Genomic DNA, 141,544 nt, shown 5'->3' with positions numbered 1-141,544 from the left:
TAATAATCATAATAATATAATAACCAAAGACAATGTATATAATAATAGTGTTTAATTTCGTGGTAATTGTATATTATAATATTATCGAATATGTTAATGTTTAATTGTTATGTAATGTAATTGTTTTATTGAATAATGTAAAAGATTTCTTGTATTTTTTAATCATTATTGTTTCTTAATTCAAATTTTGTATTCTTAATTTATTTGTAATAATGTAAAAGATTTCTTGTGTTTTTTAATCATTATTGTTTCTTAATTTAAATTTTGATACACTACAATATATATATATATATATTTGCATGATGTGATAACCTATAATTAAAAGAACATTTAAGTCATTGTCATTAGCTCTATAATATAATGCATGTAATAATGTTACTTTTGTTGGTTATCCAAATAAATGAATAAATAAATAAATAAATGCGTAATATCCGAAATTTGTTCGTCTATAACATTGCTCAGTTACTAAAAAAAACACATCATCATGACATTTTATCAAATATCCCAAACAATTCCATTTAAGTGCCATTGATTTGCTGATGTCTTTGATTTCCTATTCTAATCCCTGTGCATGAAGATCTATGAAGGACCATTCCATTTGATTTTATTTAGAAAATAGCACGCCCTTTATGTATTATATATAAGGCATTATTAGATGTAGACATATATAACGTCTTATATAAAAGAAAAACTATTTAAACCTGTTTTTATAACCGTCCAAGCATCTGCTAAATCAGACGTACTTGTATTTATGTTATACTCGTTTCCTCATCCCGTTTTTTTAATAAATTTTATACAACGTAAAGTAAATAAAGGCTAAATGTTTTAACACTAAGTAATTAATGGTAAAGTCTAGAATTTGGGTCTGTATATAAATCGACTCGTACATAATTCTTTCATTTTCAATTTTGTAAAAAAAGTCTAAGACATAGTTTTTGTGCTTGGAACGATGATATAAGCAGCCTCTATTACAAATTGGGTCTCTAAAGATGGTCGAAAACATCGAGGTCAGTCAGAAGTAGTGGTCCGATGCCATTAACTAAAATTGGATGCAGGAACCGAAATAGAAAGGAGATGAAAAGAACTTTGCCCAGTGGTGGGAAGATTAATAAAAAATAAACCTTTGGAAAATCACCATGAATCATCAAATAATTCATAAAAATTCTTATCAAGCTACTCGATTTATATAAAATCATTACATAGTCTATAAACAAAGTCGCTTACCGTCCTTATGTATGCTTAGATCTTTAAAATTACGCGACGGATTTTGATGTGGTTTATATTAATAGAGAGAATAATTCGAGGGGGATGGTTTTTGTATATAATACATAGACAACACAGTGCACCCGGGCGAATCCGGGGCGTGTCGCGAGTTTTAAATAAAGTAAATGAAGCTAACCTCTTATTTTATAACCTTAAATTACTATTAAAAAAAATCCTATTGAATTATTGAAAAAATTATTTTTACAATGAAAAATCTTAAAAATTATGTGATCCTTTTCTTTTAATAAGGTTTATTTCCTATGACGACCTCCGTGGTCGAGTGGTGTGTACACCGGTTTTCATGGGTACGCCACTCCGAGGTTCCGGGTTCGATTTCCGGCCGAGTCAATGTAGATTATCATTAGTTACTGTTTTAATAGTGTGATACATTAGAAGCCTTAGAGACATAACCTTTTTTCCATTGGGTTAGACGCGAATGGACGACTTTCCGTGGTCGAGTAGTGTGTACACCGGTTTTCATGGGTATTCCACTCCGAGGTCCCAGGTCGATTCCCGGCCGAGTCGATGTACAAAAAGTTCATTAATATTCTATGTTGTCTTGGGTCTGGGTGTTTGTGGTACCGTCGTTACTTCTAATTTTCCAATACACAAGTGCTTTAGCTACTTACATTGGGATCAGAGTTATGTATGTGATGTCGTCTCCTATTTGGCGCTATTATTCTAAATAGGTTCCGCATAGACTAGGTTTATTAAACGGTCTTGCGGAATACTGTTCCATTGTGCTTTGTGTGTGTGTGTGCACAGAATATACTATACGGGAGATTTATCTGTTTGGTCAGTGGTTTTATGTTCTTTATAAATAATAAACGTCATTAATTACAAAACTTTTAAAACCAATAATTCAACTAATTTAAAAATATTTTACAGTAGAACTACAGGCACAATAAACATGACATCTAAATTCCCAAGTTTGGTGGGGCATTGGTAAATGTCACATGGAACAGTTTACAGGTTACAGTGTCAATATAATTGGATGATAGTGACCACTAACCACCAGGTGGACCATTCGTCAATCCATCTAGAATTTTATATTTAAAAAATGTAGATATTTCATCTGACACGTTCACGATGTTTTCCTTCTCACACACTAGAGGCATCTTTAACATAAGAAAACTGAATTCCGCTCGCCAGGATTAGAACCTAAAAATAATGTCATAAAGGTTTTAAATAAGAACGTTTTTGTTTTGTGTAGGTCCTTTTTCCTTTATTTTTTTTAACATACCATAAGGATTATGTACATGAAAGCGTTAGTTATATAGAATAAAAATTAAATACTAAAAAAAAATTTGCAATTATAAATAACTTGTTTATGAATATACTCTTTAGTATATTATTAGTATTATAAGAATCACACATATGTGTCTAATGTTTTAGTAGACTCAATATTATAAACAAAATACTAAAAGTAACGAAGATAAGTACAGGCAAGTGAACAAAGGTGTCGCCAATGTCTAAAAGGATCTCTTTTGAGACATTAACAAGGTTTCACTGCGTAGCGGAGCGTAGAACTGTAAAATGATCTGAAGCCGTAGCAAATATTTACCTCCCTAGCAATAAACCTTTGATAATCTATAAAATATAATAATTTAAAAAAAATAGTCGATTCAAATTAGAAACCTTTTTTTAAAAATCGAATCGGATCGAATATAAAAACTTTTTGAAATAGCGAATCTATCGTGATTTTTTTTCTTTTTTAGAAATAAACGACGATTCGATGATTGTACAATAATTTTCAAAAAAAATGACTTCTTGAATAAGGTAGCATAGATAAGGAAATACATAATATATCAAAAGAAATAGTAAATTAAAATAAATACACAATTTAAAAAATATATATATAATTAATTGTTTGTTCAAATGTACTATTTTTGTACGACATACTTACTAATAAAAGTTTACTTAAAATGAAGTTACTTTTATATAAATGTTACGCCCGCGCAGTTTCCATCAAAATTAGATATAACAATGGAGTTGCTCGCTAAAACGCCTATTAATTGACAATTCGCTCGACGTAAATAACTTCACACCTTTGAAAATGTTTCTTTATTACAAATGTAAATTGCCAATGTTTGAATTTGTAAGTTTTATATACGAACTCCTTTTTACTTTTTATTAAGGTAAACGTTAACATTATCAGGAAATCAATCCAATTAGTAGTTGCGTGTATCCGTAAAACAAGCAAACATTAATTTTCGCTGTTTATAATTATAATATTGTTACAGTAATACTTAATTCGACAATGCAACACTTCGCTACTGTTTCTAGTGGTTTGGACTTAGATCGTCTATTTTATCGACTTAAAACCATAGACATATGTATACACATACTGGTAAAGTTAACACTAAAAATTTGCTGCAGCGATAAATCTTGATTATCTCATCAATTAAACTACTAAATCATACAGCGCTAAATCGCTTATAGAGAATAGTTTTCTCGCGACCAAAACGTCTTAAGCGCCTCAAATTCCACGGCGCTTTTCGTTAAACATAGGGCAACTATACTGTTTCTCTTTAGATTAGGCAGATACTAGCACCACACAGAATGAATGGAAAAATTACACTAATGAACGATGAATAAGCCTGCGGTTTATTTCAGACAAACTGAGTGAGTGTTCAAAGCACCAAATCTTGTGTGTAGTACATATAAGTATACACTAGCAACTTCACCCGACTCCGCACGGGTACAATGCTGATACTAAATATACTACAGATAGTTTCTTGTTTCTGTACTTTAGTGTCCTTGTTATTATTTACAAAAACCTACCTCTCGAATAACTCTATGTATTAAAAAACCCGCATCAAAATGCTATGCGTAATTTGAAAGTTCTCAGCATACATAGGGACAAACAGCGGTGAGCGACTTTGTTTTGACTATGTAATGATATATAATATGCATGATACATCTATTGGCCACCCTCAGAGGTAAGATTGACTCCTATACTGTCACGGCTACCATCTATGACAATCTCTTGTTTCTTGATGCATAATCTTGCATTTAGTAAAATTTTAATAAAACAAATTAAGAAATTACTCTAGAAGGAAAAGAAGGAACGATGTATTAACGTTGCGAAGTCAGAAACTAGGTGTAGTTTGGGAGTAATTTATCTTTTCCAGTTTCTTTCCAAAAGGTCTATATTATTTTGATTTATCTAAAGGTCTATATTATATTGAATTACATTGTTGTTAAAATACTGTGAAGCAAATATAACTGTGTTAAAGCATACCAAAGGGAGTCTTGAGCTCCAATATTGTAAATGGACCGAACAGCTCTATTTTTTTTAATAATCATGAGTTGAGCTCTCATGACATGTTTGACAACTGCCGTGTGTACTATGATGGGCTTTTTTTATTGATATCTTGTTAAATAAAGTACCAAACATTTGAAAATAAATAAATTATTTTGTTTTTTTAATTCACTTATTTATGAAATCAATAGAGTAAAGTAGATGTCACTGCATGAAAAATTAATCAATGCATATATCGTAAATGTGCCCTCAACCCCTCCCCATGGATCTATCTAATCCCTTGTGTCATAATACCAACAATGCTAGTATTATGACGCTGATCGCTCAACTTTCACACCGGAACAAAGAAATGTAAGTAATTCGCATTTGGTGGAAGATTACATATTCAATACAACTCAAACATTATTTAAAAAAAATGCAAGAATCTATTTAAAAAATCACTTTTAAACTACATTAATATTATAAATGTAAAAGTAACTCTGTCTATATGTCTGTCTGTAGCTCTTTCATGATCTCTCCTCTTGGTGAGAAACTTTGAACCCAATTCCTCTACGGCTCTCTTAATGTTGATTAATGGATACACATGTAGCAAAATCAACCGACATACTACTAAGCCCGAGATGAATTATAAACACTAAAATGAATTATTAGCATATGAAAACTCACTGGTGCTTGCATACATACTTCCTTTTTTAGTCTTATTCTAATATTTGGTTATGATTCAAATGTTTCAGCCACAGGGCACTCTAAGCTCATTTTAAAGAAGGTTTTATTATTTTGCATAATATATAAAATGATATTGTACTACAGTGAAGAAAAAATTAATTTTTTTTTTTGATATAAAATATATATCAATCAACCACACATTCGTATTTGTGTAACTACATTTACAAATGAAATTAAATTAATTAATGAAGTTTATACCACTAAAAGTTAATGTCACGACGTTACTAAAAATTTTATGTAATTTAATACAAACGTATAATTATAACATTGACCGAAAAATTATCAAATAAATTAAGTATGATACATTAAATAGAACTACTTTAAAACATGCCCCGATAAAACTATCAGCCGACTCGAACACGGTTGAACAACATTTGAAGGTCTTCCGCGAATTTCACGAAATACACGCAGATTATTTATACTGGCAACATCGCGACGTCGAAAAACGTCACTGAAGCAAGTTCATTGCCCGAATTCTCTATATTTAATCTTGTAGCGTCACTTGAAGTATTAGAACCCGTTGCCCGCAGACAAAAAACAAATTAATCGTCAATACTTGATACATTCTAAATTGAAAAGTGTTGTTAGCTAACAAAAACTATCTTTTGTGACCAATTTAGCTTACGTTTGCTTCGACATCAGGAAACCTTTGTATAAGTTCACCTATTTAGAGTTATACCTTGGCACCTGATGTTTATAGATTAATTTTTTTCTAAAATTTAACAGTTATATTAGCATAATTAATTAAGACATCCTAAATACATAATTAAATAGTAGTCGTTGTTTGTTAATATAATATTATATTATAGAACAATATTTACATTAAAAGTTTGTGAGAATTGTTTGTGAGGTCAATAGCATGATTAAAACTGTTCGAACAGATGATAAAAGGTACATAGTCAATAGCGCAATGGTTAAAGGGTTGTCTATTGATATAGAAAATCATCATCCGTTGGGCTATGGTCGTCCCCCTTCCTAACACAATATTAAAGCTGAAATGAGGGCTAAATTAGTAACTCCTTAATTACATTGGGGCATTGCAAGAAGATTGATGTTTATGTCAAAAATAAAACAAAATTCTTGGTCCAAGTTTGGGCTGAGTTGACCAACAGACCAAATATTCAATAAACACCAATAGTATTGTTGTATTCCAACTTGAAGGGTCAGGGAGCCAGCATAACTGGCAGAAATATACAACAACCTAACTCCGAAAGTGGGGCATTGGCTATATAAGAAATGGTTCATATTTCTTACTGCCATTTATAAGAAGACAGTTGTATATGCCATTGTTATAAAACCTCTTTCGTTAACATTCATTCCAATTTTGTAAATTATCTATACAAACTTGATGTATAAAAAAGAAAATTAGTTGTATTGTATATTGCAGAGAGCATTATCGCTATTGATTATAAGAAATATCTTAATTTTGTATATAAGGACTTTAGACGTTTATTTAATATTGGTTAATATTTTTACATGATACTAAAATATTTGTATATAGATTGAATATTTATATATAGCACAATTTTTGGTGTCACAGAGAACATTTTCACACTGTGGTGTACAATAAAGATAATTTGTATATGACACATAAATTCTATTTAAACTGCATTTGCAAACACTTGAAACCTATAAACGGTTATTCAAAGCCGAGAGCTATCTATTTAGTTTGAGTTGTCTCCACTTGCTCTCAAATATAATCTCTTACTTTTACGAAACAAATCGAGTCAAAATTTCCCATGAAAATTAGCAACATCGCCGGAAGAAAGAAAAGGAATTCGTACCAGGATGTCCATTGAAAATATGCGGAGAAAACCCTTCCGACATTAATTATTTTTGTGATATTAATATAATATATTACTAAGCACTGTATGAAGACATTGAAAATTGGGTGTAAATAAAAGTCATTTGTATAATGCAATCAATACATGCAATAAGTAGGAGTTTATTTGGACCCGAATTAATGTTAAGAAATGTAATAGTTTTTAAATACATCAAAAACATCTATCGACAAAACACAATAATATATGAAAACATCCCTATTCGGACATTTTTTCAAAGTTGAAATTGTTTTTTTTTTTCAATTGTGACCAAATATAAGTGCACTGTCATGATTTGATCAGACGGTAACCTGACGCGACCAGAAAGAGACCAGGAGACTTTATTTTCGATTTTACTGCTCTTGCCTGACCAACCTAACTTCCTAACATGAAAATCTAAACTTGACATTAGAGATTTAACCGACGACCTTGGGATTTGCTGCCTTATGATTTACCCACTAGTCCAGCGAGATAATTATTAGATATATTTATACAATATGCATGTTCTGATATCGTTATATATGTGCGCAAATATTCGAATGGTCTACACAATGTCTATTGTGTATGAAATTGGCGCGATCGAGCCAACTATAACATCATGTCGCCATATTTATATGCAAAATTTCGGGATATATGAAAATTTATTTTATTGTATACTAGAAATTCATCATGATCATCACTCAGTGATTTGGCGTACAATGCTGTACACGAGACATTACCGGATATGCCATAGTTCCAGTACCCGCCTGATTCAGATCATTAGTCTACTTGGCTGGAACATACTCTGTGTTTGCTGATCCATGACCTCCAATCTAGAACTCATCTCCACTAAACCATGCCACCTAATCCTACTAATTTAGCAGACTATGACAAATTCCCGAAGGAATTATTCAATTGGTTTATTTATCAAACTTTCCATCCGGATGAATGACCCTTCTCACGTACTTTCATTAACAACTTCGAAAAGTTTTGCTACTTGATAGCAACCTCATAGATCATCACTTCAATTTCACAAGTTATTTTTTATTAAAATTATAGTAATTATTGTGGATGGACACCATATTGGTTGTAGTACTAGTCAAAGAAAAAACGCTAAAAACTCATAATAACCTTATAGAAATAGATACTTATTGTTCAATTTTTTAAATTTCGAACGTACTTATTTTTCTTTGGTTTTAGTCACTAACGTCAGTCCTGTATTACTTAGAACTCGTGGTAACCGTCCACACGTAAAACGCTGTCACTTTGTGACGTCACGGCGGCGCGTGTAACCTAGTTAGACTCATCCTAGGCTGATAACCTGGAACGCCTAAAATAACACTAAACTCATCACGTCCGATTCAAGACATATTTTGATTTTATCCCTGTTATTTAACCACATAATAAAAATATAAACACAAAATATACAAACCATACATTATTATTATTTTCAAGCTACTAATTCTTCTATTAACAAATCATATATACGGTGAGCTGGTAACGATGGAGTTTCTGTTGGTGCGCTTTAGACTTACTGTTTTATACTAAGGGAATATTACATAAATAAAATCTATTCCAAACTGTACTTAAGTAAATCGATACGATTGGTTATGTACATCATACGTAGGTAGGTAGGTACATGTACTTAAACAAATATAACGCCGATGAATCAGCGACGCACAGCTAGGACCGGATTTCACAGTGTAGCAACGAACTAGGGTCCCGCACAGGGACTCCTGGAGAGATCAAGAATTGGGAAGTGAATGCTAATGAAATATTTGAAGCTAAATATTGGGAAAATATTAAAAAATATCATAATTATGGACAAAAATGCGTTGTGGTAAAAAAAATATAATTAAGAAAGAAAAGGGTAAAGGGAATCGAAAAGGACATTGCCTAAGGCCACCGACTTGGGTAATCTGGCCCTGGGCTTATCTAGTTTTTAAATAAATTACGAGGTCTATGTTCTGACGTCATCTATATAATTCCGGTTATATCTGGTTTATTAAGACATTAGATGGTTCGTGGAGAACACATAACTTACAACCGATTATTGCGGGTTCGACACTGGCAAGCAACACTTTATTTTTATGTGCCATTAATATGTCAATTAATTTATAATTCGTTTCGTGCTCAGCGGTGAAGACAAAAATCGTTAGGATACATGTACGTGTCGGATAAAATTAGCATCCTTGTGACTCAAGGACATATATACAATCCACTCTACATTGAAAAGCGTGATTAGCTTCAAATCTTCTCAGCTAAATAAGAGAATATTTCTCCAACTCTGGCAAAAGCAAATAAGAATACGAGGATATAGCTAAAAACCACATAATTAAACTCCACTAAATCGATTCATAGATAAATTTGGATGAATTTAATGGTCTTAAACCTAATGACTGTCCAACAAATGCAGTTTTGGACCAAATCGCTGCTCATTATGATATAATTGCTATTTATTTTTTGTATTTATACTAGCTAGTTAGAGTTTGATTCGAAGTAAAACTTTGGCTCTGGTTGCGACTACCTTCAGCCATAAAACCACTCTCGGCCAAATCTGGGGCTTCGGCCAAATTTGGCGAAGTTTCGGCCTAAGCTGAATGTTTCTAGTTAACGCCAAATTTGAACAAACTCTTATGAATGTACGAGAAAGCAATTAATGAGACAAAATACGTCCACTACGGCTTTGAACGGACGCATCGCTGATTCTGAGATCATGGTAAAATCGGAATTGCTCAATAATTTTAATATGACTGATTTTAGCGGCGTTTACATTTGATAATAATAAAAGCTAAAAATAAAATGTCATAAAAGATAAAAAAAGTTTTAGTCATCACATTATCATAGTTTTTATTATACTAACAAGAGATAGTAAAGATAAAGTGGTAACGGGAACAAATGTAGCATCTCGGTGGTGAACCGATTTAATAGACAACGTGACCGGACGACCATCCGGTTCGATCCTGATTAGGAAATAGTGAATCAATTAACTTAACGCCAGCCTTTCTAATTATCATTGTTTATATGATATTTGCTATTCTAAATTTAGATACTTATACTTGAATGTGTTGTAAGTGAATGTTGGGGTCAACTTAAACAGGCCACAACGCTTTTGCGTAAGAAGTCTGACATAATCTCTTAGATTAAGACAATTATGTTACTTACAATCAATTTTTGCTTATTTGAATAAAATTGGAAGTTGCTGAAAAAGTGCCACTACTTTCATTGTTGAAATTTTGTATTATTATCGTTGAGGTATGTATGATGTGATTTTCTTTCCAATATTAGTTCCAGAAGTAAGAATCCCTCAACAGTATGGACAGCATCGTCAGCATTTTTTTAAACTAAAGATTAATTAATTTTCAAAATTAAAAACTTCATCAAAGATTTAATTCCGAACGTCACTTTTATTAAAGAACCAAACAAAAGTTGTCCTATATTTTTAAATTGGAAATATTTAACAAACAAATTTGTACTTCTCAGGAAACAATATCTCTTATATAATCTATATCTTTATTTGTCCTGAATGAGACGCTTAATGGAACCCATTAATATCAATCTTATCTTAGTGTTCGTCTACAATAGTTCAAGTTTTAAATATTTATATTTTGTGGTGTAAGCTATGCTACAGTCTGTGAAAGTTGAAAGGCGACATTATTTTTATATAATTACCAGCTTATTCTTGCATTGTAACGCCTCATTAAATTTGTTTTTGTAAGCAATTATACGGCACGACTACTCGCGCCACCTTTTTTACGTCGATAGTCCTATGGCAGCGATGAATATTGCTTTATATTTTGACATTATAAATTATTTTTCGTTTATACACAATTATGTTCTAATATATAATAAATGTAATGAATTAAAAGCGCAATAATGGTTTTTCAACCAGTTCAATACATTTATCAAGCAAATGTGGCGTATCCAGGATTTTTTTTTCTAAGTTCAGTTTAATCTTATCTTAACGGCAATTGCTTACTTATAACAGTTACTATACGACTCCGATTATATTCCGATCCAACTTAGACAGGATCGCAATTGCATCGTTATGGAAATAGACTAAGAAAACGGCAGAACGGCAAGAAATATGTTTTTTTTTTGCAATTGTGATGAAGTGAAAATTTGTTAGAAGAACTGATGAAGAATTCTGAAGAACTTCTTGGCAAAGAAAATATTTTTGATTCAGATAGTGTCATAGATTGAGTGAGATGTGTTTTTTTATTTATATGTAACTAGCGACCAAGCTTCGCACGGGTTCAATGCTGATTTTAAAAATGTCTTTATTGTCGACATTACTTAAAAACCTCTAAAATTATCAGTGTTTCTCTACACTGATAATCTGGTAATTAAAAAAAACCGCATCAAAATCGGTTACTTATGTAATTTTAAAGATCTAGGCATACAGAAGGCAGTAAGCGACTTTGTTTTATATTTCTTTTAAAAAGGCAGTCGACTCAAAACTTCGACCACTATAACTAAGACGTATTCGTACGTGCCTGTGCCTGTAATTACACTGGCCCACTCACACTACAAACCGTATCAAATCAATACGACCTATTGACGTCTGACAAAACAGTAAGTGGGTGGTACCCACATAGAAGTCTTACCGCCAGTGACGGTATTATTTACATCAAGAGTGTTATTTTGACGTTTATTCTTGTAACTATTAAAATAACATTTTAATCGTTGTCTCTTGAAACTAAATAAAACATAAAGTATGAAGCATAAAGTTGTATTAAACACATTCCTTGAGAATGTGACTCGCATTGACTCAGTCGTGAGTCATTTCCGATGCGGATTTTTGTGACGTCACGGGGTGTGCGCCTGCGCACTATTTTGGACTGAATGCGCACTTAGCCTGTTTATAAAGTGAGAAAGAATGTAAGTTAACAATTTATTGGATGCAGATTTAAGTAATAATAAAAAACGTAGATAAAAATCTTTATGCGTGTTTTATTTCTACTAATACATAAAAGTAGATCTCAATTTGTTAATGGGAATTTCTAGGAATAAAAAAGTGCGTTTTAATTCAATTTATGATCAAGGAAACGCATTAAATGAAATTTTGCCACATGTCCACCGATGCTGATTAGAGTAAAATCCGAGCCTCCTCAAGAAGAGTAGCGACCAGCAGTGGAACTTTTTCTAACATTTACTTTTACTTTGAATATTATGGATATTACTTTATACCATTCTGGTATTATTAAGTATTGGCTCTGCAATGCAAATAACTTTGACACTTCATCGTTGCTAGTTCCAAAAAAACATAACGCACTCCTGGAATGGCTCCCGAGTCGTTATATATCAAAGAGTTGCTCTCTACTTTGATAATTATATAAAATAAAAGAAAGTATAGTCTACAATGTCTAAAATATATGTTTGATGTACGTTTATTAGTAGTAGACGTCATTGTTAAGTTAAAAAAAAAAAAAACAAAGTCCGCAGAGTACATAGGTCTTTATGGTAGCCGTTCCTATAAATATTTCATTGTAATTGGCAACGAGATCGGTGGACGTAGAAAATGTATAGAAAAAAATATAATAAAAAAGTATAATTTTCATTCTGCACTTTCATAAACATCGAGGCTTATTAACCCGATCAGTGAAGTGAGAACTTTTTTCCTATTATTTATAGAAGCAAATGAAATGGATGCTCTTAACTTGTTTTCTGGAGACTAAATGGATTGACTAACGATTTCTCTTAAATGTTAAACACATTTTTGTAATAATATTGAGATGTTTACATGTTAAAATTTTCTTACTCCTCATTACTTACACTTTTAAACTTAAATAAAGTAGAAACGAGACTGTTTGCCGATTACATATATTGACGTTAAACTCTATCTGATGCGTGGATAAAACTACGACTAACTATGAAGCAGAGTTGCCAGCATTCAAATTAAATTGAACTTACTAAGTGGCAAGACTATGTGCAAGTCCGTTTAAGTGGGTTCATCAATGCTTAGTATTATGTTTTTTTTTTTGGGTGGAGGGGTAAGCCAGGCACAAGGAATATAACATCTTTGCTCCCAAGGTTGGTAGCGCATTGTTCTGATGTTAAAAAAGATTAATATTTCTTATGATTATGGTCGATGGTGACAACTTTACCATCAGGTGTATCCGTCTGCCGGCCTGTTATACATCATACTAATTGCAAAAACTCAACTAGACGGCAAAAAAAAGAGACTGCACAATAAACAATGTAATGTTCAATTTATGTCAACTAATAGTGTACAGTATATTTATATAAAATAATTATATGTTGTCAGTTATACATTGATACATATAATGTAATACATTTACTATACCATATTCATAGTTACTTACGGTAGTTAATTGTTACTGCATGGGGTAACACTGGCCCATAAAATACTTTAATAATTTAGAATGGTAAGTCTTTGAATATATGAAAAAGAACGATTTAATCATTTATTTTAACTTTATTATCGTAACTGCAACTCTGAAAAAAAGCCATGCGCCCCAAATAAACGAAGTTACACAAAAACAAACACAGTAACTATATTTATACAGCGTATATTACTGTAATAATTTAAGATATAATATATCATGCGATTTTTATGTTTAAAATCCAAAGCCATCTGCGCATAACAAAATACATATAGTACGACACAACTTAGATGTAGCATCGGCAAATCCAATGAGAAAGCAAGTGCATGTAAATCGACGTGTTAATTTGACGAATATATTAGATCATATGATATTACAAGTTATTACGTTTATATAAAGATCATATTCACATAAGAAATAAATATTGATAATTTGGGATGCCAATGCTACCTCTAAGCTGTGTCGTACTACACTTGACAAGAAATTAATTAAAATCAATGCTTTATCAAATGTCATTTGTTACGTCATGTTAATTAATGCTAATCCACTCCATGACTTCTGTTACATACTATCATGTAGCTAAAAATATCACTGTCATTTTTTTTAAACCAGTTGACGCTCGATCTCTTAGGCCATTAAAACTTCCAATAAATCAACAAAGTAAAACAATTAGAGTAAAATATCTTACTAATAATTGAGTTCTATATTGGACTGTGGGAAATTTTGATATATAGGACTTCTTCCAATTTGTAAGAAGCAAATAAATAATTATAAAGTCAACATACTTATATACCGTGCAAATGTCTAATTCTAAATTGTTTGTATCTATTTAAATAAGATGACAGGCAATTAATTACATAATTGTAAACATCGATCATCGATAATAAATAATAATCGTTATAATCGGCTTAACAATCGTTGTAATATGCGGTTGATTTCTAATACTCATAAAAAAATGACCTTTTAAACGCATATTAATATTGTACAATAAATAAAAATATATTAATCAAGAACTGCAAGTAGTGCACAGTAAAGCAAATTATATCAGCAAGTTACATGAGACACGTATATCTAAGTTTTGTTTATCATTTTTCCTACTTCCATTAGAATAGACTATAAGTAGTTCGTTAGTTCACCTAAAATTAGACTACTGACCAATGTGAACTGTTGTTTGAAATTAATAGACTACGATACGGTCTGATCGATCACCACAAATGTTTGCACAAATTTGTATATTTTCATGAATAATCACGGAGAATATATAAAAGCTTGATAAATATGCTCTGAACCATCTCATCTCATCAGGCGTCTCAGACCAGCATTACGATTTATCAACTACTATATTACTTCACTTTTATTTAAATATTTTCTTTCAATCTTTATACGATATTTTGAACAAGGCAGTTGTTTTGGAGGGAAGTTCTTTTACGCGGATAACAGTGTAGTCAACAACTCGAATTCCAACAATCTAGTAAGCAACCGTCTATTTAAGTAATCAACAACCTATTCGCCTTCTATTGCCAACTGATGTGTTAATAAATTTTGATATTATAACATCACACGAATTTGCAGTAGTTGTTGTTTTTTTTTCTTTGGGAATCCTCCGTCATCTAAAGTTTTTTTTAACAGTTTGATAACAAAGATACTATAATTAAAACATTGTGAGAAAATGTGCATGTGTCAAATGTCATAGAAATTTTGCCACATGTGTATTCTACCAACCCGTATTGGAACAGCGTAATGGATATGTTATATGTTCCAAACCTTCTCCCAAAGGGTGAGTACACCTTAGCTCAGCAGTGGGAAATTTACAGGCTGTTGTTGGTAATATACATGTTGGTAAATAACAAATTAAAATTTTCATAAGAACTATGGATTTGATATAATGTTAGAACTTTTAAATTATACCTAGAAATGTATGAAAGCCATTGGAATTCCCGATCTTTCTTCATAGTCAATGTTGAGTCACTAATTACATGTTTTAAGAACGTATGAAAACCGCAATGTGTCATTCTTGCACTTTCACTTTTAAACTACCATTTACGCATTGCATTTTAATAAATGGCAAACTTGTTTATTCTTTAATTGTCCACTAAAAACTCCTTTGTCAAAATTGATTAAAAAAAAGAAATGATTTTTGTTAATATTTTTATCGACAGAAATATAGCATAGCATAGACCATATACGAGTAATAATTAATTGAGTACTTTACTTTAATATCGTGCTTATTTTAATGTTTGCAAGAAATTAACAACAACAACATTTTTCTTTTTTTTTTATTTCTAGAATAAAACCAAGTGACAAAGACAAAGACGCCTAAGAGTTACATAAATCAAGTTTGTTTGTAACTCTTTAACCCAAATTATTCAGATCTAAATAATTCCTTTAAAGCAATAAACGACTATAATGTAACATATAATAACACACGACGCGTTCCTTATTCAATATCTATAAAAAATCTGAACGAGTTTGGAAGCGCTTAGCTTAGCGCTTCTTATATAATATAAAACAAACATATATAATATTATCTATCTCATTTTAATTGATACTAGAGTTATTTTAAGCATATTCTGCCGTTTACTTAAGTATTTTTATTAATATTTAAGAAGTGTCTTACATTTAGGTCTTCGCTTATAATATTAGTTAAAAGATACACTACTGCAGGTTCGTAATGTATATTGCATTTAGTAAGCCTCGAAAACCTATACTACCACTTTTTTTTTAAATTTATATTTGGGAAACATACAGTGTGTTATTACATAGAATTAAGGAATTATTACTAAATCATAAACCAATAAAGTTTCCACTTAAAAATAGTATGTATGTATATATGTTAGCGTATGCGTGTAAAAAAGACAACAGAAAGAGACAAAAATACAATCTACAAGTACAATCAAATCGACTAGTTACAAAGTTAAAAAGAAATCACGAAGTTAAGTTACAATAATATTAATGAACATAAATATAAACAATATCATTAAAAATATTTAAATTTGATTACAACAATTAAAGTAACATCATAAATCATCAATTTATGGCAAGTAATTGATTCAATATACATATACAATTTATTGATAACTTACAATTAAACGTATAAAACCTTCGTGAAATCAACGAGTATTCTCTCCTCGCTTTTTGTCGTATATATGTATGTTTGTCTACTGTTGTAAATAACTACCTATGTGGAATTCAGTTTTAACTATAAGAGACTACATACATACCGATTTTTTATACTAAAACGAAATATAGCCCATGTTGATTCTGCCTTTGGCAGGTGATGGAGAGCAACAGAGATTTAAAGAAAAACGAGAATATCAAATTAATACTTGTCACATAAATTATATAATGTATTCAAAACTGGTGAAACTGCCAAGCTGCTACTACTAATATAATAATATTATATATAAAAAACTTCTCCGAAATTCTCATATAAGTTTTATAGATATTGGCTTAGTAAGTTTTTTTCAGTTAAGAATCACAAAAAGACGTTTCTAATTTATTTTTTTATAATGTTCCATATGTTGGTTTCCATATTATGCTATATATAATAACCACAGATAAAAAAATCGTAATACAGTTGAAACTTTATAAAAAACGAATTCGATTTAATTGTTTTTAAAATTAAAAATGTTATCGCTTTCAATATATATTTCAAAATATTGTTTGGAAGCCAATAAATTAAAAATAAAATATTTATACGGAGCATTTATTCAACGGTTATAAAGACGATACCGCGTAATTCAATAACATTCAACCGACAAGTTTCTTGTAGATGAAAGGCCTTAGTCCAACAATAAAATGCCCCGTGCCGGAAGATCACACACCACGCACCGTAACGATCCAATAAATCCTTTTCACGTATCGCATGTTCGCACAGCGGCCGTTCGTCTAATTAACTGAAAAAACGCGTCACGGCTGCGAGCCGCGCGTTTTTTGCCCGCGCGCCCGTCCGGAAACGCACGCGCGAGCACTACTTTTTTTTTAAAGCAATGCATTAATTTTTAATGCAATTGAGATCAACGCCCCGTGCTTATAATCTGTGAACAATGTGAGTTTTCTATTTAATTTCATTTAATGGGGTAAAAATATAAATGATAATGAAGCTATTCCTAACAAATGTTTTTTTTTAATTTTTTTTTTTAACTAGACAAATGGGACAAACGAAAATAAATTGGTGAACATAAAAACGAGAAAGTACAATTTTAGTGGATTTCTTTGAAATTGAACAAAACATAAAAAAGATGAGACCTTACCCTAGGTCGTGTCCCTGCGCCAACGAACTAAGCAGGCTAAGGACCTTTAACTGAAGGTCAGGCAGCCGTTGGCATAATTCACTTATCTCGGGTCACCCACAAGGAGAGTCGACGGCCCCAATCTGCCAAGGTGTCCCGCCCTATATTGTAATTAAATCTAGCTACTCCTACTAGACATAACGACAAATATTATCTTTGTATACGTTTTATTGTTAGTAAATATGTTATAAAATATTTTTCTAGACTCAGTATATAAGGAAAAACTTTTTATATCTTACATGTGACTTTTTTAAACTGATGTAGCTGTAATGTAATTATACCAAACTGTTAATAAGTGTTATTATTTAATATATGAAATAATTTATTTTTGGTGTGTCAGTCGTAATGACGTAATAATTTGATGCTATTTATATAAATAGCATCAAATTATTATGTGGTTATATAACCACATCAAACTACTCTAAATTCGAGTAAAATTTGATTCTTCTTCTTAGTATGTAATATGGATAAAATTAAAAATTTAAAATTGACTTTAATTAATTATTTTAATTTTGTTACAACTTTATTTTTAATCTTACGTACCACCATTTTTTTAAATATAAAAAATAATGATACCAAGTTTAAATACACAGATTAAATAATATTAATATTATTTGAAAACAAAATGGCTGAATCGAGACTACGGCTGGTTTTCTTTATCTGTAACATAACCTAAAAATAATTAATCAATCCAGACTAGAACGGCTGCGAGCTACTAGTATAACTAGTAGGTATCCATTAAAGTAACGGAATTGTTCAACGCAGTTCATAAAGCAATTTTAATTAAAAATAAACTAACAAAGCGAAATGACTTTTCATTAGAACAATATCTTTCTTTACGAGAGGTAATGAGTACGAGCTACAATTTCTAGACATGACTTCGAAACGATTGTATTCATTTTGACATTTATGTTTCAGCTTGTTTAAATTTTATTACTTTATGTCAGCGTCTTACAACTTTTTTTATGGTATTTAACTTTGCCAATTGGACCGTTTCCTTTGCCAATATCACGTAGAATGAAGAAAATAAAAATTAACATAATCTAAAAGAATTTTCAGATTATTCGGATTTATTAACGGAACATTATTTTGGGTGGGTATCACCTGCTTGTTAGTAAAGTTATAGCCCGTAAATTTCCCACTGCTAGGCTAAGGCCTCCTCTCCTAACAAGGAAAGGGTTTGGAACATATTTCACCACGCTGTTCCAATGCGGGTTGTTGGAATGCACATGTGGCAGAATTTTTATGAAATTAGACACATGCAGGTTTCCTCACGATGTTTTCCTTCACATATATACAATGGTGCTTGCTTGGGTTTGAACCCGAAATCATCGGTTAAGATGCACGCGTTCTAACCACTGGGCCATCTCAGCTCTTTCTTGCAGCACCTACTTGTTATTTAGTAGGCTAGTTAACCTACGAATAAGTGCACTCTCACTAGCGGGATAAGATCATGAATTTTTATTAAAAACCCGACATTAGAGGCGTTTTTTATCAGTTTATTTAATTAGTTGCCAAGTTTATAAATAAATTGCTCTATAATTTACACAGAAACGAATTATTTGTGTTTATTGTCGGCAAACGCAATGACAATATAAATCTACGATAAATATTTTTAGGAATTAATTAATGCTAATTTAAAAAATAGAGTCGTTAGTCAAAATAAAGTAAGCAGGCCATCCGGAATTCGAAATGAATTCGAAATTAGGTGTAGAAATAATTTCATAATATCTTTTGAAAGGGCCTTTTAGAATCGCTAAGTAGTTATTGATTGATTATGGAAAACCCGTAATATATTAACATAATTGTATGCTAGTGATCAAAAAGTATAAATGAGGATTGAGTACTAGGTGCTAATTTAATATGTAGTAGTATTCTTCTAGTTCTATATACACAACTTTCAATCTAACTAAAAAAAAAACGCAAAATCAAAATCACTTCGCAGTTTTAAAGATGTAAGCATGCACAGGGACAGAGGCAGCGAGAAGCGACATTATATATATTATACCTAATAGATAATGTGGTAAATTGGCGATTTCGTACAACGGTTTTTCATCGTATTCTTCTCTCTCTCTCTAGCATCTTCCTTTTTATTTGTAAATTAACCCCACGTAACTAACACAAGGGACATAGCATATTAATTACCAAAGTTAGTAGCGATTTAACGACATAAGGAAAAACATAGATGTTTCTTACAGCGCCAGGATATACGAGGGCAGTGTTCAAATATCCAATAAGCCACATCATATGCTTTATAAATGTAAAAAATATTGCAACCTTACGGATTAGATAAAGACATTTCACCAGATAATGTTACATACACACTATTCTTTATTGTTATATATCCCAGTTACATTATAAGCACTTAGGACTATAACTCATCTAATATAAAGCGATACTTGACCAGTCTATCGCGACACACGCGATGGTTTTTCATTAGCTAATCGAAGCGAGTGACTGCTGAAGGAAAAACTAGAAATGAGGGTATGAATGTAACGGTAAACAGCAAAAAGTCGGAGTTACTTGTGTAGGGGTTGCTTTACATTTTAATAACATATGCATTAATTACATGTTACGGTGAATATGGTGTTAAATAGAAGCATTATTAATTCTTATAATTAACCAATAGGTTTTAATTTCGCCTCCATTTCCTTTTATATAACCTCATCAAAATTTTTGTTGTGTACAATATTTCAAATAAAAAATTTATTGAAAATAAAATTATGTATATATTAACTGTAAATTTAAATATTGTAAATAACATAAATCTTTTGAACAAGATATTCGTAGATAATGTTGAAATATGGAGCTCCAACGGATAAAAATATAAATAAAAATTTTAACAAAAAGAAAAACCGACTTCAAACAAAACACTATTTTAAAACAAATGAATATGCACGAAAAAGTAATAAAAATAATTGCGTATTCAACATATTTTTTAGAGTCTTCCTAAGTTAAATGAAATGAAAAATATTAGACTACTTAAAATTCGATTTACGATTATATAATGTAGTTATAGGTATTGGTATATTTGGAGCCGGTGTCAGCCACGGTGCCCTTGCCCCAACAATCAAAAGAAAGAAGCGATACGAGCCCCTTGATTGATCCAGTATATTATTGTGTAAAAGGTAATTTGTAAAAAACATATTTGTTAAAGTACTCTCGTATTGTTTTTTGATAGATATTCGTAGGGTTATGTAGGGTTTTATTGGCTGACACCGACTCCAAATATAACAATAACTATAACTACATTATATAATCGTAAATCGACTTTTAAGTAGTCTAATATTTTTCATTTCATTTAACTTAGGAAGACTCTAAAAAATATGTTGAATACGCAATTATTTTTATTACTTTTTCGTGCATATTCATTTGTTTTAAAATAGTGTTTTGTTTGAAGTCGGTTTTTCTTTTTGTTAAAATTTTTATTTATTTTTTGATTTTAAGTGAAGCTGATGTTGACTAACTAATTTTTTTTAATATGGATAGATTAAGCGTTCCGTTTATATGAGTCAGAAACTACTTCGAGGACAATTTCAAAGGAAACTTGCGAATAAAGCAAAAATAGACTTTCGAAAATGCGGATTTAATACGTCAAGCGGCGTAAACTACAAGGATCCCTCGAAAGAGCTGTAATCGAACTCAGCAAAAAAACTTTAAAAAAGAGCTGATATATGTCGTACATCATATGACATCACATCACATACACAAAATTTGATTAAAGATAGTAAGAAATTCTGCCCCATATCGCACCCAACTGCGAGCCGTATAGGAGTTCCATCACTACATAGTATAAAACAAAGTCGCTTTCTCTGTCCCTATATCTTTAAATCTACGCAACGGATTTTGATACGGTTTTTTTTAAAAGATAGTGTGATTTAAGGGGGAAGGTTTGTGTATATAATACATGAACAATATAGTAAAGAAACACTGATAATTTTAGAAGTTTGCGATGTGATGTCGTATATAAACAAATTCTGTAGTATATTTAGTATCAGTATTGCACCCGTGCGAAGCCGGGGTGGGTAGCTAGTTGATTATAATATTCGACTATGATAATTACATAAACATAACCACATTACGGAAGGTGACTCAAATATCCAAATAACCTATAAATAAAAGATTCGACCGAGTATCGCTAACGTGCTCCTCAGAATTGTTCCGTTCCCTTCCGTTCCGTTACTTTGTCATGGATCCTGTGCTCAGAACCTTACCAAACTTTCACCAAATTACCCTTGAAGTATATATTTTATAATAAAAAAAGAATTATCAAAATTGGTTAACGTGATTTTCAGTTATTCACCTATTTGTCGCGCATATACATAATGCAAATTTAAGACTTATGTCGTTTTCACATGGATACCATCATCGGAAAAAAAAATAAAAAAAATGGGACCCCACGGGAAGCACTACCTTTCAAACAAAAAAAAAATTATCAAAATCGGTCCACCCAGTGAAAAGTTATGAGGTAACAAACATAAAAAAAAAAAAAAAAAAAAAAAAAAAAAAAATACAGACGAATTGATAACCTCCTCCTTTTGGAAGTCGGTTGAAAAAGCATGGTAAATATCCCGTAAATAATAACAGTAACAATAACATAAATTAGTTGTTTTCTAGTACTGAACCATTTTTTTATATACAATAAAAAAAATGGTTGGCAGACGAGCATATGAGCCAACTGATGGTAAGTGGTCACCATTACCCATAGACAATGACGCTGTAAGAAATATTAACTATAATAACTTAAATCGTCAATGCGCCACTAACCTTGGGAACTAAGGTATTATGTCCCTTGTGCCTGTAGTTACACTGGCTCACTCATCCTTCAAACCAGAACACAACAATACTGAGTACTGTACGGTAGAATAACTGATGAGTGGATGGTACATACCCATACGGGCTTGCACAAAGCCTTACTACCACCACGAAGAAGACATGGACTCGTCAATAGGCTTTTTTTCCAATTTTTGTTATACATGTTGCAAAATTTCATCAGCACACCTGAAAGTATAATGACCAGTGTTGCAGATGTCCATGGGCGGGGTAGTCACTTTCCATAAAGCAAGCTTCGTGCCCGATTGCCACCTATACCATTATATATAAATATATATACATTTTACTTTATTATACATTACTGTATAATATTTTTAAAACATCTGACTGTCCCGATTGCTGAGCGACGACTTTATTATATTCACGATTTATTATAAATGCGGAAGTAACCATATCTGTCTGTTCGTGGTGATGGGTGGAAAAGTAGTGTAAGTAAGTCATCAAAGCCCCAAGTACAATGATAATGGTCATAGAAAAGTCGAATTTACTTATAATTTTATTGAATACGAGCAAGAATATAGATAATACTATTAAATTAAAAAGGAAATCCTTTACAAGAAAACAGATAAAATCTTACTTAAAGTAATTGCTCAAAAAATGTCATCGTTTACATATTTCACACCTGACCTATTCTAAGAAATTTTCGGCGTAGTTTCATTGCGCTGCAATGATATTGACGACATCCAAGCCCTCAATGCGCAGGTACAGAGTGATTCGTGACCTATTACAAGAAAATAGCGCATCTCTCTATTCTAGAATATACGTCGAGGTGAGATATTGAAGTATTTTCTAGAATTCAGCTAGTAAGACATTTTTGTATGATAAATATGTATATCCAGTTATTACGTTCGGTCATCATGAAAAACTTTTTACAAACGTTTTGCATAGTCGTATAATAATAAAGTAATTCGTTTATATAATAACGACGAGTAAAATAAAAAAAATAGATAATATGTCAAAATATATAAATTAAATTATGTTGAGCTATTTCTATTCATATTCAATATGTATTTAATTAATTTGACAAAAATCAACCGCTGAGTTTCTTTCGCTTCTTTTCAGGTCAGAGTGTTCCTTTCTCCGAACCGGTGGTAGTGTTTAATTTGACCATCGACAAGTATGTGTAATACTTCTAAATTAAATAAAAGAATTTCAGTTTGAGTTGTATCAAAGATTCAGATAAATTAACTCACTTAAACTAGAATTCATAAATGTAACATAATATTATAAATAGGTAATAATTATTCTGCATGTATACGTTGATATTATGTATTAAATCTTTAAATAATATTTAATTATTAACATATAAAGCTCCATATAAAATTACCAAAGTTTTTTGTTGGCTGTATGATATTGTGCAATATAATTTAACTTCCAGTTTCCTAGTTGGTCTAGAGGGTAAGGCCGTTGGTCCTGTCTGAATTCGCTTCGGTCGAACCAATCTATTGACGACATGTAACTATTAGGATATCACAAGTAGATAGATAATATTTACGCACACAGTTAAGCAAAATTATACAGGTCACAATTTTTTATCACCAGTTGCTTTGTATGTTACAAAGCAGATTTTTTTTATTTTAACATGCTTTAAAAAAGGGTTCAAATCGTTGTGCTCGACAAATTGAATTATATTTTTTTTTCGATAAACTTAGCAGTTCGTTTACTATGTTTTACTTTCACGTTCATTATCTCAAGAACGAATAACTTTAGGTAAAAATAAAAAATTACCTAAATTATAGAACCTATAAAAAATAGCCTATAATATTTATGAAAATGTTGGCAGGGTTTATATTTTAACCACTTTTATCTCAGTTTTTTGTCAGAAGGTTCAGTAGATGAACACATTGGCGCAAAACATACGTCAATTCGATAGTCCGTTTTAAATTTTTCCAAAAAAGTATCTTAAAGTTCGAGATAATAAATGCATAGCAAGTATGAAAGCAAGTATGATCAATGGGCCAGTGACAGACAGAAGTGACGTGATACGAAATATAGATCCGTTTTCGCGCGAAAATTTAAATTGACATTATGCCGCATTTTTTGCTGTAAATTACAATGTTTTAGATTTTTAATATACTTGTGGTCAATTCTATATGGAATAATTTAAATAAAAACAAAAATTAAGATATTGCATCTTCCCTATTTATTGAGCACGCAATTTTTGTTTTTATTATCACTGTGGGGGCGGAGTGCTAAAACTGATAAATCAACACAGAAGTTAATACATACATACATACAACAACAACAACAACGACAGCCTGTAAATTCCCACTGCTGGGCTGAAGGCCTCCTCTCCCTTTGAGGAGAAGGTTTGGAACATATTCCACCACGCTGCTCCAATGCGGGTTGGTGGAATACATATATGGCAGAATTTCTATGAAATTTGTCACATGCAGGTTTCACGAAAATGGAAGCACGAGATGAATTATAAAGACAAATTAAGCACATGAATCAGCGGTGCTTGCCTGGGTTTGAACTTGCAATCATCGGTTAAGATGCACTCGTTCTAACCACTGGGCAATCTCGTCATACATACATACATTGATATACATATTAATAAAAAGGTAGCAATTTCATTCTGAAAAATCTTACGAAAATAATATAAGATTCAAAGAGAATCAATCGTGATGTGGCTGTATGATGCAGTGTCTGTGCCTATTTTAAAAAGGAAAACAAAAAATTAAATGTCAAATGTCAATGTTAAATTAATGTTTTGCCCAGTGCCCAGTGTTCAATTAAGTACAGTTATATTTGTTACGTATTTTAAATTTAATGTTACTGATGAGTTTTTCATAAGATAAATATACAAAGATGGAGAAGATGAAATTTATTTACATCTTTTTCAGCTTATCATGGTAAGTCATATTTTTGTTCCGTTTACGTTTTTAAGCAAAACAGCTTCGTAACATTATTTATCCTCATTCCAGCTTACGTTATGCGAGCATGACGTACATACAAGCGGAACCTGAATTTGATTTGTTAATATTTACCCAACAATGGCCAGCTACTGCTTGTAAAGATTGGAAAAAACATGATTCTTCTCACACATGTGTCATGCCAACTAATGTGGATACTTGGACGATTCATGGTATATGGCCTACTAAGTTCGGCACTATAGGACCAGCATTTTGCAACAGAACTTGGTTATTTGATCCTGAAAAGATAAGGCCTATTGAGGACCAACTAGAACAGGTCTGGGTCAATATTTTTGGAGGTAAGGTTGTTGGTCTACTTAATGGAAATATGTAAAATCAATATTCTATATAATACTAATGTGACTCACTATGTGAATGTATTGTTTTTAATTCTAAAACACCTATCAAATTATTTATTACTGGCCTATAAAAACATGATAGAACAGTTGTACAAAAACATCTCAATATTCCTTCATACTTGTTCAATATGTTGCTGTCAATCTTCAAGTAAGCCTGTTTATGAATATTGTGTATACGAAAAAAAAAAAAATATATTAACTTAAATAGCGAATTATTAAAATGATGCCAATTATAATCCATTGAATTTTACAGGAACTTCACTCTATTCCCTATGGGCTCATGAATGGAGTAAACATGGAACTTGTGCTGCCGTTCTAGAACCACTAAATTCTGAATTGAAATACTTCTCTACTGGTATTAATTGGTTGCAAAAGTATTCTATGTCCAATATACTAAAAGAAGAAAATATTGTTCCTTCAAATACAAAGCAATATTCTATCGTAGACATAAATAAAGCTATCAAAGATAAAATCAATGTAGACCCTGTCATTGAATGTAAAAAAGAAGATGGTGAGAGCTACATATCCGACATACGTATTTGTTTCACAAAAGACTTTAAAATTACCAACTGTGACGGAGTTGTGTCTCGCAAAATGATTGGTGATCAGTCTATTTTAACAAATTGTAAAACATCTAAGAATATTGTGTATCCTCATTATAATAAAAAGAGCTTTTATGTCCAAGTGTACAAATTAGTTTCATGGTTGCAATGGTTTACTTTATAATCCATTAATTATTTAAATGATTCTAAACACTGGTGACCATTAATTTTCTGATTTTTATAGTTTTATACAAAAACTTGAAAGAGTACAATCTTTATATATTTGAATAAAAAAATAATGAGATTTTGTAATATATACTTTTTGAAAATTGTACTTACAATTTTTTATTATATTTTACTGTAACAGGGTAAAACTAGATAATATGTATAAATAAAATAAATCAAATATTAAATAATAGCAATTTATTTGAGTATTTTTAAAATTTAACAGAATTAGAAATGCATTACATAAATTATATATTTCTAAAATTTTACTTGTATGAAATTTATCCAGTTTCCAAGTAATGAGCAGCAATGTTAACACATTGATACTAGTGACTGTACAAACTAATATTTTAATTCATTTAGTTTTAATACAAAGATTAAATAAAAATGAACATTACATTAGCAACAGTATTACAGTTATATGAACCAAAATAATTCTTTATTTTTCTTGGAGGCTATTCTTCTATTGAATATGTTTATTTGTAAATATTGTAACTGCCAATATACCAAATTTAATATTACATAATAAATATCATACTATTAATTATTATGTTGTGTTTTAAACAAATTAAATAACCATACTTCCGATATATAATCAAGATTTTGGTAATTATGAAGTCTAATATGTCAGTAAATTTTTGATCATTGCAGTCAGAGGCTCAGGGAATAACAGATACAAAATTATCTAAGTATATTTCATTGTCAACCCTTGACCTGAGTATATAAAACATTAGATTAGATTTTGTTATAAGCAGTAGCTGAATTAATTTAATATGAATAGTGTTTTCTAACACATTTTTCTATTAACTTAATTGTACTTCAATTTATTGTTACAGTCAGTAAGAATGACATGTATTTTTCAAAATAAAACATTTGATATTTGAGAGGTGTGTTGTATATGTTCATCAACAGTTTTGTTATCATATCTATAAATGAATATCACTTATTTTTTTTATATCTTACGTGATTTACATTGGTTATTATTGTACTTGAATACCTCAAAACTATAAGTTTAAAAAAAGAAACACTTTGATGGCATACTTTAATGTATAACGTTTTACAATAATGAAGTATATTAAACTATAGATGAATTTAAAATACCAGGGTAAAGTAAATAATTGAAAGGTAATAAAGGTACAAATAACAAATATATATTTAATATCAGGAAATTCATAATCAATACCATGTATAGCAGTCAAGGCCAAAGTTAAAATTCTGTTTTTTAAATACTTTAATCAATTTGAATGAAGACACTTTGCCATTGTTCCTAGGGTCTCCCACTCTCTAAATAAAACAAATAAAAAATATGATTACTCATTTCAAAACTTTATTATATTTGTGACCACAACTTTAGCACAGCATAAGTTAGCATAAATCATAAATATTTCGTTTATTTAATCTGTATTTATTTTACAAATGTCACATCTTCCACATTACACAAAACTACCATAGCCCGAATAAAGAAAAAACATGTTACTGACCACCCCTCGAAACGATAATAACCGCTGATGGCACCAGACCTAGAAATATTAAAAAATTATAATCTCATCAATAAAACAATATATAGACTAGCATTATATGTTTATGTTGCACAACACTAGATACGAGTAACAAAACCACTTTCCCACATGTTATAACATAATAATATCAACCAGACAAGCATTTAAATTAATATTTTATTGAACTGAAAAAAAAAACAAATTTTTTTGATTAAATTTAATGATTTGATTCTCAAAAAAATAAACATAATGATATGTTTTTCTATAAGGGATGGAGCCAAATCTGAAAATAAGAAATGTAAACTGTACTATTACTATATAAGTTTTGCATACCCTTAAAACTTAAATGAAGGTAAATGTGAGTTAAGGGTAATCAATTTTAATGGTTGTTTGACTAAACTTATTAGTATGTAATGAGATGCTATTCATGGGATTTCAGGTGATATGTACTTTATGCAATACAAGTTGAGATGGCCCAGTGGTTAGAACATGTGCATCTTAACCGATGATTGCGGGTTCAAACCCAGGCAAGCATTGCATTGGAATTTGTTCCATAAATTAATCTAGCTTATGTATAATTTAAGCATCTATGTTGGATGTTAGTAAATAAGAATATTAGTAACTTCTTTATTCATTTGCAGCATTGATATAATATTAATGGCCCAATTATTCTCTTTATTATAATAAATTTGGTTATACCAATATTATAAATGCAAAAGTAACACTGTTACCTCTTCAAGATTCAACCACTAAAACAATTTAAATAAAATTTGGTATAGAGATAGTTTGATTCCCTTGAAGGACATAGGCTTTCTTTAACTCAAGGGGGTGAATTGAGGTGACAGTTTGTGTGCTATAGGTTAAGTTTATAAATTTCTCATAAATATGGCTACAGGTTAAGCTAGTGTTTTTATAAATCAATGCAATACAATACCTAGCAACTCTAATGGTGTCTCATAGTCTTCTGTAGTGAATATCTTTTTTGGGAATGTTGTCATCAATTTGTAGTTAGTGTTTTCGGCATATTCAGGTTTGTTGACTTGAAGGTATAACCTATAAAAGAAAACAAAATTATGTCATGCATGACTAATTTGGTTCATTTATTTAAAACAAATGAGGAAGAAACTCATTTCAAAACTAAACTAAAATGTATTATCCATTAATTCCACTGTGTTTATAATTGGATTCCCATAGTTATGAAGTTTTGTAGGATGACCAGTATTTAAATGCTTCAGAAGGAAATTTTATAAAAAATTAAACATTTATTTATTTCTAAATAACCTAACAAACAAAACTTCACATAAAACACACTACTATGTATAGCATAATTAAAAGATTAAAATTAATTTATCAATATTACCTAACAGCTGCCAGCTGTTCTTTAGCAGAGAATGTATGCGAAAGAGATTGACCATCAGGAAACCTCAATTGAATACGAGCTTGATCATATGCAACTTTCGGTGCTGGTGTGGGGTTTGTAATTGGGGCCGGGGCTGGTGCTGGCTCAGGAGCAGGCTGCCCTGATGCTGCAAGCCTGCAAATATTAATAATTAATTTTTAGTGTTTTACACTTACAGATTTTTATTATAATTCTTGCATAATAATGCCTATTCTGTTTAATATTGATAGCATTACTTTTTAATTTAATAGTCTAATTAAATGTGATGTGATTGAATTGCATTCAAGTTTATTATTTTATATCTTAGAATTATTTTTGTTAAACCAATTTTATAAGTTTTTAATGTTTAAACGTTAATTGTATAAAATCTATAATTATAAAATATTAGGAACTTATTATTTCATTCATGGATTTAAGTTTTTTATAAAAGGATATCTCACTTTCTAGCCTGTTTGTCAGCCTCTATTTGTGCTCGTACCCGTTCCCTCGCTCTTTGATCTTCCAGCTTTTCCTTGCGTCTTTGTTCCACCAATTTTTGCATCTCCTGCTCTTGGAGCCTCTGTCGAGCTTCCTGGAGATCCTTACCGGATTTAATTCGCAGTCTTTCACGTTCAAGTGCTTCAGCCTAAAAATTTTAAGAATTAAACGTATATTCATATAATATGTATTGCACAACTCTTTTTATATAATTATTAATTCACTACACTAATACAAAATAATCAAATCATATACCTTGTCCCTCTCCTCTCTCTCTTTTCGTTTTTGTTTCATTCTCTCTTCCAGTAACGCTAACTGAGCTTTCCTCTCCTCTTCTGTCAGAGGTTTTTTCTCCTCTGTTGACTCTGAGAAACTGCTATGATTCGTTTTAGCTGCGTGAAACTCCATTTCGTCTTGATTTTTGAACAATTTTCCGCACTCGTCACATTTGAAAGACTTAGCTTCTTGTTCAGAACTACTAGGTTCAGAAGCCGGGGTAGGTGTCTCAGCGACTGCATTGCTAGGTTCATTTGAGCTATCTACAAGAGCTTGTCCCGCACTTGGTTCAGGATCGTCCGCATGAGCTAAGAGCCATTCCATTGCTGGCTCTACGCCCTTATAATTCGTCACTGCAAGAGCTTTTTCACTGAAAATGGACCAACAAAGTTAAACCAACTGGGTAATGACATAGAGAATATTTTGATAAACAAATACGTACGCTCGCTCTTTAGGGAATCCCATTTCGATTAATGTTTGTATCTCCGCCATTATGAAATTTGCTTATTAGTAACAATATTTAAAAAAAACTATGATTAATCGCTTTTCATCACTCATCAGCTGTTTTGTAGATACAGTTTTTTAATGCTATTTTTTAAAATACGATGTACAGATAACCTATTATACAGATCTCACAATACAGATAAACATACAAAATCATATAAAAGACATAATCATAGAAGTTATGTTAAATGCATGTAAATATTGCATTAGTAATTGTAATAGCAAAATAATAATTAAAAAAACTATAAATTTAAATTATAATACTCGAGATCATCGATATAATTCTCATCAACTTATGTGTGTGTATAGTATTACGTTTTTAAAAAGTACTCGAATTTATAATAAAGAAAATAACATCATGAATATTGAAATAATATATCAAATTTAAAAATATCAACTTATTATAGAAGGAATTGTGTTATATTTCATTTCAAATAATAAAAAATGCTCGATATTGATCCGTCATCAATAACGTCAACCGCCAATTTCAAAATAAATGCAGTATACTGATAAATATTTTCTTTTTCTATTTTTACTGTCATATAATAAAAATTGTTATCATACGTTATTTTAATTTAAATCATACATAAAGATTTTAATCTATGGCAACGCAAAAAAGGGTTCCCAAAAGGAAAAGTATTCAAAATAGCGATCCCGGGAAAATATTAGATTTGGTTATGAATTTAAATGATGACACTTCTTCACAGCTACAAATAAAAATAAATGTTTACGTAAGTTAATCAACTTTATCTCTCTGCATTTATAGGCCTTTCTTTAGTAGTACTCAGGAATAACGTAAATCACAGCTACAAGCTGACATAGCGTAGTACATACAAATAAATTGATAAATAAATAAATAAAGGTAAAATTTACCTCTTTATAATAAGTATAGGCAAAGGCGTTCGAATCAATACATGGACTGCCATGCCATGTACAAAATAATACATATGTTTTTTTAAATAAAAAGTAAAACTTAAAGTTTTCCGACCTACATATAATCATACCATAGTAATCAGTATGCTAATATGTTATCAATAACGGTAGATGACAATCCAAATCGGGATAGTTTTAAATCCTCTTGAAGAAATAATGATGACCATTATTTGTACTTAATAGCTTCGAAATATGTTTATTTTATTAGGTTTTCTTAAACATCCAAAGGAATGGGACTTTCATTCCCTTGTGGAAGCAGTGTTAGAGATTATTGATTTTGAATAGATAAAAGTGAGTGAGCCAGTTTATATGCATAAGAGGCATAACATCTTACTAAAAAAGCGCCATGCTTTGGAAATGTAAGAAATATTCTTTACCACGTCCATGTACTATGGACACTGACCATGAAAATTTCATGGTACCAAATTTTGTAGTTACGAGAAGAATGTGATGCAGAAACAGTATTTTTAGTCGTTGTACACGGCGTTGGTTCTGAAGCTTCCATTGAAGTTATTGGATCGAAACCACTATCGCGGAAACTCAAAATATGCGTAAGTATCGTTTAGGAATTTACTCTACCTAAATTCGATGGCCTCGTTGTTCTTGGTCTTACCTATAAGACCACAGACACTGAGTTTCAAACCCCATGTTGTTGAAAAATTCTCAGTAACAGCCTGGGTCCTGTTGGGAGTATCTACACTTCCATTGCCTCGAAAAGCATACAATGCCATTGGTCCAGGACATTAACTCTTTCCGGCTATTTATGCACTTTTGTGTGCACACACAGATAACAGAAACACCATAATCAAAATTCTTCAGAACGAAATCATCATATTATCTGCAGATGCTTGTAATGAAGATATTAAAACGACAACATACATCTAAAAAGTTTCTAATGTTGTCTTTGGAAAGTTGTCTATACTCGGGATTTCCCAGCTTCTGAATGATAACATTTATTCTCTGCATATAATTCGTTTATTTATCATAGCAAAATAAAGCATGACTTAATAATATTTGTATAACCAAATTACAAAAAAACTTCTTGGCTCTACTCTATCCTAAGACATGTATGACATGATATCTTATGATTGGCAATGTCTTGATTAGGCTTAGTTCAAAAATAATTTACACACTAAAAAAAATGAATAAAAAAAAGTTTCTAGAGAGACATTTTATATACGAAAAACTTTTCCATAGATGACTCAAAAATTAACTGATGTTTTAAAATCGACTGTTGAACAAACTGATCTGTTGTCTAATTTCGACCCAGACTTTCAAGCTATCGTGGCACCTGTAAGTATAATTGTTCAAGATACCTAATTCTATTTTTAACTAGTAGTCGCCCGCGCCTTAGCTCGTGTTTTAAGGTGTTGGTTGTCATGTGCTAGCAACACAAGTAGTCTATGTGCTTTCTTGTAGTTCAAGTTTGCTTCATACCGAATTTCATTGAATTCGATTCAGCTATTCAGTCGTGAAACAGCGGCAGACAGACAGCAGACAGAGTTACTTTCACATAATATTAATATAGATTGCTCACATACATATATAAAGAAAGTAATCTATATTAGTTAAGATTTCACATCTTTTATCTTCCGAAACTCGTTTTATTACAACTATGTTTTATCACACTCACAATACAGCATCTTTTGATTCTATTTTATTGGATCTAATAATATAATAAATAAGAAAGTATCGATGGATGTCTGTTACTCCGTCACACCAGAAAGACTCTGTTCGACCTGAATGGAGTTTAGGACAGAGATAGTTTACAGTCTAGAATAGCATAGGTTACATGTTATTAGAATATGTGATACCTAAACCCTGTTCTCCCTAACATACGGCTGAAAATGAATACATTATAAATAAATATACCTACATTCTGAAATTATATTGGTGAATCGATTGCTGTATTTTCATAATAAGGCTAATCTTTTGTGTCTTTAACATTTTACCTGCAAATCCAACTAGACACCACTTGTGTAGATGTTAAGTACTTAGGGTAGGACATAGAAAATTTATTCTACCGCCAAACAACAGTACTCAGTATTGTTGTGTTCCGGTTTGAAGGGTGAGCGAGCCAGTATAACTACAGGCACAAGGGACATAACATCTTAGTTCCCAAGATTGGTGGCGCATTGACGATGTAAAGAATAGTTAATATTTCTTACAGCGTCATTGTCTATGGGTAATGGTGACCACTTAACATCAGGTGGCCCATATGCTCGTCCGCCAACCTATACTATAAAAAAATATCTAAGTATATTAACTATAGAAATGAGGACGTCAATGTTTTAATAGCAATAATTTATTTAATGATTTCAGTTTCTCAGTAAAGAACCCAAGAAGCGAGTGATAATGTGTCCGATAACGGACAAGCAGTTTTCAATAATCGTGTGTGTTGTAGCACCGAAGCTTCTAGAAGAGCAAGTCGCTCTTATAACACATGAATGTTTTCTGTGCGTACTTCTAAAAAAATAATCCTAGGGCTCTTTCAAGTGCCCTTGAATTCAATACCTGAAAATAGTAACTCTGTAGTCACAACTTACCATAGTCCCATAAAAGAATAGGATCAAGAAGATAGTTTATATACACACAAATGTGACAGAGTTTCCTTACAATGCTTTCCATTGTGATTAATACTGATCATGACAAGTACCTACTCAATTATCACACGGAAATTCACAAGCAATATTCGGCCGTGTTCCAGTTATTCTGTAGATTAATTCACCTAAGCTTGAATATGAAGATTTAATAAAATATGACCCGTTCCTTTCATCATCATCAGTCATCAAGATACCCGTACATACAAAATAAGTCCATATATAAATTTCAAGAAATTTTGTCTGAGCAACCTTCTTTTTGGGTCAAATAAATTTTGATTAAATTTCTCAAATATGCAACCATTACTCGTTACACAGTACGTTGTTACGTTGTACGTACGTTTAACTTCGGTTAACCACGTTATCCCTTTTTCATTTATTCTTAGTGTAATAAGGGGAATAGACGAGGACATTTTTAATAAATCAAAACTTTTAGCCATAGACGTGTAAAAATGGCGAGTATAATAAATATAAACCACTACCGAATATTATCATTTGTCTATAATAAGATCTGGAAGAAAGGTCACAAAACAGCTCTGCCCCTTAGATTTAAGGAAAAAACCGCCACAATATCTTCTGCACCGTGCATGTACCCTTAGCCATGTTTTTGACTCTTAACATAATTAACGTATAAAATTAGTAATTAGACATTTTTGAAATGTATTGAAGTCCTTCGCACAACTACCTTTTTTAATAATATACTTATAATTTGCCTAATGTACTTATAACATTATAAAATGAAATAACTTCATATTGTACAACCAACAAACGATTTTCGAAGGTTCTGCTGGCCAGTGCTGAATAAAACAATTTCATTGGAATATGAATGTACTCTAAAACAAAAATGTCAACAACTGCTTCGAGTTGCAAGAAGACTGTTTACTCAAGTAAGGATGACTTTAACACCAAATAGTCACGAATAAATAAATATAAAATAAATATGAGACAACATCACATACATTACTCTGATCCCAATGTAAGTAGCAGAAGCACTTGTGTTATGGAAATCAGAAGTAACGACGGTACCACAAACACCCAGACCCAAGACAACATAGAAAACTAATCGTAATCTACATCGACTCGGCCGGGAATCGAACCCGGGACCTCAGAGTGGCGTACCCATGAAAACCGGTGTACACACCACTTGACCACGGAGGTCGAGTGGTGTGTACACCGGATATTATTTTAAAGTTCAAATGTCTCCGCTGAAGATATACCAACTCTTCAGGTTGCCTCGTTGGAGACGTTACTCCAGATAGCGATGGAACAAGCAAAACAATTGACGAAAGCGGAGTACTGTTCCGTTATGCTAGTGGATGTGGACCGCATGGAGCTGGTGCAGAAGTACCACCCGGGAAGCATACAGCATGGAGTATAACTTTCTAAATATGTTTATAAAATAACATCCCATTTTCTTGTTTAAAGTGTATGTATATAAAACTGAAAGCAAGTCAAGCCGTTAGTCTAGCGCTTAAACTAAATCAGGTTCGGTGTGTATGGGTGCGCAGAAATGGTTTATCTATCTTACTGATATATCTTATGTATAAGTTTGTATGGATGTTTGTTTACTATCACTCATATCTTTTTGAACTTGAATGAAAGTTGGCATATAAATATAATATAGTGTAGAAAAGCACATAGGGTTATTTTTATCCCTATCACTAGCAAACAGAACTCTCCTCTCCAAACAAACTAACTAGTTAAAAATAGCGGAAACTATTAAGAAATAATTAGAAAGCACACAATATGAATTCATTCGTTCATTCATTTATTCCTCGCGTTAATTTAAAGGATGATACAGAAACAATGGAACATCGATTTCCAATAAGCAAGGGTATAACGGGCCAAGTGATCAAAACGGGTACCCTGATGAACTGTAAGAACGCCAAACAGCATCCCGTTTATGATCCGGAAATTGATTGTTACCCGGGTGTTGATTGCAAGTATGCCCTCTTGATTTTGTCCATTGTATAGTTTTGCACAATAAATTAAATCTAGGGTTCTCTTACGAACAGTTTTGAATTGTTACTATCAACAGCCTGTAAATTCCCACTGCTGGGCTAAAGGCCTCCGCTTCCTTTGAGGAGAAGGTTTGGAACATATTCCACCACACTGTTCCATTGCGGTTTGGTGGAATACACATGTGGCAGATTTTTTATGAAATTTGTCACATGCAGGTTTCCTCATGATGTTTTCCTTCACCGCTGAGCACGAGATGAATTATAAAGACAAATTAAGCACATGAATCAGCGGTGCTTGCCTGGGTTTGAACCCGCAACCATCGGTTAAGATGCACGCGTTCTAACCACTGGGCCATATCGATTCCTATTGTTACTGACTGACATTGTTACTATAGAAGATACATTTAATTAAGCTTTCATAACCGGTTTAGACTATAGATTCTGACGAGAAACCCAAACGGTTTTCGTCAGTAGTGCTTCTACCGCAACGTAGACACTCACTAAAAAAGATTGTTTTAAAAATTTAATCTTAACGGACAAAGTCGAAATAAACAGTCAGTTAATATATATTTTATAGCGCTGCACTCCAATTTTGAAATTAGTCTTAGCAACTTACCCTGTGAAACGTCATTTTTACCACACGATATATATAATTAACCATTTTTGCGTAATCGATCCCAAATTTAATTCGATGCTTACAATCTGGCCACTAAGGAATCCAAAGATGGATCCAAAGAAGCTGATCCCAGGACTTAATTGACCCAGGTGCTATTAAATATTGCATCCATTTGCATCCATTGCAAGTCTATGCTGTAATGGATGCCATATTTTTTTATGGTAATTTTACTCACAAAAGGGTAACTTTTAGATCTATTCTCTGTTTTCCTATACGCGAACAAACCGGGATAATAGGTGTGGGTCAATTAATAAATAAAATTGGTGACCCATACTTCGACGCTATGGACGAGGAAATGGCATTGGCGTTCAGCATATATTGCGGGGTCTGCATCATGCACTCCGTCGTCTATCAGAAGATTGAAGAAGCTCACATACGCAACGCGCTCGCTAACGAGCTAGTCATGTACCATATGAAGGTTAGTTTTAGTCAATTTTTGGAGATCTTCCAACTTTGATTACCTTTGGTCACCTACGAGAACGTGGTAAATGTAAAATTGTCTATCTAGGCAGAACATTTTAAATGACTAAGTGGACAAAAGCCACCACAAAATTTCGCATCGAACTGAGACGATAACATTCGAGAGGGTGGTCGAGAGGTCGAGGTCGAGAGGTTGAAAAGTATCTAATTTTAATTATGGCTTTCCCAAAAAAGCGTTGTAGAAGTTCCTGAGTATAATATGTAAAATTTCTCACCTTTAATGCAAGTTATTAGAACTGTGTCTATGATAAAAGTAATGTTGACTTAGTTGATTGGCTATATCCATCTGAGTTAAATCCATACCAACATTTTACAACCCGAGATCAAAACTATGACTTTTAGATAGCTAACGCCTAGCTGGCCTACGTATCATACGAATTGATTGAGGCAGACATTAAAATCTATTACATGTACAAACAAAGTAAAAGTAACAGCCTGTAAATTTCCCACTGCTGGGATAAGGCCTCCTCTTCCATTAAGGAGAGGGTTTGGAACATATTCCACCACGCTGTTCCAATGCGGGTTAGTGGAATGCACATGTGGCAGAATTTCGATAAATTTAGACACATGCAGGCTTCCTCACGATGTGTTCCTTCTCCGCCGAGCACGAGATGAATTATAAACACAAATTAAGCACATATACATATAGCGTTGCTTGCCTGCGATCGAAACCGTAATCATCAGTTAAGATGCATGCGTTCTAACCACTGGGCCATCTCAGCTCACATGCACATACCTCAAAGTAATATTTAGCTGATGATAAATTCTATATTGCTCTTCAAAAACTAAATCTAAAATATACATGAGAGTCGTGCCAGTATTTGAGAGTTATTAAACATAGGGAAAAATAAATGATTCATTATAGAGCTATCTAAAATAATAATTCAATGTCGAAATATGTTTTTAAATGTAACTTTAAGGTCGGCGATTCGGAAGTCACCCGATTGTTGGAGTGCACAGGTTTCCACAACCACCCGCACATATCCAGCCTTCACTTCAACCCGCGAGCGCTGCCCATGCGCGAACTCCCCTGTTATGCCTACAAGATGTTCTCGGATTTGGGATTCGTTAAAAAGTAAATTATGATTCCGAATGCTTTTATACTACGATACTTATATTTAATTTTAATAATGCTTAAATTGCCTCATCATTTTTTTTATGGATCTTTAGTCTAATACGTTGAAATATATCACTACTTGTAAGAAAGTCAAAAACTGCTTAAGATTTTTTATTGTTTTAAGGAATGGGTGGAGTGATTCCTAAGAAGGTTTAGGTGTATGTTTCATTAAGGACTCTGCTTGCCTAAAAAATTACGCAAACCAATACAAATGTATGTTATGACACAAATAAATCAAATATATGTTTCAGACAACTGGCTTCAATGAAACACATAGACAATTTAAATGTTTTTTCCTAGCCTAGTCCTAAGCCTTTTTTTTCGCTTGAAAACCGATTTACGCGCTTTCCCCACGTTATCGAAAGTGGGTGTGTGTGTGGGACTCCCCGTTTTCCTGGACACCAAGTGCGCCAAGGTCCACCGGGTTTACCCACTAAAAACGAGAGGTACCCTCACCGTCTGCTGGTGCCACGGGATCGCTTACACACGCTACCGTAGCGCCCTGACGGTTGGTCCGCCTATGGCCTCCAACCTCCAACACCTAGGGGGGGTTCTCGGGTACAGAGACCCCCCCTGGTCCCTGCTGTAGCCTAGTCCTAAGTCGAGCCTAGTCCTAAACCTAGCGAAACGATAGGTTTTCCATTGGCCAGGTTCAATATAAAGCGGCACACGCTGGCGAGATTCGTCCTGCACGTGAAGAAGGGCTACCGCGACGTGCCGTACCACAGCTGGCTTCACGCCTTCAACGTGGCGCAGTGGGCCTTCGCCGCGCTCGCCAACTACCAGCTCGTTGCCAAGGGATACTTCACGTGAGACACACAGGCACTCGACAAACCAAGCACACACTACCTGCCTAAAGTATATTATAAACGCGAGTAGTTCTCATAATGTTGTCTTAAATTTAAAGTTGTCTACCCGTGACCACAAACACTGTAAAGTGCTCGAAACGTCGGGATGTTAAAAATAATTAATATACGCGATTCAAATCCGTTATATCTAGTTTTATTTCAGCGAGTAGTTCTGTCTCTCTATCACACACACTCTCACACTCTCACACCGAATTTAATTAATTTTTTTACGAAGCATGCTTGAACTCAAAGAAACAACAATACCATAGTTACTGAGTTTTGAAGTATATTTGAAATATTTTAATTTTTTTATTTTAGTGATCTCCAGGCACTAATGTTTCTGATAGCTGGGTTAGTTCACGATATGGATCATCGAGGAACGACGAACAGTTTTCAGATTCAAGGCAGTAAGTTAATTTTTTTATATGTAATCGGATCCTTAGATACGCCGTTGACCAATCGGTCGTACAGATTTTAATTTTTTTATTACGAGTACCTATATATAAAGAGCTTTGTACGAGCACGTCTGGGCAGGTACCAATTGTCACAAATTTATTATTGTTTTGTGTTTCGGATTGAAAGGTGAGTAAACGAGTTCGTATCTGGCTTGAGCGATGTAACGCCTTCGTTACCAAGGTAATCAAGTACCAAGGCACCTCCATTGATGTTATTCTTGATTCTTGATTTTTCATACAATGCCAATATATATGGGCGGTGGTGACTTACCATCAAGTGGCCTAATTACCAGTCCGCCTACTTCCCGTTATACAATTGTTGACGACGTCCGTGGTCGAGTAATGTGTACACCGATTTTCATGGGTACCCATGAAAATCGGTGCTACTCCGGGTTCGATTCCCGACCGAGTCGATGTAGAAAATTCATTAATTTTCTATGTTGTCTTGGGTCTGGGTGTTTGTGGTACCGTCGTTACTTCTGATTTCCCATAACACAAGTGCTCTAGCTACTTACATTGGGATCAGAGTAATGTATTAAAAAAAAAAAAGTGTCATGAATCATCCATGCATTACATTTGATATGAATGTTGACTGCGAGTAGTGAGCCTGTGTCGCCAGAGACAACGCTGGCGGCGCTGTACTCCAGCGAGGGCAGCGTGATGGAGCGTCACCACCTCGCGCAGGCGATGTGCGTCCTCAACACGGAGGGCTGCGACTTGCTCGAGCCGCTGCCGAGGAGGGACTACGACAGGGCCATCATGATGCTTAGAGACTACATCCTGGCCACGGATCTGGCTACATATTTCAAGTTAGGCCCAGTGGTTAGAACGCGTCTTAACCGATGATTGCGGGTTCAAACCCAGGCAAGCACCGCTGATTCACGTGCTTAATTTGTCTTTATAATTCATCTCTTGCTCAGCGGTGGAGGAAAACATCGTGAGGAAACCTGCATGTGACAAATTTTCATAGAAATTCTGCCACATGTGTATTCCACCGACACGCATTGGAACAGCGTGGTGGAATATGTTCCAAACCTTCTCCTCAAAGGGAGAGGAGGCCTTTAGCCCAGCAGTGGGAATTTACAGGCTGTTGTTGTTTACACTTTTTAAATAAAACTAGTTATAACGGATTCTAATCGCGTATATTAACGGTTCGTGGTCACGGGTAAAGTGCTCGAAACGTCGGGATGTCAAAAATAATTAATATACGCGATTAAAATCCGTTATAACTAGTTTTATTTAAATGTGTAATAATCGCGAAAATTTAAGACAACATTAATTTACACTTTTAAAGTGTTCATTACTCTGTGTATTGTATACGCTTAAATCAAAGTTAATTCCTGCTTGGATGCTAATTATGCTGAGCCCGGAAAATATAAATGTTTTTCTTTATTGTTAAGCCATGTTCTACAGTATAATATGGAATTGTGTCTTCAAAAAGAAAAAATTAAATACGACAGCATTCCCATCAATGAATTCCGATTCATCAGCCTCCTTGACGAAAATAAAAAATTCAAAGTCGAAATTTAAATATTTTATTTTTATGTTTTCATTTCCAGTCTATGATATAAAAATCTCTAGGTTTATTATAGTCAGTGGCGGCCCAAGATCGAATCTTAATGTGGGCAAGATACGGTTTGCGAGGCCCTTGTTTTTGTTTTTTACATTACTTTGATCCCAATTTTATATTGTGCTTTTTCAAATTTCGGGCGCGATGCCCTTTGTACCGCAAAGCCGTAGGCGGTGGCCCACACCGCTATTATGCCGCCACTGATTATCCCAAGTAGACAACAGTTCCTTAACATTTGTAAAATCATTCTGGCATCTTGTTGCAAATTTACATTTTTGCATAAAAAACTTAAAATTAATCACGTAAAACTCAATGGCGTCACTCGAGCAGGAATCTGAACGAGTACAAGGCGGTGTCGTTCGACTTCCAAAAGGGGAACCGCGTACACACGAGCGCGCTGCAAAGCCTGCTCATGAACGCCGCTGACCTCAGTGACCAGCTCAAAGACTGGGGCAGCGTCAAGAAGACGGCCGTTAGTCTTCGACGATATATCACATTACCAAACATTTACCAAATATTCTAGAGTCTAAAGTAGCAGTTGGCTATTAATCATTAGGGTATATGCACAATTATATTGTCATTATGATTACATGTAATTAGAATACTATAGTACGACACAACTTAGATGTCACATCGGCAAAATTCGTAAAACCGATCACATCCGAATTGAGTACGCTATCCCAAATTATCAATATTTATTTCTCATACGAATATTATCTTTGCACAAACGTAATAACTTGTAATATCATATAACCTTAATATATTCGGCAATTTGACGCGTGAATTTACAGGCATTTGCTTTCTCTGTCGCGAGAATTTATAGCGACGAATAGCGTCGAATGGCGCGTTAGAGAACTATTTCTATTGGTTGTATAAATCGGCAGTAATCGGTTTTATTTTCATTTCATTCCATTTTCCGATGCTACATCTAATTTGTGTCCTACTATAGTTTAGATCATCAAGATATGATGGCAGGCTGCAGATTCGAGTCGGACCAATTACAATATATTTAATAATATAACATCTCATCGTTCACCCCTTTTCATAATAGCAGTTGCCAAAAGTTTTCAGAATTTTCAGAAAACTCCAATATCCTGCGATAGAATATAATTCTCATACAACTGTCTCGTAGGCCGCAGTTTTAACCGAATTCTTCAAGCAAGGCGACGTAGAGAAGAGTCGAGGTGAACTCCCAGTTAGCATCATGGACCGGGAGAAGTGCTTCATACCTGAACTAGAGATAGAGTTCCTCAACGCGACCTGTGTGCCGCTTTTCGAGTTAGTGGAGACTTATGTTACCACAATGTGCCCTAATATATAATAGCATTAACTGCTATTATATATTAGGGCCCTTACCCCAAGGCGTGTGTGCCTTAAAATATATGGGCTGTGTCAAATATATGTGTGTGTGTGTGTGTGTGTGTGTGTGGGCATGTCTGAATTAAAATAAATAAATACATATCGAACAAAGAACATTGAACGGTAATTAAAGCTTTAAATACTTATATTTTCTTCACTAATAAAAATAGTTACTGTATTATCTTGACCGTGTGGAATGGTGGAAAAAATGCAGTTTTTAGAATCAGAATATATCAGAATCCCCGTTGAATCGCAATTCTGAGCAATGAACTCGCCCTCCCATAACTAGTTGAGGCAATAAGGCGAGGTGTTATACTTTTAAAGCTCTTTCCAAAGGCCCATTAAATTAAATGAAATTCACTAAATACGTTTTTTACAATAGTTACTTACTCGGCGATTGCGAGCATTATTGTATTGTAGACTATTGTTACTAATCGGCAATAGACCGATATAATCAAGTAGGCTCTAGACACTTTTTGTCTGATCACTAATTGCCAAAAGATTATCCAGTAGTAATTTACCAAAAGTAATAAGAAAAAAAATATTTTTAACAAAATATTATGTTACTGTATAGTATGTTGGGAAGAATAATACCAAAGTCTCAACCCTGTCAAAAGATAATAGAAAACCATATGGAGAGATGGGAAGCAGCCAAGCCAGTTTTTGCAGAGGTAAAGTTAAATAAAAGTAATGTTAAATTTACAATTAAGTATTGACTAGTACGGCTGGTATCAATGGCAAGATTGCATAGACACATTCAATTGACGTCTCATAATTAGACGAAAATATAATATTATCTATGGTAATAAGGAAATAGAAAAGACGTTTTAAATTCCGGCCTTTATGGTGTGAAATTTAGAGGTTTTAGTGTAATATATAAAGAAATAAAGTATCAGTGATATAATATAGTTATTTCTCTCTCTCGTCCTGCCATAGATATAGATTGAAATAGACCATGGACCTGTATTTATGTGGCTAACAGCGTTGCCAATGTGTGGGGAATTCCCCAAATTGCGGGGAATCGCAAGTCGATCTAGGATTGGTGTGGGGATTGTCGTATTTGGGGAAAATGAGGGGAATTTATACTTATGCGTTTTATACCAAAACGATCGGTAATTGATTGTTTACCCGTTTGGGGAATTAGGTGAATACACATTGGCAACCCTGGTGGCTAAAACTAAGATATGTCTATGGAAATATTTTTGTAGGTTCCAACAACAGCCGGTCTGTCTGTGCTTCTCAGCCCTGAACTAGACAATCTAATCGAACAAAACTTAAAAGAAAAGGAACGACGCGCCCTTGAAGCCGAGGGACAAGAAAATGGCGAATAATCCTAATTTGTTGTCGTTTCGTACGGCACGAATATTACGAAATTATTTTTAGATTATGATAATATTTTTAGAGATAATTATATGATTGTTTTATATGAAAAGTCATTCGAGGAGGTATTCTTTTACTAAATTCGATTTATTTGGAAATATCTAAATAGTTTCACTTTGAGTAGCGAGTGAAGATAAATTAGCATGTTGGTTTTGTATGTTAGGGTTATTTTATAAATAAAATTTGTTTTTTTATAATAATATGTTTTATTAGTGGTTTACCACAGTAGTTAAGTCACATTTTAAGTCTGTCAATATATTAAAACTGTACATTAATAAATTAATATGCCTTTTAAAATCACACTTTGTTAATAATTAAAATATCACAATTTGTTTAACAAATGGTTTGGAATATATTTTATCACAGAACTTAACTAATCCTTTGGTAAAACAAAAAAAAATATATAAAAAAATAAATTGTAATTTTTTTTTTTCGAACATAACATGAATGCAATTATGACAGAAATTGTGCGGAACGAATATGTCGTTATTTGTTTAATCTCAAGTACTATATCCATTTCAGTCCGTTTATCGTGGGTTGAATCAGTTCCTCGATGAAATCTTTGACCATCTTCTCGAATTCGATTTTAATTGCCTCCTGTTCGCTGAAAAACGAAATGACACAGTAGTTAAAAACATCTCGACAAGAAAATCGAATAGTAAAATGAATGTTAGTGTTAGGCTTAGTTGTTAGGCTTAGTGTAAACCTGTTGACATTGAATCTCTCCAAAACCTCATTTATTCAGTTTTCTGTGGCCAAAATAAAACCAGAGAACTTTAGTCTTAAGGTTCACACATGTAACTACCCCAGTGATTCTCTTGCTTCCTGTTCATGCTTTGAGATAACTAAATGTACGACCGTCAAATATCTAGGAGTTATTCTGGACGAAAAACTTATCTGGCGCTCTCATATAGACATACAACTACGCGCACCAGAAAACTTATTTGGGTTTTCAAGAAGTTGAGACACGTTGCTGATTTAGATCTTCTGCGCACAATATATTATGCACTAGTTCAGTCAGTCATTGGATATTGTATAAAAGCTTGGGGTGGTGCTTGTAAAACCTTTATATTAGACTTGGAAAGAGCACATAGATCTATCTTAAAAGTCATACCCACACAGATTTTCTACAACTAAGTTGTATGAAAAATGTCAACTCCTTGCGGTAAGGCAACTATACGTCTATCAATTGGTTATCCAACAACATAGAATAACCCCCTATCATGCCGACGAATACAGTAAACAACGTGTCATTAAAAACGTATAACCACCTGTTATATGTCGAACAGTTTCAGCCAAACGACAACATGATTTTAAAGCGGTTTATTTGTATAACAAAATAAATAAAATAAAAAATATACATCCTTTATGTAATCGTGAAGCTAAAGTAATTATTAAAAATTGGCTACTAGGACTAAATTGTGAACAAACTGAACTGTTGTTGCTATAATATTTTGTGAAACAAAATTACACATATACACTCACACAAACACACACACACACACACAAACACACACACGCACGCACGCACACACACACACGCACGCACGCACGCACGCACGCACGCACGCACGCACGCACGCACGCACGCACGCACACACTTTACTCTAGTATACAATAAGAAATAATTATTTATCATTTATTTTCATTTACATAGAACGATATGACACTAAAATATGAGAGAGGACACATGATTTCTGTAATACAGGTCTTTGAGCTTAGCTCAGAAATAAGGGACTTCATTATACTTTGTAACATTTTATGTGAATAAAGATTATTTATTTATTTAATGTGTGTGTCGCATTTTTTTTTTTTTAGTATTTATTTAATTTGTAAATGTGGGTGTTCCCGAATAAACAGTATTATATTCTATTCTATTCTAGCTAAAACGCAGCTCGACAAGAAAATGGAATAGCAAATAGCAAATTTTATATTATTATGATTAAGTTATAAATGAGAACACGAACGCTAATGTGTCTTTACAATCGGATTTCTTGTTGTCTCGGAATGGCTAGCTAGAATTATAAATATTATAAGACGTGAAACTGGTACGTGTGCGAAACTGTGTACATAAAATTATCAAAATGTGTGTGTGTGTGTCGCCCACCTGCGCAGCTCCGTGTAGTACTTGACCTTGAGCTCGGTGCCGCTCGTGCGCACGACGGCGCGCAGCCCGCCCGCGCACCGCAGCGCCACCATCTCGCCGCACGCGTAGTCGCCGTCCAGCCCCGTGCCCACCATGCCTGAGGAACAGGGTTGCCAGATTGGGCGATTTATCGCCATTTGGGCTACCTCGCCGACGAAACGCCGATATAAAAATATGAAAAATCGCTTGTCGCCCAAATGGGCTACATGAGATTTTATTTTGACGATTTTGGGCTACTCCAGCTTTCTCAACATTTTCATTAGTCATAGGGATATTTATGCGTGAACATCTAGCAGGTGGCAACACTGCTGAGGAATACATTCACAGGAATAAATATTTATTTATTTAACACTTTTTGTACACCACAATTATAATTATAAACGATTACAGAATACACAAACTAAAAACTAATGGTGAAACAAAGGCGGCCTTATGGCTTACTAGCCATTTCTTCCAGACTACCTTGGGTTAGAAAGTTGTCTGTGGAAGACAGTATAGGGTGGTGCAATTATAACTACTCTTAAAATGAATACAAGCTAAACACATACATAATTAAATAACAGTAATAAATATTCAATAATGTGCATACGTACATATATCAATAAATACCTACATACATACATACAAGTATACATATAAATAAATACATATATATACATAATACATACATATATGACGTATTAAAATCATGTCGTCATCGTTACTATGATGAGAGATAGTAGTTCTTAACAGCGTAAATATAAATAAATAAATAAATAAATATGAGACAACATCACATATAGTCTATTCCAATGGGAAGAGGAGAAAAGGTAAATAAACAACTTTGACCTTGAATTGATATGTCATTTGCGTTCGACTAGTGAGGTCAAAATAATTGAATGAATGGGTAATTAATGCTAAAGAACGATATTTTTTTTTTGATTTTAAAAGTAATTTTCCGTTTAAACAAAGTCAGGTCGTAATAAAAAACTTCAGAGAATTCCGAATATGCATCCGTGCACATGATACGAAAGATGAGAGACGAATGTCTTTCTTAACATTGTATTATTTTCAAAACTATAAAATTGCTATGCACAAAACTGATCTACATTTCGAGATAAGAGATTATTTTTAAGTAAAATAATTCTTTTAACATTTTTGGCAAAAATATTATTTTTATGTAAAAACCTTACTGTATAAAAATAACTTTTTTATCTATCGTTAGGTAACTTTTTACGTTTCTTATAAATAATTCATATTATATATTACAACCAATTAAATAAATATATTTAAAAAAAAATATCTATAATGAATTTTAAAACTAAAATAATATATTTTTTATCTGTATAAATTCATTCGTCTACATTCGTTTAGCGAACATGCCTAGTTGAGGCCTCTATTTTTAATGTTCGTCATCGAGAAATGGCGTCTTGAATGTCGACAAAACTGTTTTCGTTACTTTGGAAGTGAAATTAAAGTGGATCTATGTAGTTTAGTGAAATATTGTTGTATTACAAATGAAGATATATTAATCAAGAACTGTTTGTAGTTAATCTTATAGTGGAATTATCAACAAAACACTTGTGATATTGAAAAATACGGTATGTTTTGAATGTCTCCTTTTGTCATTGGAATGGACTATACATTACTCTGATCCCAATGTAAGTAGCTTAAGCACTGTGTTATGGACAATCAGAAGAAACGACGGTACCACAAACACCCAGACCCAAGACAACGTAGACAACTAATGGTAATCTACATCGACTCGGCCGGGAATCGAACCCGGGACCTCAGAGTGGCGTACCCATGCAAACCGGTGTACACACCACTCGACCATGGAGGTCGTCAAAATCATCGTCGAATACAGTTACATTGATCGCTTTGAACAGAGATGGCCGCGTGGTTAGAACGCGTGCATCTTAACCTATGATTGCGGGTTCAAAGCACCGCTGATTCATGTGCTTAATTTGTCTTTATAATTCATCTCGTGCTCAGCGGTGAAGGAAAACATCGTGAGTAATGCATGTGACAAATTTCATAGAAATTCTGCCACATGTGTATTCCACCAACCCGCATTGGAACAGCATGATGGAATATGTTCCAAACCTTCTCCTCAAAGGGAGAGGCCTTTAGCCCAGCAGTGAAAATTAACAGGCTGTTGTTGATCACTTTGATAGAATCAGTGGTAATCATTGTATGTGCACAGGAAAAATGGATAAGCTTATGACGCCTAATCATTCTTGGAGCAAGGTATCTCTTTCTAAGATAAAATTCCGCAGACATTTTTTTTCGTAAATCCAAATCGTTTTTGAAACATACATTAGTAAAAAAGGCATTATTCGATACAAGATTTTATAGATGATAAAAAACATGGAGTTAATACCTGTTGACTTCCAGGCAGAATACATTACATACATACATAATTGTATTTAACTAATATGACTGTGCTAGTATTTTTTAAATGTTGAAAAAGAGTAACTACTGAGTTTCTTGCCGGTTCTTCTCGTTAGAATCTACTTTCCAAACCGGTGATAGCTTCACTTAATTATACAATGACATTTCAAAGGTGGTAGGTGGTGGTTATAAAAGCCTACTTAAATAAAATTTATTTTAATTTTGATTTTTACACGCCGATACTCGCGTACTTTGCACTAACATATTATTTGGGTAGGTACCACCCACTCACCAGTTATTCTACCGCCAAATAACAGTACTCAGTATTGTTGTGTTCCGGTTTGAAGGGTGAGTGAGCCAGTGTAACTACAGGCACAAGGGACGTAACATCTTAGTTCCCAAGGTTGGTGGCACATTGACGATGTAAGGAATAGTTAATATTTCTTTCAGCGTCATTGTCTATGGGTGATGGTGACCACTTACCATCAGGTGGCCCATATGCTCGTCCGCCAACCTATTCCATAAAAACAATAAAAACAAAAACATTATCTTATCTGGCAACATTTAAATGAACTCACCCAGGTGTCCGCTGCCATTCCCGTCGTCGGGTATTGTGACGCCCGCAGCGAAATCTTTAATGGACAGTATCTCGACTGACCCCACTTTCCTTGGATACTACGAATAAAATACACAAATTGTAACATTTTAATGATTTATTTTTATTACATAGATATATGACCGGTCTCATGATCCCCATGTCGAATTTCCTATATAAACAATGCTTTTTTCATTATTTAATTTACCACATCCACAGGCTCGCAGATGCCCGTGCCTTTTTTACATTTTATATTAAATATTTTGGCTTTTTATATTTTATACTAAGCATCATATAACCAATGCTATTAACCTTAGACACTGAGATGTTATGTCCTTTTCGCATATAAAATACAAAATCCAATAAAAAAGTCGAATTCACTGTATCACAACAACTCTTAACTTATTTCCTCCCCTGTCTGTTTACTACTGATTTATTATATTCGGTTATTGAGTCGAGATGGCCCAGTGGTTAGAACGCGTGCATCTTAACCGATGATTGCGGGTTCAAACCCAGGCAAGCACCTCTGTTTCATGTGCTTTATTTGTCTTTATAATTCATCTCGTGCTCAGCGGTGAAGGAAAACACCGTGAGGAAATCTGCATGTGACAAATTTCATATAAATTCTGCCACATGTGTATTCCACCAAACCGCATTGGAACAGCGTGGTGGAAAATTTTCCAAACCTTCTCCTCAAAGGGAGAGGAGGTCTTTAGCCCAGCAGTGGGAATTTACAGGCTGTTGTTGTTGTTGTTGTATTATATTCGGCACTTACCTGCCCCGGACCGTGGTAGTTTCTGATTCTACTGAATATCTTCTGAATGGCAGAGGCGTCTTCAAACGCGAAGTAAGAGTTGTAGGAAATGTGGTAACCGTATTCCGCGTACAGAGCTTGCAACTGATTCAATAGAGAGGATCCCTTGGAATACAGACTCGACGCGAGCGTTGCTACCTGTGGAAGAAATTATTATTTTTGGGTTTTATTTTATTTTACAATATACAACTTACTATAGGTACAATTAAAATAAACAAAATATCAAACGCAATTGTACAACTAATTATAGATAAACACTGCATGATTATTTAAAAACTTATAGACTATGTGCTTAAAATACTTAAAATCAGTTAGACTATGTAAAATATAAATCTAATGTAAAACAATAAAGAGAAAACAAAATATAGGGAAAAAGAACAATCACCTTAAATAACAGAGACCTTACTTAATTTAAAAAAAACAACGAAAAATCTACATATACGTTTTACTGACACAATATCCTGGCTAACTCAGCTTTCTTTGATTACAATAAGGTTTCTTATTACTTTCATAATGCCCAGATAGCCCAGTGGTTAGAACGCGTGCATCTTAACCGATGATTGCGGGTTCAAACCCAGGCAAACACCACTGAGTATCGATGTTCTTAATTTGTGTTCATCTCGTGCTCGGTGGTGAAGAAAAACATGGTAAGGATAATATTGTCTTAAATTTTCGCGATTACACATTGAAATAAAACTAGCTATAACGGATTTGAATCGCGTATATTAATTATTTTTGACATCCCGACGTATCGAGCACTTTACAGCGTTACACTTCAAATCCGTTATAACTAGTTTTATTTCAAGATGGTGAGGAAACCTGCGTGTGTCTCATTTCTTAGAAATTCTCCCACATGCGTATTCCACCAACCCGCATTGGAACTATGAGGTGGAATATGTTCCGAATCTTCTTCTGAATGGGAGAGAAGGCCTTAGCCCAGCAGTGGGCAATTTCCAGGTTAGACTTACATGCACGGCAGCTGAAACTCCATCCTTGTCGGGGACTTTGTGGTTGCACATGTAACCGATCGCTTCTTCGAAAGCGAACAACGGCATTTTACCTTGTTGCAGCAGCAGAAGGGTTACATTGCCTAAAATTGGATAAAAAATCTAATAAATATCTCGTATCCGATAGAAATATATAATAATAATAAATATATCATGAAAATTTGCATAGTACATGCCATTGTTATCAAATCAAATCAATTTTATTCAAGTAAACTTCACAATGAAGCGTTTTTGAATCGTCAATAATCAAATACTACCACAAAAAAAAAATATATGTGAAAAAGAGAAAGAAGAATATAGTTTATTGATAACCTAAATAGGCTATTTGACTGGTTTTTAAAATCCATTTTATATTATTTAGTATAAGTTAAGGAACCCAGTAAAAGTTGCGTTTTTTTATTTCTAGTACATATTTGCCGAAAAATATCATAATAAAAATTCCATATTTAAATAGCGCGCAAAAACGCTACTTGGAAAATATGGCCCTGCAATGGGGTCGGTGACGTCACTTTCCTGTATTTTAATCTGTGGTACATACAGTAGAAAAGCAAGGTTTACAAGAAAGTGACTTCATCATAAGTCCGGCCAATCAGGAGCGTTTTGTGTCACGTGACAAACGTTTGAAAATTTGCATTTTTTTTGATGGATTTTTGAATAAATTAAGTATTATTTTCAACTTTCCTTAGTAAATAATTATTTTTAAACTCATAATATACACTGATTACAATAATTCACAATTAATTTTTCGCATTGTCAAATAGCCTATTAGTAAATGTAGTGCAGTCTACATCTATACACATAATAAAATTGGAGTGTCTATTTGTAATATTAAAATAGCCCTCTATTACTCAATGGATATATATGTGTACACAGTACATATACCAAAATAACATTTGTTGCAATTTTTATCTGTCTGCCTCTCTGTTTGTTCCGGCTAATCTCTGGAACGGCTGGACCGATTTTGACGGGACTTTCACTGACAGATAACTGATATAATAAGGAGTAACTTAGACTACAATTATATTTTTTTATTGTTAAATTCAAACGTCGCAGGCACAGCTAGTTTAAAACAGATTTTTGAATCTTGTTACATACAACTAAATGGTACAAGCTGAGACTTGAAATTTAAAGCAATTTACGTATATAGGCTTATATTTAAGTATATACTCAGGGCCGGATTTAGGGGAGGGCAACCGGGGCAACTGCCCTGGGGCCTCCACATGAGAGAGGGCCACAGTTTTCAGCAAGTTAACAAATACTGAGATATAGTCAAATTATAATAATGTTACTATTTAATATTTTAAAAGTTACCGATACAAATACGAAACAATTAATAGCTTACTGATTGAAATAAAAAAAAAAAAACTAATTAATTCATAATAATATAATTATTAGGGTGTTCACGCTTCTGTTTGTCTAGGGCCCTCACTGCTTTGTGGCTCCGGTCTCCACACCTTTAAATCCGACTCTGTATATACTCAGGATAATCATATAACTTGAAGATATATTATGATATTATTTCCATACCCATCCATTTGAACCCAGTGAGGGTCTCCACCAGTTGTGCCTTCCCCTTCGCGATGGACCGTAGCATCTTGGAGCTGACGTAGCTCGCTATCAGGAACACCTCGTCTTCCCCCACGGCGGCGCCGCTGGCGCAGTACTGCTGCAGCAGCCACCATCCCAGGAGTGATCCCATCTCGTTTCCCGTGAACACTTTCCAGGACTTCGATCTGAGGGTAGTTTTTTATTGCATAATTAGGATTAGGACGAATTTATTTAGACTTATGAAGTATAAGTTAACAGACATTATTGTTCATTGTAATGTCTTGAAGAAATAGTAAGGCTAGTGTTACGAGAGTAACCTTAGCCTTCAATACGGTTTTATTACATTTGATTCTATATCATAATTTATATCACATTATTATTGCATATTATTAATATAGCAGGGGATATTGAATTTACTTTATTATATACAACTATTATTGTAATTAATTGATCAATAATTTGTAAAACTGTAATTAATATTATTTTATATGGCATAGCATTTAATACTGGCATGTAACACTATTTCTTATTTTAAATATTATTGAGCTGTCAATATAAAACAATTGTCCTCTATGGGCGATCCCACTTCTGAAATGTAATCTCAGTAGTTCGGGATGGCCAAAATAATATTATCGTTTTACAAATGATGCTTCAATGTCTCTATCTTTTTCTAGAATGCCCCACGCTATAGTCCAATTGCAATAATAAGAAATAAAATAAGCACATGAATCAGCGGTGCTTGCCTGGGTTTGAACCCGCAATCATCGGTTAAGATGCACGTGTTCTAAACACAGGGCCATCTCGACTCCTAAAAAAAAATATACTACAGAATTTGTTATTTACGACATTACACGAGACACTTCTAAAATTGATAGTATTTGGTAACTATATTATTCATGTATTATATACCAAAACGTTTCTCTCAAAACACTCTAAAAATTAATAAACCGCATAAAAATCCGTTGTGTAATTTTAAAGATCTAACCACAGATGGGGACAGACAGCAGTTAGCGACTTTATTTTATACTATGTAATGATAATGATGATAATTAATAAATGATTATGAACTTAGAGACTCACTCGTCGTCGTACTCCGCGACGGCCAGGCGGTCGGCGTCCGGGTCGTTGACGAGGACGAGCCGCACGCCGTTTCGGTCGGCGAGGCTCCGGCTGAGGTCCAGGCACTCCTTCTCCTCGGGGTTGGGGAACTTCACCGTCGGGAAGTCCGGGTTCGGGTCCTGCTGTTCGATTACGCTCAGCGGTGCCTGGAAGTTATGATACACTAAACATTACAAATCTTCTACCATACTTTAATTGTTACGTTCTGACTATTTACACTACGTTGTTTTTTAAAACTATTTACGAATTTTTCTTATTCCAACTGATATTAAATGTGATGATAAGTATGTTTCTTACGATTCCACATTTTATCTGATCAAACGATCATTATAAAATGTATACCGCTACTATACCTGTCGTCAGAGGAGAAAAGAGCATAGAGTTCCCAACAACTACACCTCATAGTAAAACAAACATATACAAGATATTGAAATTTGGAAAATCACATCCATTAAATTTTAAATAATATTAAATTAATAAATATTGAACAACATCACCTACATTACTATAATACCAATGTAAGCAGCTAAAGCTCTTGTGTTATGGGAATATCAGAAGTAACGACGGCACCACAAACACCCAGACCCAAGACAACATAGAAAACTACAGAACTTTTTCTAGATCGACTCGGCCGGGTATCGAACCCGACACCGTTGAGTGGCGTAGCCATGAAAACCGGTGTAACTCGACCACGAAGGTCGTCAGCCTTCATGGTCGAGTAGTGTGGGGTAGAAATTAACAGTCGAATTAGAGAAAAAATACCTTCAAATTGGCAGCTTCGAATGCCTTGACGATAAAATCGTAACCGACGCCGTGCATCGCGCTGTACACAGTTCTAATCTCCGCCCTTCTGTTTTGTTCCAGTAGCTCTTCGCTTAGGCTGGACCGTATGTACTCCATGTATTTCGTCGTCACTTCCTCTAAGCAATCTTTAACGAGCTCGTGACTCCTTATCCCGTCTATTTCCCAATGTTCGTCAGGTATGCTGGTAGTGACGAAGAAAAAACATATATTTAATATTTTTATTCATATTATATTAAATTAAATTTTTACTCTTCTAATAAAAGTAACTATAAGTGCACGAATATAAGTGCATACAACAACAACAACAGCCTGTAAATTCCCATTGCTGGGCTAAAGGCCTCCCCTCCCTTTGAGGAGAAGGTTTGGAACATATTCCACCACGCTGTTCCAATGCAGCACCAACCTTGAAAGATGCAAATGACACATGCAGGTTTCCTCACGATGTTTTCCTTCACCGCTGAGCACGAGATGAATTATAAAGACAAATTAAGCATATGAATCAGCGGTGCTTGCCTGGGTTTGAACCCGCAACCATCGGTTAAGATGCACGCGTTCTAACCACTGAGCCATCTCGACTCTTCATATATAAGTGCATGAAGTTTGGTACCTCAAGGCTAATTTCTTATGCCGAAAAACTAGGAAACAATCCTCCCCCTAATAGGCAGATGAAGCTGTGACCAAAAACTAGTTACCTAGATATATAATTTATGAACAGTATATATAACGTATGTCAACTATATATACATAATTCTATGTACATTGAAAACCGCAAGGCAGAAAGTAATATGAACCACCTGTTAAGTAAGTGGACACCACCGCATGTGTTTGTATTATATAGCCATAGGAACCCTTGCAGTGGTTTTATTTACTAACCCTTTCCTCCTCAATGTGCTACTTACCTTGGAAAATATTATTTTGCCCATTGTACCTTTTTAGCTTAGTTCACTGGCTGATTCACTCCTCATTGATTCACTCAGTCGAAATACAACGCATCGCATATACAGCTAACCTAACACCAAATCTTAGTATCAGACTAACCTGACCATACAATCTACTCACTCTAAACAAGTCCATATTTCTTCAAGGATATTATCGTCGTGTGGAGTTGTGACTTGAGAGCCGTTACTCCAGTACACCTTGTACCCGTTGTCGTTCTTGGGGTTGTGGGATGCTGTCACCATGACACCCGCAGCGGCGCCGTACATTATAGTGGCGAACGAGACCAATGGCGTCGGGCAAACTTCGGAGAAGAGGTGGACTGGTATCGAGGCAGATACGAACACCTTCGCCGTCAATTCCGCGAACCTGGGAAATGTCTCAGCTGTATTTTTTACTTCTCCCTTTAAAAACAACCCGTGAATATTATTATCATTAGGAAAGCCTCTTAAGAAGATCTGGGGTTCAATTCACTGCCATGCTTGAATGTGGATTGATGATATAACATGAGATACAATTTTATCCGACATATTAAGGTTTCTTTACAACGTTTTTGTGAAATGTTTCAGGTGTATTTTTTACCTTTAAAAACGACCCGTGAATATCATTAGGGAAGCCTCTGAAGAAGATTTGGGGTTCAATTCACTGCCATGCTTGAGTGTGGATTGATGATATAACATGAGATACAATTTTATCCGACATATTAAGGTTTCTTCACATTTTAATATTGAACAACACCACATACATTACTCTGATCCCAATGTAAGTATCTAAAGCACTTGTGTTGTGGTAAATCAAGAGTAACGATGGCACCACAAGACCCAGACCCAAGACGACATAGAAAAGTAATGAACTTTTTCTACATCGGCTCTACCGGGAATCGAACCCGGGACCTCGGAGTGGAGTACCCATGGAAACCGGCGTATATACTACTCGACCACGGAGGTCGTATTTTTCATCAACGATAAGGTCTGATTTGAACCTACAATCTGATGTTAATTATCCACTTAGTCTCTCCTTTCTAATTAAAAAGTCTTAAAACAAAAATAAATTAGAGGTAATCTACATTTACGAGCCACTTTAATAGGCTGACTCACGATGTTAAATAACATTTATGATAGGCATTGAACACAAAATGTCATTTTCCTCGATTTTAGAATCGTTTCTTGGTAGTCAGTTATGTTTATATGTTTGTGGACTTATGTTTGTTATATATAAATGTATGTTTTATAAGTCCACAAACATAATTATGTAGTTATTAATTTCGGGATATTTACCATGTTTTTTATTTTTGTTCGGTGGAGCTCGATATTTCGACATTGTCTACGAATGTCTTGTTCACGAGACTGAAGTTTGCGGGTTAAAATCCTATATAATTATGTAGCTCATATATCTATTGTTTTTAATAATCTACAGATGTCAGATGAAAAATATGACTTAAACACGACATCGCAAGGTCACACGATGTCACCACGTTGGCACGTGTGTTTTGTCACGGTGTGTGAGCGCCGGTGCTTTCTTACTCATTGTTTTTTATTCACACACAATACTCGCTTAAAATGTTTTATAAATAAAAGAGGAGAGACTTCATTGAAATTCATATTACAAATGATGTCCTTACCAACCGGTAAACTGTATCGGTAATTATTGGGTATACTATTTTTGCCTCTAGCCCCTCGCTTTCATAATCCGATAGGATGACCATGTAAATTTATGTTATGTAATAGAATCGCAATATACATACAAACATTACTATAAAAACATGTTGAGCAATATCTCAACATATGAACATTCAGAGCCATTCTTGGAGAATCAATTAAAAAGATAGAAAACTTAGACGTAAGTAAACAAAACTTATACCCAATAAAAACAAATTATATTACAAATAGATATGACGCAGATTTACAGATACCTAAAGTAAAAGTAAAGTAACAGCCTGTACACTTCCCACTGCTAAAATAAGGGCTCCTCTTCCATTAAGGAGGAGGTTTGGAACATATTCCATCACGCTGTTCCGATGTGGGTTGGAATGCACATGTGGCAGAATTTCGATTAAATTAGACACATGCAGGTTTCCTCACGATGTTTTCCTTCACCGCCCAGCATGAGATGAATTATAAACACAAATTAAGCACATATATATAGTGCTTGCCTGGGTTTGAACCCGCAATCATCGCTTAAGATGCACGCGTTCTAACCACTGCGCCATCTCAGCTCGATACACATTGTACAGATACCTATTGGATCAGATCATCATTGGTCTATTATCAGGCTCAGAAAGACCATGTTCATATCGGTCAATGAACTTTCCGCTAAATTATTTTTTGCGAAATAGATAGTAATTATAACTGTGACAATCAATCAGTGAAAGATATGCGTTCGCCTACTTTATGATCCATGTTTATGACTTGAATGCTTATAAGGTAAAGAACATGATTGGTTTTATCTATAAGTAATAAATATTATCTCAGTATTTAGAAAGCGGATGTATAGACCGTACATATATGTGGAAATTAAATCAAAATATTTAATTATTAAGTGCCTGTCTGGTCCTGCTTCAAGTAAGGCCCTCATCTCCCAAAAATCTGACACTAAATCGAGTATACAGGCCTATTTGTTATCGATAGATACCAACTAATTTGGGAATTATTTTTTGCTTAACTTTATCACAAACATTATTGACCCCAGCAAATATTTCATCATAACATATTGACAATATTATTTACAATGACGTAACTTAGATAACGGCACTATCAATTGTGTTATTAATTTTACAGCATATTTCAAAGGCTTATAAGAAACTATATTGAGACATCATTTTGAGTCCGTATTAGAATGTAACTTTTTTTAATCATGTCACAATAAGATTATATTGCTCTAATTCGTCTAGTGCATAATACCTTCAAAATTAATTTTAGCATGTAATTTCGACCGATCCAATCAGTCTCCATCGTGTCTTCTCCATCATACGTGACTTTGGCGAAATAATCTGTGCCTTTTTGGCACAATTAAAAAAAAGCCACAAAAAAAAAAAGATTCTATTGATTATAAAATGTATTCCTTACAGTGTTGTTTATAGTTCAAATGACTTACCTGCGACTATTGTGTCGCCCATCGAAGCCCACGACAACGCCATTTTGGATTTGTTTTTGATTACATACTTTTTGAACATATGAACAAAGACCCTGAAAAAGAAAATTAGTTATAAAAAAACAGTTATTATTATTAAACATACAAAATACAATAAAATAATTACCAAAATCTTATCAAAATAATTGATGCTTTGAGCATAATTAAATTGAATAAGTTAAAAATAAATCATTACTATGTATAAAAGCCATGTAAAAATGCTATGACATTATAAATAACTAATTCCTAATGTGGTATGAGTTAACACTGATATTTATCACTTATTCATTTGCTGAAAGTACTTATGTTTTGTATTACTGTATTTAAATAATGACGTACGAATGTGTCGTCTCATAATTCACAACATATTGTTAATCAGTGTCTAATAGTTATTACACAATGAGAACATATATATGATAATAATACGTACTAAAAGATAACCTCACCTGTGCTGTTTGTAATACAACAACATCATTCATACACATGTAACCGGCTCCCATGCGACCTCGCAAGCCGGCTGTACCAAACTTCTGCCGCTGCAACATTGTCTTCCTGAGTGTATCCCATCTTGAATTTTTAATATCATCTTCCACTTCTTTATATGTTACTGGATTCTGATAAAAAATATTATACATAGATTTAATGATTCTATGCAGTTGTGAAGTTTGGAACAAAAAGTTATCTTTGTAAAAAGTTTTTAATATGTGGCAAAAATACAAATAAATATTTATACTTATAAAATAATACTATGAAGATTGTATTCACCCATCATCAACTATGATACTTTTACTTTTCAGTAATATCAATTCAAGGCTGGATTTAAGAATATTTATTTTAATTTAAATTCAAAACAGTTTTTTCTCTATGCCACTAACTATTAATAACGCTTTACTGACTGCAGATAATGTTGGTCGTATAAATTTGCACAATTACTTTCATTGATACAACCTTCACTTATTTATTCAAAGACATAGCATCATCATACCTCATCGCTTCACTTAGCATTAATTAATTAATTTTGAAAGATAATCTGTGCTCTCTCAGTATAAATAAAAGCCACAAAAAATAATATTTTTGATACATATACATTAAGACAAGTATTGCGAGCTAAAGCCACAGTATAAATTACCGACACTTATAATAAAGAAATAAAATGGTTCATTTTTAGAAAAAATTGAGTTTAAATTATTATAAAATGTATTGCTAAATTATATCTGAAAAACTATTTTGTTAATATTGTATGTAATTTACTTACTAATAGGTACTTTATTTACATTTTTATGTCAAGAAATTAGTTACTAAGAGATTAATAATTTTTAAACATACCTTATCACGTTTAAGCCATCCATGAACAGCGGCATCCAATCTAGCATCTCCACTATCACAAATGATGACCATATTCGCACAATTACTACTTAAATTCTCACTAAACACGGAAGTAAACTAATTTTCTTTTATATAAACAATATTTTTTCTTTTACATATAAGCGATAAAAAAAATATATTTATCGCAACAAATGCAACAGTTGGAGTTTCGTTCAAAAAGTCAACTAAAATCTCAGTATGTATATATCATCTATGACTAAAATCAATTACTTTTAATAATAAAAGAAATCAGAAGATTCATAGAAACTGAATACAGTTACTTAGTTTTAAGCATTATTATATTGGAGTAAAGTCCAATTTTGAACTTCTTTAAGAACTTCTTTAAATCGATAAATTGACAATGGAATGTTGTCAGCCCATAAAATTTTCCCCTAAAACTTTAAAATAATATTTAATAAAAAACTTATATAAAAAGTGAACATATATATACAATATATATATAAGTCACCTGTAGCTCACGTTTTAGGCAATGGTTGTCAGGTATAGAATATAATAAGTCTATTTTTTTCTTCAGTAACCCTGAACTTGCTTTATACTAAATTTAATCACATTTTGTTCAATGATTTTGACTGGAAGAAGTAATACATAAACAGAGTTAATTTCACATTTATAACATGTATTTGAAAGGTAAGCAACCGACAATCTGTATTTGAATTTATTGCTATAAACTTCCTCCTTAAATTTGGGGAGAATTCATGTAAGTTTGAAACAACTATGACAATGACTTTGACGTTCGCACTATCCATAAAAACATTATCTTTGCATATAATAAAATTGGAGTGTCTGTTTGTAACATTAAAATAGCCCTTTATTACTACTAACTGGAACGATTTTGACGGGACTTTCACAGGCAGATAACTGATATGATAAGGAATAACTTAGACTATAAAAATTATTTTTTGTTAAATTCAAACGCGTACAAAGTCGCGGGCACAGCTAGTAGATAAATAAAAGGTAATGCAATGTTTATTAGATATGGATCCGAACGAGTGAAAAATTGCACCGAACATTATCTCAGTTTTTATCGCGCTTTAACACCAATAATAATGTTTTTATGTATTCTTTCGCAATTCCTTCCACACTTTAATGAATTAACGATCCTTCTTGGCTTCCAGGGTGTGCAATTTATTAAAACGGCAAATTATATATTATAAAACTCAAGCCCTATTTTTTTTTCGAATCTTATCATTCATATAATTTTCAACATACAAACAAAATTATGCTTCTTTATAATTACATAATATTAGTATGAATGAATATTAGACTACCTATTCAAGGTCTCGACCAATTATATCGCTTGTGAATGTCAATTCAACGTCAATTCTCAGATGTTGTTTATTTATCTTTACTCCTCTTGTCAATCTTGTCATTAGATTTTGAAATGGATTATAGAAAATGCAAATAGGCATTTTTACATTAACCGTCAATCACATTAATTTTTTTTTTTAAATGTACATACTTTGAAAAGGTCTTATAAAATAATAATTAAACTCAGGCCGTGCCCTTTGAATACAATTAAAATGGAGAGTACCGAACAAAGTGATGTAGATCAAAATATAGAAACGAAATACCCTCTGCTTCCCTATGAAAAACAAATCCTTATGGATATGTTCGAAAAGGATGCACTTTTAATAATTGCAAAGTGAGTTATGAATATGGAAAGAATGGATGCGTTGAGTTAAAATTTTCATCATTTAATTCCCAAATATTTTCAGAGGTCTCACTTATAATGACATCGTCGCAAACTTATTATGGATACATAATGACCCTGCGAATTTAGTTTTAGTAATAAACAGTAGTGAGTATGAGGAAAAATATTTTTCTGAAAAGTTTAATTTAACAGTTTTACCTACTATTGGAAATGAGAGGTAATTAAGAGTAATTTTTATAATGTTAATCTATTTATGAAATATTAATAAACATTTTTAATTTAAAATTCTAAATCTTTTTCAGGGAAAAAGCATACTTAGAAGGTGGTATATACTTTGTGTCGACAAGAATTTTAGTTGTTGACTTGTTGAAAAATCGTGTTCCAGTAACGAGTATTACTGGTATAATTGTATTAAGAGCTCACACTGTACTGGAATCATGTCAAGAGGCTTTCGTTTTAAGACTTTATCGGCAAAAAAATAAGGTATACATTTTACTAAATACTATAAAAAATAAAATACACTCTCTTGATGTCAGAAAAGACAATAAGTAAGAAAGTTCAAAACATAAGAATTTGACACTATGTCTAAGTGACTGAGTCGCTAACATGGAATTATAATCACAGTTATCCACTTAAATAACTTTACCAACGAACAACATTATAACAATTTTTATTAAGACATTGCTGAACAAGATCAAACATTAGCTGACACTTTCTTTGTTAACACAAAAATTGCCATTTTTATATTAGTTATCATGACTAAAAGTAATTATAAAAATAAAAATAATAGCAAATAATAAAATTATGATTACGATGCAATATGTCAATGTATTTTAATTAAGTATTTTTGTGTAATGGTTTTTTTTTTTTTATATTTCAGACTGGATTTATTAAAGCATTTTCAAATTCACCAATTTCATTTACTTTTGGATATCATCAGGTTGAGAAAGTTATGAGAGCTCTCTTTGTAACGGAACTGTTTCTGTGGCCAAGGTAATAAATAAGTTCTGGCTTGGTGATAAAAAAGTAAACATCAATAACCATTGCTTTTGATGATCCAAATAGAAACAATAAACCAATGTTGGCTAACAATGTTGGGCACTTTTGTTGTGTAATGTTTTAACAATTATAAAAAAAAGTTAAGTAAGCTTTGCCAGCTTTGGCAACTGGTGAAATTTGGTTTACATTTTTTATTGGTCTTTAGCACCAGGTAATACAAATAATATTTTTTTCCTAAAAAATCAAAAGATATATTACTTTGCTGATAGAAAAGATGAATCATCACCAAAGCTTGGGTTCGAATCCATCAAGCATCATAGCAAGTGTTTGGTATTTAAGGTAAGGTCTATGTTAAAATCTGCATATATCAAGCAAATATAAGCTACGATAACAAACATCAGGTTTTATCGTCACTTTCATGTGTTTTAACTACATTCGACTTGTGTTTTTACCTCGCTGTGAGCCAATTCCGACATTTCATTTTTTTCGTTGAATTTTAATAGGAATTTAGTTTGCTTATTTTCTGCTATTGAAGTAGTATAAAAGTTTTTCTATAAGAACATTAGTCTGTATGTATTGAAACTGTTCAGAATCATACAAAAACTTGAAATGATAGAAAACATCCATCATTGTAATAAAACGGGGTCACTTCTAAGAACTTTTACGAGTCTCGAATCTAAAAATTGTAAATGACAAGCAATGACCTCCGCAAACAGTCTGTATAGCTCACGTCATGTAAAAAGAGCGCTGGCAATCTGCGCACTAGATTATTTATCGATCTATTCGGTGGTATGAGTTGACTAGGGTGTTGCAAAAAGAATTATTCACAATTTCCACGTCACTGACAAAGAATTGCCTACCATAGGGAAGTTGCGAAGGAAGTTACAGGATGACCTACATTTTCAAGAATCTGCAGCAAGTCGAAAAATAAAAAACAATTGCATTTAAGTGAAAAAGAACAGAAAAATTTTAAATGAGCAATTTCCACAAATTCGATTTCAGAGGTTTGAATATGGAAGAGGAAGATAAAAAAATAATAGAGAGGAAAGAAGAACTATAATTTACACTGATGAAACATATGCCAATCGTTCTCATGCGTCTCATCATTCTTGGCCACACGGTCCCACCAAAGGCATGAAAATACCTCTATCTACAGGTAGCCGTTTGTTCAGAGTGCACGCGGGTGGTGAGGCAGGTTTTGTACTGAACGCTTTGCTTGCGTTCAAAGCCGGTACAAAAAGCGGGGACTACAACGACAACATGAATTCGGAGAATCACGAGCGGTTCCGTACTAAGATGATCCGAATTTACCACCTCATTTAATCGTGGTAGTCGACAATGCATCGTACCAAAGAACTCGATGCCACACCAACGTACTATACAAGGAAATCGGACATGCAAAGCTGGCTCCGTCAAAAAGCAATTGTATTTGAAGAATCCTTGCCATTAAGCCGGAGTTGTACAATTTAATAAAAAAATACAAAGAGCAATTTAAGAAATTTTATATCGATGCCATATTAAACGAAGCAGGCCATTCTGTACTTCTCTTACCCCCATATCATCCGGCCCAAAATCCTATAGAAATGGCCTGGTCCTAAATAAAAGGATATGTCGCCAGCAAAAATGTAAGTTGGAACCTTACACAGATAACTGACCTGGTTAGTGAAAAAGTTAATACAATGGGTGCAATAGGATGGGGGAAATTATGCACCAAGGTAAAGGAAATAGAGGCCCATTATTGTACAAGCGATCATGTGGTCGACATGATGACAGAAACATTTATAATTAGCGTAGGGGATGATGATTCAGACTCAAATGACGATGATAGCTCAAGTGACTACAGCGTCGATGACGATAATGAAATGGTCAGGTTTTCACGTCAGCTCCGACGACTTAATGAAAGGAGTTTCAACATTTCTTTAATTTTTTATAATTTGATTAAATATTCTATACTGAATCATGTTTTTATTTATATTTAATGATATTCTGTATTATATATTTATCGGTGTGCCTATCAAGATTCAATTTTAAAGCCGCGTGCGAGGCTACTTCAAAAATAAACAATGTGCCTACTTTCTCGCTCGAGTGTACCTGCGCAAGCACACCGTCTCCGTTTTCTTTCAGCGTTCTTTTTACCTGACGCGATCTATAGTTACTTAGAAAAGCATTATTAATTTCTTTAAACAAACAGTAAAGAAAAAATATTATATCCTCATTTCAGATTCCACAGTACCGTGATAAAAAGTCTTAAGAGCAGGCAGGCAGAAGTTATAGAATTACACGTTTCACTGACCACGAATATGGGTCTAATTCAAACTTGTTTGCTTGATATCATGAACTACACAGTTAAGCAATTGAAAAGTATTAATCGAACACTGGACATGCAAGTGAGTATTACAACAACAACAACAGCCTGTAAATTCCCACTGCTGGGCTAAAGGCCTCCTCTCTCTTTGAGGAGAAGGTTTGGAACATATTCCACCACGCTGTTCTAATGCGGAATGCACATGTGGCAGAATTTCTATGAAATTTGTCACGTGCAGGTTTCCTCACGATGTTTTCCTTCACCGCTGAGCACGAGATGAATTATAAAGATAAATTAAGCACATGAAACAGCGGTGCTTGCCTGGGTTTGAACCCGCAATCATCGGTTTAGATGCAGGCGTTCTACCACTGGGCCTTGACTGATACTACCTTGTAGTGTGTCTATGACTTTTACTGCTACCTCATAAGGTAGTATAATATTGAGAAACAAAATTGTATCAGTAGTTTTCGTTTCAATCTTTTATGGGGCAGTTAACTTTACCAAAGAACTAGGAAATAAATAGCTGTAACTCTCACACTGACTGCGTATGCTTTCAAGAAAAATGATCTGATGAATGAATGATGTCTGGTCTACCATTTGGAAGAACTACCTACTAATGATCGCAAGTGTTCCTGTGGAAGGAATCTACGGATTATTCGTGGGTAGTCTGATATTCGATCCTTGTCAATCGCCTTAAATAAAACTACCACTACTAACTATTAAAATTTCTAAGTAAATTATATGCGGCAACTGAAAGAAAAACTTAAAAGTTGTAATAATACACATTTACAAAATGTTTTTTTTCAACAAAAATCACTCAAAAGCAATTAAATATTTAGAAACTGCGCTCATTGATTCCTATACATGCATGAAATATTTGTCTAACATGTCTTTATTAGCACAAGTATGTTACGATTACAATAAAAATAAAAACGAAATTATCTCATATTATTTTTAGCCAAAACCTAGTCAGCCTAGCCTATATACTGGCATTCCTATCTACATATTTTTTCCTTAATTTCAGGAAATAACGACCGAAAATTGTATCACAAAGAAATTCCATAAAATTCTTCAATCACAATTGGATTGCGTGTGGCACCAACTCAGCACAAGGACAAAGGAATACATACAAGATTTAAAGGTTTTAAGGACGATGATCATGTAAGTAGCATTGAAAATATTACTATAATTAATTCAAAGTTATAACAAATACTTTAGTATTCTCACAAAACTATCACTGAACGTACTACCACTCAACATCACCATAACCATTATCACTATCATGACCACCATCAAGACCGTCTTTATTATCATCACCATCAAATATACAATCATCATCCCCACCATCAAGAACGCCGTCATCATCATCACCATCAAGAGTGTCATCGTCATCATAATCATCATCGTTACTATCATCAATACCGTAATTACTATCATCATCACAATCGCAAAACTATCATCACCATAATTACTATCTTCATCACTACCATCATCATCATCATCGTTATCACTATCATCATACTTGTTGTATTGTCTTGTATTCTCATATGCCTTGTAATTTAAGATTAATAATGTTGCTATTGATATAGTTAAGTAAATAAATATTTTCTTTAATGCAGAAACTTAATACACGACGATTCAGTTTCATTTTACGCATTGGTAAGCAAATATAGGACACCCGAATACGCTAAAGTCAATTCTGGATGGATACTCCTTGACTCGGCGGAACAGCTGTTTAGGCTGGCCAAAGCGAGGGTGTACAACAATAACAATGGTAAACAACAATAATAACTTTTGATTTGTCAGTTTCCTAATTCAATAAATAAAACCCTATCCTGCATATATATTAGGGTTGCTGAGGATTCCTCTTCCGCTTCCTCATAATGCGAAAGTTCCTCAATATTTTGGGTTCCTCAACCGATACCGCATCCTCATAAATAAAAAATTAAAAATCCTCTTCCGCTATCGCTTCCTCAAAATTTAAGAGCAATTTATGAGGAATCTGGAGCTGTAGTAGACACATTCTGCCCTACAACCACCGCTTCCCCGTTTACCAATAGAAGAGAGGTCTGTGGTACTAAAGCTACTTTTAAATAACGACATTAAAGAAAAACTAATTAATATGCATGAACACAGTCTTTTATGGTGAAAAATTGATCCGAAATATTTGGGAGCTTTAAGGAGCTGTACGGCAATACTTATCTTCTCCTCTATCAAGTATGCCCAGGGAACGACGTTTTAGCAATACTGGATATGATGAGCTAAGAAGCCGGTTGTCAGGGGAAACAGCGACCAAATTATTTTTTATAAAACATAACCTCGCTATAATTAATTATCATTATTTATTAGTATTCAATTCCTTTATTTTAATTAATAAAATATTTGACTTAAGTAATTAATAAAGATATAAAGACTGCATTCTTATTATATACTATATATATCTTTTGAATTCCTAAAATAAATTGTACTATTCACTCATCTTTTTTGTGTGCTTGTATTGTGTATGTTATTGAACTCATTCATAACTGATGGACCGATTTTGATGATTCTTTATTGTGTGTTTTGAGAATAGTTCAATATTTTTTAGTGTATGTATGTTATATACAGACAAAATAACGGCTTTTCGGTTTGGTCCGCTAGTATTTATAAGTTCCTATTTTCCTAATCCGCTTTCTCTACCGCTTCCTCATCCGCTTCCTCATCCGCATCCTCTTTCACGAAAAATATCCTCATCCTCATCCGCATCCTCTAAATTTGCGTTCAACAAATCCTCTTCCTCCTCCTCTTCCTCATAATCACTTCCTCAACAACCCTAATATATATACATGTAGAATTTTCTTTAGGATTTTTTACAAAGAAATGTTACTGTTTCTCTTGTTTGGTAAGTTTGGGAACAAGAAATGGGATGTGCCATAGCTTTTTTCGAAACATTTTTTTTTATTTATAGGCTTCAATAGCCAGTCCTTTTTAAAAAATAAATATTTATTACCTTTTTGAACACGAAAACAAACTTTCTTTCACCGGTTTTACTGTGGTCTGAGGTGTTTATTTCGAGTGGTATGATTTTGACAATTAATAATAAAGTATAATATTTATATGTTGAACTAGCTGTGACTTATAATATTATTGTAGCCTAAGTTACTCCTTATTATATCAGTTATCTGCCAGTGAAAGTCCCGTCAAAATCGTCCAGCCGTTTTAATGTTACAAACAGACACTCCAATTTTATTAGACACATGTATAGATTATATTTGAATTTATACAGCCTGGGGTATAGTTGTGGCGGAAATTTTTAATAATAGATTTAGAGATTATTTATTTCCCATTAAGAACAAAGTTCACTTACATAGGTAACTTAAACTAGTAACATAATAATAAACATATATATAGTTAATGGTGACCTTATTTATACAAACATTCAAAATATTATTATAAAGTTTGCCAGTATGTTTTTAATTTAGCTTTAAATTTCGAAAAAGATTTTTCGTTAAATATTTCTTTCGGTAGATTATTGTACATAGTCGATGTTAAATTATAGAATTCAATCCTGAATCGTCACCAAAGTGGAAATGCCTGAGTGAATTGCTAACGGATGAGATACCCAAAGATGTAAAGGAAAAGAATGAGTCGCTATCTAGAACAAAAATACTCATACTCTGCCAAGACAATAAGTCCTGTTATCAGCTAAACAATTACCTCACCATGGGTGAAAGTAAATACCTCTTTTATACCGCATTCCGAAGAGATTTAACAATAACATCAATGGCTGCTAAATATAAGAAAATAAATAATAAGACACAAATGAAAACTGAAAATAAAGATAAGGAAATTAAAAATGAGTTAGATGAAGAAGCGAATGCAGAGGAAATGAACAAGTCCAGCTATGTCCTGACTCTGACTCAAACGGCTACCAAAGACAATTCGGGATCAAAAGCAGCTAATGAGAGCATATTTGAACCGCTGTCCCAGGTAACTTTTATTAATTATAAATGCTAACAGTCTTATATTAAAAATATGTAAAGAATTACAACACATTAATAATTGTAACAATTGAATTTATTATACTAAAATCTTTGTCATTAAGATGAGTATTGTATAAGAAATCAGAACAAATGCTGGAATTACATTTTTATAACTTTTTTACTAAAATTTTTATTTGTCAATAGGCTATTTCACAATGCGAAAATTAAATCGTGAATTATTGTAATCAGTGTATATTATGAGTTTAAAAATGGTTATTTACTAACGAAACTTGAAAATAATACTTAATTTATTCAAAAATCAATAAATAAAAATACATTTTTTCAAACGTTTGTCACGTGACACAAAACGCTCCTGATTTGCTGGGCTTATGATGAAGTCACTTTCTTGTAAACCTTGCTTTTCTACTATATGTACCACAGATTAAAATACAAGAAAGTGACGTCACCGACCCAATAGCAGTGCCATATTGTCCAAGTATCGTTTTCGCGCGTTATTTAAATATGGAACTTTCAATATGATATTTTTCGGCAAATATGTACTAGAAATAAAAAAATCAACTTTTACTATCCCTTAACCCTTAACCTCTACTAAATAATATAAAATGGATTTTAAAAACCAGTCAAATAGCCTATTATATAATAAGATTAAAGTTATACTTTAAACTAGTAATCGCCCCCAGCTTCGCTCGTGTTTTAGGGTGTTAGTTGTGATGTGTTAGGCAATAAAAGCAGCCTATGTCCATTCTTGGTGTTCAAGTTTACTTCATATCAAATTTCATTAAAATCGGTTCAGCAGTTTGGTTGTGAAAAAGTGACACATAGACATTACTTTCACATTTATCTGTCTTTATTTTACATAAGAGAGCGATCCGGTCTCTTTATAATCTTAGAGCTAGGGATTCTTAAGATTTTGTAGATGATAAAAAAGCTTGGAATTAATACCTGTTGATTTCCAGGCAGGATACATTACATGCACATATATATTTAAGTAATATGATTGTATTTTTTAAATGTTGAAAAAGAGTAACTACTGAGTTTCTTGCCGGTTGTTCTCGGTAGAATCTACTTTCCGAACCGGTGGTAGCTTCACATAATTATTAAATGACAATTCAAAAGTCGAGATGGCCCAGTGGTTAGAAACGCGCGCATCTTAATCGATGATTGCGGGTTCAAACCCAGGCAAGCACCGCTGTTTCATGTGCTTAATTTGTCTTTATAATTCATCTCGTGCTCAGCGGTGAAGGAAAACATCGTGAGGAAACCTGCATGTGACAAATTTCATAGAAATTCTGCCACATGTGCATTCCACCAACCCGCATTGGAACAGCGTGGTGGAATATGTTCCAAACCTTCTCCTCAAAGGGAGAGGAGGCCTTTAGCCCAGCAGTGGGAATTTACAGGCTGTTGTTGTTGTTGTTGTTGAATTCAAAAGTGCTTTAGTTTAGTTTATTTTGATTTTGATAACGAGTCGTATGTGTTTCAGGTAGAGACCTTGGATTTAACTCAAATAGAGACAGACAAGCCAATAATCTGCATTCAGACGTTCAAGCAGAACGGCAACTACATGTCGCTCAGCGAAACGCTGGAGAGCCTGCGGCCGCAGTACGCGGTTCTGTTCCACAGCGACGTGGCCGCCGTCCGCCAGCTGGAGCGCCACGAGTGCCGGAGGCCGCAGGCCGAGCCGCGCCTCAGGGTCTACTTCCTGGTACACGACCACACCGTCGAGGAGCAGGCCTACCTCACGGCCCTGCGACGCGAGAAGCAGGCCTTCGAGCTGCTCATACAGGCCAAGAGTGTAAGTAAATACTCCGTACTTAAGCCTACTCACACACACACTCTCACATACACACACACACACACAAACACGCGCGCGCACACACTCCAAGCTGCTCATACAGACCAAGAGTGTAAGTAAATACTCCGTAGTTAAGCCTACTCACACACACACTCTCACATACACACACACACACACACACAAACACGCGCGCGCACACACTCCGAGCTGCTCATACAGACCAAGAGTGTAAGTAAATACTCCGTAGTTAAGCCTACTCACACACACACTCTCACATACACACACACACACACACACTCACACAAACACGCGCGCGCACACACTCCGAGCTGCTCATACAGGCCAAGAGTGTAAGTAAATACTCCGTACTTAAGCCTACTCACATACACATACACACACACACAGACACAGACACAAACACGCGCGCCCGCACACACTCAAGCACATACCCATTCACTTATGTACATATAGTATTTAAGTCTAGTAATAGTTTTGTAATACCTTTTTATTTCTTTTTTTTTCTATTGTTTATTTCAATTAATCACTATAAAGAACTCCTGATACAGGTATTATTATACTTACTAGGAGTTCTCAGCACCATAATGTAAATTGAATATTTATTAAGCGAAATAAACTTATTATTATTATTATTATAGTGATTATAGATCGATCGAAAAAAACATAAAATTTGATGGGTTTTAGGTAATGGTTATACCATCATATCAAGACGGCAAAACTGATGAATATTTTAATATGAACGTGGAAGAAGAAGTCATTCACAAGGATACGAGGAAAGCAGGTTTGTATCACACTTTCCTACAACGAGATCCATAACTACTGAAAAACAGGCTGCTAGGTGCGGGCGGGATGCGGACTTGCAAGCCATCTCGTACACCTGCCGACATGTCGGCGATTTACGTGTGCACTCAATTGCTTTCTGAGAGTTAAATTATAACAATCATTAACTGCCAAAAGAAACTCCTCGTGAGGAGTCAAAGTAGGGCGAATGTCGTCTCGTTTCTGATCATGTAAATGTAACAAGCACATTCATCTGAGCTCGTCTGAGGAGTTAAAGAGATCTCTATACATATGTCACCTAACATTCGATGCTTACGACAACGCGTGGGCATCCCTTTAACCTAACTATAATCTCTTAATATTCTCAGGAGAGGAAAAAGAAAATAGGAATTTATGCCACACATAGAGCCTGCCTAATCTTCTCTGCTAGTTAAAGAAGTACCAGTTGTGACTCGAATAAACATCCAACAAATTAAATCTAATATATTTATTTCCAGGCGGACAAACTCAAGTCACGAAAGAGAAACCGGTCGTTATCGTCGATATGAGAGAATTCCGTTCCGATCTCCCTGCCTTACTACATAAGAACGGAATCAATATTGAACCAGTGACCATATCCGTAAGAAACCATATTACCAGATAATTAGTCCATAATTCTAGTTTTTCGACCATAAATGTAAAACTTAGTATTCAATTAATATTATTTATCGTTCTAAACTAATATTATATATAGTATAATTCAATTACAAATTCTTCATTATTCATTATAAAGTCATACTTAAAAAATCATTGATGAATATTATAGATTAATAGAACTTTAGTGAATAGAGAAGATGCAATATTTTTTCTTTGTGTTTATTTTAAAGAACTCCATATAGGATAGACAATAAGTATATTAAAAATCCAAAACACTCTAATTTACTCCAAAAAATGCGTTTAGAAAATGTCAATTTAAATTTTCGCGCGAAAACGGATTTATATTTCGTATGACGTCACTCCTGTCTGTCACTGGCCCATTGATCATACTTGTCCTCACTGGCTTTCATATTTATGCATTTTTTCTCGACTTTTGAGATACTTTTACGAGAACGACTACTCGATGCTCCGAAAAAAGCCGTATTGACGTATGTTTTGTGCCAATGTGTTCACCTACTTCAACAAAGTTTTCAAATAAATGGTTTTTGTGTGGAGCTTCTGACACAAAACTAAAAAAGAGGTGATTTCAAGCTGAAAAGAGGAATCTGGAGTCTGTTTTGACAAACCCAACTTCCATTTTTATTCGAAATATACAACTAATTTTCGTTTCAATGTTCACCTTTTTTACAACTATAGCCTCAAATAAGTACTTATAACAGGAGTGACGTCACTGAACGCTAATTAGTGTTTTCAAATACGTTCCGTTTCAAGTTACTTTAATTCGTAATTATTATTAAAAAACAACAGTGGCCCTTCTTTTATAGTTTTTTAACATATTAATAGCAAAATTTTCATAAATATAATATTTGCATGTTTCCTATTTACATGCATTGAAAATAAAAATATCTAAGTTTGCTCCTCATGCCATTACCATAGGCTACAACTTTCTAGAATCAAAACATTCTTCTTTTTTTGAACAGTGTAAACTGTTGAATTTAAAGTTACCACCAGTTCGGATTCTAGATTCAAACGAGGAGAACAGGCTAGAAACTCAGTAGTTACACTATGCCCACTATGTTTATTACAGATATCAGATCTTCTAATTCCCCAATTGATTGACCTAATTTTATTACTAAACCGATCGTATAAAACTTGACTTTGATGAATAGATAAGCATATGGGAAACAATATAAATAATTGTAATTAACTACCATGACTTTGCATTTTTTAAATGTTGAAAGAGAGTAACTACTGAGTTTCTTGCCGGTTTTTCTCGGTAGAATCTACATTCCGAACCGGTGGTAGCTTCACTTAATTGTAAAATGACGATTCAAAATTGCTTGTAAAAGCCTACTTGAATAAAGTTTATTTTGATTTTGATTTAAATAAAACTGATTAACGACACACCACGCCATTTTAAACAGTACTGGAACATTTAACATTCGTGTATTATCTTTCAATTTAACAAAGTTTAATATTAATAATACTGATAATATTTTTTTTCTAATAGCTACAAAGCACATATTATAAAATTTATTTATTTATTTATTTACAACAAGCACACTTACAACATACATATTGAACATTTACAGTTAAAGTGACTATATTAATACATCAGATATGTACGTCAATGACAAGTGTACATAACATTTACTAACCTATAAACAGTGCACAATTAAAAAGTTTACATATTAATTTAAAGATAAAATAAAAATATTACGTAAAAATCACAAATAAAAACATGTGGACACAAATGTTTTATTAGATTTGTTTTTTTATTATTTTGATTTTTGATTATAGTCTGGTGTTGCAGATAGGCGACTACATCCTGACGCCCGACATCTGCGTGGAGCGCAAGTCTCTGTCGGACCTCATCGGTTCGCTCAACTCGGGCCGCCTGTTCGCGCAGTGCACGCACATGTGCCGCAACTATAGCCGGCCCATCTTGCTCATTGAATTCGACCAGAACAAGCCCTTTCATTTACAGGTATGCCTTCTGCCTCCTTGGTGTAGAGCCTTGATATATGACCTTAAGGTTTTGAGTTCAAGCCCTCAAGTTGGGCTGATAAAAAGTTTTTGCGTCATCCCAAATTGTCAATATTTATTTCTCATGCGAATATGATCTTTGCACAAACGTAATAACTTGTAATATCATATGACTTAATATATTCGTCAATTTGACACGTCGATTTACATGCACTTGCTTTTTCTGACGCGAGAATCTATAGCGCATCTAAAGCGACGAATGGCTATAAATGGCGCGACAGTGAGCTATTTCTATTGGTTGTGTAAATCGGCAGTAATCGGTTTTATTTTCATTTCATTGCATTATCCGATGCTAGCTTTACCTCTCATAACTCTGCATTTGTAATGAGATCGTCACCATGGTCAGTTTGTAGACATTATACATCTTCGTTTTCAGGGTAATTTTGTCGTTTCAACCGATTTATCCGGCGCCGATATCCAGCAGAAGCTTCAGCTGCTTACAATACACTTTCCGAGGCTGAAGCTCGTTTGGTCACCAAGTCCTTACGCTACAGCGGAATTGTTTTATGAACTCAAAGTAAGTTCCCATACCCTTGTAGACTGAACGATATGTATTATATCTGTATATGCTATCATGTCGCTAATGTTTATTAAGTAATAAGGCTATGTACAAGCTGACCACTCAACATGAATTCTAACGCGAATAAGATATACTAAGTATTAGTTATTTGACATGGTAATCAATGATTATTGAAATTTCTTACCGTACCAATATCAGTGGTGACCATTTTCCACCAGACGGCCCAAAAACCGGCCTAGCAATTACATAAAAAATGTACCATAGTTAGATAATATTATTTTAACAATTAATTTGGTCTCAAAAAACCTTTAATAAATATTGTCAAGCTGGTGGTTTGATAAACATCATTAAGGTACTCTTATTGTTTCAACCATCCAAAGAAAAGGATACCAATGTTTAACATCACTCTATTTTTACGAAAGGGTTTACCTAAAATTTCTCCGAAAATTTTTTCATAGTATTTCAAGGATGATAGTTTCGTTCAGAAGAATTTACACAGATTTTGTTACTGACAGACACATCGATTACTTGGTGGTAGAGCTTTGTGCAAGCCCGCCTGGGTAGTATTGATGTGTTCCGGTTTGAAGGGCGAGTGAGCCAGTGTAACTACAGGCACAACGCACATAACATCTTAGTTCCCAAGGTTCGTGGCACATTGACGATGTAAGGAATAGTTAATATTTCTTACAGCGTCATTGTCTATGGGTGGTGGTGACCATTTACCATCAGGTGGCCCATATGCCAAAAAAAAATATATATTATGTCAATTAATTTTCCAGCAAGGTAGAAAAAATCCGAACGTAGAAGAGGCGCTGGCTCTGAGCGGAGACAATACAGCCGATGATATGAATTATGAGAGATGTAACATACGCGTGCACGACTTCGTACAAAAGCTGCCCGGCATTACGTCCAAGAACATCACTAGAGTTATGAACAGAGGAGTCTCTTTGGATCACCTCATAACCTTAACGCAGGTAAAGTTACTGATAAACTACCGACAATAATTTTCAAAAAAATCTTTTCTTTTTTTCTTACGAGTCCTTTTCTATCTTAGTGGTAAGGCTTTGTGCAAGCCCGCCTGGGTAGGTAAAACAACAGTACGCAGTATTGTTGTGTTCCGGTTTAAAGGGCGAGTGAGCCAGTGTAACTACAGGCACAAGGGACATAACATCTTAGTTCCCAAGGTTGGTAGCACATTGACGATGTAAGGAATAGTTAATATTACAGTGTCATTGTCTATGGGTGATTGTGACCACTTACCATCAGGTGACCCTTATGCTCGCCCGCCAACCTATTCCATAAAAAAAATATTTGTTGTCATTTTTACTTCGATTTTTGAGTCGAGATGGCTCAGTGGTTAGAACGCGTGCATCTTAACCGATGATTGCGGGTTCAAACCCAGGCAGGCACCGCTGATTCATGTGCTTAATTTATCTTTATAATTCATCTCGTGCTCAACGGTGAAGGAAAACATCGTGAGGAAACCTGCATGTGACAAATTTCATACAAATTCTGCCACATGTGTATTCCACCAACCCGCATTGGAACAGCGTGGTGGAATATGTTCCAAACCTTCTCCTCAAACAGAGAGGAGGCCTTTAGCCCAGCATTGGAAATTTACAGACTGTTGTTGTTTTTGTTTACTTCGATTTTAAAAGCGGTTGTTATATTATATATAATGCAAACTTTTAATTATATTCTAGGACCAACTAGCAGAAATAATGGAAAACAAAAATGAAGCGGCAACTCTGTATTCCATTCTACACGTCAAACCGAAAACGACGGAGACTGACAAAGCGAAACCCTTCGGGAAGAAAAAGTTCGAGAAATTCAAAAATTTGAAATAAAAAACATAATATATTTTTACAATTATTTATTGCTTTTGTACATACCATAAGAATTTTAGAATGAAATAAGTGTCATCGCAATTAATAAATATAATTATGTCAATTTTATTTAATAATTTATAATATAAAATCCAACGACTTTATTTGGAGTCTTATTTAAAACATGCAAGGCAACCTAGCGCCAAGGACCTAGAACACAGACAATGTACCCTTAACATTGCTAATTCTCTCAATTATAACGATATATATAATTATTCTATTCATTGCTCTAATTTTGTGCAAGACAATATGCAAGTAGGGTTGCCAGGTGTTAGGATAAAGCAGGACATACGTAGGATTTTTGATTGCTTGTCCGACCAAAATAAGCGGCATCCGGCCTGTTAGGATTTAGGCAGGATTTTTCAATTTCATCATCAAATAATTTTTGTTTTGTTATAATATAACGACTGATGATTAAGAGAGTTAGAGACTGATTTATAATAAAGAAATATTAGCTTGATTTTGCTTTTGTTTTTTAAAACCCATTACATTGACATTACCCAAATGTCAAGACAAACTCACAGCTCTGTCCGGCTTTTGCGTCTGAGGACCTGGCAACCCTATATGCAAGTGCTTATGTATATAAGAACAATACTGAACGATTAAGAGCGATATAATATAATTCAAATATATACAAGCGCAAAATTTGTCTCAAAGAAGAGTATCATCACAGGGATCGTTTAGGAAGCGAAGTAAGTGATTGCAATAACCACTGAGATTGTTGACAAGATCAACACTAATGTAAGGTAGGGTCACTCACGGAGTTGATGATTCTTATCGATAAGGGGCACGTAAATCACGCTCATGAGCTTTTTCACAGTCGTGGTGCCGTCGAGAGCTTTATCCACCTGAATAACACATGACAAGATTATAAGTAATGAATTCACAATATGATAAATATTTGTTTAATAGATGAGATACTTCTTGCAACTTTATTAGTATTACATAATGTGGATATGACATTTTATATCTTATGTGTATATCTTTTCATCTCCTCTAGCAGTTTAAGAGTTAAATGAATAATAATTAAAGCGCAAATCATATCACGTATTTCACACTAAATAAATAAAAGAAATAAGAAATATTAAACCAGTGCATAATAATTGAAATAAATATATTTAAAATAACGTAAACATAATTACTTGAGTAAGATGCTGTTCACCCCCTTCAGGACCCACGGGCACCACCAGGCGACCACCGGGTTTCAACTGGTCAACTAGCTGTACAAAACAAAATATTGAATTATAAAATAAAAAATCAACACCATATATAAAAATTTAATTTATTATTGTATGTAATATTAATAAAGCCGTGCTTGTCATGATGATAGCAGGAGGCCTGATGAATGAAGATAATTGACCCTGAAATGGACACTATATGCGTTGACTTGTTGCCGCTTTCCCCGTATAATATGAGGGAAACCGCGTTTAGAGCCGGAGCCGCCCATAGGAAAAGCTGTAGTGGACATATTATCAAATCGTTTTTTATTCCAAATTATGTATCTGTTCAATTTGCAGTTCAACTACACTTGGACAGTGTAATAGTGCAAAAACCTTTATTAAAAGTATAACATCAACAACAACAACAGCCTTTAAATTCCCACTGCTGGGCTAAAGGCCTCCTCTCCGTTTGAGGAGAAGGTATGGAACATATTCCACCACGCTGTTCCAATGCGGGTTGGTGGAATACACATGTGGCAGAATTTCTATGAAATATGTCACATGCAGGTTTCCTCACGATGTTTTCCTTCACCGCTGAGCACGAGGCGATATATAAAGACAAATTAAGCACATGAGTCAGTTGTGCTTGCCTGGTTTTGAACCTGCAATCATCGGTTAAGATGCACGCGTTCTAACCACTGGGCCATCTCGACTCTTAAGTCACACCGTAAAAGTATAACACCTTGCCTATAAGGCCTTTGTTTTTTTTCAATTTTTGATCAGAGCATCAGCAATCTTGCTACCAATCCAAGTGATCATGATTTGATGGAAATCAATGATATTCATCATTTTCTATTTGTATATAAATAAGTTCTTAAAATAAATAAATGTATATCCATATTTCTACAGTAACAATCTATAATTTAATATCATGACACTGCATTAACTTACTGCTTGCGGAAGAGTAGGGGCGGCAGCTCCAACATGAATAGCATTATAGGGAGCTTCATCAGGATAGCCCAAACGACCATCACCAACTATAACATACAAACCATGCAAATGTAACATAAAATTAATTATATTGTGGCTTAGGTAATTTTTGTATAAGAAAAATAAATAAAAATTATAGTTACTAAACTGTCTAAGTTCTCAATATATTATGAAATCTTTTAATCATAAAAGAATCTAGCCAATTTTGTGATCATCATCAATGAGACAACAACCCAATATGGTGGAAAGAGTAAGAGTACAAAACAAACAACTTTATATCCTGTCTGAGACATAAGACAAATATAAACATTAATAACTATAAAACTTTGGTCTGCCTATAAGAAATTTTTGGCAGAAAACCGAAACAAATATTATTCATTGAAATATTATTATAAGATTTGATCATACCAATAAGTTTCACTCTTTCTGATGTGAATAAATGAGGGCTATCACGTTCAATATTTTTAGTTGCCATCGTGACTAATTCGGGAATATGTTCAATGCCGATAACTTTTCCTGCTTCTCCAACCATGAAGGCCATGCATGCAGTCAAATAACCAGATCCTGATCCAACATCCAATGCTTTTTCACCAGGTATAAGTTGTTTTCTTAATCTTTCCAATGCATGGGCATGCTAAGAAAAGAAATAATTTAATACTTTAACACAATAACAATAGTTTTAAATAGTTATCTATATAACATAAAGCAAAGTAATTAACTATAAAAAAAATAATTGATATATAAACCAAAAAAAGATTTGGTAATTTCAATATTTAGAGCACTACATAGATATTGCCAGATCATCTCATACCCTTTACTACAAATGAATTTATTACAAATGTATGTTATGAAGGGATAATTAATTTTAAACTACTACTATAGATTTTTTTGCAGTAATCATTATATTCATTGATTATATCATTTAATGGATTTTATGATTTTAAAATCATATAGATTGATATAACAAACAAAATGACAAAGCATAAGACAATCATATAAAGCAATAATTATCTATAAATTATACATAAAAACAATTATAATTATGAAAAGTTTTGAAAGGTAAAGTATGTGGTAAATAATTTTTAGTGCTTAAAATTATTTATAGACTGTTTTTAATCACAATAATAAATAAATGCTTATATTTAGTACCTCACTTCATTAAAACACTCTCTATATGCTCAAATAAAATTGAGATTAGTGAGCCAATTGTTTAATTCTTGGTTCTTCTACATTACTTATTTTACTTTGTTACATTCCCAAACTTCATGATTAAACAATACAGGATAGTTTCATTATTAATCTTTAATAAAAAAAGTATAATATGGATAGTGAGTGTAGTTTTTTAAGTAATAAAAATGAATATTAAAAAGCACAGCACCATATGTGGTGCACTGATGGTGGCCGAGTATCCAATGGACTGTGGTGAATCGTGGTAAGGAGCATGCGGACAATAGTTCTTCCGGTCTACAGCAACCATAGCATTCGCAACTATATCAGACTTTATAATTCCGTTTGCTGCAAAATAAAAAGTATTAAATTGAATCTAAAATATTATATAAATTAATATAATGTAGTAAAAAAAAACTACACGATTATATTAAGCAACTATACACACTAACGATATTTTGGTTAGAAAAATACCCATAATTATACCGGACTAATTAATATTTCAGAATAATAATATTATTGATTTACCTCTAAGGTTCCGAACCATATCTGCATTGTTTATTCCGTGACTCCTCCAAGCCATATTTAATAAAATAAGAGAAACTAAGAAAAATCTTATATTATACCATGGGCACGTAATTTTGCTACTTTGTTGATTTTTAATGTTGAGAAAAAAATAACGCAACTGTGTTATAATTTTTTTTGACATAATATGACAGATGACTGTTGACGTATGACAATAAACAGCTGCCAATAATCTAGTAAATAAATACAGAAGCTTCCAAAATAAATGCGTTTACATTTTAACAGTTGCATGGTGGAAGTCCTCTACATTTTATCCTTAATTATGCAATATTTTCATAATTTATCAAAATGGTAAAAAGTCAAATAAAAGTATATATATCAATTTCCGGGCTTGGAATAATAATCTTATTAATTATTTTTATTGATTTTACAATGAAAGATTACTTTTATTTGATATTTACATTTATTATTTTGAATATTTACATTTAAAATTTATACACATCTTAATATGCATTGTTACGTGTCTGTATGCGATATAATAAAAATTAAATGGCGATTTAATTTGGCCATCAGTTGCATAAGTAACAAAATTACCTATACATGTTTCAAGCTAGCAAACTGAAATATTAAGATAATTTGCTCTTAAATAGGTTTTCATGATTATAAGGTATTAAGATATATTAATGCATAATGATGAAATTTAAAATTAAGGAAATAAAACAACTATTAAGTGTTTTTTTTTATAAATAAGAACAGCTTACAAAAATAACCTTAATATTATATTAACTATTGTTTTTTAAAACTTTTTAATATTGGATAGATATTATCAAAGGCTTCATATATTTCTTGACGCACTTTTGCTCCTGTTAACACTACTTTGCCAGAGACAAAAATAAGTAATACTATTCTAGGTTTAACCATTCGGTATATAAGTCCAGGAAATAGTTCAGGTTCATAAGAACTGAATTGTCCATGAGTCAGTACTAAACCTTCAAGACGAATAGGGAACTTAACATCACAACTGCCCACCATATTTTGTATTTTGAAGTCCAAGAATTTTGCCTGCAATGAAAAAGACACACATATATATGGCATATGGGTATATATTCACACATATACACATATTTTTAAATATTAAAATATAGATTAGTCGGAAAATATGACTATCCAGCCACATTCATTATTTAACAACACACAATTAAATAGGAATATATATACAAAATATTACTGTCATGGTTAAGTAAGTGTAACTATGCCCTCTTATCTCTATAATTTATAAATAGATAGATCTCAACTTTTATGTGTTCTCTCCTCCTGCTAATGGAATCTGCTACAGTTATATCTGAATTAGAAAGCTATGTATAAATTAACAAATCTGCTAAACTTATAAGAGATTTTGAGTTGTCTAAGTGTTAACATAATATATCTAATAAAATAAACACAATAATTAACTTACTGTGAAACCAAGTTTTTGAATAATTCTGGCATATTTCCTAGCAGCCAAACGGGAATCTTCTTCACTTTTAGCTCCAGTGCAGACCATTTTTCCAGAAGAGAATATAAGAGCTGTAGTCCTCGGTTCACGGATTCTCATAATTACAGCAGCAAACCGTTTTGGATTGTATTCGGCGTTACGTGCATGAAGAGCAATTTTTTTCAAATCTAATTTACAGTTTAGGTTCACTGTGGAAACAATATTTCTGAAAACAAAATATCCTATTTAAATTTTGATCTGTCAACAGGCATATAAATATAGCTGAATTATTAGAAAAAAAATTATTTAATATGTGGCTATACACACAAGTCTCAGCTTTATAATATATGTAAACCTTTTTAAGCAAGCTATATTGAGTTATGTGGAACTCCTTTAATTTTTACAAAATAATATTGCTTGATATATAAAAATAATTTTATTTTTAAGTGTATATATATTGTTTTATAGCAGGTCAATTGCAATTTAAAATTAAGGAAAAAAATATCTTTCTATTTTAGACATTGTGCTATTATATAAATATTTGTTCTCTTAGTTTGAAAACACTACCTTACACATTAAATGAGTTAATAATTATAACATATAAAATTATCAGTTAATTGCTTACTGTAATTGTGGTAATATTCCAGGGTCTGCTGAGTGTGGAGTCATAGGGGTCATGGGTGCTGGGCTTGCCTGACTTAATATAGGTTGCCCTGCTATACTACCTCCAGTTATCATTGGTGACATTAAATTTTGCTAAAACATATAAAATATATAATAAATACTAACTTTGGAAATAAAAGAATATAAGGAATTTGGTAATAAAAGAATGTTATTAAGAAAATACCGGTGTTTGTGGCTGCATCATCTGTTGAGGCGTTGCATAGCTGGCCGTTGGAGCATAAGTGTGCATGGTCCTTTGTGGAGTACCCATTATGGAGGAACCAAATCCAACTAAAGGTGAGGAGCCTAAGGATACCAATGAATGCTGTTGTTGTTGCTGCTGTTGCTGTTGTTGTTGTTGATGTTGTTGCTGCATAGCATTTGGCAAAATTTGTTGATCTTCTTCAGGTTGGTGTAATGGGGTACCAATACCCGGTATGTTGTAAGGACTTGGTAGCATTTGATCCATTTTTAGAAAATTTGATTATATCTGATATTAAAAAAAAAACACAATATTTGGAAACGTTCGTTAAATCACTTATAAGAAAACAATATTTAAATAAGTTGTTGACTTCTTTTTAAAAATTATTGCTTTCGGTATCGAACTATCAATACATTAACATCTATCTAGTAAACAACGCACGGCAGTGATAAATCTGCTATGAAAGAATTATTATGTTTAATTCTTTTAGGTTCAACTTAAGATTTGGCTCCATTTAAGGTTTATTCTGATTTAGAAATTACCGTCAACTCGTCAAATATGTCAAATATATAACTGACATTTGTCAGTTTTTGTCACAGATTATTTTAAATTTAGTAAGATCCAGTATAATGTTGTAGTCTTTGAATAATTTAGTAAATAAAATAAGAATATTGTTATCTTCAAATATTTTAATTTTTAGATGAAATACAATCAAGCTAATTATTTAATTGGGTGTTATTATAACGATTGTAGGTGGTAAAATAAACTACTTTACTTAGTCTTACTCGAATTTGAACAAATTTTATATATCACTTTCAGCTTTGTTTTCGTAAAATACATTCGATCCATTTCTATATACTTCGCTATGGTGAAAAATAATTTTAAACATAAGTTTAAAATTTGACATAAGTCAATGTCGATTATTAACAATAACAAGTCGACTGCATTTGCAGATAAATAATAAATTCATATTATTATTAATTATTAAAGAACGATTCAAATATCGGTGCAACTTATGGGGAAAAATAGTTTTAAAAAAACAACATTCAATTTGTTTTAGCGCAGAAATAGTTTTAAATGTTTAAGAAATTGTTGTCATGAAAAGTGATATGGAAAAAGAGGCTGGAGCATATATTTTGAAAAGTTATGGAGAATTCTTCAAAAAACAACATCAGGACTACACATCCATACTCAATGTCCAAACTAAAGAAGAAAATAAAACATTTTCTCCAATACAAGTTGTTATGGAATCAAATGAGCTTATTACAACTATAGATCTAGTTGCCTCAGACAATACAGTCATAACTAAAATCTTAAGTGTGTTGTCGTCGCTTTGTGTTGAAGTAAATGAATTAAAACATGAAGCCTATGAACGGTGTGTAACATAACATTTCTTGAAAATATCAACCATATAATTATTTGGTTTATAACAAATATATACCCTCTTTCACAGGCATTTTCAGTTTTTATCTATATACGATGAATACTGCCCGAATGATATTTCCTCACAAATGGATTCAATATGCTTGTTAAACTTATTTGTTAATCGCTGCAATGAAATCCTAACTAATTTATGCAATCAAATGTTTGCTATTTTTAATGGAACTGTTATAAATCTAAGTAAGTTTTTACGTTTTTATTGGGTAATATAATAACTTCAGTTAATTATTTAAAATTCATTATATAAATACTCCAAGTAAAAAATGCATGAAGGAATTAGTAGCTAAAAATACTTAGATTCATAAATATATATTATTCTTAACTATAATTCTGTACTTTATAGATGGAATTCAATGGCATTTTCTGATAAATAAAATTGGAGAGATTTTGACAATTCTGGTGATAATTGAACTGCTAATATCAAGATGTATGTTAGCATCGAATTGGAATAAATTCTGCAAAAGTTTAAAAAATGCCAGTGACAATATTGACTCGGACGAAGATCAACTTAAGGCTTTGACAGGAGCTGTTAACAATATCACATCGAAATTAATGAATGATGACATTGTGCAGTCCACTCTTAATAATATATTACTTTTGAGGAAAAAAGAATTGATTACAAAAAACTGTTCGCTTGTATCAGCTGAATTTACAAAGTACATAAAACAAGCTATGCTTAACCTGGATAAACTTGCACAGGACAAGCCTAATGCTGACAATATGTACAAATACATCAAAATTAATGTGCTATTTGCCTTTAATTCACATTTGTTTGGAATTAACGACAAAAAAACATTTAAGAGTTTGATGGAATTAAACACAAAGGTATGTGACAATATGGTTGTTATAAAGAAATGATTTTCTAAATAATAATTAATTGTTTTTTTATTGTTTATAGGGACACAGTATTTTTGTGGTTGGAACTGCTGTTTGGTTTCCAGAACAGTTTCTTCAACGGTATGTCCCTTCACTATGTGGTAATTACAATAAATTATCACAAATTATGCTCAAAACACGACAGTCTTACATGAGCGCCAAAAAGATATCTCTAACTAAAGATATTATGGTTCTTCAAAATGTAAGCACACAGTGGATATTGAAAGTTGAAGAATTATTTTCTAGTAACAATAAACTGAGTGCTGCTGAAATGAGCCTTCATGCAAAAACAATTTTAGATGGACTTGATATTGCTTCCAGTATAAACTACTCAATCTTATCTTTTATCAATCTGCATCTATCTCTTGGCATGGCATTGTCGAAAAACATATTAATGTCATTGTTTGAGATTATGGACATTCTGAAAAGTATGTATAATGCTATCAGCAGAAATTATAATCAAATTATAAATTCTATCAGTATGATAATCCAGCATCTGATATTTCAAGCAGTATCTTCAATACTCGAATTGAAAAAGACATTGATGAGTGATAAAAAATATGCTGTTAAAAGATTGGATGAGCTCACTTGCATTGTAATTGCAGAGCAGGCCATAAAAGGGGCGGCAACTTTAGATCGCAACATGGCTACTAATATTGCTCTTAGTTTTGTGCCTGAAACTACTTTTGTAGATGATAGTTACATCAAGCTAGGTTTGTTACTTGAAAAAATACAAACATTATCAAATTTTACTAAGAGTATAAACAAATATTGCAACTGCTCTTGGATGTTCTGGCATCAAAATATAATTCCTATATACTTGGAACAGAATTTCAGTATGCAATTAGATGCTATTAAGATAAAATACTTTTTAATGGCTCTAGAAGATTGTGTCGTTTTCCTAGAAGGAACGGATAAACAATTTGAAGAAACCAAGGCTTTGGATTTTAAAAAAAGAATAAAGGACATACTTGAGGAATCCATTCTTAGAAATATAAGCCAATCTATAGAAACGAATCTACGTCTACATATCCATTCTCATTTACAATTGGATGCCGTAAATCCGTTAACGCTGGACATGATTAAGAAGAATCTCTTACTTTTAGACATTCTTCGTTTCCACAATACAAATATGTCTGTGGTCCATTCTGTGGAACAATATCTTTCGAAAACCTTTTACAATTTAACAACAGTTGTGTTATCAGATTGGAAGACGTACGGTGAAATGCGTCAAATGGCGAAACTAAAATTCAACATATCAACTATACATGACAATCTTCCAACGCAAACCTTGGAACAGGGCTTGGATGTCTTAGAAATAATGCGCAACATTCATATATTTGTCGCCAAGTACCAATATAACCTTAATAATCAAATTTTTATTGAAAAAAGTAGCAACAATAAACATTTAAACTCAATAAACATAAGGCACATTGCAAACTCAATAAGAACTCATGGCACTGGCGTTATGAACACCACTGTTAATTTTACATACCAATTTCTGAAAAATAAATTCTTTACGTTTTCTCAGTTCATGTATGACGAGCAAATAAAATCACGCCTTATTAAAGATTTGCGGAATTTTAAAGGAACTAATGAACATGTGTATTTCTACAAAAACGCAGAAAAATTTAACAAAGGTATTAAAGTTCTGGGAGTTGCAGAGGATGGACAAAGTTATTTGGATCTATTTAGAGATCTGATCACTCAAATCGGTAATGCAATGGGATATGTGCGCATGATTCGCTCCGGTGGAAGACATTGTTGCTGTGATGCAACGGCTTTCCTGCCTGATCTGGAGGTAAAAAAGTACAAAGAATTGTGTCAGGAAAATGCACTCAGTGATAAATCGATAGTAGCAGCGGGAAATCTGGACGAAAACATAGACGGTTTAATAACAAACTTTATTCAAGGAACTGAATATTTCAAATTACTCGTCGAAGTATTCGCTCCTGTTTTTAGGAATCCAAAGAATGTGCATCTCAAAAATTTCTTCATCATTGTTCCTCCCTTGACATTAAATTTTGTGGAACACATGATTTTATCAAAAGATAAAATGTCGAAGAAGAACAAGGTCGGTGCTTCTTTTACCGATGATGGCTTTGCTATGGGTATAGCTTATATTCTTAAATTGTTGGATCAGGTAAGTCAATATAAACAATAACCTTTATTTTAATCATTGCTTTTCACCGTTTTATAAATAATATTGAAACAATATACACATAAATTTTAACTAACTTGTACATACATTAAAAAACTTTTATCTCAGGTAGTTAGACCCTGAAATGTGGCATAACCATAAATATTCTAAGCAAAAATACCATAGAGTTAGTGGATCAATTTATTAGTTATTATTTCTTTTAGGATTCAAACTTCGAAGCTCTTCATTGGTTTGATTCGGTGTGGAATCATATTAAAAGTGAAAAAGAAATAATTCACGAGCAAAAGACAAAAGGTTCTGTGCAATTGCAACAGGCGTTGGCACTCACAGAAAAGAAGATCAAAACACTTGAAGAGGAATATAAGCTTTTGTATTACAGTCTAACAAGTGCCAGAATATTCTTTAGATAAGTAATATATATAATAACAAAAAAATGTATATAGTGTAATAAGATCAAGTTTATAATTATGTTTTTCCATTCCATTCTTATTAATTAAATCAATTTTTTTTCATGTATATGATTATTTCGAAATAAATAACTATAAATTTTATGATACCTTAATTTTTTTCATTGTTGCAAAATAATGTTTATACAACAGGCAACATTTTTTATCAATTTTAAACTAGGTGGTATAAAAGAAGTTAAAGGATTTATTTAGAATATTTATTTTACTTATATATGTTATCAAGAAAGAAATAAACATATCTGATTTTTATTTATACATTTTTATTTTTTCTGTATACAAAAATCTACCTTATGTATAATTTCATGGTATTCCATTTTGTTTTATTGTTTGTAGCTTGCGTTAACTTCAAGAGAAACTGTTTATCTGAAGGTTGAACTACACTTAATACCCTAATTAATTAACATTCGACTATTATATTCTATTTATTACTGTCAAATTAAAAAATTGTTTTACAATTTTCTGATGTTATAAGATAAACATCTATATATTTGAAACCATATTTACACGTATTGATATATTTAAAGACAAGTATAAAATATATGCACATAATACTTTTATTTTATTTTATTATTTTAGCACATTATCAATAATAGACAACAATAATGTACTGACAGCATTTGTTAAGCAAGTTTAATAACTTTACACACAGATTTGAATATTTATATACGCCATCTCGCTATACTACGCGCTATTACATTTAATGAAGATTGAATTGTTAACTACATTTCATATAATGGAATGATAAATTATCATCTAAGTCAAAAATATTATTCATTTCAAAGGAGATGTGAGCGAAGTCGTATATTAGTGCACTTAATAACAACTGTTATATATTAATAAACTGATCAATCATTACAATCTTTCTCAATTTAAACTTTGCTTTCGTCAGAATTTTCAGAGGACATAGTATCAGTCATCGGCGATATAAGAGGCTGTTTAATGCAATCGTCCGAAGTCGATGACGGACTATGCGGCTGTAAAATTATTGGAATATTGTCATTCTTCATGAAATTACTTCCCGACGGGCTCGCTTCTGCCGGCGCGGCGGGTGACCGATCATAGTGCACTACGAAAGGTTCATCGGTGTCCGGTGGACTTGGCGGTCGAATTTCCGCATGTCTGTCATCGCTACAACATTTTGTTCGAAACGCTCGGACAGGTGAATATACACGTCGTCTAGAGCAACACTCGAGAGTGGACACGGAGACTCTTTCACGTTCGTTATCAGGTGACCTTGGCGATGTGGGCGTGGCAGTAGTGGGCGTGGCCGGCGCGCTCGGAGATGGCGGCGAGACGGGCGGGGAAGCGGGGGAGGGGGGCGTGGCGGGTGAGAGGGGCGTGGCGGGCGAGACACGCAGAAAGTAGTCGGCGGGGGGCAGGGGGCTGTGCGGGCTGCGAAGGCGGCGCGCGGGGGGGTAGCGGTTGAAGACGTGCACGTGCGTGACGCGACGTCAGTCGGCCTCGTGCTCGTGCAGCTGCGCCAGCAGAGCCGCGCGCCGCGACTCAAGCTCCGCGTCGCTCCACACCACCGAGCCGCTCGCTCTGAAACGTGCAGCGGTTACACGAGTGATACTAGCGACCCCTACGAAAGAGTATTACTTTCATTACTTATTAAGATCCAGAATCGCTCATACATCAGTATAGTACGACACAACTTAGATGTCGCATCGGCAAAATTCGTAAAACCGATCACATCCGATTGAGTACGCTATCCCAAATTATCAAAATTTATTTCTGATGCGAATATGATCTTTACACAAACGTTATTACCTTGTAATATCATATGACCTAATATATTCGTCAATTTGACGCGTCGATTTACATGCACTTGCTTTCTCTGACGCGTGAATCTATAGCGACCAATAGCGTCGAATGGCGCGATAGGGAGCTGTTTCTATTGGTTGTGTAAATCGGCAGTAATCGGATTTTTTTTCATTCCATTGCATTTTCCGATGCTACATCTAATTTGTGTCGTACTATACGACCGTAATGGCCGTACATTATAATTTCTAAATAATGTAAAGCTGGAAATTTTAATGGGTGGTTAAGTTACTTACTGTTCCATGTTATTTGTTATATGAACGATAGGGAATATGCATGTAACATAGTAAATAAATATATCTATGTATTTTCATTCTTATGTTAATAATATTGATAATGCTATGTGTTAAATAACTTAGAAATTTAATGTTTTTCAAATTAATAGTACTCATATTTAGAAAACTACAGAAAATACTTTTAATATTATGACTGTGTTTTAGTACATTTTTAAAGTATCATATACTTTGTGTCTTTAATAAAAAAGACCATAAAGATCATTCTTTAATTTTTGATGAGCACTTGTTATTTCAATGTATACTTCAGTTAATCCGAGAATTATTAAATGGGATAGAAACATTTAGCTTTGATGGGATTCAGGTACAGGGATAATTTAGAGTTCAATGATGGTAACCATCTAAACATATTAAATTTTCTAAATAAAGTAGTTTAGGATTGTATCAAAACGTTTTATTGATATTAATAAAAATAAAAAAAGTGCATATTCCCTATTAGTTTATTATTAGAAAACAAAAAAAACAACACAAAAAAATTAGTACTTTTAAAATATTACATACTTGTCTTTTTTTTCTTTCTTCTCCTTCTTCTTCTTGGGTTTGTGCGCCAGCTCCGGCGGCTGGTCGGGCGAGCTCGGGGCGCTTCGTTTTGTCTTCTTACTCTTGTGTTTCGGGGCCTCCTTCACGGGCTCCTCGTCTGTTATACCGCCCTCCTCTATACTCGGAGATTTCTAGAAATTAAAAAATAAATAAAATGAAAATAAACATCGACGACTCCATCGCCTATGTGTTCCGGGCAGAGGATGGGGAGAGGCGAGGCGCCGTAGTCGTCGCCTACGTGTGGGCGAGGTGGCAGAAGCGAGGCGCCATAGTCGTCGCCTACGTGTGGGCGAGGTGGCAGAGGCGAGGCGCCATAGTCGTCGCCTACGTGTGGGCGAGGTGGCAGAGGCGAGGCGCCATAGTCGTCGCCTACGTGTGGGCGAGGTGGCAGAGGCGAGGCGCCATAGTCGTCGCCTACGTGTGGACGAGGTGGCAGAGGCGAGGCGCCATAGTCGTCGCCTACGTGTGGGCGAGGTGGAAGAGGCCAGGTGGCGTACCGTGGGGCAGCGCGGCGGCTCGGGCTGCTTGCGGTGCTTCTTCTTGGGCCTCTTGTGCTTGCGCTCGTCGTCGTCGGAGGGCGTGGCGCTGGCGGATGAGGCGCGCGGCTCGGGCGAGGGCGAGCGCGAGTGCGAGTGAGACAGCGAGTGCGAGCGCTGCTTCTTCTTCTTGGAGCGCTTGCCCTTGCGCGGCTTGGGGTGGTGGTAGTGCAGGCACGAGTCCTCGCGCTCGCGCTGCAGCTCGCGGTAGAGGCGCGCGCGCTCGTCGTCGCCGCCCACGGCCGCCAGCTCGGGCGCGCCCGCGTCCAGCGACTCGCGCACGGCGCTCCAGGGCTGCGACAGGTCCACGTTGGCGGCGCCCACGAACCACTTGAAGGCTGCCTCGATTTTCTTCTGAGCTTTCGTTTCCTCCTTTAGCTTCTCCTTGTTCTTTGTTTCGGCCTGTCGGAATTTATTTTGCGTTTTAGTTATACGTGTACGAAGCGTATATTTGATAAGATCTTATATGAATAAAATATAAACTATGAATGTTATGTACACTTGTAATCGATGTACATATCAGAAGTTGTTTTTCTTTTTTTGGATGTTGTGTAAGCCATCAATTAATATGTATATTGTTAGTGTACTTATTAAATAAATAAAAAAATATAAAGATCTTATAAAAAGGGCACTATTATAATTGCTGCAGGAAAGATAGATAAACTTCTTTATTGCACACACGTAAAGTTGACAATAAGTAAAATAAATTGACAAGAGAAAACATTAGTATGCAAAGGTGGTCTTAACACTATTAGTGATCTCTTACAGACAATCTCAGGATTAAAAAGCTATTATATTAGTAATACGTAATACGAAAGACTACTGTTAAAAAGATATGTTTTTTGCGTAGCAAGAAATCCACTCAATGAGATATCATATATTGAGATTTCACTCGCTGTGTACCTTTTCGAGCAGGGAGTTGTAAGTTAACTTGACATTGCCGGCGTCCAACGAGGCAGACTTGCTGTCCTCGCAGACGACAGTCGCGAACTCCTCGAAAGTAGTCTCCGGCTTCACTTCAAACTCCTTCTCCTTCAATATTTCCTTTATAACCTTCTTTTCATCGTGGAATCGAGCCTTCAGATTTTCAACGTAGAATTTAAAAAGATCCAAAGGCGTTGATCCATTCTGTCCTGAATAACGAAATCGGAATATTAATGGCTGTTTAGTAAGTATCATAGGTATAAAAGAAGTCGAGATGGCCCAGTGGTTAGAACGCGTGCATCTTAACCGATGGTTGCGGGTTCAAACCCAGGCAAGCACCGCTGATTCATGTGCTTAATTTGTCTTTATAATTCATCTCGTGCTCGGCGGTGAAGGAAAACATCGTGATGAAACCTGCATGTGTCTAATTTCATCGAAATTCTGACACATGTGCATTCCACCAACCCGCATTGGAACAGTGTGCTGGAATACGTTCCAAACCCTATCCTTAATGGAAGAGGAGGCCTTATCTCAGCAGTGGGAAATGTACAGGCTGTTACTTTACTTTACTTTTACTTTTATAAAAGAAGTTCGGGAGTTGGACTGACCAAGCATGGCGGAGAAACGCGTATCCGCCGAGATGACAGGGTAGAGTTCCACCCACAGCGACATAGACGTCAGCTTGCCTTCCTCGTGAAGTCCGTCCAGCAGCGCCTGCGTGAACATATACACTCAATAAATAAAATATGCGGTACGAGATGGCCCAGTGGTTAGAACACGTGCATCTTAACCGATGATCGCGGGTTCGAACCCAGGCAAGCACCGCTGATCCATGTGCTTAATTTGTCTTTATAATTCATCTCGTGCTCAGCGGTGAAGGAAAACATCGTGAGGAAACCTGCATGTGACAAATTTCTTCGAAATTCTGCCATGTGTATTCCACCAAGCCGCATTGGAACAGCGTGGTGGAATATGATCCAAACCTTCTCCTCAAAGGGAGAGGAGGCCTCTAGCCCAGCAGTGGGAATTTACAGGCTGTTGTTGTTGTACTTTAAAATGGGTCATGCTGAGTATTGCAAATTCTATTTCATATCTATGTTTTAAACACTAGACTAAGCTAGGCTAATGCATAGCATTGCATAGCTACTAAAGTGATTTCTTTTATGTGTGAGCGTGATGCTATACCGGCAGATTATTAAGTAATTTTTTTTTTTTTATTATATGCTAATTATTTTGCGAATAATATTTTACCAAAAAATTGTCTCGATTTTTTCTTTGTTGACGCTTATTCCTCTTTTTGACCTGTTCCCTTTCCTGAAGATATTCAGCTTCCAGATTTCTTATGTGCTGTTCAAAGACTGAAAAAGAAATGAGGTTTATTTTCAATAGTTTCCTGTCATGATAGCTACTTTGAAATAGTTGTTGCGTGGCCGTGCTATTACTTATTTACTATACTAACAAAAAGAAAACTTCTAACATTACAGCAATTGGTACAAGTGATGTCACACACTAATCTTTTGAGAGACATCTTATTTTATTTTCAATATATTAAAAAAGTTTTAACATATTTAATGTTATATGTATTTTTAAATCTATTAGTGTTAGGATTACAGAATCAAATCAATTAACCTATAAGAGCATCTTCTTTGTCCATTCCAAGTAAACTGACATCATTCTTGAATGCTGCATTTTCCAAAAGTAAAACTTGAGCCTCACTCCACGTACTACTGTATGTGATTTCATTCATATTCTCCAAAACCTACAATAAATCAAAATATATGCATTATAATATCTGTAAAATTACAATATGTTTATAATTTTTATGTATACAGTGACATTCAACATCCTTATTAAGTATCATTTTTTAATTTCCTTACTTTTTTAGGCAGATAAGTCTTTAGCCTTTGTCAGTAAATAGGATATTTAATTTTTTTTTCTTTATTAAAAAATATATAAACGTCCAGCTTTCTTACATTAAAAATTACAAATATCTTACTTGTGCTAAAATCTTCATATTTCGTTTTTTAAGGACCTTTGCTTCTTCCTTCTCTCGCTTTGCTATAGAAAATATACAATCCTCATATATGTCTCGTCTATCTGAATCGGGAACACATCGCCATATCTGTAACATTGTACAATTATATATAAGAAATAATAAATATAACATACACAATTTCATATCCTATATACAAAATATAAAAACAAACCTCAAGATTATTAAACATTTCCTCGCATTTATAGTACTTAGTTAATGATGTCACTCTTTCACAACCCAATAAAAACTCTTCCAGATTTTCTCTGTTCTTCTTTGTTTTCAGTCTGAAAATATTATTAATGTCATTTGAAACAAAACAAAACCAGTTATACTAACGCATTATCTTTAATATTCACTTTATCTATGCATATAATAAAATTGGAGTGTCTGTTTGTAATATTAAAATAGCCATATTTTACTCAAAGCATATATATTCATACAAGGTACAAATACTGACCGATTTTGATGGGACTTTCACTGGCAGATAACTGATATAATAGGGAATAACTTAGGCTAGAATCATTTTTTTTTTCGTTACATTCAAATGCGTACAAGGTCACAGGCACAGCTAGTCAATGATATAAAAACAATATTTCAAATTGAATTACAAAATTATACCAAATAATAATACTTAATAAGGTACCTTTGTTCCTCTCTTTCATCTTTTAACTTTTGAGTTTTGTATGCGTTGAAAGCCTGTTTCTTTTCATTAAGTTTCTTGAATGTTATATAGCGAGGATCTTTTGATATTATTTTCACACATTGCTCCCATGTAGAGTTTGAAGGAACATTCTATAAAATGCAATAAAAATTTTTACATTTTTTTCTGTATTGTTTGCAAAATAAATTAAATAATAGTGCAAATTTAATGTTATATTTGAATCTATGTGAGAGTGTGATTAGGCGAGCTTATTAGCATAAAAAAGTAATGAAGTCCTTTAGAATTTAATTTTTTAATTAAACAAATTTCTATGTGTAGTATGTACATGATATATCACAATTAGTTGCATGCAATCATTTAAAACTTATCGAAATATCCACTGCAATTCGAATTACCTATTGTTAATTTTCAGAATTAAACAAGAGAAAAGAAGAACTTACCCTATCCCTAAGCAATTCTTTAAATGCTTCTATTGCTTCTTTTTTGTCTTTGTACTGAAGTTCTGGCTCAGCAGAATCTGTACCGTTCGGTTGCGGTGGGGCTGCTATTTCCTCTGGTTTTACTATAATTGATTAAAACAATGTATTTAAATATTTCCTTATTTACAAAATATTAATTAAGGCCTTTTTAAATATTTATTAGAAATGTATAGCTGGAATCTGGTCTCTGTCTATGATTGGCACTGCATTCTTAGCATAATCTGTTACATATCTCAATAAAAGTGTTTGAAAAATTTGTTACCTTTTCTATATGAACTTTGTTCAACTCAATCAAAAATACCTAAATAAACCTTTCAATTTCAGTGATTTCGAATGTTTTATAATATTAAAGAAAAAAGTATACACTTACTTTCTTCTGGAATAGGTATAGCATTTGCCAAAGAGGGGTCAATAGAAGCAAGAGTTTTAGCCATAGCTTCATCTAGAGCCGAGCTGCCTGAGGCTAAAAGGGCTGGAGATGTCGGTAGTGGCACTTCGCCTGGAGGTACATCAGCATTGAGTGCAGCCCTGAAATTCAAATAAAATTCAATATAAATTTGAAAGAACAGTAATAGGCTATTTGACTGGTTTTTAAAATCCATTTTATATTATTTAGTAGAAGTTAAGGAACCCAGTAAAAGTTGATTTTTTTATTTCTAGTTCATATTTGCTAAAAATTATCATATTAAAAATTCCATATTTAAATAACGCGCAAAAACGCTACTTGGACAATATGGGGCTGCAATGGGGTCCGTGACGTCAGTTTGCTGTATTTCTACTACATGTAGTACATGTAGTAGAAAAGCAAAGTTTACAAGAAAGTGACTTCATCATAAGCCCGGCCAATCAGGAGCGTTTTGTGTCACGTGACAACCGTTTGAAAAAATTCATTTTTCTTTATGGATTTTTGAATAAATTAAGTATTATTTTCAACTTGTGTTAGTAAATAACCATTTTTAAACTCATAATATACACTGATTACAATAATACAAAATTTATTTTTCGCATTGTCAAATAGCCTATTGTATGTCTCAGTGCTAGACAATTCAATCTTCTAGCAAGGAAAGGTGTGGAACTGCACTGTTTGTATATGTAAAGAAAAATAATCATATATTATTCAACATATATACCTACAATGGCCACCCCTCTGTGCAAGAGATAAAATGTAATGAGACTTAGCATAGATTTGCAACCATATCCGAACAATATTTTCCTGATATAAGATTATTTCAAATTGAGTAATAGATTTTAAAACATCACAACGTAATACAAAAATTAATTACTGTGCTGCTTCCTCAGCTGCTATTTTGTCTTTTATTTCTTGAAGTTCTGTAGGGATAACCCAGCTTGATTCCTTTGTTTCAATATTGTGATAATACACCCGCCCTGCATCAGTTGTGTATTCTTTCCAAACACATGAAGACAGCATTTTCTAAACAAAAAAAATTAATAATGGTATTAATAATGGTATATTAATAACAAATATTTAAACTCAGTATAACATTGTCTGTTACAGCCAATTCAAATAAAGTATATTTTTAAGTGATAATTAGTTTAGTATTTACCTCTGCTGGAGTTTTTAAATCATCAGGTTTCTCCCAAAGACTTTGCTTAGTGATTGAATTGTAATAATATATTCGTCCATCTGGAGCTTTGTGCTCTGACCAGGGGCAGCTTTGATTAGCCATGGGTGAAATTTCTGGAGCTGGAGCAGTCAATTCCTGCAACATAGGTTAGTATTTTGCCCATTAGCGAGTACAAATTATCAAGTTGCTCTTGTCAAGAATATTGTATATTCCTTAATGATTTTTCTAACATACCTTACAATTATTAGTTTACAAAAAAGGTCATTTAAGAAAATTATTTGAAACAACAACAGTAGTGTAATATTTTTCAATTTCAATGTCACATTTATCACAAGTCTAGGATTATAACAAATATGTTGTACACACAAATACTGCTATTATTATCACTTATTTTAGTCAGGAATTCATATTCTGAATAAACACTTCAAACTAAATTAAAAAAAATAACTTATATGACTCTGCACTACAATTATAAAACAAAGACAGAAAAGTATGATATATCAGCAAAATAAAAATAATTATTTACTGGTTTAAATGATGGAAAGCCAGGCGGTGGTAAAGAAAAAGGAGCCATCATTGGAGGAAAACCCATTGGTGGCGGCAGAGGGCCCATATTTGGTGGCATTCCTGGTACCGGAGGCATCCCAGGTACCGGTGGCATTCCCGGCACCGGTGGCATGGCTACGGCTGGCGGCATTGGCGGCGGCATACCACCGAGCATTGGCGGTGGTAACAGGGGCGCTGCAGAGCCTATCAAGCCCGGTGAACTTGTCCCAGAATTGGGCGTATCCTGTAACATACAGGATTAACATTATAGGCTCTCTGTTTAATGTGAAGTATGAACATATTTTTATATAAAATTACCATTGTGAATACTGAATTTTAACGTATTCCAATTATTTAGCACTTAGATAACATTTATTTTGGCAAAATTTTGAGACTCCAATTAATAATATTGAATGAAAGGCTTAAAATAATATTCAATACAAATAGTATTAAAAATCTATAACTTATTTTTTTATGATTGTCAATGCATCTTATTATAATTTACAGAGTATTTAATATTTTTGAACAGAAGCGACCACAGACTATAAAAAAGAGTAATTAAATAGTCAACCTTTGTGTACTTATATATAACGCTGCCGCTACACTGCGCATTGCATAGCAGTTATAAAAATAATATAAAATAAAATATATATAATTACTTCCTATGATCGCATATGGCACTGTTGCACATATTATTTATTATTAAAATAAAGGTTTTTTTTCATTTTATTTATTTATAAGGACAACTTACAAAACATACACCACAAATAGGTTTTAAAATAAAGGTACATTTTTTAGCTAAGTGTTGTTTCAGTTAAAAGTCATCACGGCACGGAATATACGGTTAGATTAGTAAAATGTAATAATATTTATGTAAAAAAAACCATTACAATGAAGGTATTTATTTCTTTGAAAATAATTACAAATTTACAACTTTGAGTAGGATAACATAATCTACAGTTTTCTTTCTTTATTCCTATTAAAATAAGAGTGCTGTGAGTTATTTAATCATAAATAATATATTGTCACTACTCGCCGTCTTTGTTGTAGACGTTTAGATACCTCTTAATCAGTGCATTGTACATTCTTATTTCATAGTATAAAACAAAGTCCTCTGGCCGTGTCTATTTATTTGTTTGTTCGCGATAAATTTCAAAAATACTGAAGGGATTGTCATGCGGTTTTCATTAATAGACAGAGTGTTTCATGAAGAAGGTAAAGGTATATAATTTATTAAGATTTTTGTGTAAATCTGTTGAAATAACACGACCATTGTTAAACATGTCGGAAAAATTCAAGCAATCAGGGACTATTCGTCGGAAATGCTGCCTCATCCCTTTGTGATGTGAATTAGTACATACGTTTAAAAAATAATGAGAGAGCACCAAAAATATATAAATAAAATAAAATTAAAAAAAAAAATTATGTCCATCCATGCGAAGCCAGGACGGCCGCCAGTTATCATATCAAGTTGTAATGTACTAATAGTATTATTTCAAACTAAAAAAACTTCCTTCTACACAGTAGTGTAATATATAATAACGCTAATACGTGTGAAAATTAATTACAAATATAGAGAATTGGTTTAATTCCTTCTCCAAAAATAGGTAATGTTAATATGTAAAACATTATTTTGATCACTCTTCACATCTTTTTCATAGCATAAAACATATTTTAACATCATCAGGATTTTCAAATGAAAATCCTGTTTAATTATAACGATAACTTTCTCATAAATCTCAAGTTTAGTTTTTAAAACACAGAGGTCACGAGTTGACGACATTGTTCTTAAACATGCATGTTGTGTGAGTGTAAATACTGAATATAGTAATACATTTATTTAATTTAATGATTTTAATGAATTAAACTCATATCTGATGAAAAAAACGCAGATATTGAAAAAGTAGGACCATATTTTTAATCCTTGAAATTATATACTACTTAGTGGCTCATATTATATCATCTTATACATAAACTAGTCTTTAATCGATGGGATAAACCTTCGTTGGGAAGAAAAAAAGAAACCTTCGATTTCCATATTTCTAACATACAAAAAAGGCATCTTAGTGTAAGTACAGGCAAAAGGGATATAGCATCTTAGTTCCCAAGTTGGTGGCCCATTGACGATGTAAGGAATAATTAATATTTCTTACAGCATCATTGTCTATGGGTGATGGGGACCACTTACCACCAGGTGGCCCATGTGTGCTCGTCCGCCAATCTATTCCATAAAAAAGGCAAACTTTCATACGAAACTGTTTAAGGCCTAATTCCACCCTCCAGGATGGTGAAATATTCAAAAATATTTACACACAAACGTAATGAATTGCTATAAATTTATAATATAATAAGAAGTCCCATCCAAATTATTCATGTAAATAAGAATAATATAACCTAGTTTATTTATGTTTATTAAATAAATTATATAAATTAATTATGCATATATTAATTAGAGATGCTATTTTATATATTTAAATAAGATGCTAGTTGTAGAAAATACAATTTAAATCTCTAACTGTTAACTAGTAACAAGTACTACAACGTATTACTTAATTATAAAATGTATGTAGTCTATGGCACGTACATGTAACGATTTAATCTGTAGCATCAATTTTATAATTGTCTGTGACCTAAGTTTATTTTAAAACGCGGCGTTTGCGTTTGTTTGCCTTATTTTTAATATCGTATATAGCATTTTAAAATAAAAATGTCTAGCACATCTCAGAAACATCGTAACTTTGTTGCTGAGCCCATGGGGGAAAAATCTGTCACTGACTTAGCTGGAGTCGGTGAAGTTCTTGGAAAGCGTTTGGAAACGGCAGGTTTTGACAAGGTACTTAAAAGCTTTGTCGATAGAATAGTAACAGTTTTTTATCCTAACCTTATGCTATCTATAATTCTTTTTAAAAACTTTCTATTTTTCTAAGTATTTATTTCTTTAACTAAACCTTAATGGTTATATTTAACATTACTTATTTTCATTAAATTTTCAGGCATATGTTGTATTGGGACAGTTTTTAGTGCTAAAAAAAGATAAAGAACTTTTTCAAGAGTGGATGAAAGAGACATGCAGCGCCAATTCCAAACAATCAGCAGATTGCTATCAGTGTCTAAAGGACTGGTGTGATGAATTTTTGTAAACAATTGAGTACATATATAATAAGCAGCCTTAACTTTATTTTATAACATATAATTATAAAATATTATTATTGTATTGTTATTGACTAAGGACAAAATGTAAATAATTTTTGTAATGATTTTTAAGAATAATGTGGATCCTGGATAGTATTGCTGTATGTATATCACACCTGTTTTGTATCATGCTGCATATGAACCATTAACAATCATATTCATTCAATTTTAACTTCAGATAAACCACTTCTTTTATTTAAATATAAAAATGATTGCGTATTTTTATCTATCATGAGAAATGCAAATAGTTATACTTTCTCATAAAGTAATGCATTTATAATCTTTTTAGTGGGTTTCCATCACCAATGTTCTTTATTAAATAATTCATATATTAATATGAAAGATTTTGCTACTATATGAATTAACAATTCATAATATTATAATAAATCTATAATCACGTTGGAGTGAATTAATCTAAATAATATTGCTCTGATAATGGAAACTACTCTGTAAATGTGTCAAGCCTCCCTCGATAATAATAAATAACTTGTGATGATACTGCATTTTATAATTAATATGAACAAGCATGCATGATAGCATAAAGGCATAGCTGCATTACAATCTATGGGTCAGTTAAAACTACAAATTTTAACAAACAAACAAACATTTAAATATATCAGTTTACAATAAGTAAATGGTTTTATTTCAAAATAAAGTTCCAAAACCAACATAATATTTCATTAAATAAAACTTTCTATAATTGTTATAAATATATAATTTATTCATGAAAATAAAAACTATATTTAGATTGAAGATACAAACCATACAAAGAAATTGTAAGTCACGATTTAGTGTACCATTATTTGTTTATAGAGAAAGATGAAATATGGAAATTATGGACTGCATGTCATTCCTAAAGGACTATAGTATTTGTACAAGGTGAAAAGTATGTAGAAAAATAAAAACCACTATTGTAACTAGTAAATACCAATAAAAGGTCATTATAATAATGAAAAACGAATTTAGTCTACAGTATAAATGCATCGAAACATTTTTATAGATGGTAACATGCAGTACATTAGTCATTAAGCAATTGAGTAACTATGATTACATAGTCACTCAAGTGCAAACAGTACACAATATTCTTGAATAACAACACAACAATATTCATTGTTCTGGAGAAAAATAAACAATGCCACATCATTCTTCATAAAAATTTAAAGTCTAATCCAGTGTTTTTTAAATCAAAAATATTTTTTATGACATATACATTTATTTAGCTATAAACACTTATATTTAGTAATTCAACTGAAATTGAACATGATAATATCTAAAAGAAGGATACAGTAACCAATAAGAACTCCCCTTTTTAATTCATAAATAATATTTGCCTTTACTTTGAATGTTTTCATTTATTTGTACCTATTTTATATGAAACACTTTTCTAAAGTTTATTACATAAATAAATTCTCATTCAACAGATTATTTAATGTGTTTAAGTGGATTCTATGCCATGAATACAACGAAAAATATAAAGAAAAATATTAACACTCCGAAGATCTTAAACATGAGTGCTCGATTACCAGTTATATTTTGGAAGTACTTCATGATTTCTCTGTGACCTGCCTCTACATTCATTTCAGCTTCATGAATGTTTGCATCAATTCTTCCAATAGCTTCATCCTGTTCTTTGACCATGTGAGCCAATTGTTGAAAGATACCACCTAATTCTACAATTGTGCTCTCAATATTGTGCATAGTTTCTGCCCTCTGCTGCACATAAGAGTCAGTATCATCTCTTAATGCCAATTGTTGTGTTTGTAAGCTCGAGGTTTCTCCTAAATCTATGCTGACTTCATCAGGTTGCAATAAAGATGGTGTTTCTTTAACAAGTGGTGCTGAGCTTGAAAATTGTTCACGTCTATTATTTTGATGCTTTAGATTTTCTGATCTAACTTCCAAGACCTAAAATGAATTGTCAATATGTCAAAAATAAATGATTTTCATAATCTTATATTTGTGTCTGATGAATGTCTAAATAATTTGTCTTTCTCTATTCATAGATGAGTTTTAGACCAAGCCATCTGAGCAGAAATAATTATGACTTATTCTATTCCTCAACAGCAAGACTAATATATTGCTTATCAGTCTACAAGTGTGTATGCAAATATAATTATAGATAGATATATCTTAGATCCCAGGGTTGGTAAGCTCAAAGACTATACAAGTATCAAAATAAGGTTGATATATCTTACAGTGCTAATAAGCCATGATGTGGTTGGTGACCACAAACAACCGAGATTATGAATCTTATTATTAATAGTTTCTAAAAATAAACATATTTTTTATATTTACCTGTTTAAACTGATTGCTCATAGAGGCAAGCCTAGACTGTAGGGCTATCACAACACTGGATGAATGATTATACATACTTTTTCGACCCCTCGGCATTTCATCCAGCCTAGCAATCTGCTGATTGAGGGAACTTAAATCACCTTTAATAATATATGTTAGCTCATATATTTCCATTGGTCGATCGTCAAACAAAGATTTCTTTTTTGCCACTAGAATGAAGAATAAGCTTTATAAATGAGAGTTTAAATAAAAAATATTTAATTAAGTTAGTCATATTATATTTCTATGTTAGCCTTTTATATGCATGAGCAAAAGTGGATTTAACAATAACGCCTTTTAGATTGATATTATAATAAATATAGTGTACATCCATCTTCAATAAATCATCTTCATTAAAAAAAACAATGGTGTATTGAAAGTAAAGGTTAGTAAGAATGTAAACAAATGGAACCTCACTTACACATTGCAAGTTTTTCGAGTTTGGCATAAGTACTAGTAATATTTTTACTGATTACTTTTGCCATACTCATGAATTGTGAATATGTAGCGAGAACAGCTGCTTTACGTTCATCTTTGACTATCGGCCTAGCCAAAGTTCTTCCTTGAAGACTGCGGACTGTTGATGCAAACTCCTGAGTTCTATCCCTGGCTGCCATCACAGGTTCAAATACAAATTCTTCCAAGAAATCAAATGCAATTTCAGTTTCGGTAAAACCTCTTTGTAAATTTTGTTCCAAATTAGGTGGATGCGTCTGCTGGATCACGGATCCGTTTTTATTTAATTTGTTGTAAGGAATTACCTCTTCTTGTAACAAATTCGTCCTGTCAGACACACCAACGTTTCGACGGCGAGGGAGCATTGCATTCTAAACTAGCAACAAGAAAGTAATACTATAGTAATATTTTAGTTTCTTTTACTTTGAAATATAATTTTGTTACAAATTTCATGAGCTCACATTATACAAAAATATATTTACTAAGTATGAGCACTAATATATGAAAATTTTCACTTTCACTTTACACCGTAACTTCATGTAAGAATTAATATAATTATCTCGAATTATTAAAGTCCGTCATTTCGCCTTGAATGAAAAATTTATAATTGCTGTCGTTGATGACGTTGGTCGTTGATATCTGTACGATATGTCATAATATAAATGACTTTAGTTTTTTTTAAATTATTAATTAGGAGTTGTGGTATTGCGATTTAAGGCCATAGTTATTCTCCAATACCAATATTAATAGAAGAAATAATATATACCGAAAAAAAAAATGATTGGCTATGAGACCTATAACTATTTTTATTTTACTATGAGACATCAATATTCTATATTGTTGAGATTGGTTAATGAGTGTAGCCATATATACAAAACAACATCTGACATTGCTGGATTTTTTACATGATAGTCACACCGGCCTTTATGTTGTCTATTTGAGGGCTTGATTGATATGGTGATTCGGATGATTGTTCCATCAAACTTCAACTTTGGAACCAAACAGTTAACAGCTAATGTAATGACTAATGTATGTTTAGGAACCTAGAACATTAGAAGTGAATACATGACTAACTGATTACATTATCATTGATAGTGGAATGATAATACTTGAATACCTGTCACGAATACAATTATTATTGTTGGAATATACCTAAGAAATAAATCTTAAAAATGATGTGAGGCGTGAAAAGGATATTAAAAATACTAATGATTTGGTTCTGCAAATAAAAAGTGAATCAATTATTTCTAGCGGAAAATGCCTTATTAAACATAAAATGGCATGATTTTTAGTAACAAGTTTTTGTGGCAAGATTAAAAATGTTTTCATAATTTCATTCATAACTTCGTCAAGTAAGGTTTTCTGTAATAAACAAAATGAAAAATCCAACAATTGAAGAAAATCATGAAAATTTGTCTTTTACATTAGGTCTTTCTCTTGCAATTTTATCTAGTGTGTTTATTGGATGTAGTTTCATTATAAAAAAGATAGCATTGAAGAAAATAAATAGTTTGGGTAATACAAGAGCTTCAGCTGGAGGATATGCATACTTGAAACAATGGATGTGGTGGTTAGGCCTTTTGACAAGTAATGTATATTATTCAAATAAATTTTAAAACATAATAGAATATACAGTTATATTTATAAATATTTTTTTTATCAACAGTGGGTATAGGAGAAGCTGCAAACCTGTTAGCATATGCATTTGCTCCGGCAGCCTTAGTTACACCCTTAGGTGCTCTAAGTGTGCTTGTTGCTGCAGTACTTTCATCAAGATTACTCCAAGAAAAACTTAATTTCATTGGAAAGGTATAATATTTACTATATATATGAATCATCATAATGCACATTACATAACACTGAATAATTTATTTGTTTCAGATTGGATGTTTTCTATGTGTCATTGGTTCAATTATTTTTGTCATACATTCACCTAAACATGAAGAGATAAGTAATTTTACGGAACTTTCTAAAAAACTGACTGATTATGTTTTCTTAACTTATGTTTCAAGTATCATAATTATGACATTGTTACTAAAAATAGTTTTTGTTCCAAAATTTGGTAATACCAATATAGTTGTGTATCTGTTAATTTGTTCAGCCATAGGTAGTTTAACTGTAGTGTCTTGTAAGGGTGTAGCTTTAGGTATAAAGGAAACAATAAATAGTGATGTAAATAATCTAACTAATTACATGTTTTGGTTGCTTCTATTGTTGTCAATATTATGTATAATGATACAAATGAATTATTTAAACAAAGCATTAGACATATTTAATACGAGTATTGTAACACCAGTGTATTATGTAATGTTCACAATATTAGTCATAATTGCATCAGGTATTCTCTTTAGAGAATGGGAGCACATGAAAACTGAAGATATTTTAGGTTCCTTCTGCGGTTTCCTCATTTTAATAACAGCAGTATTCACTCTTAATGCGTTTAAAGATATTGATATTTCATTTGAAGACTTAAATTTAAATTATCGACAGAGTATTTTAAAACAAGATTTAGAAGCCTCAAATAATACTAAATTTTCAAGAAGGATGAGATAAATATGAGTGAACATATGTATTTTCCTCTTCTAGTATAGAGCTATTTAAGTTTAATATAAACATGTAAGTAGTACAAAAAATATTTAAATAATATTTATTAAATTAATAAATTAAGATATTACTTTGTAAAAGTTTAATTATTTAAAAATATAACATATACTTATAGCCAATACCAACTGCCAGATAAACTAGCACTTTTAACTAAATTATCCAGGAATGCATTTATATGACATACATCACAAGTACACAGTGACTGAGTGGTAAATAAATGTTCTGCAAATAGGACATGTACGCTGGTATCCATAAAGGCGCATGCAACATTCAGTACAAAGACAAACATGACGGCATGGCAAAGTCAACACACATTTCTGTCTCTCCTGACAGATAACACACAGAGCATCTGTAGAATTTGCTGGATCTTCATCATTATCATTTAATAAATGAACATCTGAATTTCTCGAAACAACTGGCTGTCCACCATCAACCATTTGAGTTATTATTCTCACTTCTGAGTTTGTAAGATAGTTATACAGGACATAATATATATATGTGGCTTTTCTTATTAGAGTCCAATAGAAACTTAAAATCTGTGAATGTATGACTTCTCTAAAATGTATGCACAACCGTACGATTATCATGGCAGTAACTATTCCCATAAATGATTGCAGAGGTACATCTGATAAAAAGTTTGTAATTTTCAACAAAGCCAAATAACCATCAATAACATTGTTCACAATTATATCTTTTAAATATTTAAAAAATATTTTTATCAAATAAGGCAATTGCACAGGCACAAATGTAAGCACAAGCCATAATGTATCACCACAGAAAACCACACTACACTTTAGTATGTGGAGCACTTCGCCAATGATGAATATCGTACTAGAAAGAGTCATTTTAATATTGCTTATTATCATATTGACTTTAAAAGTTGTTTCACTGCTGAATGTTGATAATATATTCTGTAAGTTAGACCATTGGTAATATATCGCCTCATTTAAGTTACTGGCCAAGTTGGGCAGGTCATCAGTGAATATAATAATATTGTCTTCATAAACGATTTGAAAAAATATTAATATGTTTCTCACTACATTGCATATAAATGAGATAACTATTGTTATTAAAACCACTATCACTTGTCCAATTGAAGATGCGAAAAGTATAATGTTTTGAATTATCGAAACAAAAAGATTTACAATCTTTGCTAAGTAAGAAATCATTTCTAAACCTCATTATAAAAATAACGACGATATTTTTTAATTATGTATGATATATTTTGCAAATTACAATGTCAATTGTCATTTTCAATCTGACATTGACAAAATGATAAGATTTGAATGTTTGTTATATATCCAAATTCTACCTGAAACTTTATGAAAAAGTTTTATCATAATCTAAGGGTAGATATTTGGATCTTTACAACCAAATATTTCAAGGTACCTTAAGTTTTCTTTTTACAAACAAACTGATTGTTTGGTTACCACAATTATCTTCTACCTACGCCTTTGAAATGCGTGTACTCCCATACAGCTATGTAAAATTATGGTAAGAGATCACTATTTGTGTGAATGTGGCCTAGATGGAGGGGTCTTATCTCATATACCTACAATTTTCTTGACTCTAACTCCATCCCATCCCACATATGATGTGAAGGTCCCTCCTAAAGTTCCTCGCCCTATTAATATTGAATGTTTGTGTTAAGTACACATTGTTTTTTTTTAAATGTAAATACAATTCTAGTAAAGTTATTCCAATATTTAAATCTGGTAGTTCTTCAGACCCCAATAACTATAGGCCAATTTCGATTCTACCTACCCTGAGCAAAATATTTGAGAAAATAATTCTGAATCAATTATTAGAACATTTTAACAAACATAATCTGCTTCATAGTAAACAATTTGGATTCACGAGGGGTCGCTCGACAACAGACGCTGGTATCGAGCTTATTAAGAATATCTATGAAGCCTGGGAGGAGTCACGGGATGCCTTAGGGGTTTTCTGTGACTTATCCAAAGCCTTTGATTGTGTTCAACATGAGACTCTGGTCAGGAAACTTTATCACTATGGAATTAGAGAATGTGCGCTTGACCTTCTGACTTCTTTTCTTAACAATAGAATTCAGAGGGTTGACGTTAAAGGAAATAGGTCTCCTGGGGTCTCAGTTGGTATGGGGGTCCCTCAGGGATCAATTCTTGGACCTTTTCTGTTTCTCACATATATAAATGACTTGCCCTTACTGTTGATGCCAAGTTGCAATGGGCCCCCATATTAACGGATTGGCGAGTAGACTGAGTTCTGCGGCATTCGCGGTCAAAAAGATTAGATTATGTACCGATGTTGATACGGCTCGCTTAGTATATTTCAGTTACTTTCACAGTATAATGCTACAGAAGAGGGCTATTCGCGCAATCTATAACCTAGGAGCTAAAGAATCGTTAAGGAATAAATTTAGAGAAATCAAGATATTGACTGTTGCTTCTCAATATATATTCTGCAATGTTATGTATGTACGAAAAAATATTAAGGATTTCATGAGAAAATGTGATACTCATAGCATTGGTACAAGGAACAAACACAAACTTGTTACTCCTGTTACTCGACTACATAGAGTCAGTAACTCCTTTGTGGGGCAATGTATATGGTTTTACAACAGGATCCCAGAAAGCGTTCAAAATGCCTCTGTTGCCAAATTTAAGAAAATTATTAAGGAACGCTTGTGTGCAAAAGGTTACTATACAATTAATGAGTTTATGATCGATAGCACACCTTGGGAATGAAACGATCGCCTCCTGGCTATTTCATCTCATATTAAATTGTTTAAATAATATATGAGACAACTAAAAAAAAATAAAAAAAAAACCCGCTGAGTTTCTTTCGCCGGTTCTTCTCAGGTCAGGGTATTTTCTTTTCCGAACCGGTGGTAGTGTTTCAATTGACCATCAATAAGAAAGTGTAATGCTTCTATATTGAATAAAGTTATTTGAGTTTGAGTTTATGCTAGTAGAGTATGAAAGACTAATTTCGTATTTATTACTTAATGTTAAAGGCAGGAAATTTATATTAATTGCAAAAAAAATGTACCAAGAATAGATCCCGGAGAGATTCCACAGTAATAAATAAAGAACTCCAGATCTCTATCCACTCTTGTCGACCCTTTGAATCTGATGTTCAGATGCGGTATAACAAAATTGAGGGCAGTTTCTCTGATGCCATAATATTTTTACATTTCAAGCTCAACATCAACATCCGTTTTCAAAGAAGCTTCACAAGGAGCCTTACTATGTGTTCAGAGTCGTCTTTAACCTATTGGAGGCCCTGGGCATCTTAGGATGATGCGGCTTCTATGTCTAGATAAATAAGGTTATAGATTTTTTTATTAACAATCAAATATTTATATAATACTTATTTATTTGATCTGAGCAGGCCCTATCAATGGCTGGGCTCTGGGCACCTGGCCAATGTGCCCAACGGGAAAGAGGGATCTGTCAGTGTGTTGTAGCTAGTTAGTGATAAAAGGTATAATCATTTAATATGTATGTGGAGTTAATCCGTGCTTTGTACAGGGGATCCTGTACCTACGTCCGATCGTCTGCCGGCAACACCGACCGGTTCAATGTGGCTGTAGGTTTGTACCAAGGGTTGGCTCTAAGCTCTTATCTCTTCCTGCTCATTATGGACGCTCTACCGGCGGACATACAGGAAGAGACCAGTATGGTGGCGCATGCTTTTTGCCGACGACTGTACGATTGTACTGGTTGGTGTGCCAATTCTTAGCATTGATTTAAGAATTAGCAACAGAAAGTCTGCTACGACTTCCGACATCTCAGTTCACTCATTCTAGGCAATGGCGACATCGACCGAACGGTGAAGCACAGTATTAACACAGAGTGGATAAAATGGCGGCAGGTTACGGGAATAATTTGTGAGCCCGTATTCCCCTTAAACTTAAGGGGAAGATCTATAAGACCGTGATCAGACCTGTTATTCTATATAGATCAGCATCAGAGTGTTGGGCTACAAAACGGATGACTGATAGACAATTACATGTTGTCGAGATGAGAATGCGGAGACGAATGTGTGGTGTTACGCGAATGGATAGGATAAGGCATGAGTACATAAGAGGGAGTTTGAATGTGACACCGATAGCCGAGGAGTTATGTGGAAGGCGGCTATCATGGTATGGGCTTTTTATGCGGAGGAATGAGGAAAATAATGTGAGAAAGGTCTTGAACCCGTGTTTAATGTGGATAGATATATAGATATAGGATGACCAAAGAAATGAAAGATGGATTGTGTGAAAGAAAATATGGTTAGAAAGATTATTACTTATGAGATGATGTCCGACAGAGAAGTAGGAGCAGGAGGATGATGTTAAGAAAATTCCTATTAGAAATAGATTGTTTTTAACTACTGAAGACAGTTTTTATTTTGTTCATTGATTATCTATACAGTAACTAGAATACGTATGGTAACACGTTCTGTTTTCCCGCCATAACGGAAACAGCCAAATTTTTGCTAGATCCAATTGTCATTGAATTTAGTACTTACTACTTGCATTTAACTCTTGATAAGAACTCCAAGCTGCTGTAATTTTAGAATAAACCACACAGTTTCATTAAAAATCGTTGCATTTGGTTACATTCAACTTTTATAATAATTATTATTCAGAACAATATTCAAATAACCAGTTTATATCATTGTTAAAATATATCTATATAACGTCGTTTTTGAATTGTTTTGTTACGGTAGTCGTGCTTATATTTAACGGGCTTATCTTATTTCTAAAATGGTCGGTAAAAGTAGCAAGCTGTATGTACTTAAGAGAGGTAAGTAAACTGTCTTTTAAACTGAAAGTTGAAACACAATGAACCGGCAAAAAATTGTTGTATTTCTAATGTGTTGATTTTTATCAGGTGGAAGGATGGAGGAAGTTCATATTGATAAAATTACATCAAGGATCAAAAAATTATGTTATGGTTTAAATATGGACTTTGTTGATCCCGTGAGTATTAAACATTTAGAATTTTAAAGTAAAATAATTTAACTTTGTTATTAATAATAATATGAGGCAGTATATGATGTTATATTGGAAATCTTAGTTGAAAGTCTCTTATTGCACTAATCCATAAGGTTTTCAAAAGTTAAATCTGATTTTTTCGTTTACAATTTAGCTAAACTATTATTTACATGAATATATATGGTTTCATTGTGTGTTGCAATAGGTCAGCATAACATTGAAAGTCATAAGTGGTATTTATTCCGGAGTGACAACAGTTGAACTTGATAATTTGGCTGCTGAAACGGCAGCTACAATGACAACTGATCATCCAGATTATGCAATTCTAGCTGCTCGCTTAGCCATATCAAATTTACACAAAGAAACTAAAAAGCATTTTTCAGGTAAAACATCTATTTATATAAATAAAGCATTTGCTGATGTTATGTTATCAATTTTGGAACCAAAATATTCTTTATTAATATTTTTCTAGTTTTAAAGTTATGCAATGCTTAACTACTTGCTAAAAGTTAATAAATTATTTAATTTAATTTAGCAGTTTTGTAAAACTTTATTTTCTCTATGTGTCATTGAAAGATTATAGTCCTTTCAATTATTTATGACGTACAAAATCATAAAAACAAACTTAAAAGCTGATTTGTCTATCCTTAGTATTTGTTTGAAAATAAGTTGGCATTATATTCAACATTAATAACTATTTTTTTTTTGTTCTTCCAGAGGTCATGACTGATTTATATAATATAATAAATCCACATACTAACAAAAAAGAATCAATGATATCAGAGTTTCATTATAATATAACAATGAAAAATAAGGATAGACTTGATTCTGCTATAGTTTATGATCGTGATTTTAAATACAATTATTTCGGATTTAAAACTTTGGAGCGATCATATTTGTTAAAAATTAACAACAAGGTAATTGTAATTTTTTATATACATTAATATTATTCTCTTTTTATTTACTTCCTTTTAACTTATCTTTACTCATAATGACACCATTTCATAGGTTGCAGAAAGGCCTCAACACATGCTTATGCGAGTTTCAATTGGAATTCATGGAGAAGATATTGATTCAGCGATTAATACTTATAATTTGTTATCAGAAAAATATTTTACACATGCAAGTCCAACATTGTTTTCAGCTGCCACTCCAAGACCTCAGCTGTCCTCCTGCTTTCTTATAGCAATGAAAGATGACAGTATAGAAGGTATATATGATACCCTTAAACAATGTGCTTTAATATCTAAATCAGCTGGAGGTATTGGCCTTCATGTGCATTGCATAAGAGCCAAGGGAACTTATATAGCTGGGACAAACGGAATCTCAAATGGTCTTGTCCCGATGTTAAGGGTGTATAATAACACAGCTAGGTATGTGGACCAAGGTGGAAACAAAAGACCAGGAGCATTTGCAGTATATTTGGAACCTTGGCATGCAGACATATTTGAGTTTTTAGATTTAAAAAAAAATACTGGCAAGGAAGAAGTAAGAGCAAGAGAATTATTTTATGCTTTATGGATACCAGATTTGTTTATGAAAAGGGTAGAAAAAAATGAAAATTGGAGCCTCATGTGTCCTAATAACTGTCCTGGATTAGCTGATTGCTGGGGTGATGAATTTGAGGCCTTGTATGAAAAATATGAAAAGGAAAATCGCTTTGTTAAACAAGTAAAGGCTCAGATTTTATGGAAAGCAATTATAGAGGCTCAAGTTGAAACAGGAACCCCATTTATGCTTTATAAAGATTCATGCAACAGAAAAAGTAATCAAAAAAATCTTGGCACCATTAAATGCAGCAACCTCTGTACAGAAATTGTAGAATACACGTCATCAGATGAAGTGGCTGTTTGCAATCTAGCCTCTATAGCTGTAAATATGTTTGTTGAAAATAAAACTTTTAACTTTCAAAAATTAAAGGAAGTGACGAAAATTATAACCCAGAATTTGAATAAGATTATTGATGTTAACTTCTATCCAGTACCAGAAGCGAAAAATTCCAACATGAGGCATAGACCTATTGGCATTGGTGTTCAGGGGTTAGCTGATGCATTTGTATTGATGAGAATACCATATGAGAGTGAAAAAGCAATATTACTTAATCAGCAAATATTTGAAACTATTTACTATGGTGCATTAGAAGCTAGTTGTGAATTAGCCGAGAAGGAAGGTGTTTATAGTACTTATGAAGGTAGCCCAGCTAGCCAAGGTATTTTACAATATGACATGTGGAACAAGACTCCTACAGACTTGTGGGATTGGACAGCACTTAAAGAAAAGATTGCTAAGAATGGTCTTCGTAATTCTCTTCTACTGGCCCCAATGCCAACTGCTTCTACAGCGCAAATACTTGGAAACAATGAATCTTTTGAACCATTTACTTCCAACATATACCAAAGAAGAGTTCTATCTGGTGAATTTCAAGTTGTTAATCATCATCTCTTAACAGATTTAACTCAAGCTGATTTATGGGATGAGGAAATGAAGAATTTGATAATACACAATAATGGATCCATACAAAATATTGAAAGAATTCCAAAGGAAATAAGAGATTTGTACAAAACAGTTTGGGAGATCTCAGTAAAAACAACTATTCAGATGGCTGCAGATAGAGGAGCATTTATTGATCAAAGTCAATCATTTAATATTCATGTAGCTGAGCCTAACTATGGGAAGTTAACATCTATACATTTTTACGCATGGAAGATGGGCTTGAAAACTGGTATGTACTACCTACGTACCAAACCAGCTGCAAATGCTATACAATTTACTGTGGACAAGTCTAAAGTTCCAGTTACAAATGGCAAGCTGGAAAAGGATGAAGCTAACTTGTCTATGATTGCTTGTTCTTTGGCAAACAAAGATGAATGTTTGAGCTGTGGCTCTTAACTATTAAATAAGTTTTTTATCAAGTACTTATCTAATAAATCATTACAAAATACCCTCGAATAAACAATATTATTTTTAAATCATGGATTATTCATTTACAACTACAATCATATTTCAGATAAGTTACTTTTTAAAAAAAATTGGGATGCTGACCAAAAATGTTTGTTTCAGTCTAACTAAATATATCGTTTTTGCTGTGGGCTTGCACAGGCAGGTCGAATGTAGCATCGGTAAATATTGTTTGTGTAGGTAAATATTGTCGGCAAAATTGTCAAATTTCGAAAGGATGTTTAACTGAATGGATTTAAAACCTTATTTCTCAATACGTTGCTCCGAGGTTGTTGCTTACGCTGCTTACTGAGTTAATGGATAAAAGGGCTAAGGTAGATTTACAATTTTATTGGGATTAGCTTTGATTCTCAAATTCCCAAAACAATTAGGTCAAACTTTAGAAACATTTTCGTTATTTTTATTTTATTTCGAAAACCTAATCGAGTATAATTCGAGAAGAAAGCTCACATACAAACACACCTCAATCTAGGTAACAATGATAATGATTACTTTACGGGCGATATTTGAAGATGATATCAATGCATTTTTGCAGTTCTGATATTTATTTATTTAACGTTTATAGATAATTTTAACGTTTTATATTCGAATGAATAATACATTATTTTAAAAGGTTGCAATGGTTAATGCATAAATATTTATAGGTACCTATTAGGTTTTTTTTTCAATATAAAAAGAACAAAAGAAAATTCGTATATATTTTATTCAATAATAATAAGTTATGAAACATGTAATATTATTCAATTAATTAATGTTGTTTTGAATGATCACCGTTAATTATTTTAACATTTATAATACAGAGAATAAATACAGGCGATGCATATACTAATTCTTTTTAAAACTTCTTAGTATTGGATGTATTATATCCAATGCTTCATAAATTTCATTTCTTGTTTTCCCACCTGAAATGAAAAGTAAATTAAATACTAAAAATATATCTATTAAAATAATTAGCTGGACTTCGTTTTTGTCTTAACACTTACCCGTAATAACTAATTTTCCATTAACAAATATCAGCAGAACCACCCTTGGGCGAATCATTCTATATACTAATCCAGGAAATAATTCTGGTTCGTACGATGTGAATTGTCCATGTGCTTGTTGAAGAGCCTCTAATCTTACTGGGAATCTTAAATCTGCAGTTGCGATAAAATTTTGCACTTTGAAATTAAGAAATTTAGCCTAGAAATAGAAAAATAGGTAGACATTATTAATAAAAAAAAGTACTGAATGTGAAATACACTTGTCGGATTTGACATAATTAATACTTTACCTGAAAACCAAGTTTTTGAATAATTCGGGCAAATTTTCTAGCGGCTAAATACGAATCATGTTCGTTCTTAGCTCCTGTGCAAACTATTTTTCCCGATCTGTAAAGTTATATTACCATATATCATTGTAGAATTTAAATACTGCAACCAACTACCTCGCTTAACGGTTGTAAAAACATATATCTATCACCAATTACAGAATTGACTAGGTTCTTCTTAGATTAAAGAAGATATGAAATCTGTAATAATATTTATTAGAATAAAATTTTAATTTGGTCAATTATATACATAATTATGAAAAATTGGGGATGTTCCTAAAAGCATTATTTATTAACAATTACAATATATTTTTAAATAATCAATCAGTGTCTTATCAACGAGTTGAAATCACTTAGCTTATCATTAGGTAATATTAAGTGTTTTTCGTTGCAGAATGCAATACTTATAAAAGGGCCGGCACAACTCTGCGTGACACCACCGCCTGAAGCGTCTTCACATTCATAGCTATCGTTATCACGCAATCGTATATTACGTATATAATACTAAATTACAAATTAACATTTGACCACAGCCGAAGTCTCGTTCCGACACTAATTTATTTATTCTTATTTATATATGACGTTACATTTGGCGCACAAATTAAATTGATTCTTGCATTACTATTTAGTATTTTTAGTATATCCTTAATTTTATGATGAAATTGCTCATAATTTAAGGTATAGGCAGTTATTTTTTCTTAATATTCCATTAAAAAGAACTGTTCTTTCGCCCGTGGCATGCGGGAGTGCGGTTGTTATGGGGGCGAGGGTAAATAGACTAGATGTTAGGTAAAAGGAATTAATGTCATTATTTAAAAAAAAGTTAATGAGAGGAGTCAAGTATAGTCATCAACATTGTTTCTTATAATGTATTATGTATATAAGATGAAGAAATGGAACAAGGATGCTCTGTTTATCAAAATCTCTGTTCTCTTACGTCTACAAGTATGGAGGTCTTATTTTTTAAATTTTAATAACAAAGCCTCCTAACCCATGATTGAATGGCCTTCAAGTATTATGAACTACTGGCATCAAACCAGCCTCAATTGGATTATTGGGAATTGCAGCATCTTGATCAGTTTATCAATATTTAGATAATAGATTGAAGTATAATTTTAGACTCTCACATTTAGGCAAATAATTTTATAAATTTACTTTGTAATAATTCACCATCATAGTAAAATTACAACATCACAAACTATTCCATGTCTTTGGAGTTTTAAATATATATCATAACTTTTAATTCTATTTTATATCATGCAAATATGTACAAAACATTCTTTTGAATAGTTTTGAATAAAAAATTATTGTATATTTATGTGCTTTCATAAAATTAAATATGTAATTAAAACATGCATAAAAGCAAATAATACCTGAAAACTAATGCTGTTGCACGTGGTTCTAAAATTTTCATAACTACTCCATGAAATCTTGCAGGATTGTATTCTGAAAATCTTGTCCGACAATATATATCTAATAACTTCAATTCACAACCTAAACTCACAGTTGAAACACAGTTCCTGAAAATTGTGATAAATTGTATTTATCATAATTTATAGTTATTAAAAATTACATTTATTGATTACACTGCTAGAAAAATACAATTACAACATACTGAAATTTAACACTGCTTTTTGCTTGACTAACTGCGCTTGCCATTGGAGTAATAGCAGCCATGGAGCTATGGGGGTTTGAAGACTGAACTTGAGGTGTAAATGATCGGTGTGTGGGAGTAAGTGTGACCTCCCCGGACAATTGATGATTTAACAAGCTTTGTGGGGTCGAAGTAATATTTTCTGAAACATTCTGTTGAACTGGAGTACAGGACAAAGAATCATCTGTTTGCACATTTCCTGTCCTACTCTTTATCAATGTTTGACTACTTGTAGATGCTTCATGTTTAACGGGTGGTTGTGATGTTAGACTTTTTTCTGTGATATCTCTATCCAATTCCATCATATTCTAAAAAATTCAATTTTTATTAGAATAAATCATACTTTTATATTAACAGAAACAAAATCCTGTATTATTTTATACCTCTTGATCTAGTAGACTTTCTGTAGTATTTGATTTTGATATATCACTAGTATTTTCAATGAGATCCATAGCGTAGATAAAGTTTAATTCATTTATGTAAAACTTTAAATCATCTTATAACTAATTTAAATCATAATGCACTATTATTAATTTAATTTCATCAATAAATAATTTTAGTTTAATAGAACTTAATATTTTGTCATGAATTAGCCGGATTTGGTATAATGTACTAAGGCTTCTATTCCCTAACGATGTGATTATCAATTATCGTAAAAACAGAGATAGCTTATTTTGTACAATACTCTTTTTTCAAATTTGAGTATTTGTGGCAAAGATTGTAAAAGTAAAATCATAGGTACAATGTGAACACTGAACAGTGAAGTGTCAAGTGAGTGAGCTAATGTTGCCAACACTCCAACCTTTTTGTCATTAATTCGCTATTATTTCTTGGACATTTTGTTGCGTTGTGTTGCAAGTTTTTAATTTTTTTTTTATGTAATATTAGTTTTGATACATACAATATATTACAACCATAAAACATGGTCAAACAAGAAAGTAGTTATGAATCAGTTATAATTTTCTTATTAAAATCTCTGGGATACTTTTTTCTTGGTTATCTAATGAAAATAATTTAATAAATGTTCTTATTTTAAGCATATATCAATATTTTTAGTATAATTAAATTGTAGTATTTACGTTACTATTAAATTGTAACAATCTGATACGAAATAACAGCTCGAGGAAGTCGAAATCTATAAAACAAAATGTTATCAATTACAACTTTAATGTAATCTTACAAAATTCTACTGGAGTAAAGTGTATCCTCATTTTTTAGTTTTTTATCTTGTAATTAGTTGCACTAGTTGAATATTTTACGTCTGAGGCCGAACTAGCGTAGTAGTATCAAAAAAAAAATCATGTCAATTTAATCTGTCAGATTGACGGTGTCAACTGTCAGTTAAATACTAATTTTTGTTCCCATTGACTTGAGATTGAAAATCCTAGGCGGTTTTGAATCCAAAATAATCTCAAGATTTAATCAATTAAGAAGACTATCTAAAATACTATAATGGCTCCTAAAGCTGGTGGTGATGCTGGGAAGGTTAATTCGGCCATATACAAAGACAAAAGCAAGCCAGCTGATATTCGTTTGAGCAATATAAATGCCGCTAAAGGTTAATATAATATATAACTTACATTTACCAGAATAACGTTTTGTTTCCCTTTACATTCCAAAATTGTATATAGTAGTAGATATTTAACTTACATGTATTTATATGAAGATCTTCACCGTAATGTTTATGAAAATAATGATATGTCATTCATAGCAATTTTCTGCACCTGGTGTAATTTTGTGTTTTTTTACATAAAATCTTTGTTTAATTTGAATGAAATATTTAATAACAGTAACACTCATCTTAAAATAAATGGAATGCGGCTTAAAAAAGTTTCATATTTATCCTTAAAATTATTGTGATACCTTTCAGCTGTGTCAGATGCTATTAGAACCAGCCTTGGTCCCCGTGGAATGGATAAGATGGTAATAATAAAATGCTTACAATATTTAATTTTCCTCAATTTAAATGGTTTCATATTTTTCCATTGTTTCTTAATTCCATATTGAAAAACAATCTATATAATTTGTTTTTATTGTAGATTCAAGCCGCAAATGGTGAAGTTACCATCACTAATGATGGAGCAACTATCTTAAAACAGATGAGTGTTTTACATCCAGCAGCTAAAATGGTAAATTTTGTATTTACTTAGTATTTACTGCCTACTACCACTATTAATCATGCAATAATGGCTAATTGTTATCTGAGAAATAATTGATTCTTAAGAAATGAGTATTCATGAAAATATTTTTGTATAAAACAAAAAACATTTTTAGCAATATTTATGTGCTATTACAAATTGATTTACTTTGTGTTCAAATTGTAGTTAGTTGAGCTGTCAAGGGCCCAAGATATTGAGGCCGGTGATGGTACAACATCAGTAGTTGTAATAGCAGGAGCATTACTTGATGCAGCTGAAAAACTTCTTCAAAAAGGCATCCACCCAACAGTTATATCAGATGGCTTCCAGAAGGCTTTGCAAATGGCCTTGCAGGTAATATTCTATCCGTATAATTTGTATGTTTATAATTAATTTTATGGTAAAATATGAGCATGAGTCAAAACAATCTTGATTAATATAAATAGTTTTAAAATCTAAGTATATGACTATGCTTCTAGTTATATTTTAGTTATTTCTGTAACAGCTATGATGTGATTTGTTTGATTTTTTGTTAAATGTTTTATTTTTCTTAAATAAATAGGTAGTAGAAGGAATGTCAACTTCTGTTGATTTGTCAAATGAAGATGCACTCTTGAAGGCAGCAGCAACGTCTCTTAATTCGAAAGTTGTATCCCAGCACTCTACAATTTTAGCACCAATTGCAGTTCAAGCAATCCGTGCAGGTACAATTAATAATTAATTACAATATCTTTGTTATATTTTAATACTTTATCAGGTGTCATAATCAGAATGCCATTTATATTATATAACAAATATTTATTACTGATCAACTTTTTCAGTAATGGAGCCAATTCAAGGAGGAGTGGGTGCACGTGTTGATCTGCGTGACGTTAAAGTAATTGAACGTATCGGCGGAACTGTAGAAGACACTGAGCTAATTCAGGGGTTGGTGATCCCTCACCGTGCTTCTAATGTCAATGGACCTCACCGCATTGAAAAGGCTAAAGTTGGACTTATCCAATTTTGTATCTCTCCACCTAAAACTGACGTGAGTTATTTGCAAAGTAATATTAAAATAAAAAATTAATGAATAAACATTTATGTTTTTTATAAATGTTGTTCAGGGAATATTTAGTTAAACAATGGTCTCTGTCTCATATTAAATTATGAGAAAACTAGTTTTAATATAATTTTTTATAAGTCATTAAGATATATGTTTACATTTTTATTTATGGATAAACAGATGGACCACAATGTGATTGTATCGGACTATGCTGCTATGGACCGTGTTTTGAAGGAAGAGCGTCAATATATTTTAAATATTGTAAAGCAAATAAAGAAGGCTGGTTGCAATCTACTGCTGGTACAGAAATCTATTTTAAGGTTAGTAGTCAAGATAATATAATAAATTAAATTAATTCATAAAAAAGTGTATTTCTCAAGTCATGTGATTGACAATATGTTCATTCAGTTTACTAAGTGCAACACATGTAAATTAGCAAGTATAAAAGATGTACAATGCTTATTTTGCAGGGATGCACTGAGTGACCTAGCTATTCATTTCTTGGATAAAATCAAGACAATGGTTATTAAAGATATTGAGCGTGAAGACATTGAGTTTGTTTGCAAGACCCTTGGATGCCGTCCCATTGCTTCTTTGGATCATTTTACAGCTGAAAATTTGGTAAATGTAGACCTTGTAGAAGAAGTAAACGAACCTTCTGGAAAGTACATTAAGGTAATAAAATTTACACTTTTATACAAAGAGATAATTTTTCAATGGTGATCCAAAATTTATAGTATGTTGTTATTATTGTAACAGATGACCGGTTGCTCCGGTGGTGGCCATACTGTGTCGGTGCTGGTGCGCGGCACGAGTGGTGCCGTGGTGGCAGAGGCAGCGCGTTCGCTGCACGACGCGCTGTGCGCCGTGCGCTGCGTGGCGCGTCGGCCCGCACTCGTGCCGGGCGGAGGCGCCCCCGAGGCTGCCGCCGCTGCTGAGCTCGGTCGCGCTGCTATCGCGGCACCCGGTGCCGACCACTACTGTCTCAGGGCTTACGCCGACGCGCTCGAAGTCATTCCATCTACGCTTGCCGAGAATGCAGGTTCGTTTATCGATATATAAATCAGATTTGACGACCTCCGTGGTCGAGTGGTGTGTACACCGGTTTTCATGGGTACGCCACTCTGAGGTCCCGGGTTCGATTCCCGGCCGAGTCGATGTAGACTGCCATTAGTTTTCTATGTTGTCTTGGGTCTGGTTGTTTGTGGTACCGTCGTTACTTCTGATTTCCATAACACAAGTGCTTCAGCTACTTACATTGGGATCGGAGTAATGTATGTGATGTTGTCTCATATATAAATTTATTTATAATTTATACAGGTTTGTGTGGTATCAAATACCCTGGGCTATTCTTGTATTATATGATGAACGTTACTTTCAGGTCTGAACCCTATCGAGACGGTGACGGAGCTGCGTGCAGCGCACGCAAGTGGCAACCAAAGTGGCGCCGGCGTGAACGTACGTCGCGGACGCGTGACCGACATGCGTCACGAAAATGTGCTGCAGCCACTGCACGTCACCGCGTCAGCTCTGGCCCTGGCCACAGAGACCGTGCGCGCTATCCTCAAAATTGATGATATCGTAAGTTATATGTGACTATAATAGATAAAACTTAAGGGTTGAGATTTATATTTAAAATTAAATATGTCCCCTGATATAAGTACACAAAAAAATGGTACAGATTACAGTTTCATCATCTTAAGTTTCTTATCATAGGATAAGAAACTTAAGATGATAGATTACAGTTTCATCATCTTAAGTTTCTTATCCTATTGTTATCATTATCTGTTGAATGATAATGATAGCAAAATTGATTACCTAAAAAACCATGATGCTGTAAGTTTTGGGAAATATGTCATTATGTAATAGTGAAATCCAATCAAATATAAAAATGTTTTTAATCTTCATTTATACCTAAATTTAAAATTTATAGAATGATTGTTTTATTATTTATTTTATTTTACAGGTCAATACGGTGAACTAAGGAGTACTGCATTTAAAAACTACTAAAAAAATAAAATCACAAAGTATTAACAACCAACTCATGTATTTAGTTTTTGTCTAGCCTCTCATGGTATTTGTGAAAAATGTTGCAAATTTTATAATTAATAAGTTTTCATGACTTTGTGTCAGAAATAATGGTGTTGATTTTGTTGTACATGATTTTCAGAAAATCACTTTTTAACAGAATATATGAGAGGAAAAACAAGTCACAATATTTTTAAACCTATACAATTCAGAAGTTGTGTACAAAAAAATCTGCATCATTTTTATTATATATGTTATTTCCAATATGAGTAAAAATTTTATTCATGAAATGCATAAAGAATGGCTTATTTGTTTGTTTACATTATAGTTATTGCATTAGAACTTGTATCGCTTAAGTTAAGACACGAAATAATTTTAGTTCTTAAAAAACTAATTTAAATAAAAATTACTAAGCTTTACATACATACATTTTATTTAATGATAACTATCAAAAAAAAAAAAAAAAAATCAAAATATATTTATTGTTCTCATATCAAGTACATATCTCACAGAGGCCCTGTACCCCTAAACTAGGAAAACCCGTATCTTAGGGGCCAGTGACTTCCCAATCAGTATTTTAGTTTAACAGTATTTAAATTTAATGCCAAAATAAATAGTATACAAATAAAAACAGAAGAAAAAGGAACACAAAATAAAAAAATATGTTTAACTAATGAGGTAAAGTAAATTTTACTACCTATAATTAATATATGCATGCATGCGCGCGTATGTATGTGTGTGTTTGTGTGTGTGTGTGTGTGTGTGTGTGTGTGTGTTTGTCATGTACGAAGATAGTTTTCTGTTTCTTGATAGCTTAGGCCATTAGCAAATTCCGTAGATACATCTTAAGTTTATTTCGATTTAACCGAGTAATGTCTCTTTTTTTATTTATTCTTTTGTAAAGATAAGCTCCTAAATATATATTCTGATGCTGGGCAAATTTAGTTCTTGTTTTAGTAATTTTAATGTCTGGTCGTCGACGTTGTGTGTTCATAGGTGGGATGGGAAAACATTTATGAAAGCGTATGACGGTATTTTGTATAAATAGTTGACGGACAGTAAGTACCTTGGCTATTTTATAAATCTCATTTGTTGGGAATCTTCTCGGTTTTTTTAAGATAACTTTAATGATCGTTCTCTGTGCTCTTTCTAATTTTATCATGTGGGAGGAAGCTGCACCTCCCCATATTGTTATGCAGTACAGTAGTAGAGATTGACAAAGTGTTTTATATACTTGTATGAGTAACTCTTTTTCAGCGATTTCTCGTAGGTTTTTAAACACTGGAATTAGCCTCCGAATTTTGTTTGTTAATGTTATTATTTGTTGCTTCCAATTTAAGTTTTCGTCAATGATTATTCCCAAGTACTTCATTGTTTGCACCCTGTCCAGGGTTTCGCAGGAGCAAAGACCGCCCGTACATCGGTAAGTGTGAAGTTTTATCATATATTGAGGAGGTGGTTCATTTGCTTTACTTATTTTAAGGCACATATATTTAGTTTTTAGAGTATTTATTGTTAGTAAATTATTTTCTAGGGTTTCCGTAAATTTCTTCAATCCTTCCTCTGCAAATACTTTTACTTGTTCCCATGAGGATGCATGAAATATAATAGCCGTGTCATCAGCGAATGATGATATATATCCATTCTGTAGATTCAAGTTACATAAATTGTTAATGTATATTAAGAATAGGGTTGGCCCTAGTGTACTTCCTTGTGGAATTCCGTGTGTGGTGTATTGATAGGTACTAGTGAAATCACTAACCTTAACGCTTTGCTTTCTATCCTTCAGGTCAGGCCCGCCGCTAGCTGTTTTGTCGCCCGCGTGCAATACCTATTATGCCGCCCTTTTTTTGCTGCAAAAACGCATACCACTATTCCTCCACATGAGGTGGGGTGTATACCTGCTAAAAAACCAACGTTAGCGTCCCACTCTGTCTTTTTGGAGGATGTTACGAAATGTGTATGTTTGTGCATACTACCGTGACGTCCTAACGGTAGGCTCACCTCTGCGGAGTTCCACTTCCTAGGGAGTTCCCAGGGTACAGAAACCCTTAACCCCGGGACAATTATGGCGGGAGGAGAAGACATCCATAGCGAAGACCCCTTCTACTGGTCTTCTTCGGCGAAGCGGGTCAGCAGCACTGTTCCCACGGTCCCGTAAGATAAGAGCCTTGTTACGAGCATTAAGGGAGTCCAACCAAATATGTGTATTTTCCGTCCAAGTACAGAATCAGCAAACAAATCCCATACCATTGCATCAAGGTGTGAGACGAGGGGACGTTATTTCCCCCAAATTGTTTACTAATTCAATGGAGGATATGTTCAAGACGCTGAACTGGAAAGGACGTGGCATCAACATCAATGGCACTTAAGATTTGCTGATTCTTCTATGCGTATCGGCCTACGGATGAACTTGGATAAAACCAAGGTCATGTTCAATGAACATGTTCTACCGGAACCGATTGCGATACACGGTACCGACCTCGAAGTTGTTCAAAAATATATCTTCCATGACCAGACTTTGCGATTAGGTAGAAACAACCTTGAAGACGAGGTGAATAGAAGAATTCAGCTGGGTTGGGCAGCGTTTGGAAAATTACGTCGAATCTTTACATCGTCGATCCCACAGTGCCTTAAGACGAAAGTCTTCAACCAGTGCGTCCTACCCGTCATGACAGTGAAACAGTGAAGACCGAAACGTGGAAACTCACGGCAAGGCCGGTCCACCAGTTTAAAGTCGCTCAGCGTGCTATGGCAAGGGCTATGATCGGCGTTTCTCTGCGGGATAGCATCAGAAGAAATGAGGCGATCCGCCATAGAACCAAAGTCATCGACATAGCCCACCGGATTAATAAACTGAAGTGGCAGTGGGCTGGTCATATTTGTCGCAGAACCGATAACCGTTGGGGAAAACGTGTTCTAGAGTGGAGACCGCGTCTCGGCAAACGTAGTGTGGACGTCCTCGGGCACGGTGGAGTGACGACTTACGAGAGACGGCTGGTAGGAGCTGGATGCGAGTAGCCCAAGAACGATCTCAGTGGCGTGCAATTGGAGAGGACTGGACATATCCAGCAGTGACCGGAAATGGGCTGGACTGGATTAGATTTATTTATTTACAATAAATAAAAAATACAATGCCATAGAGCGCACGCAGGCAAGGTGTTTGGTTTGCTAGGAGGTCCTCCTACGTTGGCATTGATGAGCTTTAAGCTGAGTTGGACAAAATGTTGCACGAAGCTCCATCCAGGATGAGGCCCTGACCCTTCATATGTGTCTGCACCTTAATTGCCGTCTCTTGGAGGGCGGTAGATGCTCCTCGAGGAGACCTCAGCAAGGACCGTGGATTAGGAGGCCCTCCGTATTAGTTAGAGAAACCATCAAGACCAGCATCTCGATTCGATCCACCGTGAGCGACACTCTGACTTTAGGGCCGCCATCTGAAAGGTTCGCCCCGTCACCGTGACACAACACACCCATCCCGGGCGAGGTCGGTGCCCGCAGGAGCCAGTCAAACCAACTTCAAACGCCGGACAAGTCGTCCATCGCCCCCTCCCAAAGGATCACCTGATCCTGGAGGTATGCCCCAAAGGCCTTCTGAGATAGGAAGGCAACTCGTGATATCGAAATGGTACTATGGTCTCGAAAGGAAGACGGCGAGCTTGAAGTCTAGCGAATATCTGCTGATGTTAAGTAAAAATATAAAGTATAAAACGCCAAAGTGTATAAATGTAAAATATAAAAAAGGCATGGGCCTATGAGCCCGTGAATGCCGTAAATTAAATTAAGAAAAAAAGAAAGGAAGACTATTGAAGTCGTTCGCCAAGTCTGGTGATACCGTTAGGACTACGTTCCCTTGGACCACCGCCTCCATTGTCCGGGTCTTCAGGGTGTTTTAGGGCATCGATGGTTGAATGACCCGCCCTTTTTCCCGGAAATAGCTCCCCGATCAGTCGCAGGAGATCTGGCGGTAGTTATTCCGTAAAAGGAGCGCCGTGTGTCCGGAGCTTCCCTCGCAAACCACGATAGGGGCGCCCTTTTGCTCTCTGTTTACTTAACGCCTTTTCTAACTTTTTTTTCAACTGACGATGTACAGCCCACAGGTGTACCTCTAAGTTTGTGTTGAGCATGTTGCGCCTGCCACAGCGAACGTATGCCCTCCGCGCCCGGTTTAACGGTGCCCGTAGCTCTGCTATTTCGAGCGACCACCAATATAACTTACGGCGTGATACCCTTCAAGCCGCCCTACGACAACGCCCTACTACAAGTAACCGATACCTAATCTACCAATTGATAAGGAAGCTTAAAGGGGATTCTCCTAACTTCGACAGTATTTTTTTTCATAGGATAACAGACGGACGGACTTTTAACTTTACTGAGTGCGATATTTTTCGATGCTTTGAATAATTTATTTTACTTAAGGATTTGTGGGAATTATAATAATGACTTGAATTAGGTACGTGATGTATTGCTCAATTTGCCGCCCCCTGGACGTGCCGCCCGCGTGCGGTGCACGCGTCGCACCCCCGCTTACGGCGGCCCTGCTTCAGGTAGTCCTTAAACCACTCGAGCGGAATACCTCGAATTCCCATATCCTCTAACTTTCGCAGGAGCAGAGGAATTGACACGGTATCAAATGCTTTTTTTAAGTCAAGGAATACACCTATACATTTTTCACCATTGTCCAAATAATTTGTAATCAAATTAACTAATGAATGAATCGCGTCTTCAGTAGACTTATGGGCTCGGAATCCAAATTGATTGTGAGCTAATATTTTATGCTCCTCTAAGAACTTGATTAGCCTAGTATTAACAAGTTTTTCAATAATCTTACTTAATGTTGGTAGTAGTGACACTGGTCTGTAGTTTGACATTGTTCTTTTGTCCCCATTCTTATATATAGGAATAACAACTGCTTTCTTAAAACACGTAGGAAAAATGCCGTTCGATAAACTTAGGTTACTAACATGTTCTATAGGATAACATAATACATCTTGGCCCATTTTTAATAGTTTTGTTGATATGTTGTCTTCTCCGGGGGCACAATTGTTTTTTAGATTATTTATTATATTTTTAATTTCAATGTGACTTGTAGGATACAGAACCATTGTTTTATTATTTTGGACTTTGGTTATCGAATGAATTAATTGGTCTTCAGTCTTATTTATTCTCCTTAGGATGTCTCTTGCTAGCGTAGGTCCTATGTTAGTGAAAAAAGTATTAACGTTATTTAAGGAAACTATTGGTGTCGGTGTTACGTTTAGTAACTCGTTTGCCGGTGATTTTTGCTTTGACAAATTACATATTTCCTTAATGACATCCCAGGTCGCTTTTTTGTTGACCCATTGACAGCTGAGTTTATTTTTGTAATAAGTAATTTTTAATTTCTTTGTTATTTCTTTACATGTGTTTCGGTAAGTAACATATTTAAGTTTAAGTTGATGGTCTTCCGGAAATTTTTTAGTAAGCAAATGAAGACGATCTCTCTTTTTAATACATTTTATGATTCCAGCGGTAATCCAAGGTTTCAGTGGCCTTTTTTTACGACTTAGAATTATTATTTCTGTATTTTCAATTACACTGTCATTGATAATTTTGGTTAGGATGTTTGCTGATTAATATTTGATTAATATTTAATAGGGTTTTTTCGCTTGCGTTAGCTTTGGTTGACACACGTGTTAGTGAGATATCTGTGTTATTAAAATCATTTTGTGTTGTTCTTTCAATAATTTTTTAGTGCAAATAGTTAATTTATATGGTTTCTGGGTTTTACTAACATTATTCGGTTTCGGTAAGTGTTAATTTTCTTTTATAGTTAACATATATTAGTTAGTAAGTTAAAGTAAGTAGTTTAAAAATGGATGTCGACCCTCCTCCTGAACCTCCCGATCCCGGGGGTTTGGAAACTGTTATTGACGGTTCGAAATCTTCCGCTCGGAAACGTTCTGGGGATAAATCCTCCGTTTCACCCGATTCCTCCTCTAAGAAGACTGTCACCCATCCCACTACCGCAAATCCTTCCATCCAGACTGTATATGTCAATCCCGCCTTTACTGATGGCCCTAAAAGTTACGCTAATGACGATAAGGGCCCATTCATAGTTCATGTTTCACGTGAAGTTGCTGACCCAGCCGCAGGAAACTCAATTCGTGCAATCAAATTCGGTCAATTCTTGCATAAACATAAAATTGGCTCCATTGTTAATGATGGGGTAAAAAATGTTGGCCGGAACAGAATAGAGGTACAATTTTCTACAGCTCAATCAGCGAATAACTTTTTAAACAACCCTATCTTGGAACTTTGTAAGTACAAAGCAACATTACCAACTTACAATGTTACCAGAATGGGTCTTGTGAAGGGTGTACCGGTTGATTGGTCTATGGAGGACCTTTTAGAGTCTGTCGAGCTTCCTCATGGTTGTGGTGAAATCATGAAACTGAGACGATTGAATCGAAAAAATGTCAATGAAGGAGTTGTGACCTGGATCCCAACTCAGTCTGTAGTTATAACTTTTAAGGGCCAAATCCTGCCTAATAAAATTTATTCCTATCATACCTCCCTCCCGGTTGAAACCTACAATCTTCCTACCATCATTTGCTTGAACTGTTGTCGTTATGGCCACATCAAGACACAGTGTAGATCCTCACCCAGATGTTTTAAATGCTCAAAATCTCATACAGGTGACTTGTGTGAGGTTAATAAGGAAAACTCTACATGCCTTCACTGTTCTGGTAAACACTTTGCCACTGATAAAGATTGTCCAGAGTACTCACGGCAGCAATCAATAAAAATTGTAATGTCGCAGGATAACATCTCTTACATGGAGGCAGCCTCTCGCTTCCCAAACGTCCGCAGATCCTACGCTGAGATTGCAAAAGAGATGTTCTCCCCTCCTGTGTACACTCCGCCAAGCCCTAGTTATCCCTCTAGCCTTCAATCTAAATCCACCCCTCCTCCTAATAGATCATATAAACAGACCGTCTTCCGTTCTCCTCCCCCTAGAGTTCCTCTAGGAAAGGGGTATGATAAACATGCCCACCAAGCTATAGTTGGTAATTGCTCCTCCTCGTCTCCAAATGGTTGTGCTCTGTATGTTGGTAACCCCTCCCCTCCTAATAACAATCCCAACTTACTAGAATTATTAATTAAAACTCTCCTCAGCATCCTAAGTACATGTAATGAAATTCCTCTACCGTCCAACGTTGCCAACGATTTAACTCAACTCTTTAATATATTTAAAAATGGCCCCAATCAGATTCCTTCAATGGAACTGTAAGAGTGTCCGTCATAAGAAACCTGACCTCCTCTCTCTTATTAATTCTCATAAACCTGTCATTGTTGCCCTCTCTGAGACATGGTTGATCCCCGGTTCCCGTTTTCGGATCCCGGGTTTTTCCTGTTTTAGGGATGACAGAAATGACGGGTATGCAGGTTGTGCCATCCTGATCAGGCACTCTGTCCCCTTTTCCCAAATTCCTCTTCCTCCTTTTAGCCAGCATATCAATGCCGTGGCTATAAAGGCCTTCAATATTTCTTTTTTATCACTTTACATTCCTCATCCTAATCCTTCTCTTGCTCCTGAATTACTCTCCATTTTCTCTGCCCTTCCATGCCCCATTCTTGTTATGGGAGATTTTAACTCCCACCATACATTATGGGGCTCCTATTACTGTGATGGATTTGCTCCCTTGTTGGTGGACATTGCTGAGGATGTAAATTTATGCATTCTTAACGATGGCTCGCCGACTCGTAGAGTTTACCCAAATCAGAATCCTCGTTCCGCTGTTGATCTAACCCTATCATCTCCCTCCCTATCCTCACAAATCTCTTGGAATATCCTCCCATCATCATTTGGAAGTGACCATTTCCCTATCCTTCTTTCACTTAATAACAGATCCTTCACACTCATCAAATCATGCCCACTCTTAAAATATAGACTCAACAACGCTAATTGGTTAGCATTCGCTAACTCGGTTGATGCCATGTTGGACTTTCTCCCTGATTTTGTGAATGATGAGAATGTCGTTGCCTGCTACGAACTTTTTCTTAATGCGATCAAGTCCTCTGCTGATGCCCATTTTTCTATAAAAAATACAAATAAAAAGACTTTGCTTTCCCCTCCTTGGTGGGATGAGGAATGTAAGGTCATGGTCCAACAGAGATCTGAAGCCGAAGAGTCATACACAGTCTCTATGACTCCACAAAATTTCATCAAATATCAGCGTATTGATGCCAAAATTAAAAGACTGTTTTCAAAAAAGAAAAAGCAGGGTTGGACCAACTTCTGTGAATCCCTCAGTCCCCGGTCTCCACCTCAAACAGTTTGGACAAATCTTAAGAAATTTCGTCGTTCCCTCAACTCAGAAAATCCAAATGCCAATAATCCCTCCATATGGCTTAATGATTTTGCTGCTAAGCTTGCACCCCCCTTTGTCCCAGACAAGGATAGCTTTTTAATGTTGCAACCAACATCCGCATTAGAAGATATGGATAGCCCCTTTACTCTCGCAGAACTCCATACAGCCCTAAAGGGACTTAAGGACTCGTCGCCAGGGGAAGATGGCGTGCCCTACTCTTTCATAATTAACCTTAGTGATAAAGCTAAATGCGTCTATTTGAATTTAATTAATGCTTTTTTCTCAGCAGGAATCGTCCCGGAATCTTGGAAGTCCCAAATTATTATCCCCATCCTCAAACCAGGAAAATGCCCTTTGGACCCAAGTTCTTATAGACCCATTGCTTTATCATCTACATTAGTAAAAGTAACTGAACATCTCCTGAAAAACCGCTTGGAATGGATAATGGAAAGCAGGAATATTCTCTCGCCCTCTCAATTTGGCTTTCGAAAGGGTTTGAGCACTCTTGATAGTCTCAGCATTCTTACGACAGACATTCGAATAGCCTTTTCTAACGGAGAGTACCTTGTGGGTGTTTTTCTAGATATTACTTCTGCATATGATAATGTTCTTCTTCCGGTACTCAGGCAAAAACTGCAACAGCTGAGTATCCCTCCGAGGATGACTCATTTCATATGTAATCTGCTTTTTTGCAGATCAATTTCTGTTAAATACCAAAATTGTATTCTGCCCCCCCGATTAGTCTGGAAAGGTCTCCCGCAAGGCTCAGTCCTCAGCCCTCTGCTTTATAGCATTTATACTCACGATCTCGAGCTGTCTGTTAATAACTTTTGTAACATTCTTCAATATGCTGATGACATTGTATTATATCTTAGATCTCCTTCAGTCCAAAACTTAACATTGCAATTAAACTCTGCTTTGCATTATCTTGACCTATGGCTCTCTGACCATGGCTTATCTTTATCAGTAGATAAGACTCAGGCAGTTGCTTTTACACGAAAAAGGTTAATCCCCGTCTTTGATCTGTTTTGTGGGGATCAGCGTATCAACTTTGTCAATAAGGCGAAATTCTTAGGCATCATACTCGATAACAAGCTGAACGGAATTTGTCACTCTGAGCATATTATCAAAAAGTGTGAAAAAGGCATTAACGTCCTCAGAGCAGTCTCAGGTGTCTGGTGGGGAGCTCACCCCTATTCTCTCAAACTACTGTACAATGCAATAGTTCGTAGTCATTTGGACTATGGACTATTTGTTTTAGACCCATTTAATAAATCTGCATCCGATAAACTCAATAAAATCCAACATAAATGCCTTAGAATAATTATAGGAGCTATGAAGTCTTCTCCTACTAACGCCCTGCAAGTTGAATGTGTTGATCCTCCACTTCAACTGAGAAGACAATTTTTATGCGACCGCTTTGTGGTAAAATCATTACAGCTGTCCTCTCACCCTCTCTGGTCCCGTTTAAACATACTGTCCCAACTATGCGATCGCCCTAATAGTAAATCCTTGCTATTAGACAGTTTTTTAAAATTTACAAAACTCCCTCATCCTATATTAAGATTCAATCTTAATCCTCTTTTTTCCACTCCATTTAGAGCTCTTGTCTATAATCCTCCAATTGTCACAGACCTTGGTCTAATCAAAGGAGCCCCTGATACAAATGTTAAGTTTCAAAGAATTTTTCATCAAAACTGGTCAAACCACCTCCAGATATTTACTGATTCCTCTAAAATATCCCCTGATAGCTGTGTCGGTTCAGCCTGTTGGATACCTAAATTCAAAATTATCCTCCAATTTAAATCCCCTCCTGAAACATCAATTTTTTCTGGTGAAGCGATTGCTATTCTGGAAGCAATCCTATTTGCCCATTCACATGACTTAAGACAGACTGTAATTCTGACAGACTCTTTGAGCTGCCTGCTCGCAATTAGGGAAAATCCGTTTCGTAGCAGGCGAAGATTTTTTATCATTCTTAAGATCAGGGAAGCTTTGCTTGCCTGCCATCAAAAAGGGTTGGAAATATTACTAGTCTGGATTCCAAGCCACTCTGGTATAACAGGCAATGACACTGCAGACTCGTTCGCTAGATCTGCTATATCATCTGGTCTAACTAAGCATTTTAATAATTCTACTCAGGACTTGTGTGCTCTAGCGAAAACTCACCTTGATAAATCCTGGAACTCTCTTTGGAAAGCATCATCAAAATCGAAGGGTAAATTTTATGCTTCTCTCCAACCAGACATTCCAAGGCGACCTTGGTTTTCTCTTCACAGGCAAGCTAATCGTTGGGTCACCACAACTATCTCTCGTATTCGCCTTGGTCATGCATGTACTCCCATACATCTGCGTAAAATTAAAGTTAGAGATCACTCTTTGTGTGAATGTGGTCTAGACGAAGGTTCCTTATCCCATATATTGTTCTCCTGCCCCAATCTCATTCATCCTATATATGACGTTCTCCCTCCTAAAGTCCCTCGCCCTATTAACGTTGAATGTTTGTTAATGTTTGTGTTTAGTCCATTTTGTAAATTTCTATGTAAATATATTGAACGTAATAAGATTAAGTTGTAAATTATTTTGTGATTGTTGTTATGCATTTTAATAGTAGTTGCCTTATTTTATTTACTTTTTATGTAATTATTATTGTTGTGTTGTTTTAGGTTATGGGTCTCCAATTTGTCTAGTGCTATTATGCCTTCAAAATTAATTTGAGCATGTAATCTCGACCGAACCGATCAATCTCCATCGTGTCTTCTCCATCGCACGTGACATTGGCGAAATAATCTGTGCCTCTTTGGCACAAATAAAAGCCACAAAAAAAAAAAAAAAAAAAAAAAAAAGGATGTTTGCTGCTTTATTCACATCAGCAATATTAAAAAAATCTGACCAATCATGTGCCTGTAACGATTTTATAAAGTCTTCATATTTAACTTTAGTAATTTTATATGAACCTGTCGTAACTTTCCTTTGGACTGGTGAACCTGCTATTGACAAAAATATGGGTAGATGATCTGTAATATCTGCATTGATGACATAGCACTTTGATTTTGCTAGTAATTTGCACATAAAATGGTCGAGGCATGTCTTGTTATGTGTTGGAACTTCTATTGCCGTCACTAGTCCGTGTGATGCCAGAATATTTAGATACTCCGATGCTATACTATTGTTAAGATTAAGGGTATTAATATTAATATCTCCCGTTAAAACTATATTTCTAGTGCGCACTGTGGTAAGAATATTATCTAATGATTCTAGAAAGGGTGTTATATTTTTAAAGCAGTATGGTCTATACATACCTAAGACAGTCATATTACCGATTTTCGCGGCCAATCCATTGGCTTCTTTTAGATCTAACTCGTGAACATGTGATTTTATATCTGATTTTATATACATAACAACACCATCGTTTTGGTTAAAGCTGTGTTTTGTAAAGAACATGTCATAACCATCTATAAGTGGGGGTACGGAAAATTCATTGCACCAACATTCCGATAACACTATGACATCTGGATGTATCTTAAGTTGGGAGATATGTATAAGCAGGTCATCTATATTTTTATTTAAGCTTCTAATGTTAAAAGATAATATATTGAAACTTTTTGTGTCCGCATACTCAATCTCTGTTAATTTATTTATCACTTGACAGGGGATTTTACAGGATTCCTCTATTTCATCATGCAAAGACTGAGGGTTGAATGGTTGCTTGTAAAAAATGGTAGGTATCTCTCCTGATTGGCAATTTTATAAATTGATAATATTTCATGTAGGTAGTTAGTGTCAATAGTGACTACGTCTGGATACATTTTAGAGCTTAAGATGTTAATAACAGGGTGATAAAGATAAATATTCTTACATTGTATGTGAAATTTTGCAGATTTATTTTTATAGATAGAGGTACGTGCTATGGAAGTCAGCCTGAGAGTCTGGAATTTTGTATACGTGTATGATTGTGAGTTAATGTTAATTTGTGTGCAGGTGGTGTAACTAGTAGTAAAATAGAATAAAGTTGTAATATAATTTGTATTTTCATTCTTATAGAAGCATGCATATATTTTTAAACTAATTATTAATATACACTTTAAATAGTTCGTTTTTTTACCTATTGATAGTCATTGTTTTTCAATATGATTTATATCCTCTTCACAGGTTATTTGAATTGCCGGTTCGTTATCTTTTTTACGTATAAATATCTTTCCATTTGATATCCAACAATATTTGTAGTTGTTGTCATGTGAAAAAGTACGAGCACAGTAGTAAAGTCTCCTAGCTTTTGGTGTGAGATTTATATATTTTATCATTTTCATATTTCCATGAGTTACCGTTGATATGGATGAATTTGGTTTGCAGCCTTTATATTGGTCTTAATTGCCGAAGGTGCTTTTGGCATTGTAGGAGTTGCAGGACCCATCTGAGGAGTTGGGCCTCTAGCTTGACCCATTCCTGGTGTTCCAACACCAGGTGGTCCAATAGGTTGCATTCCTGGTCGAAGACCTTTACCAGTTCCTACGGCTGTTACTAAAGCGTGGGTGTCAGCTATGCTATGTGTTGGTTGTATACCTGAAATAAAATAAATAGAATATAACAATCCATTAAATTTTATACAAAACTTCTTTCCAATGAAATATATATAAAAATAAAACAGGTTCTTTTAAATTTACTGTCACTTTTTAAATCAAAAAAAGAATACTAATAAACTAAGCTACTCAAGATATGTTTTCCCTCTGCTTATAGTGCTAAGACTAATAATATTTTATCACAAGATTCTTTTAAAGTTTAAAGCAAATTCATTTCTGAATTATTTATACATATTAAATCTACCTGCAGATCTCATTGATTCTCCTTCCCAGTCTTCACGACCTTTAGATATAATTTCCCATACATGGCTTACGACTTTTGTAAACTGGGCTACTTGTTTCTGTAAAAAGACATTGACATTTAGATGTAAACCAATATACAATGAACAGAAATATAAAGTAGGTTGCTCTTTTTTAGCCTTTTTAAATCAAATAGGATAAAATTTGCTTGGTTTCTAAAGTTTAAAAAAAGCATTTCAATTTGCAAATTAGTACACAGTACCTGAGCAGTGTCATAGCTTAATGTGCTAGCTTTGTGGTTTAGCTGTTGTAGCCTTTGCTCTGCTTGTGGCTCAGGCTTTGTACGTAGCAGATCTGGGACTAGGTCATGAGTACAAGCTGGCACTCTCCCTTCTGACAGCCTTGCTAGCTCCTCATCACGCTCACATCCCAATTGTAAAGGCAACACTACAACTGATCTTAATGATGGAGCTAATTCATTTTGAAGTATTTTGCTTAAGCCAGTCAACTGAAAATATGAAAAACACTTGAATTTTTGATAAAAATTATTTAATGATTATAATAAAATTATTGTTAATGTGATATGTCATTTGTTTAAAAACTGAATATTAAGCTTTTGGGTGAGGCACAAAATATAACATAAAAAAGTTTGTGATATAATTACACAGATTTACATCTCATAATTGATAGTTTACACATATATGATGAAAAAATATTTGAATTAGTATCTAATGAGCAGCAGTAGTGTACTTTATCAGTAAAGTTGTATCTAGATCTATTATTGTTGCATACCAAATAGAAGCTGAGGGATCATAGCTAATTTAGTTATAGCCCACAAAATCTGATGTATATTTTATAAAGATGGACATTTCTAGTTTTCATAGTATAAAATCAGGTAATATACTTACGTGGCCAGACAATATAGCGTAATTATCAAGAAACGTAGGCCAATTTATTGTTTCATATTCAGTTTCCAATTTTGCTATCAATCCTTGTATAGCAGATTTAAGATCATTCACTCTATTTAAAATTGCATGTAATGTAGCTTCCAATTGTTTCTCTTCACGCTGCATGGTTGTATCAAGTTTTATAAGCTTTAATTATAAATACCCTTTTAATTTAGCATTTGATAACAGTTTGGAAGTGTAAACACTTATATATAGAAGTGTGTATAGACAATTTTATTTTTCACTTTTGCTTTGTTATCTTAATGCCAATTTATCTGTGTTTGCGTTAACAATAAATAATATTTATTATCTTTTTTCTATTAGTATTGCGTATATACTTATATAAGCACTATTTAAGCACAATATATGAAAAGTGTATTCTCCACTTTGTTGCATTTAGAAAACTGTCAGGCTGTCAGTCAGTCCTAGTCTGACGTTTGCAAGTTATCACCTAAACAGACGATATGAAAAAAATCTTTCCTTGGATTAAATCAATATTAGATTTTTTAGCCGCACATAATTAGATCTATGGTATCATTCATAAAAGTTCTTTCATTGCCATTACAATAAAAAAAAAATCGCCGCAATTTAACTCATGAACTTGTTATTGAAAATATTACTAATAAAAGTTTTAGTTATTGCATTTACGTGAAGATGAATGATATATGATGAAAATATAAGCATATTATGTATCATGGAATAATTAATATTAAAATATTTAAAATTTTATGACCTTAAACAGGTAAAAGCTTTCTTAATGAATTAGGCTATTTTTGACTTCGATCATTCATATAATTTATAACATTAAATTTAATGTTATAAAATTCTTACATGCACAATGAATTTTCAAATATTGTTATGTTTTCTTATGATAAAAGAAAATAAATAGGTGAAAAATAGGTAATTTTAACAAAAAGAAAATACTATACATATCCATTCCGCATAAACTGTTTATCAACAAGTTCTTTAATAAAAAGAATATATTGCGTGCATTACTTTAATGTGTATACATAGCCGAAAAAGCAAATTCCCGTAGTTACCAGACACCAGTTACGCCATTCCAACGAATTTTATAATCTGTAGTTTGAAATTTGATGATATTTCATCTGTATTTTCTATAGTAATTTTAATTTGATAGTATTATTGATTGTAAAATATCAGTTGTATTCATTCGATTATCTCGTGTCAATGGTTAATACTTATATACTTTATATTAAATGAAAGCATAATTAAATAATACTAAAATGTAATGAGAACAATTTTCCATTGAACATTACTTTTAACATCTGGTTTCACCTTTTTTCAATAATTTAAGGCTACATATTTACATATTAGTGGGTTGAAACATCAAGTTATCATACTATTTTAGTGGAAATTATGGTGGAGAACGGTGCATCTAGTGGCGGTAGCGAGAGTCCAAATGCAACCACTGGAAGATCCGGTCTACTAGAAACATTAGTCCGTGGAGTGTGGTATCGGGTGCATTGTTCCTTGGAGGATGATTATCTTAGTGTATGCTTAGACGATGGTTACGATGCTACCACCACTCTAAATGGTACCTTAAACAATAACAATGTCGAGACACCAAACAGTGATTTCACTGAAGTACCTGAAGCTATCGCTAATCAGAAACGGATGGTGCAGGTTGTTAAATCTGATAACAATGGCTTGGGGATATCAATTAAAGGAGGAATAGAGAATAACATGCCCATACTTATATCGAAGATATTTAAGGGTATGGCAGCAGACCTTACAGAGCAACTGTATGTTGGTGATGCTATACTTTCAGTTAATGGAGAAGATTTAAAAGATGCCACTCACGAAGAAGCCGTTAAGGCTCTTAAAAGAGCTGGTAAAATGGTTCAACTAGAAGGTAAGTTCGTCAGTTTTAGGTCTACTAATAAATACCTCATATCTGTTTAAATGTCTTGTTTTATCATAATTACTTGTCAAGTTAAACAAATATTTGAAACTATTGAACAAAGTATCTTGTGAGTTCATTTAACATTTGTTTTTTGGTTAAAAGTATGTGTCTAATAGTGTTAACATACAGTAATTGAATTAACCTAATAATTAACCTTCATCAAAATAAATTACATGACTCAATCTTTGCTGATGTAATTATAACAGTGGCCTGTAATGCTTAGCAATTGTAGTTATATATAAACATTTTATGTTTTTTAATATACAATGAAGATAAAACACTAATAACTACTAATAAAGTTTTACTAATTATTGTTTATTAGTAAAATAATTATTTTTTTAAGAAGTTTTTTCTATTAGTACTAAATCTAAGATTTTCTTATGTTACAGTTAAGTATCTCCGTGAGGTTACTCCATACTTTCGTAAAGCTTCCATTATTAGTGAAGTGGGATGGGAACTTCAGCGTGGTTATATGGTAGAAACTCCACCATCACCACCATCGCCAAGACGTCGACGCGCTGATACGAGATATGTACCACTCCTCATGGCCTGTGTTGCGAAGAATCTTCGACACCATGATCCAGGTATTTTAATTCATCAAGATTGCTATCATATATTAAAGTTTGTCAAGTTTAATTATTTGTTTGTGACTTAGCATGAAATATTCATGTAAGGATAAAAATTCACTACTGTCAGTATAAATAAGAAACATATGAGGTCTGTGTCATGTATTGCACCAAAATCCATTTCCACAGAGGAGCGCACGATAGAAATCTACTCCCCCGACGGCGTGCACGCGCTGGCCCTACGCGCGCCCTGCAGCTCGTCGGCGGCGGGCTGGCACCGCGCGCTGCACGCCGCGGCGCGGCGAGCGGCGCGGGCGGCGCTGGCGCGCGCGCGGCCTCGTCTGCGCTCGCTCATAGGGGACGTGCGCTACGCCGGCTGGCTCGCCAGGCGGCCGCCGCAGGATCACGTGAGCCTCTAAATTATTTCCCGTGATTGCTGGATTCGAGGTTGCGCGAGTGGAGGGACGTAATTATTTTATTACATAAACAGATGGGCGCGTCCGGCGGGTCCGACGACTCGGACGAGACGGAGGGGTGGCAGCCGACGTTCGTCGCCATCACGGACCGCGAGCTGCGCCTGTACGAGGCGGCGCCGTGGTCGGGCGAGGCGTGGTGCGCGCCGGCGGAGAGCTTCGGGCTGGCGGCGACGCGGCTGGCGTGGTGGCGGCGCGGCTCGGGCGCGGCGGCGCTGGGCGTGCGCGCGGGCACGGCGGGCGGGCTGTGCGTGCGCGCGCTGCGGGCCGACGCGCCGCACGACCTGGCGGCGGCGGCGGGCGCGCTGGTGGACGGCGCGCACGCGGCGGTGCGCGCGCAGGCCGAGTTCACGTTCCGCTGCCGGTACCGCGGCGCGTGCGCGCGGCTGTCGCTGGGCGCGGGCGGCGTGTGCGTGTGGGAGGCGGCGGGCTCGCTGGGCCGCGGCGGCGCGCGCGCGCTCTACCGCCGCCCGCTGCACGCGCTGCGCGCCTCGGCCGACGACGACCGCGCCGCGCTCTGGCTGCACTTCGCCGACGACGACACGCTCGTGAGTGCCTGCCAGTGCTCGGCTTGAATAGTGTTCTGCGTATTGTTTCAACTGCATTATAGTTGTTGAAGTGACATTAAAACTGCATACAAATAGAATTTAAATAGGCATACTAAGAAAGTTAACGAAATTACCCCATCCCAGTTCCTAGGGCTTCCTTAGAATGTAGTGAGTTTGCTAAGTTTGCCTCGAAAGTATATCGGGAAGAAAGTATATCTGATATTCTTACTAGCCTTACTACTAGGGGATTATATTGATTGATGACGTAATTGTATATACCATGTGTGCCAATTGCGTTCGCAGGAGCTGGACATGGAGGGCAGCCCGAAGCCGGCGGTGTTCATCTTACACAACCTGTTGTGCGCACGAGTGCATGCGCTGCCGACCGACGCGCTCTAGCCGCTCCCCAATAGCGTCTTAGCCGCGCCCTAGTCGCGCCCTAGCCGCGCCCTAGCCGCGTCCTAGCCGTGCCCTAGCCGTGCCCTAGCTACGCCCCAGTCGCGCCCCAGCAGCGCCGTGGCCGTTCACTGACCGGCTGTGCGTCTCGACGGTTCGAAGATTACTTTCCGTTCGTATGTCCCGGCGTCGCGTGTGATGCTGTTATGACTTGGTTACGACGTCGAGTCGGAGTTTTATTTTCTACAGAAGTGTCGCCGAAGTCTCCCGAGTTCTGTGAGAATAGTTGACTGTTGGCGATATACTGTAAGTCATCGCACGAATACTTGTCCGATACATTCCAAAGCTGTGGTTTATTTACTTAGTCTCCGTATTTATTTAAAACGTTGTATCCTGCGCTCTTCCAAAGAACGAATCTCTGTAATTTTATTTAATATTAATACAGTAAGGATTTGTATGGTATGTTAACGATTATAATATATTTTTTATAATTTATTTGTTGTATATAAATAGATGTAGTGTTTTGTAATTCGTATGTTCCCGAGTGTAGAATAGATTTACTTTATTTAATAAGATTAGATAATGTTCGTTCTGAATACTCCGCCATTGAGTTACTCACTTGTTTTATTATTATCTCGATTAAAGTTTTCGTAATCGACAATACGTGCAATAATTTATTAAAATTCTAGTAAACTTATAATATTTGGTTCTGATATGATGAGTGTAAAAGTAATAAATGTATTATTAATAAAAATAATAACACTCAAACACGATATGATGAGGAATATAAAATAATATACTGTTTAGAATTATTAATGAATAATTCCATTTTTAAAAATCGTGATTAAAAGGTGAAAGGACTTTTTTATAATGTGTGTTTTCATTTATGTCAAAGGTATGACTTGTATTGGACGAAATGGCTGATTGTATATTTTATTATTGGCAATACTATGTTATTGATTGCACTCTAGCCTTTTGAGTCTCTTGGCCTACGTTTGTATGTTTGCGCGTAAATGCATATAGTATATAATACGTGGCTTGCGTTAATGTAGCTGGTTTTATTATATTAAAACGTTTTATGCTTTAAATATAAATAATTAATAAGTGTAATGAAAATTCGAAATTAACTCTTCTTGTTGTGTATAAATTATTCAACGGTTCAACACTTGATAGATTGACTGAGTAAATGTTGTCTATTGTATTTTTTTAATTTTACATACGTTTTTTTTGTCGAAGGTATATTTATTTACAACATAACTTAGTAGTTAGATTGATTAACAGTATGAGTACACGTGAGCAATCTAATTCTCATTAAATCAAGTGATCATCGAGTGACCCGGTTAGTTACCATATACAAAAATAAATAAAACGCTTAAACGCATAGATTGTAATCATCATATTAATAATAAGTTGTGTAATGAAACGTGTTGCCATATCAATTAGACAAAACTAATGTATTATGTAAGTCAGTAAACTTGTAATCTCTTAGCATTTCTATGATACAATTGATATTTCTCGGTATACTATTCGATCATGACTAATTTTGTACTATTTGTAAGTATTATTATATCATTCCCACTTGATAAGTATTAAGATTGTCCGGGACAATAGTTTTGAGAAAGATATCTTGTGGTATTCCTGACTCTTGATGTTTATAATTAATTGTATCAAATCTACAATATGTTCAAAAGAAATAATTTATACTGGATT

General features: G+C 33.8%; 18 protein-coding genes across 20 annotated transcripts; 10 read left to right on the top strand and 8 right to left on the bottom strand.

Annotated features, from left to right (window-relative positions):
* Positions 1–25,205: 25,205 nt before the first annotated feature.
* Positions 25,206–26,654, top strand: LOC124532072 (ribonuclease Oy). Its single transcript, XM_047106711.1, has 3 exons — positions 25,206–25,380; positions 25,453–25,739; positions 26,053–26,654. Exons 1-3 carry the CDS (start codon positions 25,337–25,339, stop codon positions 26,523–26,525), a joined length of 804 nt encoding a protein of 267 aa, XP_046962667.1. The 5' UTR covers positions 25,206–25,336; the 3' UTR covers positions 26,526–26,654.
* Positions 26,655–26,846: 192 nt separating this feature from the next.
* LOC124532008 (UBX domain-containing protein 1) lies at positions 26,847–30,849 on the bottom strand. Its single transcript, XM_047106625.1, has 6 exons — positions 30,660–30,849; positions 30,197–30,587; positions 29,905–30,089; positions 29,426–29,599; positions 29,000–29,118; positions 26,847–28,086 (listed from the first exon to the last, which is right to left on the bottom strand). The coding sequence occupies exons 1-6, from the start codon at positions 30,707–30,709 to the stop codon at positions 28,040–28,042; spliced, it is 966 nt and encodes a 321-aa protein (XP_046962581.1). The 5' UTR covers positions 30,710–30,849; the 3' UTR covers positions 26,847–28,039.
* A 418-nt stretch (positions 30,850–31,267) lies between these two features.
* Positions 31,268–44,250, top strand: LOC124532021 (cGMP-dependent 3',5'-cyclic phosphodiesterase-like). Its single transcript, XM_047106645.1, has 16 exons — positions 31,268–31,452; positions 32,089–32,205; positions 32,852–32,947; positions 33,977–34,110; positions 35,036–35,141; positions 35,483–35,626; positions 36,046–36,197; positions 37,084–37,309; positions 38,292–38,446; positions 39,139–39,297; positions 39,655–39,743; positions 40,411–40,600; positions 41,692–41,833; positions 42,494–42,639; positions 43,295–43,391; positions 43,929–44,250. Exons 1-16 carry the CDS (start codon positions 31,324–31,326, stop codon positions 44,049–44,051), a joined length of 2,205 nt encoding a protein of 734 aa, XP_046962601.1. The 5' UTR covers positions 31,268–31,323; the 3' UTR covers positions 44,052–44,250.
* Positions 44,251–44,286: 36 nt separating this feature from the next.
* LOC124531883 (phosphoglucomutase-2) lies at positions 44,287–60,123 on the bottom strand. Its single transcript, XM_047106451.1, has 12 exons — positions 59,898–60,123; positions 59,018–59,185; positions 58,536–58,627; positions 55,566–55,811; positions 54,465–54,687; positions 53,664–53,848; positions 52,563–52,768; positions 50,997–51,118; positions 49,990–50,166; positions 49,198–49,294; positions 46,208–46,343; positions 44,287–44,704 (listed from the first exon to the last, which is right to left on the bottom strand). Exons 1-12 carry the CDS (start codon positions 59,967–59,969, stop codon positions 44,608–44,610), a joined length of 1,821 nt encoding a protein of 606 aa, XP_046962407.1. The 5' UTR covers positions 59,970–60,123; the 3' UTR covers positions 44,287–44,607.
* Positions 60,124–61,332: 1,209 nt separating this feature from the next.
* On the top strand, positions 61,333–76,680 carry LOC124531719 (DNA repair endonuclease XPF). Its single transcript, XM_047106231.1, has 15 exons — positions 61,333–61,599; positions 61,673–61,825; positions 61,911–62,091; positions 62,489–62,601; positions 64,829–64,994; positions 65,937–66,073; positions 66,532–66,686; positions 68,451–68,881; positions 70,379–70,690; positions 71,393–71,489; positions 71,986–72,107; positions 73,938–74,111; positions 74,547–74,687; positions 75,470–75,664; positions 76,394–76,680. The coding sequence occupies exons 1-15, from the start codon at positions 61,478–61,480 to the stop codon at positions 76,535–76,537; spliced, it is 2,643 nt and encodes an 880-aa protein (XP_046962187.1). The 5' UTR covers positions 61,333–61,477; the 3' UTR covers positions 76,538–76,680.
* On the bottom strand, positions 76,549–80,629 carry LOC124531718 (protein-L-isoaspartate(D-aspartate) O-methyltransferase). Its single transcript, XM_047106230.1, has 7 exons — positions 80,422–80,629; positions 80,105–80,241; positions 79,135–79,360; positions 78,688–78,773; positions 77,719–77,796; positions 77,337–77,424; positions 76,549–76,726 (listed from the first exon to the last, which is right to left on the bottom strand). Exons 1-7 carry the CDS (start codon positions 80,600–80,602, stop codon positions 76,713–76,715), a joined length of 810 nt encoding a protein of 269 aa, XP_046962186.1. The 5' UTR covers positions 80,603–80,629; the 3' UTR covers positions 76,549–76,712.
* A 535-nt stretch (positions 80,630–81,164) lies between these two features.
* On the bottom strand, positions 81,165–83,321 carry LOC124532120 (TATA-box-binding protein). Its single transcript, XM_047106822.1, has 4 exons — positions 82,740–83,321; positions 82,518–82,648; positions 81,875–82,118; positions 81,165–81,480 (listed from the first exon to the last, which is right to left on the bottom strand). Exons 1-4 carry the CDS (start codon positions 83,022–83,024, stop codon positions 81,205–81,207), a joined length of 936 nt encoding a protein of 311 aa, XP_046962778.1. The 5' UTR covers positions 83,025–83,321; the 3' UTR covers positions 81,165–81,204.
* A 379-nt stretch (positions 83,322–83,700) lies between these two features.
* On the top strand, positions 83,701–87,750 carry LOC124532117 (WASH complex subunit 4). The gene is made up of 5 exons (XM_047106820.1): positions 83,701–84,132; positions 84,211–84,377; positions 84,541–85,022; positions 85,096–87,216; positions 87,438–87,750. The coding sequence occupies exons 1-5, from the start codon at positions 83,855–83,857 to the stop codon at positions 87,642–87,644; spliced, it is 3,255 nt and encodes a 1,084-aa protein (XP_046962776.1). The 5' UTR covers positions 83,701–83,854; the 3' UTR covers positions 87,645–87,750.
* A 1,279-nt stretch (positions 87,751–89,029) lies between these two features.
* Positions 89,030–97,612, bottom strand: LOC124532118 (pre-mRNA-processing factor 40 homolog B). The gene is made up of 16 exons (XM_047106821.1): positions 97,441–97,612; positions 97,103–97,366; positions 96,556–96,711; positions 96,274–96,422; positions 95,361–95,518; positions 94,952–95,073; positions 94,494–94,642; positions 94,023–94,134; positions 93,812–93,937; positions 93,445–93,574; positions 93,067–93,173; positions 92,424–92,529; positions 91,795–92,024; positions 90,853–91,293; positions 90,317–90,486; positions 89,030–89,243 (listed from the first exon to the last, which is right to left on the bottom strand). Exons 1-16 carry the CDS (start codon positions 97,441–97,443, stop codon positions 89,153–89,155), a joined length of 2,514 nt encoding a protein of 837 aa, XP_046962777.1. The 5' UTR covers positions 97,444–97,612; the 3' UTR covers positions 89,030–89,152.
* A 2,102-nt stretch (positions 97,613–99,714) lies between these two features.
* LOC124531808 (barrier-to-autointegration factor) lies at positions 99,715–101,384 on the top strand. The gene is made up of 2 exons (XM_047106337.1): positions 99,715–99,955; positions 100,116–101,384. The coding sequence occupies exons 1-2, from the start codon at positions 99,830–99,832 to the stop codon at positions 100,260–100,262; spliced, it is 273 nt and encodes a 90-aa protein (XP_046962293.1). The 5' UTR covers positions 99,715–99,829; the 3' UTR covers positions 100,263–101,384.
* LOC124531807 (syntaxin-5) lies at positions 101,014–103,757 on the bottom strand. Of its 2 annotated transcripts, none has more exons than XM_047106335.1 (4): positions 103,566–103,757; positions 103,070–103,480; positions 102,610–102,818; positions 101,014–102,219 (listed from the first exon to the last, which is right to left on the bottom strand). In XM_047106335.1, exons 2-4 carry the CDS (start codon positions 103,467–103,469, stop codon positions 101,761–101,763), a joined length of 1,068 nt encoding a protein of 355 aa, XP_046962291.1. In that variant the 5' UTR covers positions 103,470–103,480; positions 103,566–103,757; the 3' UTR covers positions 101,014–101,760. The 2 variants fall into 2 exon arrangements, with proteins under 2 accessions (XP_046962291.1, XP_046962292.1); XM_047106336.1 differs by having other exon boundaries at positions 103,070–103,475; positions 103,566–103,751.
* A 334-nt stretch (positions 103,758–104,091) lies between these two features.
* On the top strand, positions 104,092–105,744 carry LOC124531887 (magnesium transporter NIPA2). Its single transcript, XM_047106456.1, has 3 exons — positions 104,092–104,691; positions 104,771–104,913; positions 104,986–105,744. Exons 1-3 carry the CDS (start codon positions 104,481–104,483, stop codon positions 105,655–105,657), a joined length of 1,026 nt encoding a protein of 341 aa, XP_046962412.1. The 5' UTR covers positions 104,092–104,480; the 3' UTR covers positions 105,658–105,744.
* A 4,457-nt stretch (positions 105,745–110,201) lies between these two features.
* LOC124531879 (ribonucleoside-diphosphate reductase large subunit) lies at positions 110,202–113,643 on the top strand. The gene is made up of 5 exons (XM_047106447.1): positions 110,202–110,483; positions 110,571–110,659; positions 110,880–111,057; positions 111,392–111,591; positions 111,683–113,643. The coding sequence occupies exons 1-5, from the start codon at positions 110,444–110,446 to the stop codon at positions 113,561–113,563; spliced, it is 2,388 nt and encodes a 795-aa protein (XP_046962403.1). The 5' UTR covers positions 110,202–110,443; the 3' UTR covers positions 113,564–113,643.
* Positions 113,644–114,370: 727 nt separating this feature from the next.
* Positions 114,371–117,381, bottom strand: LOC124532046 (TATA-box-binding protein-like). Its single transcript, XM_047106673.1, has 6 exons — positions 116,979–117,381; positions 116,557–116,903; positions 116,315–116,461; positions 114,906–115,002; positions 114,616–114,814; positions 114,371–114,534 (listed from the first exon to the last, which is right to left on the bottom strand). Exons 1-6 carry the CDS (start codon positions 117,045–117,047, stop codon positions 114,458–114,460), a joined length of 936 nt encoding a protein of 311 aa, XP_046962629.1. The 5' UTR covers positions 117,048–117,381; the 3' UTR covers positions 114,371–114,457.
* A 530-nt stretch (positions 117,382–117,911) lies between these two features.
* On the top strand, positions 117,912–122,225 carry LOC124531634 (T-complex protein 1 subunit delta). The gene is made up of 11 exons (XM_047106095.1): positions 117,912–118,153; positions 118,466–118,518; positions 118,635–118,724; positions 118,920–119,087; positions 119,296–119,437; positions 119,555–119,763; positions 119,959–120,098; positions 120,249–120,453; positions 120,538–120,820; positions 121,160–121,359; positions 121,745–122,225. Exons 1-11 carry the CDS (start codon positions 118,048–118,050, stop codon positions 121,760–121,762), a joined length of 1,614 nt encoding a protein of 537 aa, XP_046962051.1. The 5' UTR covers positions 117,912–118,047; the 3' UTR covers positions 121,763–122,225.
* On the bottom strand, positions 121,714–136,390 carry LOC124531635 (mediator of RNA polymerase II transcription subunit 8). Its single transcript, XM_047106096.1, has 5 exons — positions 135,889–136,390; positions 135,243–135,488; positions 134,985–135,081; positions 134,464–134,723; positions 121,714–122,257 (listed from the first exon to the last, which is right to left on the bottom strand). Exons 1-4 carry the CDS (start codon positions 136,051–136,053, stop codon positions 134,482–134,484), a joined length of 750 nt encoding a protein of 249 aa, XP_046962052.1. The 5' UTR covers positions 136,054–136,390; the 3' UTR covers positions 121,714–122,257; positions 134,464–134,481.
* Positions 130,850–132,873, top strand: LOC124531796. The gene is made up of 2 exons (XM_047106322.1): positions 130,850–132,378; positions 132,827–132,873. The coding sequence occupies exons 1-2, from the start codon at positions 131,496–131,498 to the stop codon at positions 132,871–132,873; spliced, it is 930 nt and encodes a 309-aa protein (XP_046962278.1). The 5' UTR covers positions 130,850–131,495.
* Positions 136,391–137,016: 626 nt separating the features above from the next.
* LOC124531869 (beta-1-syntrophin) lies at positions 137,017–141,033 on the top strand. 2 transcript variants are annotated; one of them, XM_047106429.1, is made up of 6 exons: positions 137,017–137,118; positions 137,297–137,800; positions 138,241–138,435; positions 138,607–138,824; positions 138,908–139,438; positions 139,742–141,033. In XM_047106429.1, exons 2-6 carry the CDS (start codon positions 137,305–137,307, stop codon positions 139,835–139,837), a joined length of 1,536 nt encoding a protein of 511 aa, XP_046962385.1. In that variant the 5' UTR covers positions 137,017–137,118; positions 137,297–137,304; the 3' UTR covers positions 139,838–141,033. The 2 variants fall into 2 exon arrangements, with proteins under 2 accessions (XP_046962385.1, XP_046962384.1); XM_047106428.1 differs by having other exon boundaries at positions 137,035–137,800.
* The last annotated feature ends 511 nt before the right edge of the window (positions 141,034–141,544 follow it).

The sequence above is a fragment of the Vanessa cardui genome, chromosome 8 (genome assembly GCF_905220365.1).
Source record: "Vanessa cardui chromosome 8, ilVanCard2.1, whole genome shotgun sequence".
Lineage (NCBI taxonomy): Eukaryota > Metazoa > Arthropoda > Insecta > Lepidoptera > Nymphalidae > Vanessa > Vanessa cardui.
This window is presented reverse-complemented; position numbering and strand designations above follow the sequence as displayed.

Excerpts from the sequence above, each read along its gene's own strand:
- LOC124532118 (XM_047106821.1), bottom strand. Across the intron at positions 91,294-91,794 it reads ACAACTCCCTGCTCGAAAAG|GCCGAAACAAAGAACAAGGA; the intron begins GTACACAGCGAG and ends AAATTCCGACAG. Across the intron at positions 89,244-90,316 it reads AAGAAAGAAAAAAAAGACAA|AGCGAGCGGCTCGGTGGTGT; the intron begins GTATGTAATATT and ends TGCACGTTTCAG.
- LOC124531635 (XM_047106096.1), bottom strand. The coding sequence starts at position 136,053 with ATGCAGCGTGAAGAGAAACAATTGGAAGCTACATTACATGCAATTTTA. Across the intron at positions 135,082-135,242 it reads TAAGCTATGACACTGCTCAG|AAACAAGTAGCCCAGTTTAC; the intron begins GTACTGTGTACT and ends GTCTTTTTACAG. Across the intron at positions 134,724-134,984 it reads AGAATCAATGAGATCTGCAG|GTATACAACCAACACATAGC; the intron begins GTAGATTTAATA and ends ATTTTATTTCAG.
- LOC124532120 (XM_047106822.1), bottom strand. The coding sequence starts at position 83,024 with ATGGATCAAATGCTACCAAGTCCTTACAACATACCGGGTATTGGTACC. Across the intron at positions 82,649-82,739 it reads TGATGCAGCCACAAACACCG|CAAAATTTAATGTCACCAAT; the intron begins GTATTTTCTTAA and ends TATATGTTTTAG. Across the intron at positions 82,119-82,517 it reads GGAATATTACCACAATTACA|AAATATTGTTTCCACAGTGA; the intron begins GTAAGCAATTAA and ends TTTTGTTTTCAG.
- LOC124531887 (XM_047106456.1), top strand. The coding sequence starts at position 104,481 with ATGAAAAATCCAACAATTGAAGAAAATCATGAAAATTTGTCTTTTACA. Across the intron at positions 104,692-104,770 it reads GTGGTTAGGCCTTTTGACAA|TGGGTATAGGAGAAGCTGCA; the intron begins GTAATGTATATT and ends TTTTATCAACAG. Across the intron at positions 104,914-104,985 it reads AACTTAATTTCATTGGAAAG|ATTGGATGTTTTCTATGTGT; the intron begins GTATAATATTTA and ends TATTTGTTTCAG.
- LOC124532117 (XM_047106820.1), top strand. The coding sequence starts at position 83,855 with ATGAAAAGTGATATGGAAAAAGAGGCTGGAGCATATATTTTGAAAAGT. Across the intron at positions 84,133-84,210 it reads AAACATGAAGCCTATGAACG|GCATTTTCAGTTTTTATCTA; the intron begins GTGTGTAACATA and ends CCTCTTTCACAG. Across the intron at positions 87,217-87,437 it reads TTCTTAAATTGTTGGATCAG|GATTCAAACTTCGAAGCTCT; the intron begins GTAAGTCAATAT and ends TATTTCTTTTAG.
- LOC124531883 (XM_047106451.1), bottom strand. The coding sequence starts at position 59,969 with ATGGTCATCATTTGTGATAGTGGAGATGCTAGATTGGATGCCGCTGTT. Across the intron at positions 52,769-53,663 it reads GTCGCGGAGTACGACGACGA|ATCGAAGTCCTGGAAAGTGT; the intron begins GTGAGTCTCTAA and ends AACTACCCTCAG. Across the intron at positions 46,344-49,197 it reads GAATGGCAGCGGACACCTGG|GCATGGTGGGCACGGGGCTG; the intron begins GTGAGTTCATTT and ends CCTGTTCCTCAG.
- LOC124531796 (XM_047106322.1), top strand. The coding sequence starts at position 131,496 with ATGAAGTCTTCTCCTACTAACGCCCTGCAAGTTGAATGTGTTGATCCT. Across the intron at positions 132,379-132,826 it reads AGCATCATCAAAATCGAAGG|GTTATGGGTCTCCAATTTGT; the intron begins GTAAATTTTATG and ends GTGTTGTTTTAG.
- LOC124532021 (XM_047106645.1), top strand. The coding sequence starts at position 31,324 with ATGGCAACGCAAAAAAGGGTTCCCAAAAGGAAAAGTATTCAAAATAGC. Across the intron at positions 39,744-40,410 it reads CAGTTTTCAGATTCAAGGCA|AGACAACGCTGGCGGCGCTG; the intron begins GTAAGTTAATTT and ends CTGTGTCGCCAG. Across the intron at positions 41,834-42,493 it reads GCAGCGTCAAGAAGACGGCC|GCCGCAGTTTTAACCGAATT; the intron begins GTTAGTCTTCGA and ends ACTGTCTCGTAG.
- LOC124531634 (XM_047106095.1), top strand. The coding sequence starts at position 118,048 with ATGGCTCCTAAAGCTGGTGGTGATGCTGGGAAGGTTAATTCGGCCATA. Across the intron at positions 118,519-118,634 it reads CCCGTGGAATGGATAAGATG|ATTCAAGCCGCAAATGGTGA; the intron begins GTAATAATAAAA and ends TTTTTATTGTAG. Across the intron at positions 120,099-120,248 it reads GTACAGAAATCTATTTTAAG|GGATGCACTGAGTGACCTAG; the intron begins GTTAGTAGTCAA and ends CTTATTTTGCAG.
- LOC124531807 (XM_047106335.1), bottom strand. The coding sequence starts at position 103,469 with ATGCTCCCTCGCCGTCGAAACGTTGGTGTGTCTGACAGGACGAATTTG. Across the intron at positions 102,819-103,069 it reads ACTCGAAAAACTTGCAATGT|TGGCAAAAAAGAAATCTTTG; the intron begins GTAAGTGAGGTT and ends TCTTCATTCTAG. Across the intron at positions 102,220-102,609 it reads TGAGCAATCAGTTTAAACAG|GTCTTGGAAGTTAGATCAGA; the intron begins GTAAATATAAAA and ends AATTCATTTTAG.
- LOC124532046 (XM_047106673.1), bottom strand. The coding sequence starts at position 117,047 with ATGGATCTCATTGAAAATACTAGTGATATATCAAAATCAAATACTACA. Across the intron at positions 115,003-116,314 it reads GCAACAGCATTAGTTTTCAG|ATCGGGAAAAATAGTTTGCA; the intron begins GTATTATTTGCT and ends ATAACTTTACAG. Across the intron at positions 114,815-114,905 it reads TTCAAAAACTTGGTTTTCAG|GCTAAATTTCTTAATTTCAA; the intron begins GTAAAGTATTAA and ends TTCTATTTCTAG.
- LOC124531719 (XM_047106231.1), top strand. The coding sequence starts at position 61,478 with ATGGAGAGTACCGAACAAAGTGATGTAGATCAAAATATAGAAACGAAA. Across the intron at positions 62,092-62,488 it reads TTTATCGGCAAAAAAATAAG|ACTGGATTTATTAAAGCATT; the intron begins GTATACATTTTA and ends TTTATATTTCAG. Across the intron at positions 68,882-70,378 it reads TATTTGAACCGCTGTCCCAG|GTAGAGACCTTGGATTTAAC; the intron begins GTAACTTTTATT and ends TATGTGTTTCAG.
- LOC124532072 (XM_047106711.1), top strand. The coding sequence starts at position 25,337 with ATGGAGAAGATGAAATTTATTTACATCTTTTTCAGCTTATCATG. Across the intron at positions 25,381-25,452 it reads ATCTTTTTCAGCTTATCATG|CTTACGTTATGCGAGCATGA; the intron begins GTAAGTCATATT and ends TCCTCATTCCAG. Across the intron at positions 25,740-26,052 it reads CTGGGTCAATATTTTTGGAG|GAACTTCACTCTATTCCCTA; the intron begins GTAAGGTTGTTG and ends TGAATTTTACAG.
- LOC124531879 (XM_047106447.1), top strand. The coding sequence starts at position 110,444 with ATGGTCGGTAAAAGTAGCAAGCTGTATGTACTTAAGAGAG. Across the intron at positions 110,660-110,879 it reads ATATGGACTTTGTTGATCCC|GTCAGCATAACATTGAAAGT; the intron begins GTGAGTATTAAA and ends GTGTTGCAATAG. Across the intron at positions 111,592-111,682 it reads TGTTAAAAATTAACAACAAG|GTTGCAGAAAGGCCTCAACA; the intron begins GTAATTGTAATT and ends ACCATTTCATAG.
- LOC124531869 (XM_047106429.1), top strand. The coding sequence starts at position 137,305 with ATGGTGGAGAACGGTGCATCTAGTGGCGGTAGCGAGAGTCCAAATGCA. Across the intron at positions 138,825-138,907 it reads GGCGGCCGCCGCAGGATCAC|ATGGGCGCGTCCGGCGGGTC; the intron begins GTGAGCCTCTAA and ends TTACATAAACAG. Across the intron at positions 139,439-139,741 it reads TCGCCGACGACGACACGCTC|GAGCTGGACATGGAGGGCAG; the intron begins GTGAGTGCCTGC and ends TTGCGTTCGCAG.
- LOC124531808 (XM_047106337.1), top strand. The coding sequence starts at position 99,830 with ATGTCTAGCACATCTCAGAAACATCGTAACTTTGTTGCTGAGCCCATG. Across the intron at positions 99,956-100,115 it reads AAACGGCAGGTTTTGACAAG|GCATATGTTGTATTGGGACA; the intron begins GTACTTAAAAGC and ends TTAAATTTTCAG.
- LOC124532008 (XM_047106625.1), bottom strand. The coding sequence starts at position 30,709 with ATGGCGGAGATACAAACATTAATCGAAATGGGATTCCCTAAAGAGCGA. Across the intron at positions 30,588-30,659 it reads GGATTCCCTAAAGAGCGAGC|TGAAAAAGCTCTTGCAGTGA; the intron begins GTACGTATTTGT and ends GTCCATTTTCAG. Across the intron at positions 29,600-29,904 it reads GCTGACAAACAGGCTAGAAA|GCTTGCAGCATCAGGGCAGC; the intron begins GTGAGATATCCT and ends TAATATTTGCAG.
- LOC124531718 (XM_047106230.1), bottom strand. The coding sequence starts at position 80,602 with ATGTCAAAAAAAATTATAACACAGTTGCGTTATTTTTTTCTCAACATT. Across the intron at positions 79,361-80,104 it reads CCATCAGTGCACCACATATG|CATGCCCATGCATTGGAAAG; the intron begins GTGCTGTGCTTT and ends TTCTTTTCTTAG. Across the intron at positions 78,774-79,134 it reads AGAAAGAGTGAAACTTATTG|TTGGTGATGGTCGTTTGGGC; the intron begins GTATGATCAAAT and ends TGTATGTTATAG.